We start from the raw sequence: 109,367 nt of genomic DNA, 5'->3' as shown, positions 1-109,367 counted from the left end.
AGGAGCACACATTGATTGATAAAAGACTTTTATTTGTCAAATTAAAATAACTGTATACCTAGTTAAATATGTTTAAACGTGTATTGAATACATTAAATACACATTTTCATCGTGGCTTTAAAAAAAAAATATGACAATTTTATCATTATAAATAAAGATCATAACACATTTTTTTAACATATTATATAGAGTATGGGTTTGCTATATCAATCTTAGACTTAAGAAAATGACATTCTACGAAAACGTATAAAGTATCTATTTAGTTGCAACTACTAACTAGATTATATTACGAAAAGAAGAATAAATGAAAAAACGGGTCCCTACCGAAAAATATAAGTCCCAAGCTATATTTTTTGGTAGGGACTTGTTTTCATTTATTTTGAGACGGTTTTGGACATTTTTTCTGGGACGGTTAAGAGTATTGAGTTTAGTATATAGTAAAATGCATATCAAATATAAATTTCAGTTAAACTATTAGTCATTTATGCTAGGACTTAGGTCTTAAATTGTGTAGTGGGCGTAAATATAGGTATGATTCAACGTATTAGTGAGGTTCGAAAAACTCAAAATATTAAAATTCAAAAGCTCGAAGTTATGACCTTTAACTTTTTTCCAACTACGACAGTCCTGCCGCCCATAATGGCCCTATTGCAACATTACTGTACCACAAGGCTTATTCAAAAAAAAAAAATAAATAATAAATAATCATACGAATACCGTTTGGTTATAATATTATGTCCGTCGTATAATATTATTTGTCAGTTCGTCCGTCCGTATAGATCAACACTTTTTGTATTAAGTACCTACTGTAACCGGTTACATAATATACCTATATTAATATAATATTATTGTTGTATATTTATATTGTTGATTTTATAAATAAATAATAACAATATAAATTATGTCTGGCCTGCACACCTATATTCGTGTCGAAATTATTTGAATAAATCGTTTCATCGGCGTCAAAAGTAATGATTGGATATTTTCCTATACCTGCTAATAATGCTTCGTATACATATTTATTTGTTTGCGTTTACGTTTCTAATAGTCTAAAAAATTTGAACTTTTATATTGAGTATTTGATTAGGCACTGCTACATTGCAATGTTATCGGTTATGTATATATTTTTAATTCAAGACGATATAAATTACGATGGTTGTTTGTATATATTATAGAAAACGGGAAGTCAGCAATTAGCGTGTTCGTTTAGATAAGTGTGCCTTTCCTCACTCATCGTAATTATATTATTAGGTATATCGTTTATATATTATTATTATATTATCAGTGGCGTGTATCATAAAAAAAATTGATGTTGCTCAAATAATTTTAAGTGACCTACCCCTTATAATACTGTTATACCGACCTTTAAAATTTCCTATTTTTCTTCTATCAATATCCACCCACCAATATTTAAGGTGCAGTTGCCTGAGCCTATGTTACACGCCACTGTATATTATTAACACCATCCATATACTATTTAGGCCATTCCATTTTATAGTTGCACCGAAAACCATTTTCCCGATGTCCACAACGAACTGAGCAGGCTCTTAACATATTTATTTGAGACCACACTGAGTCGTACACCTGGTACAGAGACAGATATAGATTTTCGAAGGAAATCGTCAATATTCGTAAAAATATAAAATTTTGTCGAATAGGTGTAACTATCATAGTTAAACTTGATTTTGGAATACAATTTTCAATCAATAGTTTTTAACGTATGTAAGTTTAATTTAAGTCAGGATCTCATATTATAACGGTACGTACCTATATAATATATTGGTATAACATTAAATTACAACTCTTTTGCATAAAGATTGCATGATATTTTCCATGATAAAAATGAGAAAAACATCAAATTTTAAAAAATGATTAAACTGATTGCATAAATTATTTCATAGTTTTATACACTGATACTTAAATAAATATTTAATGCTGATAACAACTATTCAGGGTTACTATTTTTTAAAATGCAACCAAATAACCAGCATAATATGTTTTTGTTAAAAACAGGTACCTATTCTCACTATTTTGATAGCGTTTTCTTAAGTTCTAGAAACTGTTGACACAGTCATGTAATCACATCTTTGTTGTATTTAACTAAACAGACTTCAAACAAAAAATTAATGTGGTAGAAGTTTGGGGTAAAACCGATACCTACCTAATTCTTGACTGTTCGTTTTACTCAAAAACCAGGCACAACAATAATATCGTGAAATATAATATTATTGCTTGTGTTTTAAATAATTTATAATTTTACCGATAAACTTGTGGAACGTACGATATGCGTATTGCGTAAGTATGCGTGCGATAATTAAAGAAAATAACGAACACTACACAATGGATTGTAGGTAGGTACCTTAACGTTGTAGGTTGAGGTTGAAGTTGCAGTCATTTGAAACAAAATGAAGTGTGCTGTTATATATTATACTATTATTAAATCTGAAAGTAATTATGATCGTGTTCTCAATTTATAATTTAATGAATGTGCTTCTAAATAACGTTCAGTTTTCATCACACGTACATTATAGAACGAGTTAATAAAAACCACAATCACTGCAGTAAAATCTATAACTTTTTCGAATCGCGCAAAGTGCGAGTGAAATCAAATTTGTGGATTCCTTAATAAGTTAAGGTCTTGAATATTCATTTGTACACTTCTTATATTATATAAACTTCTATACTTTGTCAGCAGGTTGTAGCCTGTAGGTACAAAGTTTTTCATCCAAAACGGCATAGAGAATAGGTACTCTCTAAACTAGAGAGTTTGGAGAAAGTACGCATATCAGGTGCACATGTAAAAATTATAAGCCTATATGGTCTAATTTAATTTTAATCACTATTATCCAGACTTTAGAATATTGATTAACGAGTATTAATAAATGCATTTTCATGTTTTTCAATTTTTTTTCATATATTTCCAATAAATTAATAAGGCATATCATATACCTGTTGTACATGCAAAAATGTGTATAATATATAAATTACAAGTATTTTAACTATTAAAAATTGCCTGTTCTTTTTTTAATAATACTAACATCAACAACAATTCCTTATAGTAATTAAAACAAGTGTAAAACTATCTTATACAATGTATGTAAATGAAACAATATTTTAACGAATTATTTATCAATAAACATATGTTATTTCGCGTTGTATTGTTTTTGTGTGTATAAAAGATCAATAATTCTAGGTATGTGTTGTCTTTTGTTTAATAAAAATTATCTAAAAATAATATTCTTTTAGATAATAAAAATTATTATGTAATAATTAATTAATACTGAGTTTCTTCTTTGAATTTATCAGCGTTTCATCCGTTTGACGCATGGTAAATTTAATTAGGTACCTAAGTATAATCAGTTTCCGGTGCATAGGCGAATAAGACGATTATCCGTGCCTTCTCAAGACTGAAAAATAAATAAATACATTATGGTCATCGTTAATATAGTTTATTTTATTACAACATTGTTTGTGACTGTTCTATAAATGTGTGTGATTTTTTTAAGTATTATATAATATAAGTTATAACTGATGTAGTTTATTGTAAACTGAAAAAAAGCTTAGGTGAGAGATAGTATTTTCGTGTGCTATTGTGCTTAAGTACTGTGTCACTGAAATAGAATTTGCAAATTATAAAATACAATCATATTCAACGAGTGCCTTATATTGGTGAGTTGTAATAGGCAAAAATATTCCCATTTTTCTTTCATATCATTTTTTATTTACCCAAAACATTAACTGTTGTCTGATCCTATTGAAATCACATAAGTATCTATAACCGGTAGTACATCCTAAAAACACAAAAACATCATTTTTCAAAACCTGATTTACGTTTATTCAATTATTCCGTCAATATTTCGGACACTTCAAGCACGTTTGGTACAAGTTAGTGGTAAAATATGTTGTCCACGAGAGTACCGTATATATGTTATGCTGTTTTTGCTGCAGTCCAATCAATAAAGACTAAACTTAATTCGTGTCAAAATATTTACACAATTAATAAAAATTGTTTTGAAATTTAGTTAGTTTTACTGTCGAAGTTTTACAAACATTTTCCCTTTGTAATTTTTCAAAAAACTTGGTATGTTATTTATTTACCGGACGTACCTATAGTAACTAAATATAATAAATATTGTCAGTATCGAATACAATTTGAAGTTTCAGCACTAGTGGGTTTGCAATGCTCGGAGGAATATATGACACAAATTAATAATTAGTTATCACTAATAAATTATTGGTAGTTGTATTCGTTTATTGGGTCTTTTTAAGTACAAATAACAAACACCAGTTAATTTTCAACCTACAAACTTGCAAGTTTTCCGTACCTGCAACTCTGTATAGTTATATTTTATAGTATAGACTTGTATACACTAATTACAGAATTGTTTTAAAATGTTTAAAATTTGTATCGAATGAGGTGAAAGTTTTTCATTTAAAATATTTAATGCTTTCGAAATGTCATCTTACCGTTTGTCCCGTTAGATAATATATCACCCCATCTATTTAAAAACTCAAACACTACTCCATTTGTCCAACCAAAACCTGTCTGCGGAGTATATTCACCACCGCCACCAGTTTCTCCCGATGCTAGAACGTCATACTACAAAACAATTTTCAAATTAGAATGAAATTTAAAAGTAGATACCTATATAACTTAAATAGTATAAAATTATGTTGTATCTATATACTTTTTCGAACATCATTGATTTCTCTGCGAATGATTTATAATTCGAGCGTAACCAAACTTCAGCCAATCTATATGACACCTGTTGTGCCAGTTTCTGTTGTGTCCTGTCTAGACCTTGAATGATGAAAGCTTGTAGAGGAGGCCATGCATTTGGGAAGTCCCATTGTTGTGATGAATTGTACAAAGACGTAGGTGTTCCTATATAGAAACCATGACATTGTTTTTCATTATGCACTTATTGAGTATCAGTACGACAGTACTGCGTTGATAATATAATATTATAATATATTGCGTGTAATCAGGTATTATAGTCATAAACAAATTTAATTACAAAATCATAAAAATTCTCAAAGAAGTTTGTTTGTGAAAACTACAATTAAGTCGTACCATTGAAATTCACAGTATAATCGGCTTCGATGATATGATGATCTCTTAGATATCCCAACACTGAACTAGCTACAGCCTTTTTCGGCATGTTGTAGCTTTCCGTCCACAGAGGTACAATATTGGAAACGTAAAAATATTCTCGACTTTTATTGTTCAACATATCCCAGTCAAACCACGCTCCTAGGTCTGGTCTCCACATAACCTATAATAATTATATTTTGTTATGTTTTTTTTTCAAAAATCAATGTTCAATACACGGGTAACGGAATATTATTAAAAAATATAATCTAATATACCTCTTGTATACTGTAGAGAAGGTTCTCGGCGATCGCACGATATTTCTCGGCTTTAGTTACATCTCCCAACTTGCTATACCATGAACTCAACAACAGTGCGTTCTTGTGCAGTATACAGTTCAAATCCACTGGTATTATATACGTCGTTTTTATATCAGCCAATATCCCTGTATTTCATAAACGTCGAATATACCGTATTGAGTTGTGTTTCTAATGTATTGAAATGATGAAAATACTTACCACGATCCGAGCCATTGGCAGTTATAAACCATCTACTTGAAAAGTCCCATCCGGTCTCTGCCGCAGACTTAATTTGGGTGTACAATTCTTGTTTTTCGTTTTCAGTTTTCAAAAATTCCGCTGATTCGTAGTCCTCTCTGCATTAACATAAATACTATAGCCATTACAATTGTAAGTACCAAATTTTACGAACCTATAAGACTCTGGTCTCGGGCCCCTTGACGGTGCGTAGTATCTTGCCATTGTGTACGATTTGCCGTTCTTCTCGAAAGTAACCATTCGGTTTTCCGACCAAAACTCGAATTCACTATCTAAGGTCTAAAACAGTAATTGATCATCAAGCGATTACAATTTTAATTTTGTAATTATTATTTATACAATAATAATAGTGATTGAACTTACAGATATGACTTTTTTTACATATTCGAAGTCGTTGGTTGCTTTATAGTAGCTTGATACCATCAACGTCACCATTGGCGGCTGTGATCTATTCAGGTAATACACTCGTCCACCATTCGGCATGAAACCGAATTGCAGCACCAACGATAATATATTGTCAATAACACCTCTAGCTGTGGACGACATGTCACATAATAACATGCCGTTAACAATCCAGTACGTGTCCCAATAGTAAAGTTCTCTAAATCGGCCTCCGGGTATGGCAAAACCATTTGGAACCCATATCAGCGAATATCTGTCAGGATTTAATCTCACGTCGTCCTTAACTTTCCTCGCTAGGGTTTTCCATACTTGGTTTAATCCTAATGCCCACTGTTTGTAACTCTTGTCTTTAATCCGGTTAGCGATCGAAGGAGATTCCTTAAAGTCGGGAGGGGTCCATATCTCTAACTCGTCACCATCTATGAAATGTTCGTCGACAAATTTAACTAACTCTTCTTTGGGCACTGCACCGTTGTAACGGTCTTTCAATACTTGGTATTTTTTTAAAATCTCAGATTCTGAGTATTTTAATTTCATATCCACAAAAGTTTTCGAATCTGGAAAAATCTGAGCTAGTTGTACGGCCTTCAATAGATCACTTTCACAGTATATTTGGCTAAAAACAAAATCATTGTCAGTTAGATTATTATTGTTTTTATTTTAATACTACGTGAAAATTACTATTTTCAATTTTGTATATTATAACTGTAAATTTGTAATTTATTTTAGATTCTGGGTGGTGCGATATTTAAACAATAAGGATTACGATTTTAGTTATTTTGTTGTAATTCATAAATGTTTTTCGTTGGGGATTTGAAACTTATAATATGTAGATATATTTCTTATATTTTACATACCTACTCATTACTCAATGATATTTTCAAAACATTTAGATTCAGTGGCGTAGCCAGGATTTTTTTCGGGGGGGGGGGGGGAGGGAGGCTGATCAACTTTTACACTTTTACACATTGATACGTAGCAGCACAGATAGAAAGCTGAAAAGTGTTAATACTTATAGTATATTTTTAAATATTTTAAATACAATTTAAGACTTTTTAAATGACCATTAAAATAATTTTTATATTTTCTTAACATTTCGGGGGGGGGGGGCTGTAGCCCCCTGAGCCTCTCCCCTGGCTACGCCATTGTTTAGATTAGTTTTTTGATATTACCTATTTATAGTTCATATCGTATTCATACTGTAAATAGTAAAATATAGTACTATAATAATTAATAGCAATATAGGTATTAATATGATAATAGGTCGACAGAGCGTCTTCGCCAGTGGCAGTTAAATTATTTTGCCAATGGCTGAATTTTTAATATGCACTATTTGATTATTAAAAATATAATTTATGGTTATCAGATCTTAAACATTGAAAAAAAGGTCATGAATGGGATCTATCTCCCTTAACTCCCCTCTCGTTTGACCAACACTGGTTTCAGAATCGTTTTTCGTTTGCAATGATTTATCATTGGATTCAAATTTAACTCATCAATTACAGTCACATACTCAATGACGATAGGTACAACTAATGTACAGCAGAGCGGTCACGTACTTTCCCTCATTTTTTTTATTGGAGATTTTGAAATTATATTTTATTAATTTTAGTTGTAATGTTAGTTATGTTACTTGTATGTTATAAATTATTATAATAAGCCTCTAAAAAATAGTTTGTTGTATTAAATAAAATATTATTTTGAATTTTTTCCGATTGTACCTATAGTTTATATTTTCTTACTGTTAGATGGTGGGAATAAATGTATAATATTCTTTAATTGTTTATTTTTATACATTCAATTAACTTTATGCTATTATTTTACTATATTTTTTTGAATTTACAATTCACAATGTCATGTCAAATGCTAATAAAATATGGTTTTCTATATGTTATTTGCATAATATACTGTTGCACCGCAGAAGAGCACGTATTTAAACATTTAAAACCTTAATCGTCGTCAATACTCTCGGTCAATCGAGAATTGTAATTCTAATGATATCAGTTACACGGACTTTAATCCTATAACGATAAACCAACTCAATTACTTTATTCAAAATTAGTTATATAGCTAAACATGTTGTCTCTAATGCATGATGATATTTTCATTGTGACGTATACGTATGAAGTGTTAAACATATTTTTTTTATTAATTCCAATTGGAATATGTGTACTTAACAAATAAAATCGTTATCTAGATACGAATAATACACCCTATCGAACATTTTATAATATTGACATTCCATACGACCATATAACTATTAACCATGCGTATTGCATAATTATTATATATAATACGAGTAAATACCTACCTAGTACTGTAGGTACCTATTATAAAATTGGAATTTAAAACGTAATATTATGAATCATTCAAAAATCATGATAATAAGTGTGTAAATTAGTTGACACATTTAGTCGGATAGAAGGGCCTACTATAAAATAATCGATTTCAAGTTTCAATATATACCTATGTAATTTTCTTCATAATTTTTTTGTTTTTTATTTTAACTACATTTAAGCTTGTTAACTCATAGCAAGTTGTCCATGCCATAAACTTGTTGTTATTCATTATTATTTCGAGTAAGTTATAAATTAATTTAAGTCATAAATATTTAGGTAGACAGGTACCCGCTAGCATTGTGAAATACGTATGGAGTAATGTAGTATAATAAAAAAATAACGCATCCTATACTTAGGTAGATTAGGATTAGGTTTTTAAGTAACAAATTCTTATTACTTATTTAAAATCGTTAATATTTGTATAACTACTATTATTATGTCATGTATTTTCTATTAATTATTAACAGTATAGGACTAAATATTAATTGTTTAGATTTCTTCACTACGTTTTTGGGAGGTACAAAAAAATTAACACATCCTACTTTAAAAACAATTTGTCTTATTTTCCAGTAGTTTTCAAAAAATCGCTCAGAAAAGATCAAAAGCAAAAATAAATGATGTAATCACTTTTTTTATCGAAACCTCGATCACTTTACATTTTTAAAATTGAACAGAAATTTACATAGAATAGTTTTTTTAGTATAGGTATTTCGTATGTGTGTGTGGTGTGTACATACAATAACGAGTTAATACAGTGACCATAATATTCTTTCAACGGTTGTATGATTTTCCTTGTGGTTATTTTTTTTTTCTCTGTACGTTTGTGTTAAAAATATGTTTTTAATGTTGTTCTATGTTTATATTTGTTATCTCGTTAACATCTGTTATTTGCTTCTACTAAGACTGCGGACAATACTTGGTAATTATTCTAATGATAAAACATTGTCAATATTATATGTTAGAGTTTCGGCAAAGCAATTTTTTTGGTAAACTTTTACGTTGTTAATTTTAAATTGTTTAAGTTAGTTCATTATATCGTAGAATATAAGCATATTATTATGTAGATTTAGCTATAATGTTTTTTTATCGTACAATCACATATTATAGGTATTTACACATATTTCCCGACAAGTTATTATAATTAGAATATTCTCATTTTTTTGGGGGGTGGATTTTAGTTAAAACTTAAAAAACCGATGCTGTGTTTCTTAAAACCTTTTAAAGTCTTAACGTACAAACCGATTACCATACTTAACTATTTATTACTCACAATGATTTAGGTATAAATCATTTTATCAATTTATATTGTTTACTCTCAATATTAAATGTCAAATAAATATAATATTTTGATTTACAAGTGTCAATGTTTGTTTTATATTTAGGAAAAATATTTTAAGTTAATATTTTGGAATATTAAGTTTAAATAAACTAGTTAATTAGGTAGTTCTAGACATTTTATTATCATTAAAAATTAACAAAGTGGTGAATGTTTTCTGATGGTCTCTATATTATGACTTAATTTTGTTTGTTTAGACATTCAACTAATATATGTATATTATATTATATACAGTTGCTTACATATTTATCCATTACATTATTTATTTATACTATACACCAGACACTAATATATTGTCATAATCATAAAGAATATTATTAATTGTATTTAAAATCAATAAATATTTAATAGTTAGATTCACAAAATGTTAATAATGGTACTTTAGAAAAATATAACTAATCTACTAAACTTATTATATTATTAGAAATATAAACTTTACCTATAAGTTTAAAGTGCAATTTTTACCGAACAATGTTACCATTATAATTTGTAAAAAAATTTTAATATAATCTCAAGAGTTTTATGATTAAATTATCATATAGAACATGACACCTAATTATCGGAATCGATTAATAAACCAGTTCAACAAATTTTAAGTTAGGTGAATATTTCTATATACCTTTGACACGATGCCTGAAGTCCATTGGATACGTGATAATATCCTCTTGCCAAATGAACAAATTCCTGGTTATTTGCATGCGTGTAATACGCAAAATGTGCCAGACACACGACCAGCAAGTTAGTTATACGCATAGTTTCGAAAATATTGAACGAATTACAATTTATAATACGCGGATGATATTGTGTACACAGAGAAAAATAATATTTTTATTTTATTTCTTCCAATAAACTAGCATAATTTGTTTGTTATAATAATTTGTGTTGAAGTAAAATATTTGTTTATTTTTTCAATTAAAAATTTCAATATTAAAAAACAAAAAAAAAAACGTGAGATTTTTAAGTTGGACCCTGAGCCTCCTTCACAGGTTTCCCACAGGCCTTGCACGAATCGACTGCACTAATGACCAGCGTACATTGCGCCTTTATCAGAACGCAAGACCCAATGCTAATGTTGCCTAATAATTCATTAGACAGATAGTGTACGGTAACCCCTCATGTGTGATAATTTGTGCAAATACGAACAGATAAAATACACGCGGTATACGCACAAATTGTAAAAAGAAATTGTTGACACGTCTTCGTATTGTAATCTATTTTCCCCCTTTATCCTTATACTAGTTTTACAACAAACATATTACTTAGAAATTAGAATGAAGTAGGCATACGCAGCAATATGTGGACAAATTAGCTCTATTCAAGTAGATTTTTTTTTCGCATTTCCTTGCCCAATTTTCATGGCCATGTCCAACCGTTGTATCATTGTGTTCAAATGAATTTATAATATGGTATAACTGACAAATCCTATTATCATTCACTTTTTTTCAGTTACAGTATTAAAATGTGGTTGCTACCGTTGTATGCACAGTTGTCACCAGTACTTTTGCAAGTAAAATATGAGGCCAATATTTATTCATTTCGTATGAATCTACATCGATTGTCATTTGTATAATGACAAATCAAATTATTTATTTCACATTTATACACAAAAGTCTTGTTTTATATGAAGTCTGTTTATATGTGTTATATTTTTGATTTATCGTCATAATAATATTATACGCGGTATTCTATATTATGCCATAATTTCATAATATGGATTCACAAATAAAATTATTTTTTTTAAATATTTGTACATTATATTCTTTTTTAAATTGTACCAATACGTACCAGACAAATATGTTATATCTTAGCATTTGTAAATAATATTCATGTATTTGATATTTATTACAGCTCTCTTCAATCATCACATTCTATGAATAATTATAAAATAATATTTATAGAATACTAGTTGTCCCGCCCGGGAAAATATTTCTTTCTTTTTTGTGACTTCGCACCTTCGCGGGAGTGTACTCAACAACTTCCCAAAGTTTCATGAATAGAGTAGGAATTCATAAAAAACAAACAGACATACATTTGTTTTAAATATTATATACCTAGATAAAATAATAATAATTTTTAACAATATTTCTCAATTTAATTTTGTTGACAATATAAGACTCTCCTTATCTTAGAACTTATTAAGCTCATCTTTTGGATTTTTTTGAAATAAAAAAACAAAAATATGTTCCGTCTCAAAATGTATATTATTACATAATTACCTAATAAAAATACAACTATATTATATATTGGCTATTTATTTAAGATAAAAAAAATTACGGGACTTGAGTATATTAAAACGATCATCATATCAGTACTTAACATTGAATTTATATTTGATCAATAAAATAATACGTCATGTCTTACATGTTTGCGTAAGATATTAAATTATTAAGTACCTAGCTACTTATTTGTTTGTAAGTATAACAACATTTTTTATTGAGTACTGCAGGATGAAAGCAACATTTATTTACTTCGGTCGTTAATAAAATAACGTATATAGATATAAATTAACATTATAACAGTTAGATATTTGAATTTTAAAAGCAAAGACTAATTTTATAATTATTTTAAAAACCTTTTTACGACAAACTCGATTTACTTTAGTAATCTTTATGACGTATTTTCAAACTTTGAAAGTGTTCATAAATGTTCACGTATAATGGTTTTTTTTTTAAATAAATATTCTTAGTAAAATATTCAACTTCTATTACAAATTTTTCTGATCTTCGAAATCAAAACGACAAAATCCACAATTTTTAAAACGAAAACCCGAAAAAGAAACATATGTTGGATTATTATTTTACAAAAACTATGTTGAAGTAAGTATAACAATGAAACAATGAAACTATATATAAGTAGTGTAGAATGTAGATAAAATATAAAATATAATATACCTTGTCAATAAAGTATTTAAATACATCTTAAATCAACTACCTTCTAAATTTCTAAAAAAATTTAAAATATTGAAAACAGTTTTCAATTTATTTATTTTATTTTCCATGGGTTTATATTTTGGACAAGACATTCCATAATAATATTACATACCATTACTCAGATTATTTATCCTCATATATGATAAAAGTTTAATATAGGCGTGTTCTCGCGTATATTTTCACTCACAGTGTGACTAATTATATGAAATATAAATACATAAATAGTTAAATATAAATCAATAATTTAATTTAATAAATATTTACATTTATAATATTGGTCCTAGGTATGTGTAAGCTATATTTGAATTTAACATAAATACAAACTTATTTTAAAGCTTACATCAACCAAAAAATACTTGAAAATATAATGGACGCAGCTATGTTTAAATAAATAAATACTAAAATACCTAATTTTTAAAAATATTATTTCCTAGCAAAAAATAATAATCATTACACATTAACGAGGCAGGCATGGATATCGGGAGAAGGCTATTTTTACAACAAAAATACAATTACAATACACATTTTATCTTTAATTTAAAATGTTTTCCTAATATTAGTATAATACTATAATCTTAATGTAATAAATAAATTAATGATTATATTATATTAAATAACAAAATCCAAACGTATTTTCATAATATTGTCGCTTTTTCCAAAACTGTCAATTATAAGGTCAATGTTTATGTAAAATTGAAGAAATAATATGACTGGGGGGGGGGGCTGATTCCTTAGCCCCCTTGGATCGGTCTCCGTAACATAGACATATCTCGGTTAAGGTACTTAGGTAAAATACAATGTTATTAACCTATCTTAGTATAATTATAGTTATGAGCTTATGACTTATAATTCGTTTGGTGACTTGGTATCACAATGTTGTGGTTACGGTCTCTTTTATCCCTAAGGATACACTTTTCAATATAATATATTAATATCCACTATCAGTGTTGGAAAAAACGTGTTTGTATGACCGCGTGACCATAATGTTCATGTTCATGTTTTGCGAACGACAAGTGAACTCATTTATAGGTTATAAGTACTTATAATAAATATAACGTGAACGATATTCATAATTTTAAGGAACTAAGGAACTTGGACGAATCTTAGATCGTTTAAATGAAATTCATTTTAAATATTAGTATTTATGAACCAGTTGTTGTACTGAAATGTCATCCCCATAGTGTAATAACGAAAAATTCATAATATTTTGCAAAAAAACAATATAAAAGATGTTTTTGAAATGTCTGATATACTTAAAAAATACATTGTACGGGTATGAAAGATTATGAAATTATTATTTAAGACTTTGAAAAATAGTTTGTTAAAAATAAATAAAAATTGATAGGTATATTAATCAATAGGTATTTTTAATTTTCTAGTACATAGTTACCTAACTAGCTATTTGCCAGCACTTACTATATTATAATACCTTTGTACATCGTATATACTTAATTGATTAAAACAAGATTATACTCATAAATTATAATTTATAGCTACTTATTTGGTATTTATTTTATGCATGTTAAGAGGACGTCACATCCGCATGTGTTGTCAATATATAGACAAAACGCGTTTACGCAGTCTGCGTATAAATCACTCAATTTTGGTTCTAGAGTAAAAATACCTAATATAAAATTGAATTGTGACAATATTTCTGAGCGCAAGTCGTTGCGTTTATTCCATTATACCAAATATAACATTCATTATATAGTTTAGAATAGCAAAAATTTCAACATTTTTAAAACACCCTTAACTTTTCAAAATTTCAAAACTCAACGCTTGCCCTCCAAAATATTGTCATCTTTTAATGTTGTAATTGGTGTTTTTATTCTAATACCAAAATTGAGCGAGTTCTACTCAGACTGCCTAAACGCGTTTTGTCTATGTCGTACGTGTATAAGACGGATACCACACATGCGGATATGACGTCCTCTTAAGTCTTATGTATAATTTATAAATTACATTGGTTAGGTTTATGTCGGTTAATCATTACATAATATATTTTTTAAAAATCAGTTATACCTTTTGAAAGTTTTATATTTCAATAAATATAAGACTACGAGAAAACTATTATATATTAATAAATTAATATTTTATTTTATTTTATTCATACGACCACGTCGTGAACTTGTAATTTTTGTTCACTCTATCGTGTTCTTTCATAAAACAAATATGAATGTGAACTAATTAAATTTTTTAGTGAACTTTCCAAACAATACCCACGTCTACCCAGTACGTCTTAGAACAGTATGAATTTGTTTAAAGGAGATTATATTATGTATATTCAATTATATGGATATGTAATGTGATATTTTTGCGAATATGTAGCACAAACGATTCATTTAAATACATTAATTCGTGAGGTTCCTGTTTAATTAATGCATGTACCTAATTGTTAGTTTTATCCAAATATATAATTACACAAGTAAAAATATTTTATCATTATAATAACCGGGAAGAATTTGTGGGCTTTAAACAGGACACGTACCTATCTTCAATTACAATTATTGTGCAGTGTTTGTATAAATGAATATTCTTATTGCATTAAATAAAAACAGATGATACAATCTATATTTTGGTGGGTGCGAAAATTGTAGAAAAAAACGATATCTTAAAATATTAAGCCTGCAGGCTATATTATTATTGCGTGAATTTTCTAACGCTCCGACCAACATAGTACTATAATATGTAAATTTATTATACTCTCATGTAATAATAATTAATAGCCGGTAGTATTTTGCATTTACACTGTTTCTGTACCTACTTATCAGGACAATAACACGCGTTCCTGTACCTGCCGCTTAACTATTTACACACATTAATATTTTTTTTAATTCGTTTATACGGCCCGTGCCTATCTGTAATAACGTACGACGATTCGAATGATTTCTTATGAAAAATGTTTATTATTCTTAAAAAAAGAATCGCCGGAAAACAATTAAACAAAAGAACTCATGCTTCAATTAATCTAAGGTTAATTAGTCTATGTAGGTTATCTAAATTGGCACTAATATATTTGCATACTGCCGGTTAAGTGTATATTTATTTGCAAACATCAAAACGATAATACAACAAGGACAATCGAAAATTCGCAAACAATCTATACCACTGCTAGATTTCCAAGATTTATGTCTAATTTATGCATATTAAACAGATTAGACTTACGGAGTATTATATTTAATTTTTAAATTTAACGTTATATTCACCTAACAATATGAAAGGAGGAAGTTCTATTACGTAGGCGTTTATAGTGATGTTTAGAAATTCTAATTACCTACATTGCTCATCGAAATATTTGCATGTATCGTTGCAGCACACAATACGTAGTAGGTACGTCATACATAGGTATAATAAACAGTTACAACTTACAATTATTATATTTGCAATGCTATTATAAAGTTGAATTATAATTTTTGTATTTGTATGATTTGTTTAATATCCTATACAATATTATGTTAGTTGAACAAACATACTCAAGAGGACGTCATAGTGTCATACACGCATGTGTTGTCTCCGCCTTGAAAACGCAAAACATACCAAATCTTAAGTTTAAAATAATCTATTTAACTCTGTAATTTTTATTATAAGTGTGAATTGTCCTATTATAAAATTTAATGTTTACCCTATACCTACCACACGTAAGTTTTTCTGATATTTTAATTTTGAAGCGAAATATGAGCATTTTTAAATTTATACAAAACGTACAATTTTAAAATATAAATAAAATACTTTTATGGTGCCCTAGGTACTTCCTAACAAGTTTTTACCTATACATTTTACAATAGATTCACTCTATTGTTATATGGATTATTCTGAACTTAAGACTAACTTAACACTAAGTCAGAGACAATAGATGCGGGTATGCCGTCCTCTTAAATGCATATTTAAAATGGCTCGGTTTAAATAGTGGATTTGTGGATTAGGGAGGTATATCCATCTGCACAATTGATCGTATGTGTTTCATGTATAATTAGGTAATATATACTCAAATAATTAATGCAAATGTGTAAGCTTTAAGACTTTATTAAATATTGAACCTATGTCTTTAACATTTGGATTTTACTTTTTATGATTTATGAACACATATGGTTTACACACACCACTTAATATATTAATTGTTACGGTATAAAACAACACTCGTTCTCATTTAAATATATGCTCTGAGGAAAAAACTCGAGAATATCTATATCCTATATAAGTATTGCCAGTATTGGTTTCCAACATTTTAAAAACATAAAACATATTTTAGAGTTAGAAAAATAGAAACCTTTTCAAGATGATTTATTGTAATTCATTTTATTATTATAGGTGTAGTGTATTTTAATTCTTATGCTAATTTTAATACTTAGTGTGTTATTTTGTACTTAAAACTTAGCAATAATTATTAATTTATGTACAATTAAATTTGTGTTTGCAGGGACTTCCCTGTACAGATTTTTTTTTATTAACTTTGTCACATTATGTAGGATCATTCGGGACGTTCGCTGTCTTTCACATTTAAAAAGTATACGATGATAATTAATTTTATTTCAATACTGCAGTACCTATGTATAAATGGTACAGAGATTGTTTGTTAATAAAATAAGGGGCAGTATAATATTCCTAGTCTTACAACACAGACGAATTTAAATCAATGTATAATGTATGAGATATAGGTACTATAGTTCGAATAGCGTTTCTATATACACGAGGGTCACCAGCTGATTATTTAAGGTCACCAACACATAAAATGGTGGTTTCCGTTTTCCACCAAAGGTTAACTTTCAATTGTCACAAAAAAAAATATATATTATTCAAGACTTTTTTTGAGAACTTCTTATAATATATGCGTATAAGTAATAATTATTATTATTATTTCGTCGAGGCTGGAGAATTATTAAATTAAAATTTAAAGCAAATAATATGTTTATGATATTATTTAGTATTTATATTGTACGTTCTTTAATGTTTATTCTATTCGCATTAAATTTAGAGAATGATTTTGAAACTTTGATTCTTTAACTTTTACTTTTATTACTAATATAATTCCTACGTTATACTAACACATACCTATTTACGATGTGTATAATATATGAATCCGGCTAATAACGTATACTTTAAGAAATACATTGGTAAAATTATATTACTTGATATGATATTATACATGGTGAGGTGAAGTGTGGCGTGTATATTATAATTAATTATCGTTGATACTTGATGGGTTCAGCTGTGCAGAGATTCTTAAATAATATCTAAATGAATATATTCATTTTTTAGCGGAAATAAGAATATAACCTTTTGCGGAAAACGGAAACGATGATAACGATCGAGTGTCACTTTGGTGGAAAATGGTTAGGTACACACCATAAAATAAACTATATGTACCTAGTTAGGAACCTATAAATAAGACAATTATAATATGTAGGTAATTGAATTTTTAATTTATGGTTCGTCTTCAAATTAAAAAGGGTATCAACATTTATTATTATATTTCTATTAACTGTTTCATCCGACTTCGCCCGGGAAAAAGTGAACAATTGATACAAAATACGGCATTGTTTATAAGGGCGTATCTCGGTTTTACTGTACCTCAGTTCACTGGCGAAGCACCATCGGTGTATCTCTCTTTGTGAACTAATTCGACCGAGATGGGAAATTCTATAGATTACCCGATTATCGTATATTTACCTTATAAGTATATTTTAGAGCGTCGCACAGTGGGGTGAAACACAAATTTAGCGTATCAAAAGTACCATTTTTTAAACTAAAAAATTATAGGTTTTTTTATTTGCTATATTATGTTGTTTAAATATTAAGTCTTTTAATGATTTTAGAACTTTAGAGAAATGAAAAATGATACTGAAATTTACGCAATTTCACAAAATTCAATACATAGATATTGTAAAAGAAAATTATAGAAATTTAAGTACATTAAGAGTCGATTGAGTACCAAAATCGAGGTTTTTACAAAATAATATCTATGATATATTTATTTAAAGAAAACCATTTTTGTAAATTATTGTTGAAACTGAATGCAACAAATGTTTTTATTTTATACAAACAGCTATAAGTCAGGTGTATGTTTACATTCTTTTGAAATTCTGGTTTAAGCGTCAGAATATTGTAACAATAAATTATAGATAAAAAAAACCAATAATTTTTTAGTTTAAAAAATGATACTTTTGGCATGCTAAATTCATCCCACTGTGCGTCGTACTCTCTACACCTTTCTGATATCTCTACAATAAAAACCTTTGAAATTGTTGTCAAATTAGTTTGTTTCTGCCTTCTGAGCATATAAGCCGCAAACATACATTTATTATTTAATGTAGATAATATTATCTACATCGTGCTTACAAGTGTCAATAAATTATAATTGTTTAATAAATAATATGCATTTTATTAACAATAGGTGTATTAAAGTATTAAACATTAAAATATGGAAAATATTTATTTAATATTTTTTATCATACAATATATATTTAATAATATAGACTGATACCGTCTTCGCTCAGAATCGTTTTTCGTATGCAATAATTTATCATTGAATTACAATTTAACACATACATTATAGTGACTTAATTAATATCGAGATATTTTTGACACATACCGTACTTATAGCAGATCGGTTACCTAATTTCCACATTTTTTTAATACCTATACATTTTCAACTAAAATGCTACTTATCTCAGAGTCTAAAATATATTTTTTTCGTACTAGGTATACGCTTTATACTAAACTTGGAGTTACCGTTGAGGGCTTTGCACCTTTGCCCCCTACACCCTCCAAAAATGTATTTAATCCATACACATAAACATAGGGCTGTAGCCATTTTCCTCCACTGTCCATTTTCCTCCAAAAAATAAAAAATAATTCTTGACTATTTTCTTCCACTTTCCAATTTCCTCCAATAAATAATAAATAAAATATTAAAATAGTTAATCTATAAATAATTTATGCACAGCAAAAAAAATTTTTTTTGTCAGGTTATTATGTTTAATACAAATAAAATAACAAAATAGTATATTGGTAAGATTATTACTTATATATATAATTTATAATGCACTGAACTATAATATATAAATGGTGAATTGCGGAATAAAAACGCCCGAAAAAAACCCTCGACGAAAACAATCTTGGAAATAAAATCCCTGACTCTAGGAAAAATGATCCCCTGAAAACTACAATATTACTCACAATCATATGCAATTGATTGATCAAATATTAAAATATTTTTTAATTACCTAGTGTAATTTCCGCATTATTAATACAATCTAAATTTAGGTTTAATCTAAAACTATTTATTGTCAACTCTACACTCAAATTTCTAATATTTTTTAATATATTAATTTTTCTTTATTGTATTAATTAGATATTTTTTGTCACATAGCGTTTACCAATTTGTATTGCTGTCTATTTAAACCCAAGATACAGCTTAAAAGGATAGATAATCGTATACATATTATTGTATTAGACGTATTGTAATTTATGAGATTAATAATAAAAAAAAAATGTGTAGAAAAAAAACTAAAAAATTTTAACTTGTTAATAATTATTATTAAATCAATACCTATGGGCTATGATAAAAGACGTTTAAGTGAAGGGCAATGGGTATTTGGCGTTTGCGGTCGGATTTATAGAGAGGAATGTGTGTCTTTGCTCTTCCACTCTGGGAATCTACCACTGACCTATATAATATTAAGTATATTGTTATTAAGTATTGATTTTAACGTTAAGTGGTGTCTATAGACTATATTATGATAACGGTGTTTATAATAATGATATGCGTTTTTATGAGATAACAATAAGACACGAATTTTTCGTGTACATAGCTGATATTTGCAAGTTCTAAAGTGTTTTCAACTCACAGTGATAGTTGTTCTTGAAAATCTGTATTTCTTTGGATCGTTATTAGCGATAATTCAGACGAAATCATCGGGCATTTGCGTTTGTTAAAACATGTTTCCGGATTAATAATAATATATTATTACATTATTAAATTATTAAACACACGACGTCGTGTTAACAGTAACGTGTCCCGAATATACCGAAATAGGTACCTATATACTATACTCTCGTATTGGTATAATAGGTACCTATCAATTTAGTGGCTATATATTGTGCCACATCGTATCCAACTTTAGTGCGTTATTTCACGTAACATCATATTGTTCATAATATAATACTTATGAGCGGACTTATGAGTGTATTTTTTATTCACAACATAATATTATATTAAAAAAATAATAATACCTATACTATAATATTATCATCTACACTGCGCATTAAACATCATATTATTATACGACCCGCCGGTATAACGTCGGTATAACGTCAATAAATTTTATGGAGGTCTCGTTACAGTCGTCGTTATTCAACAATAGTTGTTTTTGAAAATTGCTCGCATGGCAACAACGTTATAACAATATTATTGTTATAGCTGTTTAAGCGTGAGTATTATTAGTTATCATACACATTAAACAGCCGTTTTTTTTTTTCATTTTTATGGCCACGGTTTGTCGTGGATAGTCGCACGTAGGAGTAGATACTATATTTCAAATGGGCTTTGGAGTATAATATATATTTTTATTATTTCAGTGCACCGGAATCGAGTCGCATGAATTCGTGACGACCGACGCACGGGTATATGGTATTAAACAAATATGATGTAGTAGGTTTGGTAATACACGTGTATAACAACTAGTGATATTAATCGTGTTTTGTATTTGAATGCCCCTCTGGTAATCATAATAATTATTACTATGCGATTACGAGCTTCCTCATTTCCAAATTTCGTGTGTATCTTTTGACAATGATCTTCTTCTCGCCACGATGGTTTATTTGGTACCAACTACTTGCACGAGACCAACTGTTTTATTAAATTAATGATTAAAGTAATTATTATACGATTATAACATTTACATCATCTACGATCTACCTACGTGTATAAAAAAAGAATTTTTTTAGTTAATACAATAATACTTACTTAATACCATTGGTTATACATTTGAAGACTAATACATTTGTACACAATATTGAAGACTTAATAAGCGATCGCACTCGTTCTGTCTGTCTCACGCGTAATATAATATAACAGAAAAGGTATTTGTACTTCCACGATAACGACTCTCTGGTTCAGTTTTTTTCCAACAAAAGGATCTGTTATACGCCTTATAAAATGCATAGGCAAAATAGTTTTTAATATTTTAATTTTTAAGTAATATAATTTATTTCTTGTCAGGTGGCACTGCTGGGAGCCTTCCTACTTTACAAATAATGCTACTATGTCAAATGCTATTTTATTTCACCACACTTACTCATTATACTTGTAATATAGATTTCAAATATATTTTTAAATACTAAAAAAAAAGTTTTATACTAAAAAAAAAAAGTAATTAAATTTAGTTGAAATACACTATCCTCATAAGTTGTTTTCACAAAAATATCGAAAATACATAGTCACAATATTTTTTATAAGCGTTTGAAGTTCAAATCTTAATTTATGAGAATGATTTATCATCGAATTTAAATTTAACACATCCATAATCTATTACAGTGAATGTCTCAATGACGAGGTACACCCAAAACCTAATATATAGGTACAGACATCCCCGGTTTTTTTTCTAATCTTACAAATTACAATACACCGGTTACATTGATCACTAAAATCACATACTATATAGATATAATAATCCTAAATAACCTATAACCTAAATTCATCAAATCGTAATGGTTACGTACGTGCCTCACCGCCTTCACCACACCTCAATTCGTATCAAATAATATGATTTCATCTGCAGTGTATTTCTTAACGTCTTGTACATAGTAAAACTATTTTTTTTTTAGTGCCTTTTTAACCAATATTCCAAACACGTAAGAACAAAAAACATGATTCACATTCAACATGCCTATTTATAAGTTTTATTAAAACAATTAAAAAATTAGTAATTTTAATTTTATATTTCCTTAAATATTTAGAAAAAAAATATTTGATCACAAAAATACTTTTATATTTAACTGTGACATTTTTTTTTCAACCATGTACGTGTACGGTTTATAACTATTATAGTATAATTATTGTTTTGTTTTTTTCATAATTTACCTATTTTGTAATTATATAATGACATTCGAACAAATTCAAATAATACATTATAATATGCCTAAACACATAACACGCATTTGCATTCGACTTTCGACTTTCGATACTTAAAATTATCAATTATTTAACTCTCTTTATTGCAATCATTAATTTAAACACCAATTGACATTTTAATTTATCTTTCTTATAACCATATAGTTGAAAACATAAAACGCACTTATAGACATTGGTAGACCATTCATAAATGCATTATCTATAGCAGATCCTGCAGAACAATATAATTATTAAATATTATCAATAACATTAAATGATAAAATGTGTACGTCAATTTACTTTTTTAAATGCTATTAAATCTTTATTATTTTGATGAGAAATAAATGTGTATGTGTGGTTTTTTGTTTTTGGGAGTAGGCTTTGAAATAATAAATTAATGTCTAATAGTTTTCGATATATATAATTATAATAATATAGTACATTAAAGTATATTCTAATGGGAGGTACTTTTTGGCTTTTGTAAAACAAAACATGGTTACCTACAACACGTTTGCATACAAAGCAAAATTAACAATTAATGTATTTAATTTGTTCACTCACTGCACTGCAGCTGTCAGTATTCAAAGTTTTACATTCAAATTAAAATGGAAACGCCCGTCTAATAACACTCGTACAAAGAGGGTAAAACTTTTACAGGTTGAAATGTTTAATGTGTGCCCATTATTTTAATCAAACTATTTGTATTTGTATTTTTAGATTTTCACGTCACTATTCATTTTTAAAAGTAGTAATAATGCTTTAAAATGCACACAATTTTTGAAACAATAGGGATAATCAAAAAAAAAAATTTAGCTATTAAATTTTGGCTATTAAATTATAATTTATATTATATACATTTATACTTAGGCACATCTTAGTCGTTCGAGGCCTGAAGTCGAACGGGTAATTTTATAACTCTGTAACTTGGTAGGTAGGAATATTTGAATAAAATATCTACACTAATAAATGAATACTGATTATTGATGAATTATTATTTGTTAATCTACATAGTAATAATTTATATTCTATAATTTTACAACCGATAATTTTATCACCTACCTACGTGAACATTGTATGATATGTATTATGTATAAGTGACATCTAGCGGTCTGGTGCAAACATCCGTGATCGTTAAAGGCTAAACTTAGAATCAACGGTCGTCCGATCTACCACGTGTCAGTTCCAGTCGAATGTGATGTATGTATACGACCAATTGGTCTTTAATTGAAGAGGGCTAGAGAGTGACAAGCATTCTGCGGCCTAGACCACTGTATACTGTATAGTCAAGACTCAAACGTCGTTCCACCACGTCCCCTGAGTAACCGAGTACACGAGCGCCACCACCTAACGTGTCCAATTGGAAAAGGGAAAAGAGAGCCCCCCCCCCCCCGAGTACGTCTCGTACTACGAATGTAATTTCAATGAAATTACCTCCGAATATTTTTTAGTTTAAAGATATAAAAATTAAAAATTGTAAGTCTTAATAATTATAAAATGATATCAATTTTTTTGTAATATAGACTTGCTGTAAGAACAAATTTTACTTTTACCTACCTATATAGACTTAGTATTAAATTTTCAAGCATTTTTACTCGCAAATACAAATTATTATCAATATAATAACATAGTACCTAAATAAAATAAAAAGGAGAAAAGTAGGTAAAATTTACCTCGTCACTGCTGGATAATTGCAGGTGTCGAGTCCGCGAGTGTACTTATGTACATCCTTATGTACATCCTCATTAAATAAGTCACTGTAATGCATGTGTTAAATTTGACATCAACTGTAAATCATTGCGGTTATACAAATGGTTCATAGCAAAGATGGTCTGTAAGCATTTACCTAGTACCTACCTATTACTAAATATATTTTATATTGCTATTAAAGTAATTTATTTTACTATTATTAATACAGTAGGTTGAATGAAGTTTTGCGAAAACATTGCATTTGAAAATCTCATTGTACCTATAGGTATAAAATATAATAGCATACGTTCTACGTACCAACGAATAATATTTTGACATTGCAATAAAATAACTAAAATCTTTATTATTTGTTTGCATATTTAATTTTATCCAAATTTTCATTGGTCAAAAAGCTTGAAAATTCAATACGAGATTGATAAAATGAGATTCTTACACGGGTTACAAAAAACCGAAAGTACTATACCTGTATAATATAGTCACGGTTTTCCCAATTCGAATAAATTAATTTTATAATAACGTGTTAACGCGTTTCAACAATATTATATTATATATTATATTTAAAACATTGGATGTCCGAAAAAAACATGTTTTTGTTTTAAACAAAGCAGTCGATTGAAAAACACGTATGTTTATCAATCTGTTTCATTTATAATAATATTAGGTAGACAATGTTTTCGCTAAATATATTACGTTATATCTTCTTTTTGCAGGTTTTTTAAGTGAATACGGACCGTTAAATGTAAATTCAATTGGTAGGTATTTTTTTTATTTTATTTATATGACATATAAGTGTTCATATTATTGTATATTTATGTAAAATAATTTAACTTTATCAAAGTTAATATTCATTTAAGTATTCACTTCTGTCGTGTGTATAGGTTATGACATAGATACACAAGTGTTTTTTTTTGTGTCTGACATCATATTTTGAGGCAGTAAAAATGTTTTTAGACCAAATTGCAGATTATGTTTTTTTCGGTATAACTCAAAAACGAATAACCGTAGATACTCTAAATTTTCACTAAATTTTTATATTTGACCATTTTTTATACGACATGATAACATTTAAAAACTATTTTGAGTCTTTTGATCAATTTATAATGAGAAATTATCGATTTTTTTTTAAATTTTTAATTATTGTCGATAAATAATTTTTCACTAGGTCAAAAAACTTAAAAATGTAATAAGTTAAGTTTTCTAATATTTCTTATAATATAAAAGTTTAAAACTATTTAAAACACATATTATGCTCGATTTTTTTTTGTAGGCATTTAAGTTCAAATGTGGACAAAATTCATCAATATCACGAATATTTTAAAATTATTTTGTATCGAAAAATGTATAAAATGTTCAATTTTTAAAATTAAGATTTAAAATTTAAAACAAGGTTTTTCATATTGTAACCAAGCAATGTAAAAGCTGTATAGCTACACAGATTTTTTTTATAGCAATTTTAATTTCAAATTTAGACAAAACTAGTTACTTAAAATAACCATTTTGCTGTAATTCAATAAATAATAACCGCCATCCCCCCATCCGGGGCATGGCAGACACCTACGGGTGCCCCATTAGAAATTCTGCCAAAACACAACACACACGTGTACCAACCTACCCAATTTAAAAACCTACAGTGCCCTCCCCCACACCCAGTGGCCTATGTTGCCGCGGGTTACCCAATAAAAAAAAAAAAAAATAAATAAATAAATAAATAATAAATATTATTCGCGGGTACTTGAAACTTTAAAAATATATTATTATTATACTTTATGCACACAATAATATTTTCAATTGCAATATTTTCGACAAAACTTAATTCAACCTACTAATATTATTAGTGTAATACTAAGGGCCAGTTTATATCATAGAATATACTTGGTAATATTATAGGCTGACAGACCGCCTTCACTCAGAATCGATTTTTGTATACAATGATTTTATGTCATTGAATTCAAATTTAACACATCCATAACAGTGACCCACTTGACAACTACCTATTGTTTTAGTACAGCAGAGAGGTACCCGCTTGCCCACCTTTTATTTGTTATCTGAATTGTATATTCTTTAAGCATTTAATATTCAAATTAAATAAATTGAATACAACGAAGACACGAAGTTCATACGTTAATAATGTTGTTTACTTATTTTTACGGTGTGTAAAAATTTAACAATCCTATAAGATTGTTTTTCTAATTTTGTTACTAGAGAGTTTTCGTAAATTGACTCTAGGTGGGCGTATTGCCAAATTGTTTTTTTTTAGTATCCTGTATTATACGGAATTTGTCGTTTGTTTAACTGTTGAATTTATATCGTTTATATTGTTAATATAAAACGTTATTTTATTTTATTCTTTATCAGTATACTATATAGCCTAATAGGACGTGGAAATCTCATTGAAATGTACATAATATATCTTAAACAATTGTGTTTAAGTATAACTGTCTATAAACTGGTATTTAACTCTGGCACTTTATCCTTAATTTTCTGTTACAACTTACAATTATAAATGTAATTATATAGTTGTAAGGAATATTTATATTATAAATGAGTAAACTAATGTTATGCTAATAACTGACACACTTTATCTAATTTATTCAATGGAATTAAATGCCTAGAAAATAATAAAGCTTGCATTAATATCACAAATGCAACTCATATGCTATGGAATTGTCGACTCTTATCTTTACTAGGTGTGAACTATCGTATAAAGGCGGTACCTATTCTTGTTCTTAAAACTCACTTAATCATACAGGTACTGGAATATTATCGAATTTCTATGGCTTGAATAGGCGTTTGCGTATTGTTTTGGCTAATCACTAAAACTGAAGTTCTAAAAATAACACATAATTAACATAAATTGACGTCTGTTGTAGGGAAATGAATAATTATTTTAGTGCACTAAAACCATGGTTTTCGATAACGACCGTAAATAATTTCAGTTAACATATTTATATATAATTAATATATAAATGGTTAGTTTTAAAAATAGGATAAGTTTAAATTTAAATTAATTTTTTTTTTTTAGATTAGCTTTGAATCAGTGTTCATTATTATAATATGTCTACGGTAGTTTAAACGCTTATACGATTGTGAACATTTTCAAGATAATATTATAATACAATAGTTTTGGTAATGTAGACGGTATCTTTGATGCGTATAGTCCTATAATATTATGCATTTATGGTTTCTATATGAGATCTGATATCTTGAGGGAATCTATAATTCTTGATTTCTGTCCGGCCGTCCGGGACCATCAAACGTTTCTTCGGATGAGACGGACAGACGTTGTTGATGTTTAATTTTGATCGAGCGAGTTGGTTGTTTCACTAAGAGTATCTATTATAGTACTATTATAGTACCATAGTATACCTACAATTTACACAGACACACAAGAATATGTAAGTCTTGTATGTCCAATGCTTGGGGTTTTATTGATTTCGCTGTTTTAAGAGGGTTGGAAGCAATGATTTTCTGTCTCTGTTTAGCACACGTGGAACATATAGGAATTTAGTCGTGTTTTCATTCCAACGTACCGATTGGTATACAGTAAAGTGATAAGAATTCTAAAAACAGATTTGAATGTTTCATCAAGTATACTTGAGATTGACTTTCTCACGTTTTTGATTTTATCCCTAAATCCCAAAAAAAGTTATATTAAAAATGTAATATTCCAATTTTTGAAGAAGTTAAAATTAAAAAATCAAGTTGGGAATGTTAATCTCAAGTTGACTTGAAGAAAAATTCAAAGCTGTTTTCAGCATTCTTGTTAATGTTTAAATGTTCCTATGTTCCACATGTGTAAGACAAAGACCGAAAATCACCGGTTCCAATTCTGAGGTGATATCGATTTAATACACATAGTATGGCGGTAAAAAACAATATCCCTAATATTAAATAATAAATACAATAATTACATAGAATAACTCAAATATTGAAGGGGGTTATTATTTTACAAAATTATATATATGATCGTCATTTTTTGATATAATGATTTTAAGCCAGTTTAATGTAGTGAATCTATCAATAATAATAATAATAGTCAAAAATATTATTTAATTTCATAATTTTTGTTTTCGTTAATTTTATATACGTAATATATTATTTTGAGTCCTGTTAAACTTAATACACGTGAAAACAAAAATATGTTAGGACGTGTTTTAGCGAATTGTGAGTTAAGTTTTGAATGAAACGATTCGAAAGTCACAACTCTTAGTTGTACGTTTCGATTGAAGACGATGCCCATATATTTAGATTAAATTTAGATGTTTCATCAATGCAATCATCACAGAATTATTTTTGCCTATTACTATCAATTTTTAGTAAAAATGTAGGTGTATGTAATAAATAGATAATAATATATGAGCTAGCTCAATCGATACATTTCTTACAGATAAAAAGGTATTTCGGTGGAATCGATATAAGCCCCAATGCGTATACTCTGCAGTTTGCAGGTGATTATGATCTCCTTGTGCTGAGTAGGATTAATTAATTTGTTTTTGTTTAATGTGAATATATTTTATAATAATTATGAATTCTTAACCATAATTACATGTTTATAATGTTTATATATTTGTATCTCTTTTATTGTTTTCTTTCTCTTGAAATACTTAAACACTAAACAATTCATTAAAAATAAATATGCAAATAAATATGTAATAAATATGTATATTAATATGTACAACTCGTCTGACTACATCCTAGATATTAAAGCCGATGCGATGTTAGTACAAACATTTGCTTCACAGGGAAAATTATCACGCCTCGAGAAGTAGATAAATTTTTATTTGGAAGATGAAGACTATTCAGATCAGAACTCTATTTTCAGAAGTTAAAAATTTCTCCCCCAAAACTATTAAATGGATTCGAATGGGGTTTTCACAGTTGGATTGCCTGGCTCTTCGCCCTTCGGGATGGTTTTAAGTAGGGCAGACAGTATTTTCGGTATACGGGTCTTTTGAAATTATTTACCTATCGTTTAGTTGGCTACTTTGCTTCAAATTGATTACTTTCAATGTTTAAACCTATACTGTAGTATTGTAGCTTCAATAATAAATATATAAAATACCTATTCGTGTTGTTTTATACTTACCAGGGGCGTATATAAGGGGGTGGGGGATCAGATTAACCCATAGGCGTTTTTTTTTAATTGTATACAATTTATAGAGTATAGACCAATTTTAGAAACAAATAAAGTCATCTTGCAACTTCTATAACAATCCTATGCAAAGTTGATACCATATACATTTTAAGTCATCGGCGTAGAGTGAATATTTATAAAAAAAAGTAAATATTTTAAATCGTTAATGAACAATAAAACTATCAAAGGCGATATATTTCCACCTTGGGAAACACCTGACGGGACACTGAATGAAGATGACACTTGGTAAAGTATGATTTTTAATAGTATATATTTTTATCCGCATTATGTTGATATTTTTTTTTGTCAAAGAACGATTATCTAAAAAAAAAATGTTGGCATGGGGTTCCTAACCGGTATTAAATTCAAAACTTAAACCGAGTGTTCGAGTATATAATTTAAATAACGGGATTTAACTTTTTTAACTTTTAGTACCCTATCTGTTTAATTTTGAAAGTTTACTTTACACTCAAAAGGATTTGAACGCGCGCGCCTGTGATTCAATTAAATTAATAAATTATACATATTTTTTGTCACGCCTGCACCGAAATTTTGGTTTTTGACAGCGGTTGAAGCGTTGGAAAGCGACCTTTTTCCGACCAGCGGGTGGTAAAGTGGGAATCCTCATAGTCCTTACGAAACATGAACTTTAAGTTACATCTTATATTCATAATATAATCTCCTAGCGTGGGCATGGCATTATTTTATTTATAAACGGGTACGAACTCTTTAGAACATTAGAACAATAGTAAGTACAGTAAGTAATAATAATTACATGACAAATACAATTTAGAACAGTAACAAAATACATGACATCTAAGATACATTATAAAAATAATAATTAAAAAAAAAATAACTGATACGACATCGTCTTAGATCATACTAAAATTACAAATAATTAACAGCAGAAGCTAATGCTACATATAGACATTGTGTTTAAAAACATGACGCGATATAAAAAAGAAATCGATCTGATTAATAATACATTCTGTAAACTAAAGTAAGAACTCTGGAAAAAAAATGATGCGGAACTATAGTAAGTTAGTGTTATAAGTGAGACAACGAGTACATTTTGTGACCTCGTAGGTACCATCAATTCTAACGTTAAATTCAACCATAGAAATTAGCTGGGAGGAATCTGTGTTATCATTTAGTAAATCGAACAAGAACATCAAGTCTGCAACTTTTCTCCTTAATTCACATAAAGACTTAAGACATCCCCAGATGTGTAGACTGCAGGTGATATGAGTCTCGGTCAATAGCCAAATTTGATTTACTACAGATTAGTTTTAGGATTTTGTATTGTAAAGTTTCTACCTGATATAGAGCATAATATAATTAGGTACCAAACTATAGAGTCAAATTCTAAGTGAGGCCTAATAATAGTGAAAAGTATAATAATTGTATAGAGTTTATGTTTTTGAAATTTCTTGTGCTTCTATAAATGAAACCTAACATTTGGAAAGCTTTATTAGTAATCGAATGTATGTGTGAAGAGAAAGACATATTGCATTCAAGTAAAATTCCTAAGTCTATGATAGAATTGACTCGCGTAAGCAATGTATGGTCGATTGAGTAGTTAAATGAAGGTTTATGAAGGCGAGTGAAGGTAATGATGCTACATTTATTAATGTAACAAATATCTTACATAACAAATACTGTTTGTTCCTGTTACCATAATTTGTATAGTTCAACCTCAAGCACTTCCTTAGTTCAATTTTACTCTAAAACGTTCGCTATTCATGAAATTTTTTTTACCAATAAATCAATAGTTGTTTAATTATCGATAATAAATTATAATTAATGTCATAATTATTATGTTCACGCGGCGTTATAGATAGGCTTTTTAGGGGCATCGCTGTCGTGAATGCATTTTTTTCCCGGTTCACATATTATAATAATATTATAGGTACTTATAGCCTATAGGTAATTTTAATATATAATATTATGCATTTTATCACATCGTAGTACAAAATAACTTATAAGTTAGTACAAATATTATAGGTAGGGCGGAAAACAGTATGTACTTACCTATATAATATCATATTTATACAGCATAAATACTAAAGAAAAATGCAATTTTAAGAAGGTAACTCAAATTAAATAATTAACAATAGTTTCTATTTTTACGAAAAATTGGTAAAAATTTAAAAATTAATATTTACAATGTATAATAAATGAATAACCATTTAGTCTCCTCTGGTAGGTATTTGAATACTTTTTCTATATTGTTATTAAAACTTGACGTTAGCTGGTTCGTTTTTTGATATGGTTAAATTGAATTTACATGTTAAAAAATTAATCATTTTTTTTAAAAATACCAAATACCAATACATTTTTAAAACAAACAACTCAGATTTTTCAAATAAAATTTCTTACAATAAGATAACATTTTATATAAAAAGTCATGACAAATTAGATAGGTAGGTATCATCACTGCAGTTGTGGGTACTAGTTTTGCGCATCTCTTTCATCTTCGGCCCATGTCATAGTTCTCCACTTTTCATTGGTTGATTTTGTTCTATGTTATATTATATGAATGTATTATGTATATGATTGACAGCCAATAAGAAGTGGAGAACGATGATACAGACGAAGTAAAGAATGGAGGATGCAAATCAAAAAATTGTCTATCTAATTTGTCATGTAAAAAAGTAAAAAAAAAATTTAAAAGTTTGATATTAGGTACCTATTTAGTATTACACACAAGGTCCTTCAATTTGACAAAATACATTTATCAAATTATACAAAAAATTGCATTTAAAATACAGATGTTATTAGTAGAATTTTGCACTTATACGTTTTAGACTTTGGTATCTGCCATTTTGGCATTTAATATTGGTTTCGTAATTTCTTAGGTATGTATGTTTTGGCATGTCAATGTGGGAAATGTAAACGAACAGCGGCCACAACGACACCACCTCACCGGAGCAAACTGGTGTCATTAGCTGATGAATAGAATTATAGAAACGTTATATAATTTTTTTAGTAATTGCTTGTAGTTTGTACGCTGTAGCGTAATTATAGAGTTCAATGCAGCTGAGTGATTATCCTTTTACCACAGAACAATTTACCGAACATCATCGTGCCACCGCGCGCACGGAAATTTAAACCGTGGCCACACTGCGCACGATTATTTTGGCAGCAGTGACTCCCACCACCGCGGTGACCGTTCGACCGAAACGGCGGAACGGAACGTTTCGCACGACCCGCGAGTCACCACCAATCAACAGTAGTTATTCGTTACTGGTTGCCCAATTCCCAAACTATCGTGCGCTCTCGTGTCGGTCGTTTCGTCACATCGAATATTTCGTGTCTGTGTTATGAAACCAGAAACACATTCCACAGCTGCAACTGATAACGTTACACGGACTGACAGTCACACAGAGCACTTTCTATTATTCGGATCGACGGTGTTATTGTAGCGCAATATTATTGTGATTGTCCACTGATTTCGTTCAGAAATTGATTACGGTCGTCGGACGTCGATGGTCGAGAAGTAAGAACTCTGTGTGGTTTATTCCGTTCTTCGAAGTCCATCATTCACTGGGAGTCAATCGCTGGACGAGGCGGTGGTTCGGAGAAGGATATCGAGAAGTATACAGGGCTTTGGGGACAAGCATCACATCAGCTGCTGGTAGGACAACAGACAATCAAACAACCGTTTCATTGCCAGTAATTAATAATTATATTGTGATCTGTTTCTGTTGTTTCGTAAACAAGGTAGGTACATTCATCGTTCAGTATTTACATTTAAAATCTTACAAGTTTCATCGACAGGTCATAGTACGGTTGGCGCTTCGCTCGATTGTTATATTCAAGAAACGATGACTGATCAAAATGAAACAGACAATGAAGACTGGAAGGAAAAGTACAAAGCACTGGAAAAAGAATACGATGATTTTCGGGAACAGTCTCAGTCTCTAGAACGTGAATTGGAAATGGATGTCGAGGCGCTGGAGAAAAATAACAAGGAGCTCAAATCAAAAAACAATCAATTACAATTTGATCTCGATACATTAAGGGTATGTAGATGGTTAGATCAGATTTTATTATTCATTAAATAAAAATTTGGTTCATAGTTAAAAATAATTTAACAATTAGTAAACAAAGTTAACAAAGGAAAAAAACCATGGCTCATCAAGTGTTCTTAATATTCAAGGTTGAGCAAGTTAATGTAATAATTAACTGTGACAAGTTAAGTTTCCTTCAGTTACAAATTAAAGCTAACAATGAAATAATTTAACTCTATAAGTTTGAAGTTAAAATGAAAAATAAAATTTTTTTCAAGCTACAATATTTTTAAGTCCTTAAGTGCCCTAGTATTTTGATTTACACAAACATTTACCAAAATGCTTAACAGTACAAACATCAGATTATTATGATATATTATTAAAAAATAAATGACTAAAATTGAAAAACGACAAGAAATCAGTATTGTTAGTTGGCTCCGCATGATACGAAAAGAAAATTAACTTAACTGCACAATAATGATAATTAATTATAAAAAGTTAAGTTACAACAGTAACAATTTTATCTGAGTTATAAATTTATTCTTATTTATTGATATGTTAATAAGTTAAAAAAATAACCTTAACTTTTTGACAAGTTAATGCCTTTGAAAATGCCTATTACAAACGATTAATAGCTATGTTTGGTTTATGCTTTATAGACTAAAAACCGTGAAGAGCAGCAAAATCTTATGAACCAAATACATAGTTTACAAGATGAGGCAATCCATTTTCACGAAAGAGAAACAAACTATGTAAAATACATCAGAGAATTGGAACAGAAAACTGAAGACTTAGAAAAGTCACAAAGGTTTGTTGGTTTTTAATCAATAACCATACTTGATAAATATATTTATATTTCAGTATACCTAAATAGTTTAATATTTTTGTATTATTATATCAAAGTAATTGTGGTATATCATTACTTAAGAATAGGTTTTCAGTACTTAAACGTTAAAACAACTGTAGCCGGATACCTGATAGTCTTAATAAAATTATATTTCATTTTATGAATTAATGCTCTGCAGAAATAACACACATATGAATTATATAATTCTAACCGCAAGAAGTATGTACGCTAGTTAAGAATACAAAATCGGAACCCTAGTATAAATTGTTGGAATTTATGGGAGTATGTTTTCAGTGATAAATAATAATACTAAACAATCAACACCTCAACATTGGACCTTTGGAGGGAACTTTTGCTAAACCTATGAGACAAGTAAAGAAAAATGATAATTAAGAGTCGTATCAAGCTGGTGATCATAGCATTGGGTGGTAGTCAATATAAGGAAAAAAAAGCTTTTCCAGTAATCCATCCTTGTTAAATTGTTTTTTCTTCTGAGTCTGTTACCAGCTACATCTTCTATGACCTTACAAATTACATTGAGTAAATCCATTGGTAAAAGTATACTAGACAAACATAATTTTTTTTTTTTTTTGATCACAAGATGCCCTAAAAAAATAATTATTGTATTATTATATTATATTTTTACCATTGTTTGATTATTACAATTTATTTTAAATTGTTTGATTAAACAACAATATTCAATTATTAATTAATAGTTGATTTTTAATGATGATGAAATTAAATAATTGCCCACCTCTAATTTCAAACTGCTATATTTTCATTATTTATAACTCATTAGTCATTACAGTGAAAAATTTTTATATCTTAGCCAACTAATGTGAGGACTACATGTTTAAATTTACTCTTATAATCAAATATGTTACTATTAGTAAGAACTTCCATAACTAAAGTATAACTGATATAAAATATTAAGTATACTATCAAAAGTAATAAATAATGTTTGCCAATATTTAAAAAAACTGATTATTTTTGTCATAACAAAAGTTATTGGATTACCTTCATCAAATTTGTGACTTACCTATTTTAATTTTTAGTTCTGTGTAGTACTAATTTTAGATGAGTCCTAGAAGGATGTCATTTCAGTATTTGTTTTATCTTAAACTCACAAGCAACATAAATAAAGTTGGTAAAATATAAGGTTTTTTTTTTATTTTAGTTAGACAATAAAAAACAAAAATTTGTAAATTTAAATGGATATTAAATTGTTTTGAGACTATATTTAGATAAATAAATGTCGTAGGTATCTTTAAATATATACCTAATTTTTGTAATGAGTGGTTTTAATGTAAGATTACTCAAAACCATAAAAATAAAATGCCCGTGAGTGCGTTTTATTTATGTTGCTCTTGGGCCATAGAGATAAATTGAAAAGTGCATAGACACTAGTCATCCTCTTAATAACAATTTAATTGTTTATAAAAATTAGATATAATTCATGTATTGTCTTGAAGTTTTAAATTTAATAATTTAGTTTTAATATATTTTTATTGTATTACCTTGCAAAATAATAAAAGATAAATAACCTAGATCTTTTGATTTATATTTTCAGAGAAACTTGTGCATCTTTAGGAGACTTTGAAACTAAAATGAATGATGCAATTGAACGAAATGCACTCCTTGAAGTAGAACTTGATGAAAAAGAAAGTTTGCAAGCAATGGTTCAAAGGTTAAAAGATGAAATTAGTGGTAAGTCCAAAAAGTAACATGTCATATTTTCTTACCATCAAATATTTATTAGTGTTGAATTTATTATTATTTATACCTATATTTTTAGTATTAAGTGTAAAACACTAATAAGTTAGGTAAAGATATATCTAGTACAGAAATCGATTACTTTTAAGGTAATACAAATATAAAAAGTGATAAATTATAAAATTTTTCCTAAAAATACATGATTATAATTTATATAAAATTTAGTTCTTTTAATCACACAGAATTTTCTAATTAAATATTTTTACTATATAGGTAGTAGGAGGTACCTAATATTTATTTAGTTTTTTAAAATTATTTTTGTATATTAATTTTATTGGCTATATTTTTGAAGTATTGCCTGTCGTTCTCAATTTGTCAAGCTTTAGGCATTTTTTACCAACGCAATTTATTTTGATTTACATTTTAATTTCTTTTTATTTCTTGTTGGAAAATACTGGCACTGTTAAAAATGAACAAATAAATGTATTGGCTACAGTGTAAATATTTCATTAGTCTGTGGTAGTGACATAATGTACTCATTAACCAAATAATATTGGTTGTGTTATTATATCACCAAAAACTGGACTATACTGAAAATTATTTCTGTTCACTCATCACTAATAAGTTTTAGATTTTTTCAAAAACAGTAAAGTTATATTATTATATTTTATGTAGTTGAAACTGGAATTTTAAACAGTGAACAAAATTATGTATGTTACGTAATATGCTCATCGTTATAACTTCAATACATTTTTTTTCAGAACTGAAACAAGAAATTCAGAGTAAAGAGCGCAAATTGAATCCTGAAATGAATGAATCTCAAGCTGCAGCCGCTGTCAGGCGGTTGTAGCAGCTTTAGGGCAGCAGTAGACAATAGACTGTCATCTTCAGCAGATAACACGCCTAAAAGTCATTCAAAAAGTAAATTGAAAAAAAATATTTTTGATGAATTGATATTGAACTGTGCTATTATTCAATTTGTTTAGGTTTAAGTGGAAATGTTGTATTTCATTCACCACCCACCAAATTAGCTAGAGTTGGCGATATTGTTGGAGATCTGATGAGAAAAGTACATGTAAGTCATGTCTATTTAAACCTATATATTAACAGTGTTCAATACAATTTTTTTTACAGGTTCTCGAACTTAAACTAGTGGAAGCCAAGCAAATTAATGGAGCTAAAACTCAGAACTGCCCATTCTAACAAAAAGCTTTGAGGCAGACCACACAAATGGTTCGCCTTCTGTAGCTGAATCCTGTATACTTTATATGCTGCTGAGAATCCTTGAGTTTTATATGTGTATCTGCTCTCTGAAATGCATTATCCTATTGACCTAGGGCGACTGTTTCGTATGTTGAAGTCGCTAAAATACTATTTTCTCGTTTCCTGATGACACATTTGAAATGTTATAATTTTTCACAACACAAATGCAATGTAAAGTTTCTTTTTATTTAATTATAAATTATTTATATACATGATATAAGTACATAATTACATTACAAGTAAACTTATGACAAAAAAGTTTTATTTTAATTTTATTTACTTATAGATTAGTATTAAATAAGGCCTTAACAACGAAACATGGACCCTTCTTTTGTAGAAAGACAGACAATAATATGTTTGTACAAATATTTATGATATTATGCACATAAGATTATTTTTAAATCACATATGTTTATGTATAAAACAATAATGTATTACAAAAATATATTTACCCAATAAAAAAAAATGTATATATTAAAGAAAAAAAATTGTATAAATGAAAATCAAAGTTGTACATTTTTTCTTTGTTAGCTACATTTTTACAATTTATGAGAATGTTGACTAGACTAATTCACTTAAAAATTAAAACAAATAAAAATCATCGTAAACAAATACACCTCCTTATTGTGGTGCGAGTCAAATGCCTTTATTTGACCGAAAGAGTTTTGGGACTTGAGGGGAATTTTACTTGAAAACCGGGTAATTTAGAATAAATATATAAAAGATGATAATAATATTATATACATTGTAATGTCGGCGTATCGAGTGTGTAACGTATTGATCTATCGAGAGATATACGTTTATAAATTCTTAACCATAACAACATTAACAACCAATTACGAGCTGCATGATGAGATATTTGAATATAATATATACTTATATTAATTAAAACTAAAACGAATACATTATAATAATATTATGTTAGCGTCCTACTTACAATGTTAGGTATTATGTTTAGTCGTACAACAAACTATCATATACAAAGTAACGTCACTATTAATTTTATATTATGATATATCATATTATATATTATACTTTCGATGAAGACTCTTGGGGCCGGCCCGTCTGCTCGTCCGAGGATAACGACTAAGGATGAGGTAGTCGCGCCGGGCCACCATATTATATACACGCGACTACGCTAACTTAACGAATAAATTTGTACACGAAAAGAAAAAAATTTATCACAGTCCAACAACACGCGCTGAACGTTTTTTTGTTGTTGTTTTTTTCTTCTTCATTTATGGCACCCGTCCGAAAACGACAAGAGTTAAATAATAATAAAATTGGGAAATAATAAAATTTAGAAAAAACCGCGAAGGAAAATATCAGTTTGCCCGCTCACAGAATCCACCTCGAGGAACGAGCCGCCGAACCAGACGGCGACCACCGGCAAAAGGTACGTGGCCAGCGCCTTTTGGAGCGTCGGTTTTGACCTTGGTGGCCCGGCGCTCGATCCCGAATCCGCGCCTACGTCGGACGGGTCTGTGGCCGTTCGCGTCGGCGAGGGCGTCGGAGCGTACCGGCCGCGTTGATGGCCGTCGTGGCCGCGCCCGTTTCGCCCCACTGGTGGTGGGCGGTGGAGGAGACGTTGGAAGACATGTAGCCACGCCCGCCGGAGTCTGAATCCTCGTCACCGGAACCGTCGCCTGACGACGCTATCGCTCCGGCGCCCACTCGACTACGCCGCCATGGAACACCTCTTCATGTCCCACTCCACGTCCAGCCCTTGATACGCATTCTTCAGAAGGTTGATCCAGCTGCTCTGAGCGCGTACACCTGTTCGTTGAGCAGGCTGCTCGGTCGCGCTTACGTCCACCGGCACCTCGGGATTCCTCTTCTGGTTTTTGAGGCCGTCCCGCATCACCTCCTTGCCATAACTGAAAAAAATTCACCATAATTCGATGTCAGTACATTATAATAATTTAAACTCATTAGGGTAGGGGGGGAGGGTTGAAGTAAATAAGCCTGAAAAACAAAGTATGTAGTCCACATACTATTGCGGGGGGTGAGAGTATTATAATTTATAATATTACGGATGGAAGAGGTAAAAAAGAAACTATTGAATGTGTCAGGCTAAATTGGCATTTAATCAAAAAAAAGGAGTCTTTATTACTTCAAGAAAATATAATTAGCCTACAAAAACGAAAAGGCATACTTTTGGAATATATATTAGTGCTGTATATTGGCGAAACATTTTGACGATTATTCGAGATAAGTTGGGTGGATGTGGTGACTACAGAGAAATAATAATCGAACTATTATCTGACGGGAAATGTATCAAGACAAAAAAATGTATGGGTGGCTTATAGGTTGTTGTAGAAATGGGTGAATGGAAAGTGAAAATGTAAGGGGAAAACCGCGAATTGTGGAATATAATATATGAGACCAGTATCTATAGTGATGGACAAATTATGAAATTCGCGTATGAAGAAATTAAAAGGAATCAAATAACAGGAAAGAGTGAAAAATTGTTGGAGACCGATCTTAGGATTAATCATGGAAAGATGAAGAATAATTTATAACTCTGGTTGTATGACAATAATATAAATATTCTACCAATGTGTCTGAAAATTACACACTATATTATACACGTATAAAATCTATAATAACATTAAGTGCGACAGAGCATAGTGATCAGAATAATAATAAATCAATATGCCGGTGGTAAGTCTCGGATTTGCATGCGTTAATTGCTCATTTTCTCCGATCGATCGAATCGTTGAATGTAGCTATCAGTGTAAGCACAAAATACCCATGACGCTATGGATAAGACTTCGAAACTTCTGTGTGCCTAAATACCTATATCCAAATTTTACGATACTTAGATTACATAATGTATATTTTGCAGCTGTGTTATGGCTTGCGGACGTTTGCCTATTTTACGGTAATAATCTCGATAGAAAACAAAATTATTCATCAACGTTGCAATTCTTAATATTACGACAAATTATATGTTACACGATGGACGTAGTGTTGGTTGATTGTGAAAGGTTATGTGCAGTTTTTCAATGTTTAACTTTAAATATTAAAATTTAAACGGAGCTACATATAGTTCCGTCCGTTTTTTTTAGCAATATATTATATATATTTTTATAAAAATGTGGTTTTTATGAACATATTTTAAGGAATTTTTATGCATATAAATTGGAGACACCTAGCCATATACACGTTTCATATGTAAATAAATCACTGGGAGATTCCAAGTCGATCGCATATCTTGACAGTTGTTCGAAGGGAATGTATTACAGGTACGAGTATTTACACCATTTTTTAGTACATTTAATGGGTTTACAAATATAATATTATGTATTTTTTTCCTCATTTTTTTTTTTTTATCAACTAACAGATAAAATCAAAAATTTGTTATTAATTGTTTTTTTGTTTATAAAATATAGCGTTTAAAGTCGGGTAATATATTATTTTTAACCGCCCTAAACTAATAGGTACCAGTCTTGAGCACAATTATTTATATTTAATTTAATTTAATTTAATTTATATTTTATTACCTGGCCAATGCAGATCCGTTCCAGCAACTGGAGTTCTGAACAGTCTCGATCACGGCCACATCGTTGTTGCACACCTCGTACGGCAACCTCTTCCAGAAGTTTTTCGTGGAAGACACGTGGGTGCCGATGTCCTTGAGCAGCCTGTGGAACGCGAACGCAGGACCTCCTTGGTCTTCTTCCTCGTCTTCGAGACCGTTGTTCTTGTTGTTCTTTTTCCTGTTCTTGTTTCCTCCACCGCCGGCACCGTTCTTCGGTCCGTTGTTGTTTTTGTTCTTCCTCTGCGGCTGCTGTTGCTGCTTCTTCCGTTCTCCGCCCTCTTCCGGGACGTTTTCTTTTTTCTCGTTTCTGGCCTGAGGCGGCACCGCCGGCTTCACGTCGTCGTATTCGTCGTCTTCGTCGTCCTCATCGTCATCATCGTCCTCGCCGTCCTCGTCGGCCTTACCGGCGTCCTTGTTCTTACCGTCGTTCATCACCCGTCCTTGTTGGTAGTCGTAGTAGTCGTCGCCGTTGTACAACACGTCGCGGCGACGGCGCCTACGCGACGGACCCAACGTCGGTTTACCGCAGTTGGCGAACACCTGTTAGACACGAACACAATAATGACACCATTAACACGGTTTCCAGATAATACGTATATAGTTCCAGAGTGGTTTTATTTTCTCGATGTTAGTAGTTGGGGGGGGGGGGGGGGGCGAAGTTATAGGAAAATCGCACTTTAGTCCCACGCAAGCTATAATAAAAAGGGCATATCGAACCGAAGACTTAATATATATTATACCTACACGTTACTGAGAAGTATATACATTATCATCGAACATCGCATTTTGGTGTTCTTCCCCCTCCCCTATTTTTAACCATGACCGGAACAGTAGTTTTATTTTCGCTCACAAAATGTAATCTTACTAGATTGGTATTGAATAGGGAAACTCGGCCAGGTGTACATTTTTAGGGACTAGACTGTAGTGCGAATGTTTTTTTTTGGTCTAGTGGGTTACTATAGATAGGTATGGTATACTATAATTTTGCCATCATTATACCTTTTTGCGAAACCTTCTGAGAATTCTCTTGGAAGTTTCATTATTCCTTCGGATATCTTCACATTGATCGGTATAACGACCAGTTCGATGTTGAACGGCCCTAGCAGACGCTTTTTTCACCTTCTCCATGATATCTGTAAATGGAATACATGCAGTTATGTTGTATGTGTATCCAAATCGACATAAAAAACTATCATCCAATCCCAATGGCTTACCCAAAAACGCGTTCCAGTCTTGATCGAGTTGCGAGTGGTACGCCAGACATCCCTTCATGACGTTCAGACAATATCCGTTACAAGCTTTGCTGTCCTGCAATCCTTTGCAAGCCGGGCATTGAGTCATTCTGGAAAAACCGACCAAACATTCTTGGGTAGGCGCCATCTGTAAAATTATAAATCGATCGCATATTAGTACCTATATAGCAACCATCACGCAAGTATATTATATAAAGTTTTTGGTTTAATAACACAGCTTCCTCTCCCTCTCTAATTCAACAATCACATTTTGATATAAAACTTCATTTAGGTATCCGAATTGTAGATTCCAAAAAAATAATAAATTATATAAGAACATATAATATATAATAAACATTATTATAGTATATTGTGCTAATATAATAATAATACGTCAAAAAGACGAAATCATATATAACTAACTGATATAGGTAATAGGTACCTATTTAATATATTAAGTACCTTAGACAGACTACGCATGTACCCCTAAATGCAATTATGCACTTACGTTGAGCCATTAATCATTTTTATTTTAAAACCAAATTCATGCAAGTCTCCGACATGACGACATCGTGAATGATCCTGATTTGTAAATAATTCTATTATACTTCCAATGCTGTTAGATTATAATGAATAATAATATACTCTATTATTTTTTTAATTCGTGTTTTTAAGCTAACAACAAAAATGAGCGAGTTCTACTTAGACTGCGTAAACGCGTTTTTGTCGTACGTGTGTAAGACGGTGACAACACACGAGGGTGTTAATAGGTATATAATGAATTAAACAAAACATATAATACGTTCACGGTGTAAAACGAACCTTGTTGATGTTGGCCAAAATGTCACCGGCTATTTTCAGTGCCTGGACGTACGTTCTGGAAGCGACAAATGACCTTTTCAGCGGCGCCGAAAGTTTGTCGGGCACGTCGCCAAAGGGCGCTACTTCCGACATGCTCTCGCTGACGCACACCAAATACCTGCGAAAAACACATAATCGAACGGGGTTATAAAAATGTACCTATAATCAACCTTTACTGATGATATATAATATGTTAATATTATTGTTATTTATTTATTCTGAAATATTTTTCAAAATTATTATACAGATACTTAATTGAAATAAGTCGGTACCAAAAAATGTTCCTATACATTTCTGACCTATAGGTACCCTCCTTTTTTGCATAAATTACCTTGGGTGTTTGGGACTATTTTTGAAATTCTCGCGTTTTATTATAAAGGGATCCAGAACAATTTTGTAATATAATAAATATAGCCTATTTTGTGTACAACAAATTTGGAGAGATAATATATATATTATAATCGCCCGAAATCACATACCTATAGTGCGAGTACAATATTATTAAGAAAGTGCGGTCGCAGTAATCGGAAAAATCATCGCAGGAAAACACCATTCACCAAGCATAATATGTTCATCCCCATTCCCATTATACCTATCCGTAAATCATTAGTTAAAATGTTAAGTTTCATGTTGTAATAATGTAATTATAGTGTCCCGTGATGGTTTAAAATTATAGCAATCACTCTAATCGATATTGTAATCTGCCGTTTGCGTTTTATAATTTAACTGTCCCCGAGTATAAAAAAAAAAAAACAATAATAAGTATACTAGAACTATAAGACTAAACAATAAATAGGTACTAAAATATATAGTATAATATAATACTGTCATTATTAAAAAAAAAAGGTTGTCTCGTTTGAAAAAAAAAAGGAATGTGCAGTACCGTCGAACGATACTATATTATTGTTATCACGGCATAACAAATCGAATTTTTTAGAAATACGTAATGCTAGGATAAACGGGGATGAGCAGCCTTATTGCGAATCACCCTGCTGTGTCGTCCCGAAATACCATAGCTATTGTGTAAGTATATATATATTTGTGTGTTATTGCCCACACGAGCATTCGTGACCACAGCTGTGTCAGTCGTACCTCTATATGATGGTAAACTGATGATATATATCATAAAGTTGTATACTGGAAAACGGAACTCGTGCAGCGGCGCGGACTTTTGAAAACGTGACGGAAATCTACGAAATCGCTCGCGTCGTTCGTGCCAAGTCGACCGCAAGAGCGGTTCTCCGTTCATTCAGGCAGAAACAGAAAAAGTTTTCCGAGAGATATTGTCGCGCGATCGTATACAATACTTGTGCATTATATTACATAGAGCGAATAAAATATTAAAACGCATAATATATACAGTTGACACATTATATATTACGTATGAGACGCAAGCGGGAGAAAAGCTATAGTTTGAATATGAGCATAATGCTATATGCCTATACATAAGATGCGTGTCAAAATGATAAAACGTGTATAGAAAATCACTCACTTTGCGTCGAACGTAAACTGGCTGTTCATGACAGTGAACATTTTCTGGCAAAGCACGGAGAAGAAGTTTTCCAACACCTCGACGATGTTCGTGTTGCCAGCGTCGTAATACTTTTCCAGGTCCCGGAACAGATCCTGGAACAGGTACGAGTTCTGTTCGTACATCATTCCGTACGTCTTTTTGAACATGTCGTGGAAACCCATTCTGGCCTTGTTCAGCATATCCTTGAAGTACTCTAAATATGTACACAAGAAACGAAGAGAAAAAATTAATAAATAAACGCGACCGATTGATTATAGGCTGCAGTACAGATGTACATTTTATATTAAATTCGCATGTGTAAATCAACTAGCATGTTTTCGAATAATATATAGATCGTATATAATAATTGGTAAATATACTAACCATCGAATTTCGCAGCTTTCTCTTTGTACATGCCGCTTAGGGTTTTTAACGAAGTCTGCAGTTTGTCGTCGTACATATTTCTGCCAACAGTCACCAGTTGTGGTTCGGAGTTTTCGTGACAACATGTCTCTTGCGATTTCCCACACACTTGTAAGTAAGCGCCTGTAAAAGAAAAAAATTCCTTCGTTAGCGATGTACGATTCGTTGTACTACGATCAATGATTATAATAATATACGAGATATAATATATGTGACTAAACTATAATAGTACATTTTTTCATTTTTATAGGTATTGCTTTTAAAACAGCCTATAGTAGATACTATAGATAGTTTTGGACCATGGGTATGGTCACACAGCACGATCTAGTGAAATTTCTCCTAGTTCCTATTCGGTATTTAGTTTTTAGAGCTTTCACTGCGTAATAAATAATAATAAAAATAATGATATACATAATAATTGATATTTTATTGTATTTATATTTGGACAATAATATTATTCCAACTATCTAATATTAATATTATGTAATACAATATATAGGTTTGCTGTGACTAACTAATACCACCGCAGAGTTGCCGGACCAGATGTTTATCCGACAATATTGATACGTGACTTTAACACAATTATATCGAGATTTCTCGTTCATTAATAAGTCGATCCCCTGCGCCAGAGTGTGTAAGTATGTAGTATATCGTGCTATATTATACACCCGCTCCTAAATAATCTAATAGTTTAGTACACCCGAATAATGAATGAAGAGAGTATTACGCGGATTCCCTTAAACGCGTTCGAGGTCGCTCATTGTGTATTAAATCGTGTGATGTTAGCTCGAATGATGTGTATTTCATTATTATACGATGAGGCTAATCGTTTTGAACGAAAAAAACAAGTCAATTAAGGGCGTTGGGAATTAGTCAGACGCATTCAAGATTCTCCATTGTCACGGTAAATTTTTAAAAACGAATTCGTCAACAATATATTTAGGTGGGTACCTACCTATATAGGCGTATATCTAGGTACCTATACATAATAACGCGCGGAACGTCTTGATCTGGAGGGGAAAAACGTTCTTTTATGCATTGATCGTAATCGTTTTTTGAATGTTTCCTCTTTAAAGGAACAATACAGATCCGTTTTTTAGATTTATTTTTTAATGCTGACTATTTTTATGAACGATTTCGACGATCCCGTTATGCAGAATGCGAGAAGAGACCATCATCGCGAGTCTCCCAACAATGAAATTATCTTTGCATCGGGTACGAAGACGGAGAGGACTGATAACGCAGCGATGCTATTATAGGTCGATGGACGAGTTTCATGCATTATTATTGTCCATAATATTATGATATATATTATGTATTATGATTATATACGATACGGAATTGCGAAATGCAAACATCAGCTGGTTAAAAGGTATTAGTTTTTTAAAATTTTTTTTTATAGGCTTTCAACGGATGAGAAGCCTGCACAGAAAAGAAAGCCCTATATACAGTGAAACTATATACCTTATATTATTATGCAATAACAACTATTCTATTTTATTTTTTTTTTACTAACGCATCAACAATTGGCCATTTTCGGTAACCGTTCCACAAAGTACCTACATGACGAATTCAATTTATCTAAGGTTCAACCCACTCGGTGTGTTTCATTCATACGAAAATGTTATGATAAAAAAAAGTCTTTGTTTACCGAATATAATGTGTAATAATATTATACCTACTCGTCTTATAGGTTCAACGCATAATTTTTTTGTATAGCTTCAAGTTTGGTACGTTTGAAATCCTGAAGGTTAGTACACTTCTAATTTCATTTAAAAATCGTTTGATCATTTAGAAAATTCATTCGGTCAGAAAATTATATAAGTGTGTGAAAATTTCTTAGGTTTATATTGTGGACAAAAATGGTTAAGATTTGTTATTTTTTTTTTTTTTTGTTGGAATTCGGAGGATATGGTATCTAATTTTTGGAGAAAAATGGCTTTTATAATTAAGTGGATGGGCTTAAAGATTTCGAGGTACCTGAGCCGATCAGAAAACGCGTGTAGAGTCACTGGACAGATATATAATGTTATATTATGATATATTATATTATAAAATATATAAGTTTTAATATTGGTAAGATATAAATATAACGTCTACAGAGCATAATATATACGCATATAGTCAAATGCAAGTATAATAAACACTATAATACTATACGAGTATATATATAGACGCGATCTGAGTGTCGTCGTCGTGTGTTAAAGGTGTACCGAATTTCGGAGACCGTCCACGAAGACCACGAATACTACGACGACGACAACAACCAGCGGAAGACCATAATCGTATAATTTAATATTATTTGTTATTACGTATACTATATAAAACGCGTACGACGTGTAATATAATATACAACTGATACAAGACCGCGAAGACGTTCGTGTCGTCGTGTTTCTCGCCCGGCGAGACATTATTATACCTACTGCACGCGTTACGATAATAATATTAATATTATCGTCATTAGGTGTAGGTATGTATATATATATATATATATCGTACACGCCTATAATAGGACAACGGTGCATTATAATATAGCTGGTCGACGAAATATACTGAAACGTGTGTGCGACCAGAGAAAAAAAAAATAAGAAGTTATAATATATTATCATCGTCTACTGCAGAGGCCCCCGCACATCACGCTGTGTTTACGAGTTACAGCCGCATGTTTAATAATAATAAAAATAATATGAGAACCGAGGAGCTAATGGGTTTCAATTGCACACACACACACAAACCAGCGCGCACACAACAATAATAGTATATAATAATATATGATTCGATAAAAACACATCAACACCAATCTCCGTCGAACCACGGGAACAGGAAGCCGGTCAATTTGTTTATACAAAAGTACGTAGAACGCCGCACATACGACGAAAGCGTTTTTTTCGTTAGAATTTTATCATATTCATATAATACTATACGCGTTTTGTATGTATTTATTTGTTTTAATATAATATAACGTACTGGGCTTCAACGGCCGCTGGAGTGAAAATATGATTAATTATATTTAACAAATTTTAAGCTCAGACCAATTATATATTATAATATAAACATATTGAACACTGCGCGATGGTTTTTAAATTGCGGCGCGATACAGATTTGCTAGTTTATTTTGCTTGTCGGTTTCCAAAAACCGCACACTTATGAGTTTGATTCGAAAAAGGTCCATAAGACAAAATCCACACACATTATCGGCTCATTGAACAGCAAGATACCACGCACTATTAATTTTAGACTATATAGACTAGAAATAGGTATTCTCAATGTAGGAAACTTTTACTAAGTTTACTAAAAGGTTTTGCAGAATAACTAAATTTTGTTTTAAATTGTGATATTCTTACCACTTAAAATTAAAAAATTACCTATGTTTATAAATATGATGAAATTGTCATTGTAACATGTGAAAACAAATTTAGAATTCTAATGTAGTTATTGTGATGAGTATTGTATAGTTAGTTGATGTAAATTTCTTTTATATTTTTTTTTATTTAAATAAATGTATAAATACCCAATAAATATTATATTTTACATTTAAAAGTATATACCTACATTTTTAGGTAGTTATAAAATGTTGGGTTTTTGGACGTTACACAACCTAAAAAAAGGGTGCTGTTTTAACCTTGAAAATATAAGTGGTTTTGTCCTGTATTTTATCTAAGGTGTGTAGTCTTTGGATTCAACAATTTGAATAACTTGCTTGAAGAAAATGGATCGGGACTAATGGACTATGAATTCCGTGGAAGCGGGTGGAGGATAGTATTTCTACTCTTTCTAGTTGGAGCTATTCAGTTAGTATGGTTGAGAGTTGTACGGCGTACACCGCAAGTGTTGCATGGAGGAAGTTTTTCAGTTGACATCAGGTGTCCGTGGATTATAATTTATAGATGTGTGCCCAATGGCCCAATTCTAAGTCGGTTTATAACCGTCTCTTTTCTAAAATCTATAGGGGGATGATTGACCTTTTGGTTTCGCATAATTTAATCGATAGCTTTTGCCATTCCTCTGGCCAAATGTCGTGCAGAGTAAGGTTTTTTATAACTTTTATGTACCCATAGATACCTAATAATATATTATCTTCTATCGGGTGAGTGATCAACGACCCCGTTGTATCTCTCGCGAACACGAACACACACACACCGTCCGTCGATCTATTTCTCTAGTCGCGTCCAACTATTTTTCTTGATAATAATCGCGTATCCACAGCATCAGCAGGACACACTATATAATGCGTATTATATAATAACACGCGCAGCACACGCTAATGACCCACCCGCCGACGGTGAATCGTATACGTAATAACTAATAATAAATAATAATAAGTACATATATATAATATAATATAAAGGTACCGTTGATTCGTGACAATGTCTTTCGACCACACAGGTCGCCCGAACGCTCAGAGGACGGAGGCGGTGGCGGTAGATATATCGAAACGCGCGTAGTGTATAATATAGGTACGACGATTGCTGCAGACTATAAATGTGTATATTATATTATTATTATTATTATTAGATAATAATAACGTAGAAACGGTGAAAACAACGCGTTATTAGGTGCATTATTATAAACACGAGCGCATTATTTTCGGGTAGGTAATGAAATAATAATTACGCATGTTGTGTAGGGCTATACTGCAGGTACACGCTGGGTGGATATTCAGCTCTAGTCTCTATGTAAAATGTATAATATTATAAAAAATAATATGCGAGGTACGGGGCCGTAATGATGGTAAATCGTGTGTATCGCTTTGGTAAACGACGACGACGACGACGACGACCGACCGACCGACCGACATTATCGCGAACGGTGTGTGTCGGCTGTGGGTGGGCCGAATAAAGAAAAATAAAATATAAAAAAGCATTCTCCGAGCGGCGTGCGCGTGATTGCCACCTTTATTATTTTAATGTTCTCCCGTCCCCCACAATGTTCGTTTTGGCTAATATCGAGCGGCCGAACAACGGTATCGATGAGAATACGAAAGGAAAAAAAATACACATAACGTAATAACAATATATAAATATACGAATCTCTATATACGACTACGGAGTGTTACGGACACTCTGCAGACGTACATTATATGTAGGTGAGTCATAGTACATAAATTACCATTTCCCAGTCCTCCTACTCTTACCCGCAGGACACGTTTTTAAATGTATATGTTTATTTCCCTGGGGCGCGTTGTGGAATCGTTAATACGTTTACCCTCGTCGTGGCTGTTTTTATTTTTCAGCGAAGGAACAGGACTCGACGTCCAAGTAGAATACGAGTATCCGCGGCGGCGCTCGAGACTTAGTGCGTTCAAAAACGTGCTTTAGCGCTTCAGCATCCTGCCGACACAAATCTCATTATAAAATACGGGCTTCTTTCCCGGAAGTCACTCTATATATTATGCTATATAAAATAAATATATATTCGCGGGGTCATGGACGAGGAGTAAAAAGTAAGTACACACTACCGCTATTATACAGAGTGATTTACCAAGCACGCTCATTATCCCCATTTTTTTTGTAACAATGAATTAATTAAGATTCTGATTTTGGAATTTTCAAGTATATAATGCTTAAGGAACAATATTTAGATTTTTATACCAATTAAAGAGTGTTATGTGGTGATCCAATCTTATTAATTTCAAATGAGCATCAATGGTGTAATAATGGATCTAAAATATAAAATAGTGTTAATTATTATACTTGGACAATGGCCAAATTTCACAAATTATAAGATTATTATACATAAAAATGTTCAAAAAAGTAATGTGATTAACAATTAATAGGAAAAAGATGATACTCATTTGGAAAATATGAATATTTATTTTTCACTGCAGGTCGCAGAAAACTTTATAAAAAAAATCTCCAAATATTTTAAAACGAAGCCCGCTTAAGTACATTTAAAAGTTCCAAAAATCAGAATTTGAATAAATTCATTATTAAAAAAAAAATGGGCTGAGCATGCCTGGCGAATCCGGAATCACTCTGTATATATATAATAATAATATACATATATATACAATATATAATAATAATATACATATAGATACTCGTTCGGCGAAAAGTTCCGTTTCCCTTTGTTATTCTTGTATCCCATCACTATAAATTAATACTGCTGCAGAATTTCATCTCTCGGTTATTTTAATTTCCCGTGTAGTGAATATAATTGGCGATTAAAAAACGTAACGAAATAATCGTCACCACGGTTCGTATTGAATATCATGTATAATACCGTATACACGACTGACGACTGGCAAGTCCCCGCCTTTTATACACACACTAATAATATATTATATTATTATAATATATTGAGTAAACACAAAACTCGGAGCGGAAAAGCCACAAACGGTTCTCCCTTTTTGTTGTTATCGCGTTTAAACCGTACTGCATGTGCCCAAAACAGCCTTCTCGGACGTTAACGTAATTATTTATGCTGACGAACAAACAAATAGTCGTGTGTTTACCACTGTGGAATACATAGATGTAGATGTATAATATTATGATTATGAACACGCATCGCACAAAATCGGTTATACAGACGAGTCCTGACGGGATCGTTTAATTATTATTCGGGCAGTGGGTATCCACGCACATCCTTTTCGGGAAATGCATTAACAAAATACAAATACAATGAATAATAATAATAATAGTGATATATTATAATGTATACCAGGGATGTCTCGTCGCATTTGTACTTTGTCGATTAGACATAATTTTTTATCTGATAATTTAAATTGATATTTTTTTAATGGATTATTGAAGAGAGCAAAGCTGAATAGTCAATATTATTTACAGTTTTGAGTAATTTTTGGTTTGCCTAAACACGATTAATGAAAAGAAGAAACCTAAAGTTGTCAAAATATATTTTAGATAGTACATAATTGCAGTAATAGCAAGCGTGTCCTTACTCCCGACATTATTATGTACCAGTTTTCCGGCGATGCGATTTGGAACACGTTTCCGATTTTCTTCACAGAGCTTTACCGATATTTCACGCGTATGCAATTTAATATTGTTGAACTTTCGTGATTTTAAATTTGCTAGTGGTTTGATCGAAATCGACAATTTATTAGTATCGCAATAAATGTGCCGAGTGCTTACAACACCCATATAATATAGTATTATTATAGGCACGCACCTACTATAATAATTAATAATTAATACCTATTACTGAACATATTAACCATTTAACCACAACATGATTGTACTTTAAATGACTGCGCGTTGTTTAGAATTGCTATACAGTCGATTAATCACAGCGTAGCAATGACGATTAATCCAACCGAAACTATTTAAACGGACTTAATCGCCGGACCTGCACGCTCACCGATAAATACATATAAATAGAATTAATCGCGTCCAGAGAAACGTCGTTGAAACTTGATATAGGTAGGCGATCGCGAGCGTTCCATTCGAATGATCATGCCGCATTGGCGATCGAATTACATATTCATTTAATAATGTTCATTTAATAATAATAATTATTGTATTCGGTAAGTCTCGCCGAACTTATCGTACTATAAGTAACCGATAGTGGAGGACCTGAGGACGTGCATACATGTATTATATTATAAATTATAATATAGGTATATGCATTCGCGTTTGTGGTCACCGTATTTATGTTTATTAGGTAGGAATAATAAATAAATTTGGGTTTACGTTCGGCAGTTTTATCGTTTAAAATTATTTTGAACAGCAATTATAAACCTCACAAAGACTTAATCTGGGTTCTCTCGTCGGATTTGTGTACACTTCAATTTTAAACTTACCTATTATAATAAGTACCTACGGTATAAAGCATTATAATATTTAAAAATTCGTATATGTCTATAACGATGCGGCGATCGCTCAGAATTAAAAAAACTAGGTAAGTAATCGTCAAATAACTAAAATTTGATGTTTTAATATTTTAAGTGTAATACATATATTATACATGTGGCTATGGGTTTAATATTTTAAAAATAATACCGGATTCCTGGTCAGTAACAGTAATTCGGATTAAAACGGATTAGAGCGTTTTTTTTCAATCCTAGCGATCCAGTCGATCCGGATATAATATAATATGATGGTCAGCATTCGATTTATGTTCACATAATATAGATGATGTATAATGGATATCCTAAATTGTTTATACACCGCACAATCTGTGTACGAAACTGTCCACGAAACTGTGTACGCGAAATCAAATTAACTGCGTAGGATTACCTATATGGTCGGGTTCTTTTAATGTAAATATGATACTATACAGGGTAAGTACATATAACTAATAAGTGTACACGCAATATATATAATATTATAACTTATGTGTAAGAGTACATATGCTGCCAATCGTCCGTAAATAATCGTTATTATTTCAAGTACGACTCAGCCATTTTGTTTATAATGTATTTATTTATCTTACATATTATTATTATATTAAGCTTGAAGAAATAAATCAAGAATGGATCAGCGAAAGGACCTATTTGTATTCAGTACTGTAGTATTTTTAAACAACCGGAATTCTGTAAATATCTATCTACCTATCTAGTGATGTGAATTTTTAAAATATATTTTCATGACGTATCGAATGGGGGTATTATACACAAACACACCGCTGCTCCGTATAGAATTATTTTATAAAAAAAAACCACAGTTATTATGCTTGGCGTTTGCTAATCATTGTTAAAATGTTAACGCGCTTGCATCATTGCTTGAACGAACAATGGTTGAGTAATTTTCGTTATTTTTAAAATAAAGGAATATTGAATATTATGTAAGGTACCTCCTTATAAAATGGTGTAGACATTTTAGAAATTGTTATATTTGAGGACAGTTTTAATGCAGTAAAATAAAATAAAAATTATACCTGCTTTAGTTTATAATACACATGGTATTATAAAAAGTTTAATACACGTATTACGTATACTGAAAAAATAAAAATACCGTATTTTTACATCAATACCTGGCTGTTTTGACTAAAACTACCAAAATATTATTAAAAAAACGTTATATTTAATATACAATTAATCAGTTTTATAATTAATACATAATATGACATGAATTCGTATAGTAATATTCCATGTTTCAAATCAACGAGTTAAATAATTTAATTTAACGACAACATAATATTATATAGCTGCGGATGCACCGAGTACAACACGTTAATTCGTGTCAGTGATAGTATCGTGTAGGTTCACCGCGACCATCATCGGCTGCAGAGAAGTTACAGATGGCAATGAATCATTGCCAATGATATATTATAAGAACACGAGTTTAACGTTGTCGTTTATACTTTATATATACCTATTTTATTATAAAAACAATAAATAAGAAACGTCAATTTATTATTTAGTATCGTCTATCGATAATAATACATCATTAGCTGTTTAATTTCTTGCAAATAATAAAATCATTATGTTAATTTTAGATGTGGAATAATGTGATGGTAAATTACGATCACGGTTCGCAGATAATCTTTTTTTAAAATACTAATAATACGATATTCCAGACAGAATTTAATTTAAAATCGATTAATAGTTATAAATAATAATTATTTATTTGGATATAAGTGCTATTTCTAAGAACACAATCGTTAACGATATAATATTATTATTATTGTACAATTCAAAGTGATAATCATCTAAATGACACCCCTGAGCCTTATTTATTAACATGTGGAATCGATACATTCAAATCTTAAAAATTCCAAGTCAAAATATATCAAAATTCATATTAAAATATAATAAATAATATTAAATACAAGGCTCACAAAAACGTTAGCAAAAAATAACCTATAAGATTAATATTTATAATAGGAAAGCATTTTAATATGTTTGTTATAGTCTGGTCGGATAAGGAATTCTTTAGAGAGATTCTTTCTTTTAAGAGCTTCATTTAGTCCTATTATCAACGCACAGGAATGGTATATTATTATATTGATCTAAAAATGCAATTGATGAAGAATTTTATTAATATTCTTTATTCGAGTATAAATATGCAGAATATGCGTGATTTACCAATAATAATAATATATTGCACTCCAGGGACCGGACCTACAATCAATTACCAAACAAGATTAACATCCTAAAAGCAGCAAAACTAAACAATGCGATTTAATTTAATCTGTAAAACTCAATTGTAAATAATTCATAAAAACCAACTATGTAAATATTATATCCACATTAAACTGATGGCTTCAGCTGCCAATGCTTTATACAGCATTAATACAATTAAAAAAATAATTAATTCTGTATAATTTCTTATTTTCTTAGTTGTTTTGTGACCGCGTTGGATATCGATAAACTGTATCAACTCGACTGGATTTAGTACAATATTATTGTCATGGTGTAGCACTATTCAAAGAATCGTTTAAATGATATGGAAGTGTTAATTTGATATTTTACAGTTTATACTCTTTAGAACCAGTAACATTTACTTATGACTCACGTTATTTCTCATTCAATAATATAGATCCTACGTATGACTACTATGACTTTTTTTTTTTAAATACTCCTACGCTCATCCAAACATTACTTCCGTTATAATAAATATAACACACCCTTTACAATGATCATTCATTTATTTAATATCATATAATATTCATATTGAGTTCTATTGCAGTTGACAGTTATGTTACATGATTATTGGTTTCAGAGGAGACCGTTGTGATTGATTATAGACTAAACACACAGATGAATAAATAAATTATGGTAATTTTTGGAATTAATAAAGAGTTTTCCAGAAATTGAAAAAGATAAATAGGAAAACTTGATTACCTCCTTACTAGTTACTGTAGGGTTACCATGATGCCATATTTTACTTTATTACCGTAACAAATTTTTTTGTATAATTTTTATGGGGAAAATTGTACCACTCCTTCATGAGTGCACTCACGATTTTTACGTAACTAGAATACCACTCAAAAGGTCAGCACTCTAGATATACGTTTGTAGCTTAAGTAAGGCAAACACTAACTCAACGTTACAAATCGGAATAAGTAACCGACAAAATTTAGCGATAAGAGATAACAAAAATTGTCGTGAAGAACAGAAAAATAATGAACATATTATTCATCAATAATTATCAAACTGGGACGTATAGCAATCCAGACAACCCTTGTATAACTCATAATTATATTATTTTTAATAATACAATTATTTTATTTTTGTACACTATATTATTATCTTATTATATATTATTATAATTTGAACACTGATTTTTAGTTCGGTGAACAATTTTCTGTTTCAGATTAAAATATAATATTTATCATCAAACGTGTTGAAAAACGAAAACAATTGAATTCCTGATGTCCGCGTGGGAATCACAAATAAAACGTTGATTTGACGAAATCCTTGAAAATGGAAATACGAGAGAACTAGAAAGAAACGTGCATAATATTATAATAATATAATACACTAAATTACAGCAATGATCGATAAAAAAAAAATACATATTATATATAGAAACAATAATCAAACTACACCGCGCGGTATACTTATACTGAAAATAACTAGATGGTATTTACTTAATTTACTCACCATATTTTAAGTAGTTATGCAATATACAATATACCAGATACCTAAATAATAATATATAATAATAATTTACACACCCATCATTATTAGTTATTGACATAACTATAATTATTATTATTGCAGATTCGTTCGTTATAAAATATAAAGCATATTATAATATATACATAAACTAGTAGAAAAATATAGTTATGACTGGAGTATATTTAATAACTATTATAAACGGTCGTAGTATACATATTAGGTTGGTAAATATCCACAGACAGAGAGAGAATATCTATTTAGTCGTATAAACTGTTAACGCGTGTCGTCTCGCTAATATTGTAATATTCGTTATTAATTAAATCGTTAATGAAATGATTAGTGTTGTGCGCGGTGAGAACCAAAATGTACAAATTGCTGGCAGCCATAATAATATATTATAATATACTATTTAAAGTCATAATAATTAATATTATAACATAGGATATAAATTATTATATTTATAATATAATATTGTGTTATAACAACTATGATGTGTGTTTGTGTACATTATAATTTATGCATATTATTGTGTATATACCTATATAATATTGTACTATAGTACATATTATATTATATGGAACGGAACAGATTTTTCGATCGGTTATTGTGTGCTCGGAGAGTACGTAGCTCCGGTGGTGGTGGTGGTGGTGGTGGTGGTCGGCGCATACCATTTTGTTCACATGGTCCATGCCAAGGCGGCGCTGCACACATATGTAAATTTATTATTATTATCCGGAGTGCACTGGAATTCCATACCGAATGGACACGCATGCACACACGGACACTTGTTGTACGCGGCACTGCACCGGTGAATAATTCCTGGTGCAGATAGTCGGGGACGACGACAAGTCTCACATGCTGCATTTAGTTCATCGTATTCTCGTGTAGGCCTATATATGCATGTGTAGGTATATGTGAACGCCGAGAGATAGGTATCGAGACTTTTACACAATATAATAGATAATATAATAATAATATACGATTGTTAATGGCCGGGCTCTCTCTCTGCAACAGCACACGACCGTCGCTGCCATTTGAAGTATTTTGTTTTATAACGATTTTTTTTTTCTAATTTCCTCTTGGTAGCATATTCCGACGATGAATAATAACAATATATTATAATATAATAACGGCAAACGAGGGGTACTGAACTTGAACCCGTCCGTCCACCGCCCCGCCGCCGACGTCTATATATAAAGCGAATCCGATACACTTACATACCTATAGGTTATGTTCCATTATAATATTATGGGTACAGGCGGCAATGTTATAATACATAGGAATACATATAGGTATAGGTAGGCAGGTACAGTGCACGTGGGCCGAGTGATTCTACGTGATGACGAGCGGTCTCGCAAAATGCCAAATGTATTTGAAAACGTTTTTCGAACAAACCGTGCGTGAACACTATATATTATATTTATAATATAATAATATAATACTAACCTTGCGTTAGTAACGAGTTGAGCATAAAAATAAAATAATAAAACCCGTTGCGTTATGAATGAAGTCGCGAGGATATTGTAAGTATAATAATATATATATACTAGGTACATAGACTATATTATAGATATAGTATTTATATTAATGCACGAATCTTTGCCGCCCGCACGTCTCAATGATTTCGAATCACTGCTTATCGACCCGACAACGTTTTATTATAATGGTTGTCCGAACACAAAATTATGTTTTTCCCACCATCATCGCGTGAAACACGAGCCACGTAAGCGTTTCAATATATTATTTTCTTTTGGTATATGAGGACAAAAAAAAAAATCTAATATAATAATAATAATATATACATGTTTGTAAACCAAGTCATACGAATTTGACATAAAAAATTTTTTCAGTGCACATTTAATATATACGCTGTATTATAATATCATACTACTGCGGTGTATATCAGGTATTATATATTTTTCAGTATGACAATTTTTTTTTCATCACGAGGATTAGGCGTATAGACCTACGATTCTTTTTAGGCCGTGTATAGTATATTGCTCTAGCTATCTATATATACCGATGTCGTAAGGTGATCTACTCCATACTTGATACTTGTTGTGATCTACGACTATTATTTTTGGCGATTTACTGGCAATCAACAATGCTAACCATATACGACAATAATGTTAAAACCATTTTGCCCATAATTATGATAGAAGGAGAATTAGGGACTATACCATCCATAGAGATTAATGGAAAGCATAATATACTCAACTCAATACGTTAACCACCTAACCACTATATAGATACTATTTATTATTTTATAGGTGTTCTATGTGTGTAGCATACTATCGACTGTTTCGTGTTGATATATAAATAAATAAAAATCATTTTGTATGTTTTTTTTATTCATAATGTATATAGTGCTGAATAGGCGTTTCCACGGTTTTCCAAAACTACACAAAAATATACGATTCTACGGAATTCCATATTTTTTAACAGCAATTATAGCTCAATAATTACAATGGAATTATATATCATAATATATACGTCCTAATAACATAACAATATAATGTAAACGACAATACGCTAACAATACGCGTTATTGGTGGAATAAATTATTTAGATTTCCTGTGCGAATTGATTGCGCGATACGTATTAATGGTATATACTCGAACGTACAGTACAAAGTTGGGCCTAATTGAATTTTTTCCTCCAACACGACACTTGAATGTTATTTGAATGTCGAATTATAAAAACGCTATATATTTTCTGTATTAAATAATTGATATTGTAATGCGTAACGCTATTATAAGGAACGATTAAAAATCACAGATATAAATCACGAGGCTATTCATGACCCCGTTAATTAAATTTAAAATGTATACACACATAACATAACAATTTAATAGCCGGTCATTTACAAAACTTATAAATATTATAGATACCTATATATAGGTACGTGATTTGCGGTGTACTAACCAATGTAAATTAATTCGAAATAATTATTTTATCGTTTGGAATTTTTGATATATAGCAGCCGTACCTACCCCCTTTTTAAATAGGTAGGTTTTATACATCGTACGTTATATTATAATCGGATCCCACAAGTGGAATTTTTTTTAATTAACCACATCATAATAGACATTACACATTCCAATATTGTTTAGTAAAAGGGTTTCGTGTATAATTATAAGAAAAAAAATTACATACTTGAAATTCGTCGAACAATGCGGCTTTGCCAATAATACTCTTAAAAATGCATAATATATATATATTATTATCGTGGTGTAGCAGTCCCCAACTACCGCAGAACTCTAGTGCCGCCCCAGAGGGGAGAATTTTTACAATGTATACCGAAAAACAATGGAAATTTCAGAAAATTCAACGTACCTACTGTTATGTGCACATGGTATTGTTAATGGCAATCGGCTATTGAAAAAATAATGGTTTTTTTTATTTATTATTTTCTTACATGCATATATTATTTAGTAGGTACCGACATATCAATCACGATGAAATCACTGAGCGTATATAATACTATTATAATAGTAACTATCTCTCATACGTCATCGAAATTATTGAATTATTGTCAGTATAGTAAAAACAAAATATAAAAATACAGTATGCAAAAACGCGAGTGGAAACAATAAACGAATAAAAAAAAAAGTTACTATATCTATCGTCTGCATACGAAATCAATAATTATTAATATACTGCAATATTATGTAGGCATACCGTATATACGCATGTTATGTGCGGTTGTACATAAACATTTATATTATTATCATGCATACACGAAAACAGCTATACGTGCGTTAAATGTATATTATGTACATCTTCAAAGCACCTCTCGTCCGGGATCGATCATTATTCATAATATTAATATTATTAATCAGTGGAAAACAAACGAAATTACAGCGTTATTGTTCGAGTTAATTACCGACCGGTGTACCTGCAGCCATTATATAATAGCAAAATGTGTAGACGTACAATGTATAATAATATGTCAAACAAATGAGCACAATAATAATATATTATATTACGCATACACGTATACGAATAACGCGCACCCGAAGCAGCAGCAAAACGCGTATTGTATATTATAATGTATATACGTAATATGTATAGGTAGATACATTATTTAGTATGTGCTTGTATGTGTATACTGTATGTAAGCATATCAGGTATACATGGTAGCGGATAATATAATATGAGTAATAGCAGAGATGGTACTATAATATAATGCTTTTAAGGCGATCTGTAACGGCGGCGCGTCGGAATCGATATTCAAATTTAATTTTCCATCTCCAAATAATATAGTACGTAGGTAATTATTATTATTCTCACTCTCGCACCAGCGCTGCGGCGCGTGTAGGTTTATATGCGCCGTGTGGCGCGAGTCGGCAATCCGTAAAAATAAATGGGGAAAAAAAAATGTCACTGCGCTTAAATAACGTTCTCGTGTAAGACGTATATACAATTTTTTTTTTGTCTTCCCCGTCCGCACCGCGGTTCCCGATCCCGTTTTGCAAAACGCGTAATTATTCGCGACATCGGAATCCCCCGCACAGATGCAAATCGCGATTATTCTCTCACACACACACACACACACACACGCATATTATGTACATTTATTTTATTTTTTATTCCGTGCCGACGACGACGACAATAATAAATCGTAACACAAGTTATTTCATATATTATATACAAATATAATATACGTATTTTGCGCGTAGGTAGGTGAGCGTATGTGCAGTATATATACGTGAACATAACTATAAAGATACACATATATATCGACGTATATATTATATATTATACATTATTCATTCACCGGAGCATTTATTTTTTTATTATTATACTATATTATATCGTTGTTATTATTATATATAATATATATACATACTGTTTCTTTTTTCGTTTATATATTATATTTATTATTATTATAATATGCCCAGCTCCTCCGGCCCAATCCCGCCCCGTTCGGCATGCTCCTCTCTCTCACTCTCGCGATATATATTATATATTATGTATATACACATATATATATATATATATAGGTACGACTACATACCGACGTCGCGCCGAACTGCTGCTGTCCGCCGGCCGCGAAACGGCAAACTTGTTGATTTATAGCTCGGGATCCTTTTGTTTCGCGTGCGCGAATAATGCCGGCCACCAGTTTCACATTTACACACACACACACACACACACATAAATAATATATAAACGCGTACCTATAAGTATATATATGTTTGCGAGTAAGTATTATATATTATGTGCACGCGGAACACGCATTTAAGCGCGTGCGTATGCGCGTATGTCGCGGACGAAAGGAGGAAAAAAATAATCTCCAGAAGACTGCAACAAGAAAAAAAAATGAAAAAAATACCGACGACCCCTTCGAACTACATTCCTTTGCCGAGTGCTCATTGTTTTCTTTTCGGGGTTAATGGATTTCGGGTCCGGTGCACACAATATATATATATACACACACACGTGTGTGTATGGCGTGTATGTGCGCTCTGATATATTATATACATATATATGTGTATGTATGTGTGTGTGTACGTTTATATATACCTATGGTTAGGTATACCTGGTGCACCGGTCGCCGAGACTGTGAGAGACGAAGACGGCGAGAGACGAAGAGGGACACGGACAGAGAGTGAGCTCAGCAGCCGCCGCCGATTGCATTCCGAACAATACGCACACACAGACACACACACGTTTATTTACACGTGTAATTCGTGTGTGTGTACACACTGTGAGAAGAGAGTACGGGTGACGTTAATGTGTAACGAGTTTGTTATTACGCGATTGCGTTATTATAATAGGTTTATTGAATAATAATAATAAAAATAACGCAGCGCGGTAGGTATAAATATATACATTACATTATATGTATTATATTATATACATAGGAGATCTTCCCTCATTCGTATAGTATATATGCGTGTGTGACGTGTGTACATACATATTATGGTATACAAAAATATCGTTAAAGTGGTATTAGAGAGACGCACTGAAACGTTGTCCGGCGACCTGCAACATACCTATAGGTTATATATTATATTATATACGTTATTATAAGACGAGTTGGATTTAAGAATTTTTTTTTTTTATTACAAGTATGGTTTTTTTAAAATCTTTATTTCGTCAAAGCGCTCGTATTGTCGTCTAGACGTTTTTCCTCCCTAATGGTAATAATAATAATAATAATATATATACGTATGCGAGTGTTTTATTATTATTATTATTGTTATTATTATTATTATGATTGTTTGTCCTTCGAATTACACGATATCGTATTTCCTATGGGAATTTCATCTAGCCAAAATGTCAAATGCCATTTCTGAATTTCCTCTTATTTTTAAATGTAGACAGAATTTCTCAAACTAAACTAAAATTTATTACAACGACTTGAAGTGCACCGAGTAAAAAAATAAAGAAATTACGTTTTTTTTAACCAATTCAATTAACAAGTCTGCATTTTAATTATGAAGAAATTTAATATTCCACGAATCTGTTCGCTGTTAATTCACTCTTCTGCAGCATTTGGCACTGTTACGTTCCGAAGGTCTCGCGTGGCGAATAAAAAACATTTAATATAAAGTTTTGATTAATGAAAATATATAATTTATTATTATATTATAATTATTAAGAAGTTTTTCTAATTCAGGAGTAGAATCATAAGCGCTATTCTGGGGGTGTGGTGAAGAAGCTAAACTCCCCCAAACAAATGTAATGCTCCCGAAAATTGTCAAACCTAATGGTGTATGATAAAAACAAGATCATATATATAACACATACATGTATTGTTGTATAATGTATGAATATATTTATCTATATTATACCCTTCATAACCGAAACCCTAGGTGATGGTACATAAGTTTAATCTTATCAGTTATGATGGAGTATTGGGGACTACATAATATATGTATAATAATGTATATTATATTACCAATATATTCGTATCTAATAATATTTTACGTAATAATATATACTCGAAAAAACGACTTTATTACTATAGATTTTCAAAATAATTATTTAGACTTAAGTCGGTTACGACATTTTTGCCGAAATACTATAAGTTTTACGCTGTTTAAAAAATAAGGTGGAACAGTAACAATACTTCTAATCACTAAATACTATATATTTTATATATTATGAAAAGATAACATTTAAAGGACCTATATTATAGATTATATTACGGTTTTACACCTACGCTTACGAAAAAATTACACAAAACACAGATAATATTAATGTATAATAATTTTTGTGTTTACAAAATGAAATCGTAAAGAGGACACCACACCCGTATGTGTTTGTCCCCCTAAGTCGTGACATATCAAATCTGTGAACAGCAGTTCAAATTGTGAGTAACAAGCTTTAATAATAAGGAAAATCGACCTGTCATTAAACTAAAGGTAAGAAGTTTATCTGTGCTTTATCGTGGGACGTGGGTTAATACGATATTTTAACTTTTAACTCATAAGTTATGAGCATGTAAAATATTACAACTCAAAAATTCTTAGAACTCGCTTTAAAATACAATTTCGTAAAAACCCCTACGAGAAAGCACGGGTAATCTTCTGAACTTTAAGTTTGATAATAGGTGAGTTCACTCCATCATTAAAGTCAACTGCATTAAACAATATTGGAACTGATAAACTTAAATGTTCGTGAGTTCAGAAGACAACACATTTCACGGATATGCGGGTTCTCTTATGTATGAACGGTTTACATTTTTGTTCTTTTTTTTTATGAAAAACCGTTAATATTTAGGGAAGCCTTGCTCGTTTTTATTGTAATATTTTGTAAAATTATGATTATACCTCAAACGGATAGCACAGTGGATCACATTATAATACTATATATAAGTATCACGATACAGCTGCAGCAGCTGTCTGCGATAGGTATATATTATATATTATTATCATAGTAAATTAGTCTGACTTCTTACGTAATATAACGTTTTTACTTTATGTTAGAGATACATTGCGATACAAAGTGATTTTTTACGCGCACGTTTTTTTTTTAAAGTTTATATCGATAAATTCGCCGCGAACGAGTCAACGTACTTGTAAAATTGTATCTCGCGCGTATATTTTATTATGTACTCGCTTTTGTTACGCACAAAGACTGGAAAACGGTTTTACAGCCCAAATTGAATTGGTATTGTTGTTATTTTTTTTCTTTCAAAGTTAATTCGTCCGGATAGTGTATATATAATATTATATAAGTACTTCGATCCGCTCCGACGCTTCTTCGTCGACCACGGTCCGCTAGAGACACCTCGCACCACAAAGTCAACTGCATCACGTGTCGTGTATATTATAGTCATATAGATCTAATGCGTGTGTGTGTGTGTACTTGAGTGTCCGCATATACAATTATTAGACAAACAATACGTATAAATAATACCATTGGTCGCAGATGTTGGATGTAGTATATAAGGCGCGACTGGGGAGGTGGTTATGCGATTTTTTTTCTCGGCATTTATAATATAATATTATGATATTATATTATTTCACTTGGTATGTTACTGCCGCTTTTAGTGATGTCAACCGCGACGACGACGAAACAAAAAATGACTCGTTATAATTAATATGCGTATTCGTTTCGGCCTTGGTATAAGCTTACTTTCGATCGGAATTCTTCGGGTGCAGCGACGGGGTTTTAAGTAGAAATAATATCCAAACCGATTCGGCCGAAACCCGTTTCGTGAATCTCTACATAGTCGTGCATCAAAATTAATGTGTCGAACGATATTTATCGTGTATGGTGTATGGCGTGTATATAATATAAGTACGATATATATATATGTATTTTCATATGTACATTGAACACACAATACAAACTAGTACGGAACAAAAAAATCCCGAAAAATATAATATTTTAATAAAGATATACGTTGGAACGATTAATAGGTATAATGAAAACTCTGGAACCCGCGCGGAATTAAAGAGCGTCAGTGATATCGGATGTCCACCGACCTGCAACGGTAACCGCATCGCATTTAATGTCACGGTCGATTACCTGCGATTATTATATAAATATAATATATTATTATATAGAATTACAGTCCGATTCCGTTGTCTTCGCTCTCTTTAATATAATAATTGCAGTATTTATATATATATATATATATATTATATAAAGGTAATACTACTACGCTGCACTCGATACATGCGGCGCGCGCATTCAATTAGTCTCATCATTTTTTTTCTCTTTGCTTAATTATGATAAACGTTTTCGATTAAACTTGTCGCAGACAGGACGACCGTCACGAGTCTGGAACTTGCACCACGATTTTGCGAAGTTAAAGTGTCGTGTATGATGTAGGGGTGGACTACGAGGGTGAATGTGCAGAAGGGATCGTTCAGTCACGTACGTCGGTCGCAGACGATAGGTTTCCGTCGCATCCGTATAATATGCATAAAAAAAAATACTACAGCTCAACTGTGAAGTGTATACAAACTATATATGCGAAACGTCACACGCTAATAAATGAATCCTCTATAATATATTTCATTGCATTTAAATTATTATGCATATTATAAGCATGCAAGGCTGTACAAACAGCACACTCACAATAAGTTTGTAGTCACTACAAGATTATGAAACGAGTTATCGGAATAAACGTTTGGTTTGCTCTATAGTCTAGTCAGTGTTATATAGATAGTATAGTTATCTATATAGGCCCACTATAAACGGATTGATAAGCGTCGCGCTTATAGAACCTTGGTAGATTTTTTCATCGTAATAACTGTCGTTAAATTATTGCTGAAGTGCGATCGTTAATATTTTGACGTGTTTTGAGTGTGATAACGAAAATACACAGCCGCAGGAAAAGCGTCGCGAGTTATCGTGGATATTATACATGTATATTATATCGTGTTGTACTTATTATGTTTTCTCTATATATTTACAACAAAAATATACATATTATTAAGTTTGGAAAAAAATCGCGTGACGGCCGCGACATGGTTTTTATTTTATTTTTTTAACTTTTTTTGTGAAAACTGGATTTTGTGTTTTATATCAATATAATTATACGTTGCAGGGTAACCTACGCGAGAGTAAAACGTAACAAAATATATACATAATATTTTAATTATCGGCTGTCATACGGCACACGCACGGCAGCGATCGGACCGAATAATTATTATAATAATAATATCAAGTATGCTGAGTTGGTTATAAGTTAATGCCTTAAAATCCAACTTTCAACTGCTCAAAATAATTTAATAAAATCCATCCTATAGGCAAACCCAAATAATTTTCTTCAATTAAATATTATTCAAACTATTACGCGTAGGTACTTGACATTGACAAATTATACAAAAAACAAGCTATATGCAATATATATTTTAAACAAACTCAATTAATACTAAAATTTAACCTTTCAAAACCAGAAAAAAAATATATCGAAATTCCATTCATTAATAAAAAAAAACGTCAAATTCATACATACTGCAGCTTGGAGTAACGTCGATGGATATATGATCCCCGATGATAATATTTTAAGTTGTACTATAATAATTATTCTTATTTTAAATACAAACCAAAAAATAGGTTTTACATTAATCTACGCCCTACGGTTGAAAAATAAAAGTTTTAAGTAGGTACATAAATTTGAAATATCTATTGAATAGTTTTTCGCACAAAATTCGTATTATATTGTTCATGAGAAAATGTGTTGACATTTTTGTTTTTAAATACTATAGTTTTTGTGTATTATTTATAATTTGTCAATATTGTCATCATCAAAAGAAGACGACGAGTGCTATAATGGAAATCTCAACCGGAGATAGCAATAATATAGTATGCTATATAGAGTATAGATGTATCCCATCTGTATGAATATCTTACATATTATTGTAAGCAACATAATATTATATTCTAGCAATAAAAAATGTATAGTATATAATGTCGCGAATGCGATCGTCGTCTGCAGCAGAACAGCAGTCGCGTCGTGTAATGTTTTTCGTGTATAAAATAATAATAATAATAATAATAATAATAAGTAATAAAGAAGACCGGCGCTACGCGCACGTAACGCGTAATTAAACGCCGCCGGTTTTTTCATTTTTTATTTCGTCGGGTTCCGAAAGGATTGAACGCCGCCGCGACCACCGACCGTATACCAGTGACGGCGGCGGCGGCGGCGTCCCGACGACCAGTCGTATAGTGACGGCGGTGTCGATGCCGCATATTATAATATTATTATAATAATAATGAAGCCGTTTACGTGAACGGTGCTGCTGCTGCACCGGCGGCGGCGGCAGTGGTGGTGCTCTCCGCGTCGGGTCTTACCGGTGCGGTGGTATTATTATTATTATTATGGTATAGCGCCGCCGCACCGTCCGTCGTGTCGGTTCGAAAACCAACGCGGCGGCCGTCGTTGAAAACGCGTCATTACCAGCGTCCGTCCGTCTCTCGCTCTCTCTCGCTCTGTCTCGCTCGCTGGCTGGCTGTGAAATCGGACGGTATTTCTGCGGCGGCGGCTGAGAGCAGGTAATTTCCTGTCCGCGCGCGCGCGCGCGCACACACAAACAGCCACCGCCGCCATCCACCCACCCACCCACCGACGGTCTACATAATACGTAATACACCGTACGGCTAATATAAGGCCGTCAGCCGCTGCGCCGAGCCGCATTCCAACGCTCAGACAGAGTGCACACACGCACCGCACCGGTGGAAAACGTCTATTATACGCGACGCGCGCGCGCGTGTGTGTGTGTACACCCGCCGTATGGTATATATTGTTGTTATTACGGTCGACGGTGATGGGGTGATGGTTGGTGGGTGGTGGTGGGGTTATGAGCATATAGTTTCTTCCCATCGCCGTCTTCTTCTCGATAATAAAATAATAATACGCTTTAATTGGCCCCCTTTTCTTCCCAGTCGCGACGCCTCCGAGATACCTACCTACCTCCGGAGCCCTGGTCTCGCTAAAATAATAATATATTTTTATAAGACTGCATATTATAATGACGTTATATAACACATTTTATACGCAAACGCATCATCCCGAACTGTTTTTTTTGGTTTTTATTATTATTATTATTATTATTATTATATCGGTGGTCGGCGGTTCCCTGTTTTTGTTTCCTCTATACCAGGCGTCTACCACGCACAGCTAACGTCGACGATGACGGGTGTTTGCAAAAGTAATATAAATTTTTGTGTTATTCCTCGTTTTTACGACCGCCGCGGCCTGAACACAATCGGCGTACGTAAAACAACAAATTATATACTGTGCATATTATTACGTATATACCTATCGAATAGTTTGCAATTTAATGTGTCCCGTCTCTTTTGACCGGACGTCGCGCCGCCACCGCTACAACCGGGCACGGGAGACTTAAACGTAATAATCAATGCAACGCGCACCGCCGATTGATTTGTCAGCCAATCCGCCACGCGCGTACGCCGCCATAATAATAATAATAACATAGCAAAATAATAATAATAATAATAACATGGCATAATAATATTTAATACTATAGGATCCGATACATAATGGGACTACTACGTAGTTTACGTGGACCGATTGTGAGAAACGTTCGAGACGATCGTTAAACCGGGATTTGCAACACTGCGAGCGCGCGTGTGGTTTTAACGCGGTGCCTGGTTTTATATAATAATAATATATAATAATATGTATTTACTAAGCTATAATATTAATATTATAAATCGGACCGGCATAATGTGTTACTTGCGTTTTAACAGTTTTATCATCGATATATTTTATAATAACATCTATTATTAAAAGAACCATAAATCGCGGGAGAGTTCTTAATAAAATCCGACCCAAAGTCAAACGTGCACTTATATATTCAATTATATCAATTCAATGTGCGCCCTCGATACCATATATTATTTTTATACAAAATAAACAAAATAGTTATAGTACAAAATAATTATTATAATCCTACCTATGTATAATATAACGATTGTGTGCCTTTGTAAACCTACGTATATCATTTGAATCATTTTATTCTACCTTTACGTTGCGTACACGTTGGCGCGATTTCGGTGATTCAAAACACGTGCTACAAGTGTCGGATAAGATTTTTTTTCACAATAATACCACTGCAGAGATGACGAATAGTTGGTATAGGTTAGGTCGTATATGTTTAGGAAAATAAAAAAACGATGGCATGGCATCGACATGCGTCTAATATATGTTTACTATAGATAGATAGGTATATACATTATATACATTCAATTTTTCACAGCGTTTTCGTTCTCGTCGACCCGAACGATCTCTGTATATATTCAAAGGGTCGCTTGGGCGATGACCTGTCGTTAATCAATTCGTATTGCAGTTTACTCGGGGATGTCATCGACGGACGACAAAGTTTTATAAGACACCCTACACTGCTGTTTTGTGCCCGGACGATTCCGACCCAGAATTTCACCAATAGTTATAATTTACAAATATATATAGTGTCTTACGTTTTCACTTCGAAAATACAATAATAAATAGCTTAATATAACTAATAATTATTTTACATTGGATGGACAACTTCCAGAAATGTCATGAAAATATAAAATACACGCTGCTATTGGCATCACCGCGTTTGTTGTGCTGCAAAATTATTATTAATAATCGTCCTAATTTCGAAGAGTGATTGCGGGAAAGTTCGAAACCATAATATTATTATCGAGTAAACGTAAAACCCGGGCGTAATATTAATCAAGCTGACGTTAATACTATGGAAACGTTAAATTTCAATAGATTTTATAATATTATTATATTTTACCGTCGATGGAGAGAAAAAATGATTTAAATTCCTATATACCTAACATCCGACGAATAATTACCGAAGGTTCGATAGGAACAATTATATTACGTCTTTTAGATTTTACACGGTTTCTTTTTTTCGTCGTTGTCGTAACTTGTATTCTTTTGTTGGCGAGCGCGTACTCAAAACAAGTTACAATATATGTATATAAGGTTATTGTACACACATGTTGAATAATATATTATATTGCTTGTCGGCGAGTTCCGAGAACACGTGTGAAACATGAATGAAAACTACAACGGACAGTCACAATTATACGCACACTGATCATCAACGTTTAACTATTTTCTCGTATTCCGTATACGATAGCGATCGCGCATGTTTAATATGTGTTTTTCCTTCTTTAAAAAAACTATAAAAACACACATTTTTTAATGTACAATATTATAATATAGTATATCGAGCTAGGAGAAGTGGATTTGGGAATCAGTCTGCCCAAAAACCAACTAAGCGCCCTGCCACCCTCGCATCCAATAAATAAAAAATGATAAGGTAAAATTATAGACCGGCACCGTAGGTAATCGTAAAAAAACTTTATTAGTTACATGTGTTTCGCTACTGTGATGATCGTATACTATATATTTTTATATCGTTTCGCGTATCTAACCGCGTCGTTATACGTGGGCACCTCTCTAGATCCCATATATAGTCCCATCAAGCAGCGCGTAAATTTAGCTATTCTATAATAAAAAAAAAAAATACGTAGGTACAAATTAACGACGAACGATAATTATTTATTACGATTCCGTTCTATATATATAATAGTATGATCCAAATAAACGACATTATTGTCTGGACGGACGACTCAACCTCGTCCGTATCAACCACACCACACACTTACCTCGGGGTTAATAGTAACGCCTATCGTGTACCTATACATTATTTTGACGTGCGTATCGTGCACGCAATAATGTTATAATAACACTTTTCCTTGTATGGACATTCATTACAATATATCATAACGTTCCGTCCCGTTTGATGATCATAAGGTAATATAACCACATATCTTAATATTATATAATAATAATAAACGTCGATTATCGATTTCCACATATATTATACAGCATCATTCGGCGAGGATTATTGACTTAATAAAATCGTTCTCGAATCCGATACCTCGAAATACTTTGAATAATACCTTGCTTAGGAATATGAAATTAAAAAATAATAAATACATTGTCATTAAAAAAAGTAAAAATATGGTGTTGTATCGACTATTAGTATACTATGTAAAAGAAATATTTTCAAAAACGTTAGGGTTTTCTGAAATAATGAGTGCGTTAAATGGATCACCCCGAATACGTGTACCTTATTTGGGTACTACAATAGGCGGTGGAAAAAAAACAGAAAAACGTATTTTTAAGAGGCGTTATAATATTATTACACAGTATACACACAATCTCCGGGTGTTATTTATATATACGAATTTCACATTATTATATGTATTATAAATTTATAAACACAACCGCCGCCGCCACAGCGATATTAGTCGGCGGCGGCGCCTAAAAGACACACGCTACACACCGCCGGTAGACACACACTCGCGACTCGAATACACACGAAAACCTCGTGATATTATGTATGTGTGTGTGTGTGTGTGTGTGTGTGTGTGTGTGTGTGTGTGTGATATTGGCGTCAGCGATTTTCGCACATCTGCACCGGCGCGGTGGCGGTGGCGGCGGCGGCAAGACGGCAATCGTCGGAGCCCGCGGTCCCTTCAAAAGGCTCTGTGTGTGTGTCTGTGTGTGTGTGTGTGTGTATGTGTGTGTGTGAGTGTGATATAGAAAGAGGTGGTACCCGGCCGTTTTTGAGATCGTTATTGTATTTTATTATATATTTATATTGTTGCTGTTACCGATTTGTGTGTTTTTACGGAGGTGGAGTTCGGATCGCAGCGTGTGGTATATATTATACATATGTACACGATCGGATTTTCAATTTACAAAAAAACACCGCCGACACTCGTACCGCATAATTTGTACGTACATGTGTGTGTGTGTGTGTGTGTGTGCGTGCGTGGGGCGTAAGGCGACCCGGGTATTTGTGTATGCGCGCGTTGAGAGAATTCGGCGGAATTCCATCGCCGCCGCAGATGAGCCTATTATTGTCCGGGCGATCGGATTTCCTCGGGATTGAATTAGCCCTCTCTTCCACCCTCCCGAGCAAAAAAAACCACGGATATAATATGCTCACGCTTTACATCCTCCAAAAGGAACTGTTCGGGGTGGCGGGGGACAAGGGCCCGGTGCAGCCGCAAGTATAACATAATACCTATAAATATATATCCATTATACTTGGTATGGTGGTCGCCCTTTGTCGTCGCGTGATGCATCGCCCGCGTTCGGCAGAATAGATCTATTGATATAGACAACGATCTGATGATATCAAGAATATAAATAATATTATATTATATGATACTGCGCAGACGGTTGACCGGTCGTGCAGTATGTATCCTACTATAACGTATACAATATTATGTATAATATATAAGTATTATAATATCGATGTATACGTGACAAGCGACGAGAGTATTATTACTATTACCATCGTAACGTTATTGCTGCAGTTCAAATTACCCGCGGAACATAATATATAGATATGATGCATGTGTGTACGTCCTATACATATTATGTGATATGGGTGCAGCGTTGCAGTATATTATACATTATAATATACTCGACGTGTATTATTATTGTACATACGTTTTTACGATGGTTTAATTCACGGTTGAGTGATACGTGAGGCGGCGGCTTTGGACATGTATAATATATGAATGAAAACGTAGTAAAAGGAGATTCGAACCCGTGTCAAAACACACGCACTCTGCGCAAGCCGATGGGTACCCTTTGATCCGCCGATGACGTGACGCCGACAAATGAATATCGTTATTGTTATTATTGTTGTTATACCCACGACTGCCAGCGTAGGATATATACGCAAAGAGATTATGATAGAGTTTGTGCGGCGGGCACAATAAATTGTATTCTTAAACATTTTTTTCCGGCGATACAGTGAAAAATAAAAATAGTTTACTAAACTTGTAAGTTGATATATGGATAAGAATTTTACAAAATGTCATTAATTGCTAGTTTCCTTATTTTTTTTTTTTTTTGCAGTGCACATGCAGTTTGTGAATATCATAATAGTAGTAATGTATATAATTAAATATAGGTACCTCAATAATATTATATTGTAAACGCACTAATTTCTACTTGTAGTGCTAAAACCGACATCCTGATGATAAGCCCGCTAGAGGTAATATGTTCATTTAACAAAATATAATAATTATTAGTCATAGCTGAATGATGTTTTGCAGCGTGCGGCAGTTTTCATTTAGGTTCAACGGACAAAAGAAAAATTGCTAATCGAAAAACCAAATTCGTGCCTAATAGATAAACTATACTTATACGACCGAGTTTAGGGATAAGACTTATAAGTAAGTACCTACCGCGGGCGCGTAATCAAAATAATATTTCGAAGAGGGTTCTTGGATTATGTATTGTAACTACGTAACGTAAAAAAAAATTGACAGGAGTTTAAACCCTCATCATAACCGTTCTGTACACATTCTGTTTAAATATTATTATAATATAGGCGATGTGCAGTACCTACTTAACGTAGGAAATCATTCAGTGTCGCACGCGCGTTGGCAGTCGTAACTATAGACATTCAATTCGTGACGGGAAGGGGTGAGTAGTAAGCGAGTTTTTTTTTGTTAATGATTTAATATTTTTACAAACATATTATGATGCCGTTAAAAACGATTTGTAATATGTACACAAAATGATTGAAAATATAGCTATCGCGAAACATCGTGTATTCGTGTTTAGGGACACAATATAGATACTTTAAACGAGCGAATCGGTGGACCAGGACCGGGACAAATGATCGAAGCGGATGAAAATATACATATCATCCGTCCGCCACACCTCTGAATACGTATTAGGAACCTAACCTATATACAATAATAGCCGATGTACCTGGTAATGTAGATATATTATATTATTATGATATAATATCATACGCATAAAAATTATATAAAGGCGCCAGCAGTGGTGAATTTTAACCAAGGTGAGGAATCCAGGGTAATCGTTTCCCTACCTCTCAGTTATCATTTATATTTTTATACTGCCACGATTATTGACATCCCTTCCACTGCCTTGTGAAGTCCTAAACACGCCGCTGAAAAGGTGCTCGCGGACAATAATGTGCCCAATGAGTGGTCGTCGGCAAACCTCAGTGTACGTATTGCTCTCTATATATAATAGTATATAATACGCGCGGACAAGACTGATGACGACTGCAACAATGCTCCACCTCCACCCCCCGTGTCCACGAACGACATCGATCGGCGGAGTGGGGGGGGAGAAGAGTTGACACAATAGGACTTATCATCCGGACCACCGGTGCAGACTCCTCACCACCCTCCTCCGCCGATCATCCGCTGTCGGCTCGTACAACACACGCACATATATAGGACACACATCATAATGGATATTCTCTCTCGCTCTGTCTCTCTCACGGACACCGTACAACCACACACACACACACCATATACTATAGCTGTTTCTCTCTCGTCATTCTAAACACGAATATCGTCTCTGAACGCCGCCGGTGTCGGTGTGTGTGTGTGTATATATATGTATATTAACACCAAATATATATTATAGTGACTGAAACCCTTCTTTCACACGCTCCGGAATATAATCTTATCGGACAATATTAATATTATTATTTTGTGTTTTATGGCGTGTATGTTATAATATACGCTTCCTCCACCGCGATAGTCGAAATCTATATAATATGTGTAATCGATTTATCATAATACCGCCACCGCTGAAGTGTTTTGAGATTTGTATTTCGAGCACGTGCTGGCGCGTTTATACGCTATGTACACTCACCGCCGACAAACGTCGTTTAAGAATGTGTCATTGCGGTAGTGTGTATATAAGGTACCTATGTGTATACAATATAATATGACATACGATATGCATATTATACGCCCAAAACGCAAAAATCTTATACCGCCCCGTATTCCGCAATCTGCGTTCCCTATCACATGTCGCCGGCGACCATGCAGTTGTTTTGTATCGTGATGGAGGAAGTAAATAATATAGGTACCTACAGCTGATGCGGCAGCTGTCATCGTGTATATACTCCGCAGACAGGAACTCAGGGTGTCAACGACAACCAATCCGCGATCGTCACGGTAAGATGATATACGTATACGGCGAGTATATAATATTATATACTTATCTTAGATCATATACAATGTATATGATCAAAGATACTTGTACACGCGTCGATTACAACGATAATATTATATACATACACACAGCCAGCACATTTTTTTTATGTATATGTAGCTCGTCCAGGTAAACGGATTCGGTTATTATCGTTCGTGGCCAAATGTTTTTTTACGCTGACATGAACTGATACTCAATGCGTAGTAAAAAATTAATATTTAATTATAAAATGAACTCAATGCATGACAATATATTCTATTTTATTTTTCGTACATACAGTCTTAACGATACCGGCCAATGTATTAGACGTTGTAAACATAGTACCTACCTCCTAATGGAATTAATGAAAGCACAAAAGATTCGAGAAGAAGAATGATCAACGACGGCCAATGAACAATAGCTGATGGTAATAGCAAGATTAATTGAATACCTACAAAATAATATTTATTGTATAATTGTAATTGTTTCAGACGAACAGCGAGTGGACATGTTAAAACACTTCGAGTAGAAATCAATAGTATATTATGTTCGGTACAAGTTATGGAATTTGGGTCTTTGTACGAATTCAAAACAATAATAACAGGGCTACCCATCCATGCTGGGATCAGAATACCAGTGTCGAATAATACAAAACCAGATTATAACAATAGGTTCAGTCTAAAGTATTATTTTTTTTCACTAATGCCTAAATTTGTTCACTCGTACCACAGTGTTTTTATTTGTGTTCGAAAATAACAATGTATTATTTTAAAGGGGGTTATTACTCGTATAAAACTATTATCAGTAGAACATCATCCCTTTAATACCAAAATACAACTGTAGCCGTGTAAAACATATTTTATAATCGTTCATCATCGTTTTCCATTTCTGATAAAATATTTTCAATGTACAGTACTTTAAATCAGCTGTAATAAAGTTCAAAACTATGAAGATTTATTACTTTTGTCACAATTCATTTTTATTATACCTAATAATGCGGTATTTGCATAAATAAGATTCGCGTTGAAATCTGGAGCTCAACGACTGTAATATGTCAGTATAAAAGCATTTAAGATCACATTGACATAATATTATTAATAAAAACTAAAAAGATGTTGTATATAGTTATAGTAACATCGCGTTATTCGAGAACGTATACACGGCAATAAATTCAAAATAAGGAATTCAGACAAAAAAAAAATTATCATTCGTTGGTGTGATCGCATATTTATTTTTAAAGAAGGAACGTAGGCAGAAACGAAAATCCGATTCGAACGTCCGAGATAATATTATACAATATGCTTACGGCGGGATTGAAAATAACTTACGGCGTATTTAATTATAAATGCGGGAACTAATGGGTACAGTAAACATCTTGCGGTTTTGGTGTGCGGGGCGGGGGATCAAATCCGTCGAGAGTTTTCAAATGACTCATTTTAAATTACTACGATAATATACGATAAATAAAACGTATTATAAACCTACGTGTGTGAGCGTGACTAAAAATTCGGACTTTGTTCAAATATATCGTACGTAATGGGTATACGAGGACCGAGAATGAGGCAAACGAATATTGGAGGAAACGGCTCAAATACGTGTATGTGTACCCATTTGTTGTAACATAATAATATTATACACCCGACGTACCTTATATGGGGATATGGTATGAGTAAAACCCGTCATTGCGGGATCCGTGAAGAAGATCAATAATCGGAGACAGTCGGAGGGACGTTGTATATTGTAAACATACAATAAAATATATACCTTACTATATATATATAGACGAAAAACAACGGCACACGGATGGCGCGAGAGAGAAAAATGACACGAGGACAACTATCGGATAATGCTTAAGGGGTATAATATAATATTATTATTATACGCAGTCCGTATGCGAGGAGAAAAGAAATATATCCCATCGACGTTAATATATTATACTTAGGATAACCTCGCATTGATGTTTTTGGGTATAGGTACTTGATGGCGGCGGCGATAGGACACAACTCTCGAGTTTTTCGAAGTAAACAGAACACTTCAAAAAAACGTGCCGCTCGGTGCTTTTGTATTGTGACGACAAAAAACAAACGCAAACATTTCACCGAAAGCAAATATAATATAATATATATTATTATTATATCGAGTACATACTTATTGTATTGCGCCCACCTATACGATGAGTATACCTACTTAATTCGTGACGGTTGCCGCTATCATCGTATCATGATAATAGTATACGACCGTACAGATATTAATGTCGAAAATTTAAAACGACCGTCCAAGTTCGGTGTATATAAAATCACTCAAGTCGAAAACCCTGAATCGTCGTTTTGTTACGCACCAAGAAAGCCTTTCGAAATCAAGAGCAGCTTTCTGGCTGAAACTCGCCGCGCATACCAAACCATGTCGTGTTATATTATGTATTATACGTATATCGATACGGTACATGGTAATAGGTATAGCATAGGTACAGCTTGTTCGAACATATTGTAAAGACTTAGATCACGCCATAACGGACGCGCGACGAATCGTCGACACAGATGCGATCGAAACACGACTGTATCGGATTTTCCTCCATTTAACAATGTTTATTTTTTCTTCGTCAAGTGAGTGTGTAGTGTGTAGTGTCATTGTCTGATCAGTTTTATTGCCCCGCCACTAAACATTATAATAATACGATCAATTTTTCAATACGGTTTAATGACATCACAGGAGACCTCTAGAAATACAATAATACCAAGCGACAAGAATAAGTCTCAACGAAAAAAGATTTAAAAGGCTTCACAGTTTCTATAACTCTATAAGTCTAGAAAAACCTAAATATGTGAAAATATTATATAAATAATAAATGTGAAAATAAGGCTTACTCTAAAGAGTAACTCTTTGGAAAAAGTATGAGGATTATTTAATTCCGATTAACTTCAATTCAATAAGCATATTCCTACTTATCTTAAAAAAATATATTCCGCAACAATGTGTAAATAATAAGTCTAATTATACAATAAACAAATTTCCTATTGTAAATAAATTGGTTGTTAAGTGAACTTTAATTTGTTTAAAATGTAGATGATATAGAATTTGAAATGTGAATCCTTTGGAATATAATGATGGAAACTCGTTTACCCCACCGACCACCTCGAGCATAGCATATAGCATAAATATAGCTATATAGGTTCGAAAAGTAAAATATATTTAAAATTAATCTATGTATAATAAAAGTAAATTTATAATATTTTATTTTATAGTGTTGCCGCAGCAGCATCGAATCGTGCCAAACACGCGACGATATACACATACGAGATACGTCTTTGTCGTCATCAACTGTGTAGTAATACGTTGCTGGCCACCACTAATCGTCTGAATAATAATAATAGTAGGTAATAATAATATAAGATATACGCGCTGTGTACCTAATAAATTATGTCGCGAAAAAACGAGGTCTTAACGCGGACGCGGGTTCGGTTTATTTCGATCTTAATTTTACGCTCGAAGTGTTAACATTTTACGACTTATATAAAAAAAAAAAACTACGTATTTTTGACAATCATTAACACGCGTTTACTACATAGTAATAATGTACACGCGGTTGGCGCTATTCCAGTGCAGCTGTATTATATATTACATCGTTCTCACGCGCAGACACTGAAACATCTCGAACACAATATAGGTATACATAATAATAAAATATCATATAATATTAAAACATTATTATTATATTATTATACGTATAATACGACGATGGCTTCAACGCGGTTTATTACTTCTATTTATTATTTAATTTCGTATACAATGCACCTATTATGTTTGGATCGAACACGCATATCAGCATCGCATCGCCTGTACGTTTTAATTCCACTCCTCGACAATCTTTAATTATTTTTTTTTACAATACCGCAACGAAGTAAAAATAATAATAAATGCGTGAAAATAAATCGCCAACAGTACTATATAGTATATATATATATATATACGCGCGGCAGTGGCGAATACATTTTTATAATAAATGTAGGACGTAGGACATATACCTATATTATATGCATATACTTGATACGACGACAAGTTTGTGATTCGAACGTTTAAATTTGTTTATACACGCGTATTAAAATGTAATTATAATTATATTTTTTTTAATGCGATTATTTTCTCAAACCATATAGTATTATACATATTATTACGCACAGAGCGCTTTTATAATCCAGTAGAAGGCGTACGGATGAATTAAAATATATATTATATTTTCGCGATTTACACGACTACGCGGCCATATGGGATGTCGGCGCAGATGTCTAATGATCGTACGCGCGGGCTTTACTTTTTCGACGAGTGCATATATATATATATATATATAGGTACAAGGTATCCGTTTTTTATAAACTCTCCTATATGTATATATATATACTTCTTATCCTCTGCAGCGGTCGGTGTTAATGTATACAAACGCTACCTACGTGTTTCTCAACACTATATATTTTATTGCGTCATCGCGTAAACACCGAACGGATAAAACTATCGCCAGCGGAGGATCTTTGCGCAAAAAATCTACTCAATATATTATAATATACACTCGAATTATAAGCAAAACCCACGCCGGACAATATATTAAGCATTTGAGCGTACGCAAGAAAATATCAATTATTTTGGTCGATAGCAGCGTGTTATTTATTACATTATTATTGTCTATACATATTATATTATATACTTACCAGATAATATTGTACAAAGTCTCTCGCCAAAAACGTTACACCAGTGAATCATACCATAATATACATATTTTAATGTACTATTAATATGTATTAAATCGACAGCAGTTCGAGTTGACCGAAATATTGTAGGACCCCATTCAACGTTCAACTCGCATTAGTGTCGATTTTTATACACAGAAATATAGTCACGAAATGCCAAAAATAATACGGATTATAATGCTTTGTGTGTTCTAGCGTTTGATACGCGTACATAGGGTTGTGTGTATGTGTGTGTGTGTGTGTGCGCGCGCGCGCGTGCGTGGGTACTAATAACGTATAATTAATCGATAAATACAAATCGCTTATTTAATTGTGTTCGAAATGCGCGTTGAATAAATTTAAATATGACGTCGAATTAAGGAAACGAACAAAATTATGACGTATACATAATATAGTATTATAATAATAGCAGTGGTGTCTTTATGAAAATAATAATTATTACGAATCCAAGCGACTTGTATACAAGATTCATTATACACATCGCCGCATTCTTTGTTACGGGGGAAAAGAAGAAGAAAAAATAAGAATCCCGACGCCCACGTCTCCGTCGATGGTAGCCGACAGATCGTATCGGCGGTGTGGGAGAGAGTCGGTTAAACGATATTACTGCTCGTATATAGTATTATATGGTATTACCTGGAGCGTAGGCGAACGCGCCTAATCAATAAAGTATAGTAATATAATATATACGACGCGGACGATTTGATGTGAGCAATTAGTGAGTGAAAAAAATTAAGTAAAAAAGAAGAAAAACGAGGAAATAAAAAACGGTTTTTATGGCCAAACTCTGTTTTATTATTATCTCTGCACTGAAATGATGTCTAATACGTCTACCACGGGCGGTGGCAAGTGACCGTACGCATCATATTTTACTATACACAAACTTGACTTTTCGGTTCAGTTTCCGCGTGTTGTAATATTATGGTAGTAGTTGATTTATTGTCCCACAGAACACGTCGTATTTTACCGCTCCGAATACGAGACTGGAAATCCGCACGTCGGAGAATATGGGTATAATGGGATATAATATATTGCAGTTATCTCGTTATATTATGCTGAGCGTTGTTTTTAGTTACTTTTTTCGCCCCAGCAAAAACCGGGTGTAGTGTGTACGAATTTTCGGTTGTAAAATCTGAGGTCGTTTACATTTTAAATTTACATATATGCGTAATCGTATAAATCGGTAGTGAGACCAATATGGTTATATCAAGTATAATATCTAATACCAGTACCTATATGTTATGATTAAAATAATTTAAAACAAGAAAAAAAATATTAAACGTCGTGTTGTTCTCAATAATTAAATTGTGAAAAATTCTAACACAACATTTGTAATTAATACGTGTACGTTTATTTATTATTATTAGTACAACGATGAATTTTAAAATCGTTTTGATAATTTCAATTTTAAAAACAGGTTTTGTTAATTAATACATAACATAAATAGATATATTATGCGCATACGCAGCGGTTTTATACGAATGTATAATATTAATGATAATAATAATAAATCTTACGCGGTGGCAGAAAACACGATTCGCACTACAAATGTTAATATTATATATATATTAGGGAGGTTTATATTGTGTATATATATACATAATATGATATTGAATCGAATACACGGCAGTAAATATTATGGCAAATTGGCTGTTGACGAAAGTTTTGAACGTGTTAACTTTGAACCGAACCCTTCTGAATAATACACACACACGCATATATGTATATATAAATACGTACACTCTGCACATTATTTCGTCGTACTTAACGCGTATATAATGGATCCACGTGAACGCACAATGTAAAGACTTAATACTGACTTGTTTTCAACGCATTCCCCTAAAACTATGCCAATAATTAACAAGCATTATTAATATATATGTATACACATTATATATAGGCGAATATAAGGAGTAGGGACCCATTGAAGCCTTTCAAAGTTTAACGAGGTTATATATTTTATATATAGGTATATATACACGATAGAGGGTGCGCTTGTACTCGCGAAAAACTTTTTATCCCACTATCGTTTTGAAGAAATTCGATATATTCTAAACTATATTAGGTACCTACTTAAGAGGCTACGTTTTAAGAAAAGTTATATAATCTTTTTATATTTTATTTACTTATGCCAAAAAAAAAAAAATTTAAGTTTTAAATGTTCGAATTTACAACAAAACTGTCGTCATTATATTATTATAATATAATTCAAACAACGTAAACGATAGGGTTTCTGAATAGGTATATAATAATAATTAAGTTAATATACGAAAATTTAATTTAATTTAATTTACTAATATAAAGATTTAAATTTTAAAATATTTACATATAAATGGTTATCGATGACATAATAACATCGCAGTGTACGATGCAAAAAAAATCATTCCAAGTACCTATTGGCTATTATGTATATTATACATAATAATATAATATAATATACCTACTCTGCAGCTGCTACGGTGTCCGTCGCCCGCCGGACTTGTTCCTCAAGAGGATCGCGTGCCTCGACGACGGATTCGTTTCTCATTAATTTTACAACATATAATATATATACGCCCCGTGTCAACCCCACGGCCGCAGGGAGTGATAATTTGTCGCGACCAAGATAAAAACAGGACGACAAATGATATAATGTGTCCATTAGCACGACCATCATTCATTACCAATCCATCGGATAACGAATTTTTATATATATATACATATATATAGATATTTATATACTATGGTATAGAGTGGTGTTAAACGCATGTTTATTTCTTTTTCTCCTCAAATATTCTTCTTCTTCTCTAAAGTTCACTCGATACGCCGTGTACCAAATCCGGTTTTTACCGCACATGACGATTTTTATATACCGGGTGTCCGCGTGATTGTGTGCGTGTGTGTTCCGTCGACAGCGGCGTGATGTTTCAATCGCGCCATACACCCCGAAGGAGACCGGTGCAATTAGCCACGGAATCGCGGTAGTACGCACGTGACCAATCGGCTTAGGTTCGGCTGCAGCTGAAGAACATTATACAACGGGGAAATTCTCGGAGACCACCCTCTCTCTCGGTCCAATGACGTGGTATCCAGGTGGCCCCGGAGGAATGCTATATATTATAATATGCGGGGATAATAAAGGTGTTTTTCTGCCGGGACGAACCCGCATCACCGGGATCTTTGCCATCGCGGATAATAACGTTTTAAACGCCGCTGTTTGTAATAATTTTCTCTCGAGTTCTTTACGCAGAAAACTGCCATGTATCACTAATGTGTCCTCGCGATTATGATTCGACGCGGCCATTCAATGCACCAGAGGTCCTTCTTAAATCATGTGGACCGTGAAAATTTTGACTAGCGTCCACTTGAATGGAAACGCGCATACGTTATAATAATATAATATACACAGTTAACAAACGAATACCAACGTATAGTATATTATGTACACTGCAAGGAACAGCGAAAACAAGTTCAATAATAAAGGGTAGGTACATGTTCTTATAATACTTACGAGACATTTTTGAGGAAATATTTTGTTTTTCTTTAAACGGTGTTATAAACACTCGGATAATAAAATATAATAGTCGATAGTATACACTCGCACAGTATAATATTATGCGTAATAATATTATATTGTCATCATTGTATATAGATCATTGATAGATTTAATAATGTTGTTCGATAGACCAACCCGAAATCGCAGTAATATAAAACCGTTTAAACCCGTGGTGCTTGTTCGAGGTTTACATTTCAGTGCAATGTTTACACGTTTACCAGAAACACTGTAGGTGAAAAAGACGAGTACAGCGAAGGTGTATCGGCACAATTTGAGAAAATCACCAGCGGGCCTGACGAATGGAAATGTGTATAGAATTAATGTTCTAGTGATTTATAACCTAACCACCTGTAGAATATAACGGGGGGACCGGACCCTGTCGTGATGTGTCCGTTATACACGAAACCTGTGGTATTTTAATATTATTCCGCTCATAACCGGATAGGGCAATAAACATAAGTCGACTGGATATCTGGAAATAAAACCGAAGCAGGTGGACCGCATATAACATAATGAAAACTCTCGATTTTGCGCATTACCAATAGACGTGTGGTAATTATACAAACAACGAGCTATATATAGATATACAAACGAGTATAATATGTATTTATAATGTGACGCGTGTCGGGACCACCCTATAAACGTCGTCTGAAAGGAGAACAAAAAAAAACCAACCGAAAGAATGAAAAGTACATCTAGCTAATAATAACAGAATTAAAATAAATAAGGAAAAAAACGTTCCGACGACTTTCCCATCGTTTTCTCGGTCAAATTCCATCGGATGCCTGCGCCATTGTCATTTGTTACGGTTAATGTTTTCAAATATGTAATGATGGTGTAATGATTTAATCTCCGCGGAGCCCGGAGACGTAGATACCCATATACATATACAAACACATACACACACACACAAACACAGCATCTTATATACCATAAGTACTATATATGTATATACAATGTATATAATATTATATATACTACTAGTACTACGACGGGAACCGGAGCGGCGGCGCTGCAGTCCGTCCACGCACGCCGAGTGAGAAAGACGAGCCGCCGAGCATTGTGTTTAAATGCAGTTATGGGAACAAAAGATTATTTGTGTACGCGAGGCGTATTATACCTATATACCTATAATATAATGCAGTGTATAGCGGCCGGCTCGGGATGACTAGACAATATGTGCGGTAAATGATGCCGGAGGCGGAGAGGGGTCACGCCGCGGACACGCGGGAGGATAAAAATCACACATAGATGTATTATATATATGTATATATATACAGAGCGAACGCAGTGCGATCAATGAACACGCAGTAATTGAGGTTTACGAGCTAATTATTTTTTTTTTTTATGGTCCCAAGGAATTTATCTTTAGGTCTTGATACGACCTCCGCTGCCGCCGACCACCCCGCGAGAGAGAACTCGGGAACGCCGTAATAGATCATGATATAATATATATATAGGTACTATTGCGCGCACAATGATCTCCGGTATATATATATATAAATCATGTTGTTTAAAACGCGATGTTTATTATACATGTGTATGACGTGTATAACAATATATATATTATTATGTATCCCTTTTGCTGCAAGCAGACAAATTCAATGGGCTGCTCTCTCGCTGTGCAAGGCGGTGTGGTGTGCTTGTGTGTGTTCTTTTTTTGAAGAAATATGATAGACCATATACCGCCGTCTAGGGAAATGTTCAAAAGAGCACTTCACAATTTTCCATATTTCTTTTAAGCTATTCGCTAACGCTTCGCGATTGTTCCATCTGAGTCCGGACTTAAAAGGTTCCTCCGCGTCTTACGTGAAAATATAGAAACGTATTATAATGCGGTATAACTACTAACTCTATATGATAGTATATAATATCCACTTTCAACGCGCTCGAAAATTGTTTACGATAAAATATAATATTATAATAAACTGAAGCAGCGAATTCTATTCATGTTCAAAATTCTTTATAATCTATTCATAGATAATAAAACCGCATAATTTGCATATAATATACAGGTATATAATTGCAATGAATTGCATTAATGCACTTATTTCAAATCGTGTACGTATATATATATATATATATATATATATATATATTATTTTCTATATTATATAACGATTGCGGATCTTTTATATAGACAAGTATCTGTGCGTATTGCTCGCGATTGATTATTGAGAGTACTCTCAGAGATGTACTCTCAACAATTTGCAATGTAAGTTTGATATATATAGCATTATATAGACATGTATAGGGGGACGCGTGGGAGACGGATGCGATCACTTCGCGACACACTTGATCGTTCTGTATATACGTCCCGGCGGTGTGTATAATAATATGTATATATGATATAATAACGGCGGCTAATGAATACCACTGAAAAATCTCATTCAATATGTTGGCCCGTAATTCACCATTACGGTCAATGCGTATCCACGGGGAGAGAGATAGAGTGATGAAGACAGAGCGAAATACTCAGACAGAGAAAGGAAGAGATTTGGTATTCAGAACGGACTCCCATGGTCCGTGCGTATATACACTATAGATATATATATACCTGTCCAGTATCCACGCGGCTGTATGTGCGGTGTTCAAACACAAGGAGGAGGTGGAAGAGTAGGAAAAAAACGTGTATTTATTATATATACGCGCGTGTATATCCATTACGACGATGTCCGTCTTTTCAGCCTGCACTCGTGATGAGTATATTATATTACCGGACCTTCAATAACCTCGGCCATTAATGCGGTATTTATTATTAATATGCTGATTGTATTTTGTGGCACGCCCAAAAACAGTGAGAACGGGGTGGAGCCGAAATTCCTATTGTGGATTCAGGGAACGAATAAACGTTGGACCGCAGGACGAACTGCGGGAGTGTGACCGGAAGAATGTATTTCCGGTGGTAGATATATTTTTGGACGTAAATCCTTTGTTTCTGGGGGGACGGGGGGTCTTGAACCTCCTCGAGCACATTTTTATAGAGGTATAATATATGCTATAATATATGCTGGGATCGAGATTCGATACATCGTGATCAATTGGATTCGATGATCGTACGATTACGAAAAAAAGAGGCAAAACATGACGCATGAGATACACGAATTGATAACGATTAGCGATAAAAAAACGTTACTATATACCAGCGAATTTGTGTAACCAAATCTAAATAGATACGACCTATATATGATTTGTACGTTCAAAAACATAACTCACATCTTATCTCGTATAACAAAATGTTTAACGGTTCTAAAAAGAAAGCACTCTAATTCTCATTCAAGTATATACATATCTATATACGCATAATAGATTAAACGTACCTATATAGTTGTAGATAAGTTATAGCAACAGGGACGTTAAATACATTACAGTAGATAATAAATTGTTCGGTAATCCAGCATTATTATTCAACGCCATGCGCACTGTTTACAAATATGATATCTAAAAATCTTTTGTTGGAACACAATTTCATTTTTTACCGTCACTAAACGACACATATAAATAATAATAATAACAAATACGTTCGGAGACAAAGCGCTCCAATTTAAAACAATTTTCTCACAGATAACCGGATTTCACGTAAGTATATCGTTTTCGTATCGTAATATTATGACGCACATAATATAATATTATGTAGGTATATACGCGTTTAAATACAGTCGACGAATCCTGATTCCTGGTGACAGTCAACAATATATTATTGTTTGTACCTACCTACATAATATAATGCTGCAGATGATGAACACATAAGACTGGACTCTGCGCCAGTTTTATAATGACGACAGGAACACGAACGAAGATGGAACGAAATACAAAACAGTTTATGTATAATATATTATTATATTATACGCCACGAGTCGAGATCTCGAGATTTGCACGCAACACTTCACAGATCGAGTAAACGTCGTCGTCCTATACATACGATGACATTTTGTGAGAAACAGACCAGAAAGACAAACACGAGACGACGGTATATACATCGTATCGTTTTCGTTTTTTAAACAGCCCGACAGTTACGCGGCGTGACGACCAGGTTACATAATATACACATATATATATGATAATGGGCAATATAACGTAGATGGGTATTATACATATTTTATTATTATTTTTCATCTCGTCGCACGGCCGAGACGGCGCTGTCGCGGTCCATACTCCGGTCTTATCTTCGGCACACACCATCGTCACGACGTCTTATATATATGATGGCGCAGGTACAAATGTACAATATTATGTCCACGGAGGGTGTATACGTGTCGGCCGATCCGACGTGTACGAAACGACTGTCGCGTACACGTATATACGATCTCTGCGACCGATAACCACGGCCGACACGAAACGGACAACGATGATGGACCGGCTGCAGAGTATAAGGTACGGACACCGAACGCGGGACACCCGAAACACGTATGATGTAATGCGCACAATATATTATAGTATAAATATTATTATTATATTATAGACACTATATACAATTATTATACGAAGAGGACGATTTTATTACTTATTTTTTGACACCGGAAAACCACTGCTCGCGCGCAAGAGACACGTCGTATAAGAGACGCATATATATGAAAGAAAGAGATTTATAATACACGCGCGCACGCATCATGCTTAAGTTTATATATTATATTACATATATATATATATACATACAGAGAACGTGACTGGACGGCCACGAGCGTCCGTTCCATTAAACAGCTCTTAGCTGCTGCTGCAGCAGTCTATAGTGCGGCCCTTCAACGCGTAAATACTAAATATATACGTACCTATATAATATTATAAAACGTACACACGAGAAAACATTCCGTCATTACGGTTATTATTATTGCGCGCGCTATCCGTGTGTAATTTCACGATGACGTGTCAAAATGGCCAATCAAATAAAATGGGAATAAAAAAAAAACATTTAAAAAAAAAAAATCGTGTACACGGCTTTTAGTGGTAATTGCGACGATTTTCACTTTGCCCCGAAGTGACTCAGTGCGTATATGAAATAATCATAATAAAAAAAATGTGTGTTCAAAATTCCAGTTGGATCTGACGGCGGAGGACATGATAATAAAAACGATTGTTCCCATCGTATGATATATATATATATATATATATATTATATATGTATTAATACGATCCTCGGCGTTAATTACATCACAGGGTGGGGTGAGGGGGAAATAATACTCTTCATTTAACATCCGTAATTGCATTAGGTTTACATTTGAAGGTATATAATTATATTATGATTGTCGACGACAAGTATCAAAGCGCGCGGGCATCATTCAATCATCATGCATCGTATATCAGGTACGAATTTAAGGAATATTAGTAAGAAAATATTATTATATTTTATTCATTAGCCCGCAGACCGTCAACAATCATTATAATTTTATGTATTTTTATTGAATTATATATATATAAATGAAAGATGAAGCTATAATAGGTAACTATAGTAAGGTGGATAATGGTTTTCATTTTTTTTTTGTACATAATATAGAATGGATAATAATATGGTTTTGATATTTGATACATTTAGACTTAAAGTAAGTAATTAACAGGAAATCGTATTTTTAATCCTGCATTTTTAATTTTTCGTTAAATTATTATGTTCATCGTTGCATGATATAATCCAAGACACAATCGATCGTTATTTAGGAATGCAGACTATAAAACCGAGTTTAAAACCGAGTTTAAAAGTTTCACTATATATTTTATTTTAATTTGATAGAAAGTGGTAGCAATGAATATTGAAATGTCATATTATAAATATAATAATATATTAGATATTGAGTATACTAGCGTTTGCCATTATTAATAATTGAATAAAACTATTTTGTTTTAACAATAATTAGTTTACAACAGTATTTGACCAGCTTTTACTTTTTACACATACCAACAAACATAATAACTTATCAATTAATGTAACGTTTACGACTAATGGCCGTTGTCGCCGATGTCTTTCGATCAATAAAAAAAAAAAAAAAATAACTTATCAATTATGCATCAATATATAGATTCTTATCGATTCGTCAGAAATTTTAAATTTGATCGGGTTAATGTATGGTTTTCGAAAAATATGTCATTTATGTGTTAAGTTGTATAAAAACAAAGCCTTATAAATGCTTTTATATAAAATAAATTAATTACACAAATTACTTACAAGTTAAAAAAGGCAGACAAAAGAGTCCTTCTTTTGTTTATTTAGTAATTTTTTATGAAGTGGATAAGAAATGCTTTTATTCAGAAGCGTTATTTTGTGTGTTCGTAGAAGAATCAAATGTATTATTATTATTCAGTCACTTGTTGCTCACAAACCTTAAAAAAACCACTTGAAATTACCCTGCAGGGTTCATAAGAAGAGCAGTTTAAAATGTTTAAATACTTGAATAAATGTGTTTAAATATTCATACATTGTAATTATTTAGAATACATTCAAGTATTATCTTTGTATTTTACCAGGAACATGGTTTAAAATTTAAATTGTATTCATTCGAATTTAAACAACTCGCAAGTATAGGAAATATAGTTTGGATGAATCATATGTATACGGAATCAAAAGGCGCTATTATTACAATAGCAACAATGATTCAAAATAATAAAGCCAAGATTAGTTATATCACTAGCAAGATAAATAAACGATTAACCAAATTTAATATCTTACGTGATAACTTGAGATTTTCGTATAACATTGGTGATATTAAAAGATAAAGGATTGTCAACAGTTTTTAAATTTCCAGAATTCTATTTAAATGATTGCAATAAATGTGACATTGTTGATATTGAATTATAATATGAATAACGTTAGGTGATGTAATATAGAATTATACTAAAGTAATAATTTAAGTATTTTAAGCCGGGTCCATTACAAGATGGTAAAACTGATTCTGATCCTGGTGTTTGTTCAAATTATTGCGAAAGTGACTACCGCTATCATGCATCAAACTTCTTTTGTTAACTAAAACTTATTAAAAGCTATACTCAAGAAATATTATTTTCCAAGAAATACCATTTATAGGTATTCATAAAATTATGGTTTTTAATTTTAAAATTATGAATGATTATGTATAAGCTTTATACGTATAAAATATGCTGTTATCAATTCTGTTATATCCTCTCAATCTAATTTAAATGTTTTTACTTCTATTTTTTGAAAAAAATTGATATTATACTTTATTCCCGGGCCTTGTAAAATTTTTAATTATGGCTCTTTACCTATATAATATTATCATGAATGTAATAACAATGTTATTTCCATCATTTATTGTCCATTAAAATGTATTCAGTCATTTTCGTCATTGTTGATTTACTGCGTCTATCGTCTGCCGCATTGTATACCTTTTACGATACTTTTATTTATTTATTTTATAAAAACAAAATTTTTTATTTTACAACGTATGTACAACCACATATATAATATACACATTTTATAGTATGAGGTGTGTGCGCCGTGCGCGTGTGTGTAAAGTCAGAAAAACTCCTGAGTTTAGTTATCTCCCGATTCCAGTTAAAGTTATAATGCCATTCCGGAGACAACCCTTTTCTGTTCTATTAGTCCGTCGGGTACACGGCCAATATATTATATTCGAGAGACGGGGACATTCCACATGGATCGTTTCGTTCCTGACATACCTCAGTGAGGACGAATTGTTTACACCGAAAAACCGGCGGTGGTTGGAGGGAGCATAGCAGCAGCAGCAGCAGCAGATAAGAACGGCATAAAAAAATTTCGTTAATGAAATAAAAAAATACGGCATAATATATAAATACCTAAGCCGTTTTTGGAAAAAAATATTTTATCGTCGTCTTTTAGTTCTTTTCTTTTTTATTTACATTTTTTCTGCAGCTCTAAATTCTCGTTAATTACGATGTAAGCTGCGTTGGCATAATATGCCATTTAGTATATTTTACTATTTACATATTACTCTTTATAAACGATACAATATATTATAATATACCTAGGTATACTATTATAATAGGAGGATTATACGATGTATATACCGACTGCGTCTACTCGCGTCGTTGCATTGTTTTGAATCTGTACAAATCGACTTCATACCTATGATCAATGATGTATCTATAATATTATTATAATCCAATTTGTGGTCGCTGTATGGTATACCACAGACGTACTATCACAACCATCGTCGGTTAACGTTTTATTTTACATGTACCTACGTATTACGCGTATATTATAAACAAACGTACCTACATGCTGTATGATTTGGAAAATTATTAATATCTACTGGATACCTAATATACGCCTACCGTGTAAATTATATCGGAAAGTATTACGAGGATGTCAGATTTGGTACCTTCTATTTGTTTTCTATCTCTGGCCCATACACCATATAGAAAATTCACGTTCAGTTTAGATTGAATTAAACTATTAACAAATTTAAGCTAAGAACATTATCCATGTTTGTACAGTGGAGTTTTTACCATATTTCAATTTGTATACCTACTCGTAAATACGTATTTACGAGTAGGTATGTAAAATATTACAAATAAAAATGTCTCGTAATCTCGCTTTAAAATTGAAATATCGTAAAATATTCAAAACTTTAAGTTTAATAATAATATCATATCAATTCACTCTAATGTTAAAAGCTAACAAGGAGTCGGTCCCGCTGAACGCAAATTGTCCATGAGGCGCGCGTGAGAAAAACATAGTGCGCTGGCGTCCTTTTAAGTATACTGTAAATAAACCATATTATATTAAAATTAAAAAATAATAAATTGATGTTAAGATTTTTTTTTTTGTTTATTGATGTTTATTTTTTGTTAAGTCATTTATGACGTACATGTTGCCATTAAATATATATTATAAATTCGACTGTCTACATACAATAAAATATGGTACCTATATAATAATCATAAACTTAAATAACAAACGTCAAAATTAGTGCAAAAGTTAAGAATAACCTACACAAAGTGTAGGCATATTTTCTTAAGAACTTCAACGTTGTTCGTTTGAAGAATAAAAAATGAGTTTCTCTCAATGGAGGTTAAAAAATCTATTATACATACCAACATACCTAATACCTATATTTTGTTACAAATGTATTATAATCTAGAGAAAATTTCCAATTAATCTGTTTTGGACTTATTTTAGTAAATGGATAAATAAATGTCATTAAATTTAACGATTACATACAATTAATGTTTACAATTAGACCAGTAGATTATTTTTAAATACATTAAGATAAGATTTAACATTGTTTATTACTTTTATCGATCTATAAATTGACTGGTACTCGTAAAATCAGAACTCGTGCTTTCATACATTTCCTACGTTGGAAACTAATCGAGAACGGGAGCAAATAGTGGAATGACCGGCGACTGATAAAATCTGAGCGAAACTATCAGTGAATCCCATTACAGAGTTTAATCAAGTTAACTATCGGTATATTGCTCTGTATATGGATGCATCAGAACGTTGAAACGTGTGTTCCGACGTCATACATATATTAAACCTACGAAAACGTGATATTAATTATTGATAATATTGAGTTTATCTTTCGAAAATTCTCTGCAAAACTGATATAAATCACAAGTAAAACGTAAATATCAAGAATTATGGCAAGGACGCGTAATTATAAGATTATTTTCGTACTTATTTTGTAAAATTTTAGGTACATACATTTGTTATTACTCCCTATACCTATTTAATCAATACAATACGAATACAGCGTATCAGGCATCAATAGCGAGTTTCGTCAATGGGAGTGTTGTACTAGGACGCAGTGTAGTATTTTTAAAACATTGTTAATTATTCCAAAGTTTATACAAATTACCTAATAATATTTGAGAATCATGTATTTAGAACTTAGAATATTATAACTACTGAAGTATAGTATTTTAAACAAAAGTTAAATGTGTGCTACCTATGTTAAATGTGATGTTATGTTAAATTAAATTAAAATTTGAGTGATCCCCTGAGTAATCACTGTAGGTTTTGAAAAAACCCTAGTCCACGTCCAAAATCATCTGCTCCACTCCACACCCCCTGGGAAAAAATTCTAGAGCCGTGCCTGAACGCGATATCTTCATTTTAAATATCTATACATACGCGAACCGTACAAATGTATATTTGTATTTGTTATACATGTAAAAAAAACGAACATCGGCGCGCGCCCGGAATGTCCACGCGTCGATCGAATCGATTTCAAAGTCGGTGGCGCAAACGTCCAACAAATATACAGAGCTCTGCAGAAAGAGGGAGAGAAAGGAAAAATAAGCACACGCACGCACGCCCGCTTGCGTGTATATGTGGAGGGGCCGGAAATGCGCAATATAGTGTCACCCTTTAAAAATATTGTACGCGTATACACAACCCCCCTTTATCCTATGCGACGGCAGATTTGGCAGCATCAAAGGAGTTAATTGTATTCCGCGGCGGATGACGAATCGATATAAACGGGCACGTGCCCGGCATATCAGTACGTTTGTATATAATATAATATGTATACAGTGGTGTGGGTAGTAATCACTGGTCAGGGGAAGGACACAACCACCCCTGTACTAATTTTTTTCTTTTAGGTAATTTTCGTCACCATCAAAACCTACCCCCTTATTATTGCACTCTCACTGTGAGTGGCGATGAGCAAGACAATAACATATTTAAATTCCTAGTCAATGTATTTTTTGAAGCAAAACCCGGCACGAAGCACTTGAACACTTACTTGAGATAGCTGGTTGTTCCAATACGTAGCTAGTGTCGTTGAAATGCGTCCGGAAGTAGTTGGACGTCCGGTAACACGAAGAAGGCGCGCTAGCGGTGGCCGCCTGCGCCAAGCACAGGACGACAGCGAGCGACCAAAAGCTGCGGGTCATTTCAGCTTCCGGATGTCCGGTTGCTACTGCGTTTCGCGCGAAACAAAAAATGGTAATAAATGGCAACGGAACAACGAAATGGTTCTTCGTCAGTACTAAACAATTCGTCGTCGACTATATACAATAATTAATAATTAAAATTTTAGTTGTGAGAGGGGATGAGCTTCCACCACCGACACTATAAATCGCACAACGACGTTAAACGCATGGCAGCCACTGCACTGTTGGGGAACTCGAAACGGCGTTATCGATCGAATTATGCTCCCGGGGCCCGACCGGCTCGGTCTCCGCGCGACAAAATTACAGCGACCACGGCAATAATAAAATAATACGAACGAATAATGACAATATTTGTGAGTTTCGTTTTTCGTTATTTGACGACGGACAGACACGAAGACAACACACGCGCACTCAGTCACGTTCGACACTAATACTGCTGCAAGAACAAGAACGACAACGACAACGACAACGACCGGTCTACACTACTGCTGCCGTTAGCGGTGCGTGGCGCGTGCAGCTGCGGCGGCGGCGGTACCGGCCGGGCAAGCAGATGATTTCGGTTCGGCGTCCGGCGACGGTACACGAACCTCCCCGACGGCGGCGGCGGCGGCGTGTCCGTCCGGCCGACAGGTATGGGCAGGTAGGAGGCACGACAGGTATGGGCAGGTAGTCTCACCGAAAATATTATTACAATAATAATAATAATAATACCGACACTAATCGAATAAATTACACGATCGAATCTCCGCACCACCGCTCCCCACCCCCCACCCCACCCACACCCAACCCAGACGCGAAACACGATCCACATAATATTACACATTCGCCAGAGCCTACAAATTTCTGTGTGGCACGTCAGTGGTACTACAGTTCCACTGTATATAGGTAGGAAAAAGAATACGATATTGTGAAGTACGGGGAACTTGATTTGTGGGTCAAACATTTCTTGAAATTTTAATAATGCATTAATAATTAATGAGGAAAAGGAAAACCAAATAATTACCTATTATCACGACGGCCAAGCCCTCCACAAATCACAATATATCGGAATTTCAACTCCTATTTCGACCTTTGGATTTTAAATTTATCATCTGTATCTACTAAATTACATAGTATAAAGTTATAATTAGAACACAATTTCGTATTATATGTTAAAAATATTTTCGTCTAGTACCTACAGCTATAATGCATCGTACATATAAATATGAAATAATATAAGCGATTAAGCGAATAATATTTAGTATTTACCCACGGTATATTATGTACGAGTATTATATTATGTCCGAAATAAAATTATTCGTTAACTAATGAGAAGATTTATTATAATTAATATAATTTATTATGTTAGACCCATATTGATTGATTTAAATATATAATAATATAATTAATATAAAAATTTTTCTTCATAATTTTTATGTAACTACGAACTATCGATGTAGACTCATTCAAATTAAAATAATATGATCAACTCACTACATCGTCACCACTCATTCTATTGATTACAACCCACAAGTAAATGGTGATCAATTTAAATTTTAAGAAAAACAAAAATCAATTTTTCGTATACCGTACCCGCTGAAGTAGCACGTGATGACACGAGTCAATCAACAAAATCAATCGAATTTCTCATTAATTATAGGTAATATAATTATATGACTCATATAAATTATTAACCCTTTGGTTTCCCGATTAAGTTCCAACGATTTGAAAAAAATTCTAAATCTAAACACTATTATGATATTCCAAAGAATAACGGTTTTAACATGTTGATGTAGTTTGCAGACAACAATACCGACAGGTGTCATCATCATAATAATTTTCTAAACGTCAATTAATATGTAAAGTCTGCGATGAATAATATTTGTTTTTAAATCACGAAGCAACAGTACCACGCATCACGCATGATGTCTACTTTAATCAGTCGTATTGAACGAAAATCACGTGTGTGATACAATATAAATTGTGCTAATAGAATTGAACGATATATTATTCATTTTTGAAACAGTTATTTGGCGATTCATAAAAAATAACAATACGGGCAATCGGCGATCGACTTCACTGCAGCTTCGGTTATGTTATACCAAACTGCTGCGAGTCTGTGCGCACGGCACGGTTAACTGCTCAAAATATAAAAACCTAATCAGGCGGATTCAAAATTGACAACGGGAAATTGGTTTTGAAACATCAAAAAGAATCATGTCGTTAATTCAATGTACGCGTATTATAGCAGCGGCCGGTACACGAAATGTTTAAACTCGAGTTCAAAATATGGTATATTGTGTATATAACATATGTAGAGGTATACCTTTGTAGTTTTGGTAAATATATCGATTGACAATGCAATATTGTATATATGCGATTAAAGATGGTATTTAAAAAGAATTTGAAATCACGATTATTTATGATTAACTTTCCAAAACGATTTATTTAATATACGACTTCTTTGTAAAAGAGTTATTATAAACTGTGATCACCGTAAAAATACGTTTGATGCAAAAATCTTTATTTAGATTTTACATCATTTCTTAGAACCAGTCTGTAAAATGTAAAACCACTGCAGGCCATCATAAATTATTTACAATCCATGACTTAATAGATACATTAAAACTTTAATTTTACGCAAATTAAATTTAACCGGTGAATACTACCGAATATTCAAAGTATGCATAAATAATTTGAACTGAATTAACAATGGATATAATTTTGGAATTTTTTTGTATACTTTTATAACACTTCTAGTATCGTTGTAACAAATTTTTTATGTGTATATTTTGTATCCATATGGGTTATTGAGATTAATATAATGCATGCGAGGCACCTACACATATTGAAAAAACTTCATTCGATGTTCTGTTCGAATTATTTACTACATGTTAACTATTAAAGGAACATATCTCAACGCAGCGTGAATTTCATTTTTTTTAACATTACTAATTATTAATATATAATGACTATGCGATAGTAATTACTAATTTATTGCATTAGGTACGATCAACCTCATATTTTCTATAGGGTGGTCTAAGCAATTTTGAATAGTGTATATTATAGTGAATAAATTATTCATTTTTTAAACTGTATATTTATTAAATTTAATGAATAAGTACTAAAGTTAGACATCTTAAATAAAAAAAAATATACTTGAAAGTTTTTTGCTATAAATTATATTACTATAATAATATTTTAAAAAACCATAACGTCAAACTTCGGCGAGAAGTGAGAACTTATATATCTAACAGACCACCCTACGCGAAATCGAGCGTATTATTGTATTTTTAAATCTAATAGTTAATAGTACCTACGAATATAGTAGGTATATACTATATAATACTCTTGGCATTTATAAAAACGTACGTATAAACAGTAAAAACCTATTAAAAAAAAAAACACAACCAACAACTGATATGATTGCAATTAGGTATTATAATATTATACTAATGATAAAAAAATCATATTTTGTAATAATAGTGCATTGTTTTTTTCTCATAAGATTGCAAAGTGCCTATTGTTTTTACAATGATTTTTTTTTTGTACAGATTGAAATCAGTAGGAACATAATGTTGCTATAGCAACCTGCACTTGTCCCCTGTTATTCACTACTTTAAAAAATCATATTATGTCTGAATTAACTGCGTTCTGCAGCGTATACAGGTATAGGTATTCAATTTACTTGGGAACCTATTCTGTGATCACCGTAGAGGTAGGCTTACAACACGGTTGACTCCTTCCTTGTTCATAGCATTAATGCTTTTTATTTATCCAGCATTCAGCAACAATGTGATACGTAGGACTGCAGGAGTGTTCTACCACTTATTCTAAATGGTTGATATAGGTGATTCCATGAAATCCAGACAAGATTATTCTTTACATATTTATCTATATATTTACTATTCTTTTTGGGTGCAACTCAGCCTCTCTGATAGTTAATCCGACTATGTCGAATCGCAGACAATGTGTGACAGCATACCAAGTAGGCAAAGTGCGAAAATTTGATTTGGTGCATTCTTGCACCTGATCTGCCAGATTAACCAATGGCAACCAAATAAATATAATAAATACTAATTTCTACTAATTATTTCTCCTATAAGTTATAACCAATAACAATCATTTATAAACAAAAATCCCCACCGTAAATTTCAAAATCCCTGTTTGAGCACCTCCCCGGGAGGGTGGAAAATACTTTACGACCTATTCTTATATCAACCAAATATACAAAAAAAATTTAATTAAAATCGGTGTAGCTATTTCGGAGGAGTGCGACGACAAATACCGTGACACGAGATATTATATTAAATATGGCATATGTCGTTAAAAAACTGAACTATCAAAATGCATACATCTGACGGGTAACAAAACCGTAAAATAGTCCTAGTCTAACACTACCACTACCACTACCACTTTCAGTAAACCACGTGCAAATACTATTTCTTATTATTTAAAAATGTCATTCACTTGAGATGAGATAACGCGTCTCCATGTTATTTATTCACTACCTACTTTGAATAATCATATTATGTCTGATTTAACTGATTGTATAGGTATTAAATTTACTTGGGAACCTACTCTGCGATTACGGGAGAGATAGGCAACACAGTTGATTCCTGCTTGAATCATACATAAATTTTATTTATCCTGCAACCAGCGGCATACAATGTGATACGTAGGAGTATTCTACATGCTCTATATACATTGTAAATATGACATTAATATTTTTATGTAAAAATGCATAGATTAAAAATATGTCACCTATTGTAGTGTTGAGCAATATAACTATTATATTATAATAGATGAATAATAGTTTTTGCCATGATTTAATATTTCAATAACGGTTTAAAAAAGAAAAAAACCATGCATCATAATTTATTAAATATTGTTCTACTTAAAAATGCCAATGACTTTATATGGCATTCGCTACTTCATTATTATTTTCATGATAATTATATCATGACCTACATTAGTAGGTAATTACTAGTTGCGTTATATAATATTTATATGACTTACAATAAAATTATTTTCCAAAAAAACAACTTATTTTTGAGATTTATTATTGCTAGTTTGTTAAAATATCTCGGTTTAAAAGCTATGAAATGTTTTACAAAGTTTCTCGTGTGTTGATCATGTATTCATATTATAACAATATGTAGGTATAGCAATTTCAAAGTATCGAAAAATTCAAGGATAACATTTTTTTAATAAGCATGTGGTGTTCAATTTTCGCTGAAATTAAATATTCAAACGAAATATAATAATTCTTCCCCTAATCCCTAACGACCTTAAATTTACTATTAATAAGTACTGTAGTTAATTTAAGCAATATTAATCGTAGACATTTTAAACTTATCAACAGTGTATATTATAATATTATTATTATCTATATACGTTGAAAATATGTTCAAATTATTCAGACTAATTTTAGTTGTTTTTACTACGAACCTACTGACACTGTTGACAGTTCTATGATTTCGCGGTAGAAATTGTTGTATTTTACTAATAAGTTAATAACAATAATATATGAGTATATGACATAATATGACAATAACCGTTATATAGAATTATGCAACGTTCTTAGTAAAAATAGTTCAACTAACCGTATTACTAAAAATAAATTACCATTTACCAATAATTTATACCCGATATAAAATAATGTATAAAATATTCTTAGGAATAGAGTGAAACCAGTCTTACCTCAGAATCGTTTTTTGATTTATTATAGGTATTGAATCCCAATTAAACTCGGAACTCTCGAAACCGCTACCACAATATAACAGAGTCCCGAGTCTTGCCCGGTTATTCGACATTGTGGGTGCTGGCAAAACTCACCACGTGATTTTTTCTCGATACTTTTGTTATAAATTCGACGTTATTATATTATATTGTTGTAGTCGAATAGGGTCAACAATTTCAATGGCAGATATTGTACACACATATAGGTAGGTACCGATATTATCTGCAGCGTACGATAGATGGCTAAACCCGTTATTGAGACAACGAGAGATGGAAAATATCAAAAAACTCATCAATAATTCCTTTGGGGACAATGACGTAATATCTGGGAATAAAAATGATTGTGTATCATCAAAGACGACGTTTACAGCAGCACGCATATGATACCTACAGGTTGGTTATTTTATCGAAGAACACAAACACATTCATCGTATCAAAAACTAAATAATATTATGAACGTTAGGTTAGGCCGAGAAATTTTTTTTGCATAATTATACAAGGTATTACGAAACATTATTGTTACAATTTTTTATCATCATCATTTTATATTTTGTGTACTTTTTTGAAAATCGAAAGACAACATACATTTTTAATTTCATATTACCTTTGGAAAAATATTAGGTATTTGCGGATTATTTGGAAACGTCATAATCCAAATGTCAGGCGAGTAACTGAATAGTTATATTATAAAGTTTAGATGAGTTGCAGAGCAAACAAGTGTAAAAAAATTGAAAAAAAAAAATAGTTGTACTACTAAGTACTTGTACTTGCGCAAGAGAAATACTTTCAAAAACGTTCATAGCTTTTAAAATAATGGACTTTGTTGGATAAAAGAATCGGCCTGTATATGCGTATCTATAATATACATATAATATTATGGTTGAGAAAATACGTACGAGTATCAATAGCATTTTGGGTTTAAACGTCTTATACGTTTACGAACAGAGCTGCACAATCTGATACGTATTAGTATTCATCTTTATCCACTTTACGCGGTACAAGACACCAAGTTCTTCATTTTATATTTATCCCATCTCACCATCTGCAGTTATTCGAAAACGTCAAATCGTGTTCGAAAAAAAATCAACCACCTTCTTTTTCGTTACTTGACGGGTGTTTCAAATATTAGACATATTATAATATGATAATTTAATTTATTACACTATTTAAATAATAATAATTATACCATTATAATATTTTAAAACGCCATTTTATGTGGTATAGATTACCATAATTTAAAATATTGAAAACTATTCGGATACTTAATAATATCATTCCATTTATTTTTATTCTATTTTATTTTATTTATTTTCATCAATTGTTCTTATTGTTCATGTATTGAAACAGATTGAATAAAAAATACTTTAATAACAAAAAAAAAAAATATCATTTACAAAAATGTTTAATTTTGTTTTTTTTTTGTTTTCATCCCGAATAAAATAAATCAACGCAATTGATACAGATCCTACGTACCTATAAATTCATTTATACGATCACGTGTGGTTTGTAAATATTTGTGTGTTATAATATAATTTTATCTATTTGTGTCGCATATAAATATGAAATTACAGGCAATTGTGTGTAGCGTGCAGTGTGCACCTACATCGACTCGTAATAAATTATGTAGACTGTAGTTATATAGACGTATAATATATATTACGTAGCCACACGATATTGAAAATGATACTTCGTGCTCGTATTAGACTGGATCGACAATGCGCGAGTGTATATAGATAATAAACTAATAAAGCATTATAATATGATTACGGTAATACTTTACGTAATGTCCATACACGCGCTCGTGTTTTATGAATTATACAAGTATTTAATGTCATTTACTCATAAAAAAAAGTTATATTTTGTCACATTAATATGATTACGATTATGATTATTAACCGTACAGTGGCCTGTTTTTAAACGCAACATTATTATTGTGTGGTTCAATGACCCAATTGTGAATAATAATACGAATGTTCGGCCGAGTCGGTCGCCTATATATAAGTTGGATATCATTTCGGCTCTACTAGTGCTGAAAATGCTGAGCAAATAAAATTCACGATTTTCAAAACTGATAACGTATTACGAACACGAATAGGTTGTAACTTGTTATATTATAAGAATTTAGAACTCTGCATAATATTATTATTGTTGAATTAGAAATAATGTTGCATTTCGTGACTGTCAAAACTCGAGGACTTTGCGTCAAGGATTTCCCCTCGTGATAGCTCTTGTAATAATTTATGTACAATATTTTTATTATTATGTCTCGAGGACAAAATCAAACTTCAACGCGTTGTTTATTAATGTACAATGTACAGGGGTATACATACGCGTCTTGCGCTATTAATCTAAACTCTAAAGCTATTTTATGATAAAATATTCGAGCAATAATTATTAAAATATAATTCGTGTGGGACAAATACCAAAAGTTGAGAAGTTGATTGCACACACTCGGCGCTAAACCACTTTGAATGCACTATTTGAACGCACTGAACGCATAATTGGCTTTTTTTTTGAAGATCGCTTACGATGATTACGTGACTAAATATGGTTTATCACGTCGTAAGTTATTTAATTAACTCGATAAAAACAAAATAATATACTATCCACTTCATCTGGCTTGATTATAAATAATGAGCAATTTAATTATAATAAAGTTTTTATAACTTATAAGTATTATAATTTAAAACCTTTGTCCTATACTCTTAAGTAGGTACCTAAATTGTATATAACTAATATAAATATTAAATAATAAATGTTTCAGACTATATTATGATATGTGTATCATAATTACTATTATCATTTAGATTTATAATGGTTTCATGTACCTACTAACTATTTTACTATTTTACTTTACTAATTGTTTAATTTACTAACAACTATTTAGCCAAAAAAGCGGTTAGTATAGAAATGCGTAAAATACACAATTATATAAATTAAATTCACGTGTGTTCAATTACAGGTGTCGGGTTTTATATTATATTATTGTATAAATTATGCATATTTGTTGTCATAAATATATTAAACACATAGATAATACATTATTAAATTAGTCAACTGTATTTTAAAATGTTCATAATAATATATTATACATAATATCATGACAATTAAAATAAAATGGATATAAAAAGATAAATCCCTATTTCTCCGACCTTATAACCAGTCTCGGATGTGTGGTGGTCGGTGTCCTCAACAGTGCTCGACCGTGAGGGAACCCTTACAAAGTTCTCCCAATTAACTAAATTGGTGTAAATTGGAGTCGATCATCCAAAGATGAGTGTGCGTAAACATCGAGAGTAGATGCGTAAAAAGATCAATATTTTCAAAAAAATCATCTCATTAACAGAAGAAAACTAGGTAGGTTAACATTTGAAAAAGGTTACTTCCATCGCTGCAGGACACTGTTTAAATAGTTAAAAAATCTAAGTATTTGGAAATATGGTTCCTATACTTAAAACTAAAAAAATCAGAATTTGAATAAATGAATTGTTGATGAAAAAAATGTAGGTGAGCCACCGCTAAGCATGCTTGGTGAATCATTCTGTATATTTGAACTACGAACTAATAAGAAATAATTCAATATTACAATCGTCTATCAACCTTAGTTCATGATTTAACCATTTTATAGCTTATAAATTATTATATTTTGCGTGGTTAGTTTTTTTGAAGAATTGCAAACTATTTAAATTGCAAAGAATGAAGATTATCAAATTAATATCGGGGTCAACATTTTTTTTAGCCAACTCGACTGCAATGATAAAATTTGAACAAATTGACAATAATATAAATACATAAAGGCAATATTTACATGTCCAACATAATCATACTACTGTAATCCGCGATCATATATGAAAAGTTGAAAAATACGATTATTTATAACAGTACAGTAAGTTCTAATCAGATAACCTCGTCTGACGTCTGTAGATAATGGTAATACATTAATATCACAATTCATCACAAATCACAATAATACGGTAAGTTGTAGTTATCACCTGTAGATAATGCTGCAACCTCTTCACTGAAGAAAGTCAACTTCGGCACGTGAGATCAATCAACATTTTATACATTTTTGACTTAAGAAATCATGTTACATGGTGGCTAAGGCATGTGAAAACAGTCCGACTCCCATGTAGTGATAACATACGGAAAAAAAAGGTATGCTGCAAATTCGAATCCCGGAAAAAAGACCAAAGTGATAATATAATCAGAGAATTAGCATAATCACAAAATATAATATACAATCTATTTGCTGTGTTATCAATATTATTTTTTTTCTGTTGGTTTTATTCTTTTGGTTTTTTCCGTGATTTTTTTTCCTTGTTTTTTTTTTCCGTATACATGCAAATTCAGTAGCACTCAGATGGGTAACTTAAGTAATGAAACTGATGGAAGGGAGGGGGCTTTACCATAAATCAATTTATTATTATTTTGTTTTTTTTTAAGGATTTTTGGGAATTATATGCTGGTTATATAGACATTTTGGGCTATGCGTTACTGCCCCTCTTAGTGGCATCACTGAGAGAGGGACCGGGAGGATGGGTGTAAATTACTGCTGTCACAAGGAAGCTTAAGTAATATGTAACCAGTTATATTGTACGGTAATATTATATTTAATTAATTAAAATAATAATGTATAAAATATAATTGTTTTTAAAAAATGTAAGAATACTGTTCCTGATGTATTATGTTAATTGATTTATTAATACATCCCGTATTACTGTACCCATATTATAACTGTTTGAACATTCGAAATCATAATATCATAATAATATATTCATTCCGGCCGATCAGCATCATCTACGATATGAAAATAATAATATTTGTTTACCTAGTCGGTCGTTATATAATTCATAATATTTTGTGTCTGACTAAATAATAATAATAAAAGAATCCTATCTAAACACGTGAATAATATTCTACCACGCAATAACTTTTACACAACGAATGTTGTATTTAAGGGGTTTTAGTCAAGCAATCTACATACAGTAACGAGTTTATTTCGTACATCGAAACGTTGAAAAATAACACGGCGAAAATATTAATTACATACCAATGAAAAATATAAACATTTCAACATTATAATAATAATATGGTCAGTGACAGAATAGCATATTATTGTGCTGGAAATTCGCACGGTTTGCATAATTCAATTTATCACAGGCTAATACAGCACATTCCGGATAAGCTGCTATTTGATGAAGGTTCTATAATATTATTATTATTGTGTTTTGTTTTTGAGTGGGCATATCGGAATTTCGTATAATAATAGACGTAAATACGCAACGTAATTACTACAATATAATATCCAATTCGTTATCTGCAAATAAAGTCGGACGTTAATATTGTTGTAATGCGAATAATACGAAATGCCGTTAACCATTTAAAAACATTTGGATTTCGGACCATATAGGAATATTATATTACAAACACAATTTAAAGGGGTTGGAGCGTGGCATGGTTTAAGGAGTAATATTTAGACAATTTCATCTAATTATGTCCATCTGGGCTGTGTCGGTTTGAGAGTAGTGCTTATTAGTGTGTGTAATCCGTTATCGCTTTTAAATTTTAACTCTCGTACGCGCATATACATATCAAAACGTCACGGAAAATTGAATGTTATTTTGTTTTTATACCTAACTTTAAAAACTACATGAAAGTGAAATGTAAAATTAAACATTCTTCCTGAAATTTGATTGAAATTTAGAAAAAAATTGTTTGAACTCATACGTTTCTGGACGACTGGACGTCTAGGCTATTAAGGAATCACTTTTTCAATTTAAAATCTGATGTGCCCAAAATAAAAACAAATGCAATTTGTAATATTTTACGGAATTTTCACAATAATATCTTAATTTTAAGGTTCTTTAAAATGTCATACTTAATATTATCGACTTCTTAAATAGCATAATCATATTTTGTAGAATAATTCATACATACACACACACACACAAATAAAATCGGACATTGCAAAGTATACTTAATTACTAATTTACCACCGCTTATTTGTCTAAAACGTATGAAATATACGTGTGCTGTAATCTCTTTAACGACTTGAAATACATGAATGTGTTATCAAGATTTTCCATTTATAAAAAAATAAATAAATTTGCTCGAGCCTAATCTAAATTACTATATTTTAAACTTATAAGGCCCAAGAGATTTTTTTTAAAACTAGTGTTGGGTAAATGCACATGCGTATCATACATTCATCTTGATAAAAGAGGGACAATTTAAATAAAAAAACAAAATACACCATTATCTATATCTATTATGATAATATGAGTACAAGACCCGCACTGCTTTTATTTTCCATACATATCTATATAGAAAACATAATATCGGGTGAATTATTTAACGTAGGTAAGGCATTAATTATTTCATAGATCACCAACGTTTTTGAAAATATATCTTTTACAGTTTTAAATAAAATATGTCGTTACAAAACAAAATATATTAGATCATATTTTTATTACTTTCCATTATTGTAATTTTTTTAATTTTTTACTCTTTTGAATGAAAACATGCATTTTTAATTTAATATTCCTAAGCAGAGTATTATTTGGAGTATTCCGAACTACAAAAATCAAATTTTGGACAAATAGCTTATCAGATATAACTTTCAAATGTGTATTTACAGTTTAGATGAGTATAGGATCAACATTTTGCAGAATACCACTGTCCCACATAACAACGATAAGCTTTAAATACTTCTAAGTTCCAACCCATAAACTAAAATACAAAATTACATTATTATATATCGAATTACTATAAAAAATATTTTGATTTGGAATATGGAATTAAAATTGCAAGCAAAAAGGTAAAAATTAAAAAATTACAACGATAAAAAGTAGTAAAAAATATATTATATTTAAAAAAAAATGTTGTTTTTAATATGATTTATAATTGGGCCCCACACGAGTTTTCTCAGTATTCATATATATGTGAAATAAAATAAAATAAATAAATAATTATAAAATTATGTAAAAATAATATTTTTAAAAACGTTCATAGTTTTTGAAATAATAAGTGTATATAACCCGGTGACAATCAAGAATTAAACTCTAAATATATTGTCTGAAAACTCGTATTTATATAAATATAGAAAAAGTTTATGTGGTAGCGTGATTTATAAACCAAAAGACTACATGATTTTGATAACATTTTCAAAAACTGAAGAGATAGTTGGAAGTCTAGTTCTAAGTTTGATCCACGTCTGACAGGTGGGACTGAAAAAAAAATTAAAATTAAAATTTTTGTTGATTACACGTGATCGAAATTTTAATAGTTTTTCTCAAAGCATCGTTAAAATGAATTCTAATTTCTTTTGATTATTATAATTCAACTATTGGTGTGGTTAATTTTGTTTGAAACATAAATAGTACACTCACTTTATACGGGTTAATACTTAAAAGGTAGGCTTAATACTTTCATAGGGATAGCTGGCTATATGAATAGGTTTATCCCCACAGTTAAATAGTAAATGGCCAGGAGGGACATTACATTTTATTGATAGTTGATAAAAATATAAAACATTATTTAGTGAAAGAAATTTCTTTAATCTATAATTTCGTTTTCTTATCATTACCAACCGGCAACCACAATAATATGCATTATTCGTATAGACATTTAGAGAAATCGGCTCAGAGAGAGTAAAATTTAGGAGATCGGTATTAAGCGAGAGAGCTATTAAATATATAAAATTAGCTGTAAGAATTGTATAAACTATATAAAGTGTTTCAAAAATTGAATCTTTTTTTTTATTATTATCATAATAAGACATCCCTAGCTTAAAGGTTATCTACATCTATGGATAATTAGTAACATTAATTTTTGACTATTTTAACATGATAATAATTATAAGTAGTAGTAATAGCGATAATAACAATAGTGACAAACAATAGTAATAAGTTAAGGTTAAAAATTGAATCTAGATGAACTAAGTAATTTATCATCAAAACGTAGGACTTTTAAAAATACTTTACTCAAAAATAGTTTTATTACTTCCTACTGTAAATGGAATAAACCTTAAATATACATTATGTTCATTAGCACCAGATGAAAATACTCATTATTAGATCTAAACACTATAATTTCTGAACTAAATAATAGATTTTTAAGTGAGAGACTACTGTAAAAAGAGAGCACTTGATCAGTTTTTAAATTAAATATTGATAAATCTGACTCTTTTCTTGTTGAAGTTGAATATTAAAACAAGTTGCTTAAATTGATTCTATAATACTTATTAATGACAGAAATTACTGTTACAAAAAAAATTGTATTAACACAGATAAATGAGAGCTGAATAATTTTAATTAAATAGCGAAGAATCGGAAGGTGTTATCAAATTTTAAAACAATTATTATAAAAGTGACTATTTAATTCTCCCTATAATTACAACTACTCGTGAACTGTGTTTTTTATTTACGAACCGGTCTATGATGATTTCTTGAACTTCCACTTCAATACATCGATGTATATTTAATAATTAATAAAGCCAAACCCGTCTATTTTTTATCACCTATCTTATAGATCTTAAGTCTTATCCATGTTTTTAATCCAACAAAATAAAATAATTAAGTAAAAGCTAAAGCTATAGTATTAGTTGCCACCAATTAATAATATTATACTGGAAACGCTGATTTCACAATAAAAACTATATAATAATTATCAACATACAGTCTTAAATAAATTATCTATGATATCGCAAAAAAACATTAACTCTAAAATCCAAGAATTTGAGTGATTCTCCCATCAGACATCATTCACGCCACTAATACTTTTATACCATACATACGTTATTGTTATAACTACTTGTATCGTCAATTTTGCTTTTTTTAAAGTATAATATAGTTAACTAATATCATTATTTGTATTGATTCTACCAATGTTACCTTAGTATGTACATTATGTAGGTTGATATGTATACCCTAGGCTAGGTAACATGAACTAACCTAATATATAAATATTTTTATTTTATAAATAATTTAAAAATAAAAATTGTTAAAATATTAAA

General features: G+C 31.7%; 3 protein-coding genes across 5 annotated transcripts; 1 reads left to right on the top strand and 2 right to left on the bottom strand.

Annotated features, from left to right (window-relative positions):
• Positions 1 to 2,900: 2,900 nt before the first annotated feature.
• Positions 2,901 to 10,809, bottom strand: LOC132939403 (trehalase-like). 3 transcript variants are annotated; one of them, XM_061006553.1, is made up of 10 exons: positions 10,346 to 10,807; positions 6,013 to 6,667; positions 5,804 to 5,928; positions 5,611 to 5,747; positions 5,371 to 5,537; positions 5,075 to 5,276; positions 4,689 to 4,885; positions 4,468 to 4,600; positions 3,727 to 3,791; positions 2,901 to 3,407 (listed from the first exon to the last, which is right to left on the bottom strand). In XM_061006553.1, the coding sequence occupies exons 1-10, from the start codon at positions 10,477 to 10,479 to the stop codon at positions 3,402 to 3,404; spliced, it is 1,821 nt and encodes a 606-aa protein (XP_060862536.1). In that variant the 5' UTR covers positions 10,480 to 10,807; the 3' UTR covers positions 2,901 to 3,401. The 3 variants fall into 3 exon arrangements, with proteins under 3 accessions (XP_060862536.1, XP_060862537.1, XP_060862535.1); XM_061006554.1 differs by lacking the exon at positions 3,727 to 3,791 and having other exon boundaries at positions 2,902 to 3,407; positions 10,346 to 10,802; XM_061006552.1 differs by lacking the exon at positions 2,901 to 3,407 and having other exon boundaries at positions 3,428 to 3,791; positions 10,346 to 10,809.
• A 22,034-nt stretch (positions 10,810 to 32,843) lies between these two features.
• Positions 32,844 to 38,323, top strand: LOC132939671 (nuclear distribution protein nudE homolog 1). The gene is given in 8 exon segments (XM_061006970.1): positions 32,844 to 33,245; positions 33,389 to 33,633; positions 34,281 to 34,429; positions 36,039 to 36,175; positions 36,943 to 37,025; positions 37,027 to 37,102; positions 37,168 to 37,256; positions 37,316 to 38,323. Coding segments are annotated over 7 exon segments (801 nt in total). The 5' UTR covers positions 32,844 to 33,245; positions 33,389 to 33,435; the 3' UTR covers positions 37,385 to 38,323.
• A 178-nt stretch (positions 38,324 to 38,501) lies between these two features.
• Positions 38,502 to 95,138, bottom strand: LOC132939676 (glypican-6). Its single transcript, XM_061006976.1, is given in 15 exon segments — positions 38,502 to 38,957; positions 38,960 to 39,124; positions 39,127 to 39,149; positions 39,152 to 39,197; positions 39,200 to 39,247; positions 39,249 to 39,321; positions 40,951 to 41,528; positions 41,977 to 42,024; positions 42,026 to 42,103; positions 42,105 to 42,121; positions 42,203 to 42,368; positions 43,043 to 43,199; positions 44,574 to 44,808; positions 44,979 to 45,140; positions 94,483 to 95,138. Coding segments are annotated over 15 exon segments (2,160 nt in total). The 5' UTR covers positions 94,634 to 95,138; the 3' UTR covers positions 38,502 to 38,744.
• Between the last annotated feature and the right edge of the window lie 14,229 nt (positions 95,139 to 109,367).

This window comes from Metopolophium dirhodum, chromosome 2, assembly GCF_019925205.1.
Source record: "Metopolophium dirhodum isolate CAU chromosome 2, ASM1992520v1, whole genome shotgun sequence".
NCBI lineage: Eukaryota > Metazoa > Arthropoda > Insecta > Hemiptera > Aphididae > Metopolophium > Metopolophium dirhodum.
This window is presented reverse-complemented; position numbering and strand designations above follow the sequence as displayed.

What these genes read in the sequence shown, in the direction of transcription:
- LOC132939403 (XM_061006552.1), bottom strand. Translation starts at nt 10,479, where the DNA reads ATGCGTATAACTAACTTGCTGGTCGTGTGTCTGGCACATTTTGCGTAT. An exon ending in TTCTCTACAGTATACAAGAG is followed by an intron (nt 5,277 to 5,370) that starts GTATATTAGATT and finishes TAATTATTATAG; the next exon opens with GTTATGTGGAGACCAGACCT. An exon ending in ATTATCTAACGGGACAAACG is followed by an intron (nt 3,792 to 4,467) that starts GTAAGATGACAT and finishes TTGTGTTTTTAG; the next exon opens with GATGTACTACCGGTTATAGA.